Source organism: Felis catus, chromosome B2 (assembly GCF_018350175.1).
Source record: "Felis catus isolate Fca126 chromosome B2, F.catus_Fca126_mat1.0, whole genome shotgun sequence".
Taxonomy (NCBI): Eukaryota; Metazoa; Chordata; class Mammalia; order Carnivora; family Felidae; genus Felis; species Felis catus.
In genome coordinates this window covers 32,130,757-32,239,152 of record NC_058372.1, presented here as the reverse complement: position 1 = coordinate 32,239,152, position 108,396 = coordinate 32,130,757, and the positions used below count along the sequence as shown (strand labels likewise).

At 48.9% G+C, this 108,396-nt stretch overlaps 6 protein-coding genes and 1 pseudogene across 49 annotated transcripts; 3 read left to right on the top strand and 4 right to left on the bottom strand.

Moving 5' to 3' along the window:
* Positions 1-11,979: 11,979 nt before the first annotated feature.
* ZBTB9 (zinc finger and BTB domain containing 9) lies at positions 11,980-15,434 on the bottom strand. The gene is made up of 2 exons (XM_003986025.6): positions 14,663-15,434; positions 11,980-14,477 (listed from the first exon to the last, which is right to left on the bottom strand). Exon 2 carries the CDS (start codon positions 14,393-14,395, stop codon positions 12,962-12,964), a length of 1,434 nt encoding a protein of 477 aa, XP_003986074.3. The 5' UTR covers positions 14,396-14,477; positions 14,663-15,434; the 3' UTR covers positions 11,980-12,961.
* Positions 15,435-15,794: 360 nt separating this feature from the next.
* On the bottom strand, positions 15,795-49,806 carry SYNGAP1 (synaptic Ras GTPase activating protein 1). 30 transcript variants are annotated; one of them, XR_006597673.1, is made up of 23 exons: positions 49,411-49,806; positions 45,192-45,259; positions 44,187-44,308; positions 41,932-42,037; positions 35,594-35,685; positions 35,005-35,126; positions 33,058-33,211; positions 32,743-32,841; positions 30,572-31,198; positions 30,285-30,429; positions 29,913-30,057; positions 28,157-28,393; positions 27,815-28,016; positions 27,414-27,592; positions 26,670-26,711; positions 25,202-26,276; positions 24,706-24,879; positions 22,851-23,062; positions 21,640-21,730; positions 21,225-21,364; positions 20,755-20,894; positions 18,788-18,855; positions 17,643-17,731 (listed from the first exon to the last, which is right to left on the bottom strand). XR_006597673.1 is itself a non-coding variant. In XM_045057400.1 (21 exons), exons 4-21 carry the CDS (start codon positions 44,289-44,291, stop codon positions 17,585-17,587), a joined length of 3,957 nt encoding a protein of 1,318 aa, XP_044913335.1. In that variant the 5' UTR covers positions 44,292-44,308; positions 44,913-45,075; positions 45,192-45,259; positions 49,527-49,804; the 3' UTR covers positions 15,795-17,584. The 30 variants fall into 30 exon arrangements, 20 of the variants coding, with proteins under 20 accessions (XP_044913335.1, XP_044913334.1, XP_023109611.1 ...); XR_006597672.1 differs by having other exon boundaries at positions 20,755-20,834; XR_006597671.1 differs by lacking the exon at positions 18,788-18,855 and having other exon boundaries at positions 20,755-20,834.
* A 114-nt stretch (positions 49,807-49,920) lies between these two features.
* On the top strand, positions 49,921-51,590 carry CUTA (cutA divalent cation tolerance homolog). 3 transcript variants are annotated; one of them, XM_006931625.4, is made up of 6 exons: positions 49,921-50,068; positions 50,470-50,678; positions 50,860-50,919; positions 51,031-51,076; positions 51,184-51,233; positions 51,371-51,590. In XM_006931625.4, the coding sequence occupies exons 1-6, from the start codon at positions 50,003-50,005 to the stop codon at positions 51,495-51,497; spliced, it is 558 nt and encodes a 185-aa protein (XP_006931687.1). In that variant the 5' UTR covers positions 49,921-50,002; the 3' UTR covers positions 51,498-51,590. The 3 variants fall into 3 exon arrangements, with proteins under 3 accessions (XP_006931687.1, XP_003986072.2, XP_006931686.1); XM_003986023.5 differs by having other exon boundaries at positions 50,063-50,204; XM_006931624.3 differs by lacking the exon at positions 49,921-50,068 and adding an exon at positions 50,204-50,273.
* A 106-nt stretch (positions 51,591-51,696) lies between these two features.
* Positions 51,697-56,884, bottom strand: PHF1 (PHD finger protein 1). 5 transcript variants are annotated; one of them, XM_011282267.4, is made up of 15 exons: positions 56,652-56,881; positions 55,756-55,932; positions 55,580-55,661; positions 55,375-55,470; positions 54,855-54,955; positions 54,620-54,768; positions 54,335-54,430; positions 54,056-54,124; positions 53,796-53,919; positions 53,619-53,686; positions 53,349-53,453; positions 53,035-53,224; positions 52,852-52,946; positions 52,502-52,579; positions 51,697-52,340 (listed from the first exon to the last, which is right to left on the bottom strand). In XM_011282267.4, the coding sequence occupies exons 2-15, from the start codon at positions 55,912-55,914 to the stop codon at positions 52,052-52,054; spliced, it is 1,701 nt and encodes a 566-aa protein (XP_011280569.1). In that variant the 5' UTR covers positions 55,915-55,932; positions 56,652-56,881; the 3' UTR covers positions 51,697-52,051. The 5 variants fall into 5 exon arrangements, with proteins under 5 accessions (XP_011280569.1, XP_003986070.1, XP_006931684.1 ...); XM_003986021.6 differs by having other exon boundaries at positions 52,502-52,582; positions 56,652-56,880; XM_006931622.5 differs by lacking the exon at positions 52,502-52,579 and having other exon boundaries at positions 56,652-56,882.
* A 1,102-nt stretch (positions 56,885-57,986) lies between these two features.
* Positions 57,987-73,300, bottom strand: KIFC1 (kinesin family member C1). Of its 2 annotated transcripts, none has more exons than XM_019830460.3 (11): positions 73,161-73,300; positions 66,502-66,639; positions 66,280-66,379; positions 65,715-65,768; positions 65,554-65,604; positions 64,956-65,350; positions 62,464-63,243; positions 61,525-61,815; positions 61,351-61,424; positions 61,007-61,082; positions 57,987-58,124 (listed from the first exon to the last, which is right to left on the bottom strand). In XM_019830460.3, the coding sequence occupies exons 2-11, from the start codon at positions 66,526-66,528 to the stop codon at positions 58,080-58,082; spliced, it is 1,893 nt and encodes a 630-aa protein (XP_019686019.2). In that variant the 5' UTR covers positions 66,529-66,639; positions 73,161-73,300; the 3' UTR covers positions 57,987-58,079. The 2 variants fall into 2 exon arrangements, with proteins under 2 accessions (XP_019686019.2, XP_019686018.2); XM_019830459.3 differs by lacking the exon at positions 73,161-73,300 and adding an exon at positions 72,966-73,099.
* LOC111560454 (early nodulin-20-like) lies at positions 71,866-102,755 on the top strand. Of its 8 annotated transcripts, XR_006597681.1 has the most exons (5): positions 73,169-73,298; positions 85,668-85,836; positions 88,800-88,948; positions 101,999-102,092; positions 102,484-102,755. XR_006597681.1 is itself a non-coding variant. In XM_045057404.1 (3 exons), exons 1-3 carry the CDS (start codon positions 72,854-72,856, stop codon positions 97,981-97,983), a joined length of 648 nt encoding a protein of 215 aa, XP_044913339.1. In that variant the 5' UTR covers positions 71,866-72,853; the 3' UTR covers positions 97,984-98,357. The 8 variants fall into 8 exon arrangements, 2 of the variants coding, with proteins under 2 accessions (XP_044913339.1, XP_044913340.1); XR_006597682.1 differs by lacking the exon at positions 88,800-88,948; XR_006597684.1 differs by lacking the exons at positions 101,999-102,092; positions 102,484-102,755 and adding an exon at positions 101,119-101,210.
* On the top strand, positions 81,840-84,879 carry LOC111560453 (annotated as a pseudogene).
* Positions 102,756-108,396: the final 5,641 nt, after the last annotated feature.

Below are 108,396 nucleotides of genomic sequence, written 5' to 3'. Positions count from 1 at the left end.
ACGATCTCGCGGTCCGTGAGTTCGAGCCCCGCATCGGGCTCTGGGCTGATGGCTTGGAGCCTGTTTCCGATTCTGTGTCTCCCTCTCTCTCTGCCCCTCCCCCGTTCATGCTCTGTCTCTCTCTGTCCCAAAAATAAATAAACGTTGAAAAAAAAAATTAAAAAAAAAAAACTTGCCTTGCTTATTTCACTCTTGGCCGAGTGTTGTTTGCCTCCATTACGTGTCTTTAACATATCATTTCACTGTTCATTTACATTATAGTATGTATTTGTTGAAGTTAAAAGGAAAATGTTGGTATCCTATGTTACTGCACAAATAAACTCATTAATGAGTTAATTAAGTGTTAAACAAGTAGCTGGTGTTTACATTAAGCAGAAAAACCTGGTTGACTGTTATATATATATTTTTAGAGTGTTTCAAGCGCTGAGGGAAATTGGTTGAGGTTTTAAATGTGCTGGAAATACTTTCTTTTTTTTTTTTTTAATTTAAAATAATGACATACAGGCTCCCACTACCTAAAAATTCACTATCCAACATGTTTTTAAGAATGGATTCCTAAAAATTCTCTGAGGGATGCCTGAACTAGAATAAAAGTTACTAGGATGAATGAAGTCATATAGTTATCATACTGCTGTATAGTTAATGCTGCATTTCACTAGAAGACACCCATGATTGGGGCGCCTGGGTGGCTCAGTTGGTTAAGTGTCCAACTATTGGTTTCGGCTCAGGTCATGATCTCACAGTTTGTGGGACTGAGTCCTGCATCGGGCTCCACGCTGAGCTCGGAACCTGCTTAAGATGCTCTCCCTCTCCCTCTTCCCCTCCCCCACTTTTACTCTCTCTCTCAAAATAAATAAACATTAAAAAAAAAAAAGAAGACACCTATGATTAACCCTTAGTGATGCTGAGATTGAATGCCTAGATTAGGATTGCAACATATGATCACCCGATTTATAGTTAATGATTTCCCTCTTGAAACTAGGAAGTAATCTGCATGGTGTTACTTTGGCTCTATATGAATTTTTACAATAACTAATCATCTATTGGTTTTAATACCAATTGATAATCCTTGCCTGAGTCAATAGTTTTGTTGGAGTTTATGAAATTATGTTTTTCTAATTCTTTTATTTTGCTTACTTGTTTAACATTCCGTGAATGTTCTCTTCATTATCTAGAACTATTCGGTTATCCTAAAATAAGTTTTTACTGGAAGAGCAAAACAAATGCTTAATATTTTCCCTTTAATTACCAACTTTCAAAGTAAGTTGTTGTTCTTTTTTGTTTATTTTTCTCTCTCTCTTTTTTTTTTTTTTATTAAACGCTTATTTTTCGAGAGACGGAGAGAGAGAGCGAATGGGGAAAGGGCAGAGAAAGAGAGGGAGACATAGAATCCCGAAGCAAGCTTCAGGCTCTGAGCATAGAGCCGACGCGGGGCTAGAACTCACGGAGCAGACCGTGAGATCATGACCTGAGCCAAAGTCAGACGCTTAACCGACTGAGCCACGCAGGCGCCCCTGTTTGTTTATTTTTGAGAGAGAGACAGAGTGCAAGAGGGGGGTTCAGAGAGAGAAGGAAACACAGAATCCAAGGCAGGCTCCAGGCTCTGAGCTGTCAGCACAGAGCCCCACGCGGGGCTTGAACTCACAAACCGTGAGATCATGACCTGAGCCCAAGTTGGACGCTTAACTGACTGAGCCACCCAGGTGCCCCAAGTTGTTGTTCTAATAGCTGCCTTAGGGGCAGCTGGGTGGCTCAGTCGGTTAAGCGTCCAACCAACTTTGACTCAGGTTATGATCTCACGGTTTGTGCGTTCAAGCCCCGCATGGGGCTCTGTGCTGACAGCTCAGAGCCTGGAGCCTGCTTTGAATTCCGTATCTCCCTCTCTGCCACTTTCCTGCTCATGCTCTGGCTCTCTCTCTCAAAAACATTAAAAATAAAAAAAAAAAAAAATAGCTGCCTTAAATGATAATAAATGAGCCTCCTTGACTACTCTCATTTTGGGTATTGTTATAAAATAATGAATTTTCATTCAGTGTGTTCAATACAATTAGTATTTTTCTATGTTTATTTTTGAGAGAGAGAGAGAGCCAGTGAGGTAGGGGCAGAGAGAGAGGGGGACAGATGACCCAAAGCCGGCTCTGCACTAACAGCAGTGAACCAGAGGCAGGGCTCCAACTCACAAACCGTGAGATCATGACCCGAGCTGAAGTCAGACACCCAACCAACTGAGCCACCCAGGTGCCACAGCCGTTATTCTTTTAGTTCAGAATGTCATAACTTTGTTCAGTGGGGACACCTTCACATGGGCTCCTGTGTCCAGCTTTCTTGTTCTTAACACAAAAACATGTCCCAGGCACACCTTGAAAAATGCCTGTTTTAGACCTGGAATCAGCAGTTTCCTAAAGAAACCATACTTTCATTTTGTTTGTCTTATTTTTCACTGTTAGTCTTTAAAAAAAAATTTTAATTGAAGAATAGTTGACATATAATATTCTATTCAAGTGTACAACATAGTGATTCAATATGTATATACAGTACGAAACGGTCACCACAATACGTCTATTCCCATCTGTCCCCATACAAAGCTGCTACACTAGTATTTACTATATTCCCCATGCTGTCCAAGGCCATGCTTTGTTTGAATGGGGGATGGTATGAGAGATCATAACATGGGCACTAGGGCTGCTCATTGCTTCTAACCCATTTCCATGGACAGAAACAGAAAAATACATATTTCAAAACTCATGAATTCATACTGAGTTTTCATTTTTCACATTGGTATGTTTTCACTTCATTCCTTCGGTTACATATCTTTTCTCTTGTCCTAAGAATTCTGATTTCTTACATTAATATGATTTCTTGTGTCCTTTAACCTATTTATAAGAAAATACTGTATTTTCGAAGTTCTAATACTGGTAATACTACAAACAATAGAACTTCTGAGAAAAGTTTACATTTTAAGAGAGTTTAGGGGCACCTGGGTGGCTCAGTCGGTTGAGCAGCCGACTTTTGCTTTCGCATCAGGTCATGATCTCATGGTTGTGAGATCGAGCCCCGCATGGCGTTCTGCACTGACATCCATCTCCACCCTGGGCATGGAGCCTGCTTAAGATTCTCTCCGTCTCCCTTTGCCCCTCTCCCCTGCTCGTACTCTCTCACTCTCTCTCTCTCAAAAAAAATTTTTAAGAGAATTTAATATTTAAGCATTTAAAGTTTAAAAACAGGAGTGCCTGGCTGGTTCAGTCAATAGAGCATGCCTCTCTTAATCTCAGGGCTGTGAGTTCAAGCCCCACGTTGGGCGCGGAGCCTACTTAAAATAATTTTTAAAAGTACATTAAAATATTTTAAAATAAATAAAGTTTAAAATTATAGCTGGAGGTTTTTTTTGTCTTTAGAGTACATCCCCTTAAGGTTGTAGTCTTTAGAACTCATTCTCTCTGTGATTATGTTGCCAAATTAATATGGTTTAATTCATTTATTCTCAAAAGAATTTCTAAAATCTCTTTTATTTTTTGATTACGTAGTGGAATTACATGATTCAAAGTACACATAGAGGAGTCAAGTACATGTAGCCTTGTTTCTTTTTTTAAATTTTTTTTAATGTTTATTTATTTTTGACAGAGAGAGAGAGAGAGAGAGAGAGAGAGCATGAGCGGGGGAGGGGCAGAGAGAGGGAGACAGAATCTGAAGCAGGCTCCAGGCTCTGAGATGTCAGCACAGAGCCACGATGCGAGGCTCGAACTCACAGATCGCAAGATCATGACCTGAGCGGAAGTCAGACACTCAACCAACTGAGCCACCCCGGCGCCCCCACGTAGCCATGTTTCTATCTTTACCTCAACTTCTTTCCCATATTTACTGTTTTCTTATTTATTCTAGTAGTGCTTCGCTTTGCAAATATAAGCAAATACACTTTTCTTATTTCCTCCCCACCCTCACTGTCTCATACAAAACATAGGATATTACACTTTGCTTTCTTTCATCCAACAAAATATACTGGAGATCTTTCTACATCAATACATTGAGCAATTGATGGTTTTAAGAGTCAAGCACAAAGTTTTATTAACTTGGACCAGCACACAAACCAGAATTGTGTTTGTAATATACAATTTCTGATTAGACATCCTTAAAGTGTTTAGCAATTCCCCAATTTATTTCTCAATCTTTAAAAAAATAAAACTGGCTATAGGGGTGCCTGGGTGGTTGAGTTGGTTGAACGTCTGACTTTGGCTCAGGTCATGATTCATGGTTTTTGGGTTCAAGCCCCACGTAGGTCTCTGTGCTGACAGCTCAGAGCCTGGAGCCTGCTTTGGATTCTGTGTCTCCCTCTGTCTCTTCCCCTCCCTTGCTCGTACTCTGTGTGTCTCTCTCTCAAAAATAAATAAACATTAAAAAAAAAACATAAAAGTCTCTTAGAGAACAAACTGAGGGTTGATGGAGGGAGGTGAGTGGGGATGGGCTAGATGGGTGATAGTTAAAATAAGGAAGGCACTGTTGTGATGAACACTGGGTGTTGTATACAAGTGATGGACCACTGAATTCTACTCTTGAAACCAATATTGCACTGTATGTTAAGTAACTAGAATTTAAATAAAAAAAATTTTTTTAAAAGAAAAAGGAAACAAATACAAAAACTATGATCCAAATAAGATTCTCACATTATGATTGCTTAATATGTCTTTTAAAATCTTTTAGGGGGCACCTGGCTGGCTCATTTGGTGAAGTGTGTGACTCTTAATCTTGGGGTCATGAGTTTGAGCCCTTCGTTCGGTGTAGAGATTACTAAAAAAAAATGTAAAAAGAATAAAAATTTTGTTTAAACATGAATTTGTTGCATTAAAATTTTTTAAGTTTATTTATTTTGAGAGAGAGAGAAAGAGAAATCAGGAGAGGGACAAAGAGGGAAAGAGAGAGAGAGAGAGAGAGAGAGAGAGAGAGAGAGAATCCCAAGCAGGCTCCGTGCTGTCAGCACAGAGCCTGTTGCAGGGCTTGAATTCACAAATCATGAGATCTTGACCTGAGTCAAAATCAAGAGGCAGATGCTCAACTGACCACCTAGGTGCCCCTAAGACATAACATCTTTTAAACTACAGGTTTCCCTCCTTCCCCCTTGTCCCTTTGCAGTTTTTCTTGTGAAAAAAATGGGGTGTTTTTTTCTTAGAATTTCTTGCAGTCTCAGTTTTGCTGACTACATCATTGTGGTGTGGTTTAACATGTTCCCCTGCTCTCTGCATTTTCTGCGAATTTGTAGTTAATATTTTGAGGCTTGATCACATCCACGTTCAATATTTGGGGCCAGACTAATTCATAGGTGGTGGTGGTGGTTTTCCATAAGAGGCACATATGGTCTGGCTGTTTCTTTTTTGTGGTGTTTGCACTGATGCCCAATGCCTAGATCCATTAATTCATTCGTGGTTCATTCATTTTTTTTTTAATTGTGGTAAAATACATGTAACATAAAATGGACCATTTAAACCATTTTCTTTTTCTTTTTTTAAGTAGGCTTCATACCCAGCATGGAGCCAAATGTGGGGCTTGAACTCATGACCCTGAGACCAAGGTCTGAGCTGAGATCAAGAGTAAGACACTTAACGGACTGAACCACCCAGGTGCCCCCAAATCGTTTTCAAGTGTACAGTCAGGAGCAAGAAGTATGTTTACAGTGCTGTACAATCGCCACCTTCTATCTGCAGAACTTTTTTCCATCTCCCCAAACTGAAACTCAGTATCCATGAAACAGTAACATATACTGGAGCAAAGTCATCAAAGTTGTTGAATCTCGGGTAATGTCAAGCTGCTATATACACTTCCTGCACTATTAGAAGTTACAACAAACAGCAAGATCCCCATTCCCACACAGATTTGCAGCATATATTATTTCTGAGCTTGAACCACAGTTCCAGCAGTGTTTTTCAAACCTCAATGCAAGTGCAAAGAAAATTTCTATATTTCATTTAATTGTGCAATTGAGGAGTTTCCACCTCATCTTCATTTGGATGTGACTAATCCAAGATGTAATGACATGATAAAAGGCAAGTATCAGGAGAAGAATATAATAGAATTCTATAAATGCCTTTCAGGTGATGAATATGCTCAATTAAAATTACATGCTCTTGGATTAATATCAGTAGTTGGCGGTACTATCTGTGTGAAGACATTTTCAGAGATGAAATATGTAAAATCTCATTACAGATCAGCATTAGCAAATGAACATTTGCAACTGATTCTGATGACAGGGAACACTAACTTTGTACCCCAGTTAAAGCAGTAGACCTGTATTACCAAAAAAAAAAAAAAAAAAAAATTGTACTCAATCATTATACTTTGAGTTTTGTCAGGAAAAAAAACCTGTGGCAATTTGTTTTCTTTAATTTCCATGTACTTATATAATATCCTTGATTTTGCTTCTTGGCACGCAAAGCCTAATATTTACTACCTGATCCTTTATAGCGTAAGTTTGCCAACCCCCGGTCTAGAAGAACATTGGACAAGTCCAGCCAGCTGCTTCTAGCCATTCAGATAAAACCCTTGATCCACTCCCAAGTCCTTCTACTCCTGTCTTCCACTCATTAAATGGCCTCTCTAATTCAATTAATCAAGACAAAACTCTAGGGGTCTTCCTTGATTTTTTACTTTCCCACAATCTCTATATTAATCTGTTAGAATGTTCTTGCGTCGGTCCTACTTCCAAATGTAATAATAGCTTTTAATCCATCTACTTCTCTCCATACCTGCTGTTTTTATCCACCTCTTGTCTGTGCTGCTGAAATAGTCTAATTGGTCTCCCTGCTTCCACTCTTGCCCCTAATGATCCAATATGCCCTCTGTAGCTGGAGGAATCTCTTTAAAATGTTAAAAGGCCATTGCTCCTCTACTTTAAACTCTTTATTGCCTTCCCATTGCATTTCAAATACAATCCAAATTCCTTAACGTGATCTGAAAGGCTCCATATAACCCAGTCCCAGCCCACCTCTTCAACCACATCTGCAATGGACTGAACGTTTGTGTTCCCCAAAAGTTCATGCACTGAAATCCTAACCCCCACTGTGATCGCATTAGAAGGTATGGCTTTTGGGAGGCGATTAGGTCATGAAGGTAGTGCCCTTATAGAGAACTTCCTTTCTCTTTCCACCACATGAGGACATGGGAAGATGACCATCTATGAACCAGGAAGCAGGTCCTCAGACAGAGTCTGCTGGCACTTGATCTTGGACTTACCGACCTACAGAACAGTGAGAAATACATTCTGTTGCCTATGTCACTTAGTCTGTGGTATTATTATAGCAGACCCAACAGACTAAGACATCTCATTCCTCCCCAAGTCCACTGGTTTCCTTGTCACACATACCAACCTCGTTCTCTCTCTTGGCCTTTGCATCTGCTGAACACTGTACTAGAACCATTTCCCCTGCCCTGCTTTGCTTGTCTGGGTCTTTCCTCTCCTTTGGAATACGAGATCAATGTGTACAGTAGGCCTTCCTTTTGTGGCACACTCCCCTTTATTACCGGTTCATTTTCCTTTATGGCACTGGAATGTAATCTTATGAGGGCAAGCACTGTCCATCATGCCTAAAATAGTACCCACATATAATGGGTAATAGTGGATAGTTGGCATGTACTTACTGAAAAGGAAATGCCAGGAAAGTTTCATGACAAGGTGAAATAAGAGCTAGTAGAACACGTAGCAGCAGTCCCACCTGGGCCTCGTGGTCAGATTTCTAAAGAAAGTGATGTGTCAGCTGATATCTGAAGAGAGAGGGAATTAGCCCACTGAAGACTGTTTCCAGGTAGGTAACTATTCTAGGCAGAGAGATGAGCACGAGGAGCAGAAAAAGCAGAGGCCCGGGGGAGACATGAACGGCAAGAGTGCAGTAATTGGGAGATCATTTGGACTCCATCAAAGAGCAGGAGGTTTAAGCTGGAGAGCTGGCGAAACAGTACTTTATGCTTTAGCGAGAACACTGTGGCCATAGTGTGTGTGGAGTGAGACGTAGAGAGAAGCGAGACAAGACAGGAGGTTGCAGTAACAGTAAAAGAATGCATCGATTTGAAATATTCAGGGGATGGCATTGGTAGGACAGATATGGGAGGTGAGACAGGTGCCCAGGAACACTTCCAGGTCTCAGTCTTACGCATTTAAGTGGATGGGGGAGCTTTTACTAAACCCGGAAACAATGGAGCAGCTGACTTGAGCTGGGGTAGAGTATTCTAGGCATGCTGAGCTTGAGAGGTCTATGAAGTACCTACATAGCTGGTTTAAACATCTGCCTCTCAAGGTGATAATCCTGCCCTTCTCATCAGTGCCAGGTACACAGCAGGCCTTGTTGCCGAAGGAAGGAAAGAAGGAAATCTAAGTGGGTCTGGGGGTCAGGAAAATTGGAGATATAAAATTAAGCGTCATCAGTATTTAAGTGGTTTAACTCAGAAAAGTGGATAAAAATCACCCAGGAATATATAAAGGTGGAAGAGGGCGAAGAGAACCCTGAAGAACTCTCACCTTTATGAGAAAGGTAAAAAATAATGTTCACATCTAATCCTTATTGAGTACCATAATGTTTCATTTCCCCCTCAGTTGAAAATACTTCCCCTTTATATATGTGACCCTTCCCTGAGAGCACTGATCCTGGTAAAGGTGTGGGGAATTAATGTTCTCACTCATAATAACAGCTAACATCTATTGAGTTTACCGAGTGCAAGGCATTGTTGTAAGCACTTTACGTGTATTAATTAATTCTTACAAACCTGCAAGCACGATTAAATGCTAATGAGGAACTCCAGACAGAGAGTGAAGATAACTGGACAGAGGGGACAATTAAAAGAGCAAGGGCTCTGGGAAGGGGGCTAGCCTTGGACAGTAGCAGGGACACCTCTTCCACTACATGGAGGAATGGACAGAGGCAGAGAAGTAGGCTTTTAAGTTTTAAATCTTTAAACACTTAAATCTAAATGCTCAGATCTAAATTCCAAGGCTGCTTGGAGTTTATTTTCCACTTGGTGCAAGGCGCATGGTTACAGGGTGTAAGGAAGGCTTGCCTGTGGCTTGGATAGTAAAGACTGGGGTTCTGTCAACTTCCTTTTTGGTGTTTTGCTGTTTTGTTGTAAAAGAAACCAATCACTTCTGCTCGAGGCAGCCTGTCTAGTCTAAGGGGAGGGAAGGGGTTCTGATGAGCCTAGCACCTCCTGGTGGTGGCCACTCAGGATTGGGGCCTGGTGTTGGCTCTGCCAGGCTGGCCACCAGGCTGCTTCTTCATGGCTTCCAGAGTCAAGACACAGGTGATCGTGCCATTGGAGGCCTGGGGGAGATTCCAAGCGTGTTGGGGACTCCAACACTGTTAGCCATGAACTACTTTGGGAGAGGGGGCTTCCCAAAGAAGCGTGCCCACCAGGTCGGCCCTGGGGAGACAGGGGTGGTGAGGGATGGCTTCCCCAGTACACTGGGCAATTCCATAGAATCTGTTACTGGAAGTGGAACCCAGGTGGCGCTGGTAATAGTCGTGGGTGGCCACGAGTGAGCGAGCTGCTGGAGGGATGGTTGCCATGCTGTCACTTGTGGCCTGGTGGAAGCTTCTGTGCAACCCCTTGTAGTCTTGGGCCCGCGATCCCGGGTGCCAGGGACTGAGACGCTAGGCCAGGGAGTCCATTTACATAGGAGACCGAGGAAGGCTGCTCCACGTGCACGGTGAGGGGTCTACATCCAGATCTTTCGTTATGGAACTTGTTTTTTGTGTAATTCCTAATAACTTAAAAACGATAAAACTCTAAGATGGCATTTTAATTTGCTTGCAGTAGTAATAACAAAGTTCTATGGGGACTGAGGAGAGGGAGGAAGCAATTCTGCCTTAAGTTCTGAGGGCAGAGGTGGAAGTTGGGCAGATTCACCATTTCTTGAATACCTATTAACTGCCAGGGGTATCTGACACCTTAAGGATCCCAAGATGGGCAACAGGTGAAGATTACCTGGGGTGGGCCTCTGTTCCCCTGGGCTGACTAGCACCATTCCCCACTCTTATTCCAGTACCTCAATTTCCCCTTGAGGATTGCACATGCCCACTTTGTTGCCTTGATGGAACATATGTCCAGGGTGCTCTGGCCAGAGGGTGGACCTGAGGCTCTGAGTTCTCTTCCGGGAATTTTTATCTTGAGATAAGTAACACAAGAAATAAGGACTAGATTGGGGTGACTCAGTTAGTTGAGCATCTGACTTCAGGTCATGATCTCACGACTGGTGGGTTCGAGCCCCAGGTCGGGCTCTGTGCTGACATCTTAGAGCTTGGAGCCTGCTTTGGATTCTGTGTCTCCCTCTCTCTGCCCCTCCCCCGCTCTCTTTCTCTCCTTCGAAGATATTAAAAAATAAAAGATAAAAGAATTCTTGGATCATCCCAAAACATATGACCTACAAAAATCCCCCAGGAATTCCTGCTCCCTGAACGCCCAGGGCTTATCCTTATCCAGGTCTTATCCTTCCAAAGGCTGGTCCTTGAGCCCTTCCTTCCATCCCAGGAGCCACCCCACATACTTCCAGATTCCTGTTTTAATAAGGTTAGTCAGAGCCAGCTTCCCTTGCTTGCAACCAAAGGATCCTGCTCAATAGATACACAGGTGGGCCTCATTTTATTGTGCTCCACTTTATTGCACTTTGTGGATACTGCACAAACTAAAGGTTTTTTTACAAACTTGAGGTCTGTAGCAATTCTGTTGAAAGCCTGCAATTAAAGGTCTGGAGCAAGTCTATCGGCACCATTTTTCCAACAGTATTTGCTCGCTTTGGGTCTCTGCATCACATTTTGGTAAATCTTGCAATATTTAAACTTTTTCATTATTAATATATTTGTTACGGTGGTCTGTGATCAGCAATTACCACTTATTGAAAGCTCAGATGATCATTAGCATTTTTTAGCAATAAAGTATTTTTTTAAAGGTATGTACATTTTTTTAGACCTAATGCTACTGCACACTTAACAGGTTACCATAAAAACATAACTGTTATATGCACTGAGAAGCCAAAAATTTCATCTGACTTGCTCCGTTGCAGTGGTCTGGAACCGAACGTGTGATATCGCCGGGGTATGTCTGTAGTCACCTACAGAATGTGTGCCAGAAGAATGGCACGTGGGTGGGATTGTAATTGATCCAAGATTGGTAGCCCTCTCCCTGACCCCCTTCCCAATGTATTCACAGTCCTTACCATGGGGATGGTACCATGGCGTGGCTCTTTAGAGGGGCTGACAGATCACAGCTCGAATTCACCTTCTCAGCCATAAAGTCACATTTTTCAGCCTCTTCTGGGTGCCATACCCAGTAAGATTTTAAGGAACATGCCTTGGGGAAAGCTATCAATCCTGGCCCTACTGTTCTAACTTCAATTCACGTTCACCATTTCAACATCATTGCAGCCACCCACACCGTCACTATACTCTGGTACAGAGTGATCTTTGTGAAACCTCTGCTCATCTGCAAGAGGTCTTCTCTCAGCTTCCTTTATGCCACTACAGTAGCCTGCACTGCCCCCTTTGATGGATGTGTCATACTACATTGTCATTTTTGTCTAGCTTTGGTGGTAGCTGTGAACTTTTGGAGGTCAGAGTATCAGGGTCTAGCACAGTGCTATGCACTAAATGTAGAACAAACCAAACAACCAAATGTTATCGATGATACAAAAAGTCAGGGGAGAGTACAGGTAAAGATCATGTGAACCAACACCTTCAAAAGTAAGAAGACAGGGAACCAGTTAGGAGATATATACCACCTTACAAAAACCAAAAATGACCAGTTCATACTCTGAAAGATAAGGGAACTTACTAGAGATCATTCAGTGGCAGGTCAAGGCCTAGAACCTGGCCCACTGATCTCTGCACCAATGTGAAACCATCCCATTCTTCCCCCATCAACATAGCCCTGCTGCATAAGGAACACATTCAAGTTTTTGCAACTCTGTTTTCATGCTGTCTCTCCCAATAAATTACTCAATCCAGTCCATTGTCAGCTTAGATTTCAGGGCAAAGTTTATTTGAAGAAATTAAGTAACTGTGACAATCTCCCCATTCCAATATCTACTCTTCTCTCTTCTCTCTCTCAAGGGGCTATCGTGTGAGTGGGATGGAAAGGAAGAGTGTGTGGTCCTACTGTGCAGTTACTCTCCAGCCTTCTGTATGCGCTGTCTCAGCCTCTGACAACAGACACTTGTTCAAAACAGTGGTGCTACCCTGAGAGCATTTTAGGTTGGTGGCCACCTCCTGAGTTCACTGGTCACATTCCAATCACTGTGATCAATATATGGGTGATCAGTGGTGGACACAGGTAAACAAGAGGCACAGACTGTTGAGGGAATACCCTCTGTTAAAAAGAGGGTTCTAGGAATGACACCTGGAATGCTCAAGTTTGTTAAAGTGCTCAACTACCACATTAATAGAAGTGCTGGGAAGGTGAGAGAGCAAGTTATGATCTGAGGAGCTTCTGGAAAGATCTAACAAAAGAGAGCACATAAAAAGAACTCTACCTAAATCATTTCAGCAATGACAAGGGCAAAAACACAGAGCTTATTAGTTTCGGAATCACTAGACCTTAGAATCAAACATCCCTACGTGGAGACCAGCTCCTTTAACTCCTCGTGGAGACCAAATGCAACGTTTAATCGTCACGTCTTTTTGCTCTCTTTTCTCAGCAAACTCTTAATCTGAAATCTGGTTTACTGTATGAAAGGTCTATTATGGGCAAGTGATCAAATTATGTATGCCCTATACACCACCTTCTGATGGGGTGGTTAGCAAACCTCGAGATGAGAAAACTGAATTCCCAAATCTGACAGGTCGACGCCCACACTTAAGAACAAGATGTCCAGGACATATCTATTCTCTTGGCATGATTTCAAGATCCGAGAGTGGGGTGCAATGGTGGTGAGGGGAAAGTGTCCATCAGCAGCAGTGGCTCTCCTGCACTAGAAATTAGCGCATGGCCTCAGCAGTCAGTTGTAAGTCCAGTGAGCAGTGGCCCAGCCCTGGCCCTTGCACAGGTCCCGATGGCGAAGGAAACAGGCATGGACTCGGAACCGACGGCCGCAATGGGGGCAGGCATGCAGGGCTCCAGCGTGGGTCTTCATGTGCTCCGTCAGATGGTGCTTCAGCTTGAAGCGCTTATTGCAGACGCCACAGCCAAAGGGCCGAAGGCTGAAGGTCAGCATGATGTGACGGTCACGCTTTGGCTTCACTGCAAACCGCTTCCCACACAAGCAACCGAAGCGTTTTCCATCTGCGGGGGGTGTACCTCCTAACTTCACAGGCCCATGCACAGCCTGTCCTGCCCCCCCAGGTCCCCCACCCCCTGAGAGGATTTCATTCCCATGAAGATCCACTGGTTTCCAGGATGGACCTCCTCCTCCTCCTCCTCCTCCTCCTCCATATGTCGCCCCTGCTCCCGAGGGCAGCAAGAACCCTAGCTCTCCATTCCCTTCAGCGTCCCCTCCAGGAAACACTTTGGTCTCCTCCTTTGCTCCTCCAGATTGAGTTCCACCTGTTGATATCTCTTCTTTAGGCTCAGAGGGCTCCTGCTTAATGTAGAAGACTTTGGGGGGCAGTGCAGTATGAGGGGCAGGAGGCTCGAGGGGTGCACTCTCGCCCTCTGGAACCCTGCGGGGCGTAGTGGATACGGGCAGTGAGTGAGATCCATGAGGGCAGGGAAAGCTCCCTGATACTCTCGGGGGCTGAGGAGTCTGGGCGGGTGCTGTTGACGCCTGGTCCTCCTCCTCCTCCTCCTCTTCTTCCTCCTCCTCCTCCTCCTCTTCTTCAACTTGAATCTGTAACACATCGCCCAGTTCGCTCCCCTCCCCTAAAACCGGGCTCTCGGTAGAAGTGGAAGACTGCACTGGGGTCTGGAAAGGGGAAGAGCGAATGCACCAGCCTCCTGGAGAGGATGTGGTGGAAGGAAGTGTGTGGTAAGAGGTCGCCCCCCGGGCTGAAATTCCACCACCTGAGTTTTCTAGTTCTCTAAGAATCTCTGAGCACTGATCTACTACTTGCCACATCTGCAGGCCACTGGCCACGAGGAGGTGGGCAGGGAGAGCATCCAGTGGCAGACGGAGGCGCCCGGAATAAATGAGCTGGAGCAGCCCCTCGAAGGCATCGGCTTCAATGACGCTGGGCAGAGTGAGACGTGGCGCATCCCCCAGAAGAAGTTTGTCATGGAAGTAAGGAGAGGCAGCAGCCAACACTGCTTTGTGAGCCCTAAGTTCCCGGCCCTGCACCAAGAGGGACACATCACAGAACTTGCCCTCTAGCCTGTGGCGGTTCAGGGCTTCCAGCAGCAGGGAGCTATGCTGCGGGAACTCGATCTGGATCGTCCGCGGGGCTGGGTTGCAGATCGGGGAGGGGGGGACGGGAGGCAAAGGCGTCGAGGTATCCATATGGCCTCCTCAGAGAGAGAGATCCCAGAGGATCGAATACGGGAGATGAGGGGCTGGGGGCGGAGCCCACGCGGGACGAAGGCTGTGGAGGAAAGAGACGGGGGTCACAGAAGCTCTGGGTAAGGGGAACCACGTCTCCTCACACAGCACTCGCCTCCCCAACCCAACATGTGGAAACTTTGCAGTCAGTGGCGATTTCCGCAGATCAATCCCGCGCACTCCCCCACCAAGGAAATAAGAACTAAACAACCACAGCAAAAGACCAACCGGGGTTTAACTTCCAGGGCCTGTGAAGGAGGATGAGGAGGTCCTTCCAGCCACGCGCCTGACCTCGCCGGCCCCCGACGGCTCCTGCCCTCCGCTCCGCTCCTTCTCACGGTGCCCTGAGAGCCCGGCTCCCGGGAAGCCGCGGCCACCGGGAGACCTTGAGTGATGGCCGAGAGGCCCTTCCCGCCGCCACGCCCCCGCCGGTACACACGCGGCTCTGGACCAGAGTGCCTTTGCGGCCACCTCGCCGTCCCAGGCCGGAAGCCACCGCCTTCCCGCCGGACGCCAACGCCGGGTGGTGGGCGGTGCCAGAGCCGCAGCCAATCGGAGGGCAGTGGCCTAAAAGCCTCGTGTTGATTGGTTGCGCGGGCGAGAAGGCGGGGCTAGCAGCAGGTCGCTGGCCCCTACGCGGCTGCGGGTGGGGTGGCCTCTACTGGGGGAGGACCGCAAGCCAGACCTCCGGAGAGCACAGCTCGGAAGGAGGGGGGAGACTCAAAAGTCGTAGGGTGATTAAATGTAGCGCCCGTCCCCCGGTAGGTGCTGAGAAGGCGAGTTTAATTCGGTACCTACTGTGCGGGCCACGTACTGTCCACACATCTCCTTGTATCCTCCCCCAGCCCTGGAAGATAGATGTCGCGATCCTCAGTTTTCTTGGGGGAAACCGAGGCTGCCAAGTGACGGGTCTGGGATTGGAACTCAGATTTGCTGAGGCACCAAGTTCTTTCCTCCATTCCGTACGGTAGCATTTTAACCAGCAATTAAATAAACCTTATTTCTAGGTGATCACTAAACGTGTGTGTGTGTGTGTGTGTGTGTGTGTGTGTGTGTGTGTGTGTGTGTAACATAACTTGGAATTTATCAGATACTGTTCCTGTTCCTTGGCCTCTTTACTCCTTCGGGTTAAGTGGAGCAGTGCGGAGGAGAGACCTAGATTGGGTAAGCTTGGCCAGTGCAAACCCCCTGCTCAAAAACACAGTAGTCTCATCGCTGGGTGGGAGAGAGATTCTGGGGAATACCGTGGCATCACGCAGAGATATAGTTTCTTCCAGCAGGTCACCTTCCTATGAAAAAGCAGATCCCGTCACTTGCTGGTCTGTCTGGAAGTCGCAGCTTAGGAAAATCAGTACAGCGATAAAAGAACAATCTCCGTTTATTAAACATGATTTTTCTGTTTCACCACACACTCCAGAAAAAAAGGAAATGGGGCTGGGAGTGGAGAAAAAGGGATAGTGGTGAAGGACAGAGAAGGCTGGGAGTGGGGTGGGACAGGGTGGGGAGGGAGAACGAGAAAACAAAATAAAACAAGTAGGAAGAGCATCTCCCTACCCTTAGGGTGGTGGAGGGGGAGGGACGCGTGGGGGGGGAGGGGGCCAGGAAGCTCTGTACAGAGGGGTTGCCCCCAGCCCACACACACACACCCCCGATATGTACAGTACAAACCCCAGATAATTACAACAGCCAAAGAGAAGAGGAAAGAGGATCCAGGGGTAGGGTCTGAGGTTGGGAAAGCAAGGAGAGGGCACAGGGATAAAATTTCACATATTTACAACTTTTATATAAGTATAAATTTGGCCCCGGCTGGGTGTATGTGTGTAGGGGGATGGGACTGAAGGGGAACTGTCCATACAAAAGAAAGAAGGGTGAAGTCTGGAAAGAGTCTCAATACCAAACGCAAGAAGGGATGAGGGGGCAAGGCTGGGTAGGGGACAGCAGTCAGGGAAGAGGGGGTGCCAAGGAGGGGCTTCTCCCCTCCCATGACCTACCCACCCTAAACCCCATCCATCCTACCTCCCCTATCCCGCCAGAGAGCTATGTACAGAGAAACACCGAAAAATTGTGGAGCTGGCGGGAGGGAGGGAGGTGGAGGGAGATTGGGGAGGGGGGAGGATGAGAGGGAAGCCCAGCCCTGTCCTACCTCCCCCGGGGGGGGGACAGAGTCATGGAAGGGGGCCCCCAACACCCCTCCTCCAACACAGGTCCCCCCACCCTGGGGGAGAGAGACATGGCTTTTCCTAGAGTAAGTTCCCCCCTCCCCCTGGGAGTAGAGACCAAGAAGAGAGAGGGGGAGGGACAAGGGGGGCTGTGTGTGTCAGGGTAGGACAGATCAACTAGTCTGTCCTCCCTAACATACACATCCTCCTAGACCCTAACCCCTCACCCTAACCTCAATTCCACCCCACCCAACACACTGGGGGAGGGGGGGGCATAAGCCCCCTCACCCCGCTCTGGGACCAGCCAAGAGCAGATCAGGTGTGGGAGGAAGGGGAGATGACTCCCATTCCCCCCTTGCCGCCCCCTCCCTGCCCCGGTGGCCCCTCCACCCCATCTGGGTTCTGGGTGGGGAGGGAGTAAATTTAAGAGTAGTAGGAGGAGAAGGAGTTTGTGCGTGCTGAGCCCCCCCAGACGCTCCTGAGAAATCAAGGGGTAATAGGGCCCCCTCACCTGGGGTCCCCTCCCCATAACAAGGGGGACAGGGGAGGCCAAAATGGGGCGGTGGAGGGGAGTTAGATTGTCAGCTCTGGTTACTGCTAAAAAATCACCCTGAAGTTGAAAGTTTGGAGGTGCCACACCCCCAGGGTGGGGGCGAGGGTCTGTCCCCCAGTGCTCAGGGGAACGATGAGGCAGAGGATGGGGATAGCACCCCGGAGTGAAGGGGTCTGTATGGGGTAGGTGGTGTCCTGGGGCAAGGGTCCCTGGGGGTCACAGGGGGCAGCACCCCAACAGGAAGGAAAAGGGGACAGCTAAGGGTCCCCACTCTCCCCCCTGGAAATGGTGCGGTGGGGGTGGGGGATTGATGCCCCCCAAGGAGGCATTCAGGGAGGCAATCCCGCTGTCCCTCGGCGATATCCAGTCCTGGTGGTGGGTGCTGTTCCAGGGTGGGGTGCATGGGGAAGGAGAAGAAGGTCTGTGATGCTGGGTGGGCTAGTGGTCTGCGGTGTTTCGGAACTCGCCGTTCTCGGTGATCTGCAGCCGGGGTGGGGGGGGCGGTGCTGGGGGGGCCAGGCCGTTCCAAGGTGGGGCCAGCGTCACACGCGGGTTTGTTGGACCCAAGGGGGGAAGCTGCCTCTCCTGCAAGACACCAAAGAGGAGAGCGCGGACTTATTGAGACGCTTCGCGGGGGCCTGGGTGTCAGCCCCCTTAGCCGTAGCCTCCCCCATAGCCAGCCCATTCCATAAATCATGTCCTCCCACCTTCCCCCAAGACAACCCCCCACCCCCGTCCTCCTATTGTGTTTCTCACCTGCAGTAGAAGTTACATCTTCTGGGATCAGGGAGAAGTGAATCTCACCCCAGACTCCTAATGGGCCTTCCAACCCAGGGAGTCATACCGGGAAACCAGTCAAAAGAAACAAGTTCCTACCTTACCCCCAACCTAAACCCTTGCATCTTCCCCCTACCCAGCCTCCCTCCTCCTCTTGGAACCCCCTCCCAGCCCACCCCCAATCCGAGGTAGGAACTTTGTATTGAGGGAACAAGGGGAGGCAGTACAGCAAAACCTCATTAATCCAGACCCCCATGGATTTGGAATTTTTTCATAATTTGAACAAAAACTGGGCTTGAGTTTTCCTTTATCTATGAAGAAAGGGCGTGCTAAGCACATTAATAGTGGAAACGTGTCTGTAGGAGGGTACGAGCAAACAGACTTCTGAATCCTATCTATTCATTAACGCATGCTCCCTGAGGGCCTGGAGTGGAAAAGCCTTGTTCACCGAGTTCTACTTACTGTACGTATTTTGAAGACATGCATTTCATTAAATGTTAGACACTGTTATTCAGTTTTGTCACTTATTCAGAGTGGCCATCTTCCCAATATAACACTCCAAATTAGAGAGGTTTAACTGTACTGGGCTGGGGTGGGGGGGCGGGAGGGGGGGAGGGGGGATTCAGGGAAGTCATGTGGGATGGTAAAAACATCGTGGGAGGGCTGCCTCTCTCTCCTGCTAAGGGCAGAAATGACTGGGAGCTTCTGCAGAGGCACAGCATGCCACAATCTCCGCATCCCCAGGAAGCAGAACTGCTTCATTCCTTTCCGCCCCCAGGATCCTTTCAATCCCTCTGCCTGGGATCCCAGTTAGAGGGTGAGGGGTATCAGACCCTCCTCCCACCCCTGGTCCTATTCTATCACCTCCTCCTGCTCCTGGACCAGCTCCTGGCTTCTGGCTCCTGCTCTCAGCTCTGGCTGCTGTTCCTCCGCTAGGAGAGAAGAAAGCCACCTGTTCTATACTTCTGGTTGCTCATTTGGCTTTTTAAAATACAGGCACAGAATTAGTTTTTAAGTCAATGGCTAAATTGCAGAGGGACCAATACCTAAGAGTGATTTAGAAAGTGTCCAGGGGTGCCTGGGTGGCTCTCAGCTGATTAAGCATTTGCCTCTTGATCTCGGCTCAGATCATGATCTCACAGTCTGTGAGACTGAGACCCATGTCAGACTCTGCGCTGACAGTGCAGAGCCTGCTTGGGATTCTCTCTTTTCCTCTCTTTCTGCCCCTCCATCCTGCTCATTATGCATGTGCGCGCGCGCTCTCTCTCTCTCTCTCTCTCAAAATAAATAAATACACTTAAAAAAATGTTAAAAAAAAAAAAAAACGCATCCAAATTGTTTCCTGGGCCACAGGGCATTTAGGCCTAGCAGCCTGGTTCTGCGTAACCGTATCTCTATAGGATACAAAACATTCCCAGTAGAGGCTCCCAGATCAGCTCTCCCTTTCAAATCAAAGACCTCACCTCTCAGAAGGTCACCAAACCCTCAGCCTTAAGCAAAGCTCCCCTCTTAGCTTGCTGAGCATCTTGCACACTTTCCCCAAGTCAGCAAGAGAGGAAATTACGTATGGTAGGGGATCCTGAGTGTGGCAGGAGAGCAGGGAAGGGAACCTCAGATTCCCTTCCCTCTGCCTGTCTGCTGGCAACAGAACACAGGCATGCCCCCTACACCCCCATGGACCCAAATTTAGAAAGTAGATAAATTAGGGCGCCGTTATTCATTTTACAAAAGAATTCGCGGCAGGAGTCCTGCAAGTGGTGAGGTCCCCTGGTGACTCGTAGCATCTGTTTGCAGATCACTAACTACTTTGACGGAGAGGCTGGGCAGGCAGAGAGTTAAAATTACAGTGTGAGGAGCCACTGCCCACTGCAGGTCAATCCCGCAGAAAAGAAAGCACCCCAGAAATGGTATCAGTGGCTGACAGGTTCCCATTTACTGGGTTTTAGGTAGGACCGCGTGTCCGGCAAGGCCCCTGGGTGGCGGGAGATGGGGGGGTGAGCTCCGATAAGGACGGACAGGTTATTTAACATGCTGTTCCCGGCATCTCTGCCTAGAAATCCACATGGCTACTGAGCCCATGATCTTATCTAGGAAGACGGCTCACCCCACTTCCAACTCCCACGCCACATGGGCCCGTCTGCACCCTAACATCTGTCAGGGCTCTTTTTTTGTTTCTCCTTGTTCCACTCACCCTGCCTAGTATCCTGACATCCTGAACAGCATTCTTTTCAGCCCCCCCAAAAGTCTTCCTGAGTCAGTTGCCCATTCCTAACTCTCACCCATTGGGGCCCAACAGGAGCTACAGATCCCTTCCACTCAGATATAAGGGAGGAGGAAGAGAAACGGGTGAGGGGTAGAAGGAGGGATGGAGAACGGAGGTTAGGGAAGGAAGGGGAAACCCCCACCTACCTGCTGCAGTCAGCACAGCCCCTCTAGCCAGGGTCCCCCAACCCATCATCACCGCCACCCCTTAACAAAGCCCACCCCCAAAGTCCCAACTCCCAAGGACGCTCTGGTGAAATGGGGGGTGACAGACATACACCGGAGAGGCAGAGGGAGAGGACCGAGAGGAGGTTGGGCGGCGGGTTTTGTAGGAGAGATCTGGGGATGTGCCAGGCCTGTCCAGGGCAAAATGCTTGGTGTTGGCGGGGTGTCACTGAGCATTTCTGGGAGCAGCAGGGAGTGCTCTCTTTGGGCAGTGCCTTGGGAGCCGGGTCTGTGCAGGAGGTGTCAGGAGGGTAGGGTCTGTGGAGGTTCTCGGGTGTGGAGGGCAGCAGTGAGGGTGGGGAGAGGCTCCAGAGAGTTGGAGGGGAGCGGGCTTCACGACCAACCTGCAGTGGTCCGGAGTCACCTCCCCCTGTGTCCTCCGCCCGTGGTCAAAGCGGAACCAGGAGAATTACCTGATGAGGAGCTGCAGGGGGAGAGAGTGGGGTCACGGGGTCAGGAGCCTTGGCGGTGGTGGTGGGGAAGCCTGGCGGTCAGAGCAGAGGAAGGAGGAGCATGGGTGGGAAAGTGAGCAGAACTGGGGTGAGCAAGGGGTAAGGGTGCAGGAGGGAGGTCCTACAAGCTGGCTGAGGAGAGAGGGAGGGCGGCAGGGAGCTGGAGGGCTAGACAGGTGTGAGGACCAGAGGGAGGGATTTTCATACTGAGGGAAGGAGAGCTTTCAAGGTGAGAGGGGCCTTCAAGAGCTGAAGAGTCAGAAGAGGAAGCTATTAGGGAGTTGCCCAGGAGACAGGAAAATTGGGGAGCCAAGAGAACAGAGGTGATGGGGACCATTCAGAGCCTGGGAACTGGAACTCACCCTGCCCTGTGCTCTAGTCTAGTCAACTGCAGCCTCTAGCGCTTCTGGCCCAAGATGAGCTCAGAGGAAGTTGAACTCCCGAGGTGAACAGGTGCAGGCACAGACAGGGCAGGGGTGCCAGGAACTGGGTGGGGTGGGGTCTGGGGGCAGAGAGACTGAGGTTCTGGTGGAGATTCCGAGACCCAGGGAGGAGCGGGAGAGACGGGGTAGGAAGGCACAGGGGTGGGGCTGACACTGCCAGGAGTGACAAAGGCACAGACGATGGGATGAAGATGGGGTCACCGGGGAGCACAAACGGAGGACAGTGGGAGACAGATGGTGATGGGGCCGGGTGGCTGGTGCAGTGAGTGCACGAAGGACAGTGGGATGGATGGGGATGGGACACGGAGAAGATAAATGACATTGTAATTTCCACCTGAGCGTCGAGCAGCCTCTTCTTGGGTTCGGGCAGCGGCTCAGGCATGGCGGGGTGGTCCCGGCGCAGCTCCTCCTCCACCAGCATCAGCCTGAAGGGACGGGCTTCAGTGGGGTTAGTGGCGGGCACGGGCTTGGAGCCTGCCGGTGGAACTCCTGATCCTGGGGAACCCCTGCAGCTCTCTGGAAAAGCCTGGGAGTCCTTCTCCTCTGCCCTCGAATCCTTCCGTCATTATGACCCAAAAGACACCCTGCAGTAACCTTCCTCTCAAGGACTCTCCCGTGCTAAGGACAGCTTTCTGGGCCTCGAAGACCTCCACCACGCAGACACCCCCGGCACTCCGTCCTCCCACTCAGGATGGTGCCCTCCCACTGCCCCTCTGTAGCTGAGCTTCTGCATTTCCCATTCCATGTCCCTGAACCCAGGCCATCTCCAGTACAGCCCCTGGGACACCCCTAGCCCAAGAACAGTGTCGACAATCATCATTCCCCGCATCTCCCTGCCTTTGATGAAGGCTCTCAAGGTGATTTCTCGCCAAGGATATCAATTAGAGAAGGGTTTGAAAACAAGTTTCAAGTCAGGCCTTTCTCCTTCTAATCAATCTTACTCAAAAATACATTCAGAGTGAACCAAAGTGGGATTGGCCCTGATTTGAGCGGGGCGTGGGGTCCCAGGACAGCTAACCACCTTGCCAGGATACCTTCTTTGGAGGGCAGGGCTTGGCAGAGCAGTGCAAGTGTGCACGCACTCCACTCAAAGGAGGGTCATTCACTTTCTAACAGAGCACCTTTTCAAGGCTGAAGAGAAAGGGTTTACCGAGGATGGGGATAGCCAGGGGCTGCTCTGGCTGGGGCTCTCTGCCTCACTTTGGGGAGAACATCACAGGCTAGGTTGATAATAACCAGTGGGAGGCTGCAGCCTAGGCTGGGGCCAGACACATAGTAATGGACGGTAACAAGCACATTTTCCAAGGGCATCAAAGGTCAATCTCTCAGGAGAGAGATCAGGGTTTGGGAGAGGAACACTTGTGCACTAAGCAAGAGGTTTCTCCCCATCGGGTGACCGGTGAATGGGTGGCAATCTCTGGGAGTCGGGTGGTGGGCTTTCCTCATGGGACCCTGAGTTTGGGGCTTGAGGCTAAAAGGGGGAGCTCACTGGCTCTCTTCAGCCTCAGGTTCTCCCTTGCTACCCCTCCCCAGGCCGCCCCTCACCTGCCAATGATGCTCTTGATCTGCGAATCCTTCTCCACCTGCTGCTGCCTTAGCCTCTTCTCGCTCTGCTCCAGTCTGGCCTGATACTGCATCAAGATTTTGCTGGTCTGCTCTTCCTGGGACAGCAGCCTCCGCTCATACTCTTCTAGCTTCCGGTTGGACATGTGCAGCCGCTCCTTCAGTGAGTGGATCTCCTCCTCATACTCCTTCACCTGCCCGCCGGGCACACGACCCCGCACTGTGAGGGGTGCCTCACCCTGACCCCACCACCCAGTCTCCATCCTTGCCTACCAAGCAGCCACTGCATGGTGAGGGACATCCCAGCTGGCTTCTCCAGACCCTTCCCTGCCTGCTCATCATACCAGACATAGTAGCTTCTGAGAAGGCCCTTCCACGGAGCCAAGGCTCCTTTAAAATGGACCAAGGTCATATGCTCCTACACCGAGAAGCACAGACCCGCCATCACATGTAAATCTGGACACGTGAGGACCCACACAGACTCACGGACACACCTTGAAGGACTGTGCACAGAAATTAAACATTAAGGTGACTCTTCAACCCAACCAGGGCACATTAGGGAGACCCAGGAAGAAAAGACATCAGATAAGAAGAGGCGATGTGGGGTCAGGGGTCTGGGCTTCAAACAAGTCGAGGATGAGAATCTAGGAATGCCTCTCTGTTGATAATGATCCTGGAATTCTGGGGCTGGAAGAGCACAGCAGAGTCATTTTTATCTGCCCTGTTGGCTCTAGAGCCTAGAGCTGTGCTATCTGATACAGTAGCCACTCGCCACATGTGGCTATTTAAAATAAAAAAAAAATTAAAAATTCAGTTCCTTGGTTGCATCAGCCACGTGTGGCCAGTGGCTACCACGCTGGACGGTGCAAATCACAGGACACTTCCCATTACTGCAGAAAGTTCCACTGGACGGTACTAGTCTAGAGCCTTCATCAACAAAAATATCTCACCCAAGCCATAGAACAGAAAAAATGACTTGGGAGAGTATTTTCTCATTCTCCAGAGAGAATACATACATAACGAAGCCCATTCTAGATGCAAAGCAGAGATGTTATATATTACCTGAGCTGGCTACCTTGATGCATCAGAGCTTAACTCTCTTATGGAACTTGCTACACCGAGTCCACCTAGATCAGTCCCGACATTTTCTTATGCTCAAAGACCACATGCCCCAAGAAACCTCTCTCTGCACCACCCAGGTTGGAGTCAGACATTCTTCACAATAACCTAATCTTACAGCTACCCTCTTCTTCAGAGCCCTTGGAGCAACAGCTTCCCCAAGGAACTTTCTGCTAAATCATCTGTGTGTGCCCCTGAGCTCTTGCTGTCTTTTGCTCTGGGCATCACCAAGCTGAGAGTCCAGATGGTTTTTCCACACACAGGCCAAGTCATGCCACTTTCCAACACCGACCCTCTGTCACCCTATGCCCACAGGACAATGACTGGGTAAGCTGGACATCGTTTGTAGTGTAACTGTAACTGCTGTGCCCCCTGCCCAATTTATCAGCTCACACTGCTGGCAAATCCACTTCCCCTTTCCCGAGTGGTCACAAGAGCCAGGGCTTATGTTCCCCCTGGGGAAGAACACAGAAATAAACCTTAATATAGAATCTTTCTCCCCAGACAGTCTATGACATGCCACACAATAAAGCTGGAAGTTGGCCTTCCGATAGACTGACTGTCGACAGCCTCCCCTGATACACTGAAGGCTTCTCACGGAAGGGGATCAGGTCTTTGTCTCTTCTTTCTACCATAATTACTTGACCCTGGGTGCATCCCTGGGAGGCATCTAGAGGCTTCCCCTGGGGGTAATGGGAAGGTCAGGGGCCCGGCGTACCCTGTCCAGCCGGCTCTCATCCATCGACTTAGAGTACTCCTTGAGCTTGTACTCTTCTCGCTCGATGTGGGCACTCTCGATGTCAGCTGACAGGTGAGGCATGTTGGAGACCCAGGCCACCGTTCGCTCGGAGGCTGGCATTGTGGGGTTCAGCGTGGATGGCGCCTGAGAATGCTGGGATGGGGCAAGGTGGGGGTGAATAGAAAGGAAAGGTGGGAGAAGGCAGGGTGCATTTAGAAGGAGACAGCGCTGCCAAAGGAGATGACCGTCCCAACCTTGTTCCCCTGCTCTAGTGTTGATCTCCTTGAATCCACAGTGCCTAGAACAGGACGTAGCGCATAGCAGGGACTCTACATACACTTGTTTAATGAATGAAAAGGGGTGAGAAAATTGTGCCTTCAGACCACAGACTCTATTCTGCCCCCACTTCCCCACCCCATTTCCTTCTTCCCTCCCTGGCCCTCACCCACTTGGCCTTCCTCCCACCCTCACGTACCTGCTTGGTGATGGAGGGCTTGAGCCCCCCACCCCCTCCGCCACCGCTGCCCCCGCTGCCCCCAATGCTGCCCTCTTTGCTGAGGCTTTGTTGCCGCGGACGGGCAGGGCCGTAACTCGGCTCCGGTGACTGCAACAGATTCCCACTGGATGGCCGGGGTTTCTGGGCAGCGCTGACCGTCAACTGCTGAGACTTGCCCCTCTGCAATGGAGGCGGCTGGCCCCCGCCACCCCCACCACTGCCCCCACCACCGCTCCCACCTCCGGGCCCTGAGGGGGCGGGCCTCTGGGGACCAATAGTGATCTGGGGAGGGGACAGCATGTGCTGCAGGTTGTCCTGGAGTGAGAGCTGCCGACGGGTGAAGTCGGTGCCAGAGGGTCCAAACTCATCACTGTAGCTGTGGCTGTGAAGGATGGAAGCGGCGGGGGGCTTGGGGACCCCTGAGGAGAGGTCCTCGCTCTTGCTATAGCCATGGAACGGGGCAAAGGTGTCCCCGGGGGGCTCTCCACCTCGGTGGTGGTGATGGTGGTGATGGTGGTGATGGGAGGAGGGAGGGGCATGGCCACCACCCCCTCCGTGGCCCCCTGGGGGGCCTGGCCCATCAGCAGCCATGTGGAAGAGAGGGTTCTGAAAGGAGAGGGGGATACGCAGTTGCTGGGCAGGGACACCGTCCGTGGTGACACCCATCTGGCTGAGGCGCATGCCAGCCGCTGTAATGGACGAGCCACTCCCCTGGGAGAGGCGTCCAGCGGGCGCAGGCCGCAGCCCTAAGGCCGCTGTCAGGGAAGCCTGGCTCGAGTGCAGCAGGTCCCCAACGGCCGCCAGGTTGGACACACTGCTGCTGTTGAGACGGCCGCCGGGCCCGTCACCCTGCAAATCCAGCATGGAGACACTCTTGTTGACACTCAGCATCTTCTGCTCTGGCTCTGTGATGTCCGAGCTGCTCGTGCAGTATGCCGGCGAGGAACGGGCCAGCGGTGGACGGCTTACATAGAACAGGTCTTTCCCCCCACCAGGGGGCGGTGGGGGTGGCTTCTCCTTGGTTGGGGAAGGGAGGCGAGCCATGTCCATAGAGCTGCGGGAAGGGAAAGGGGCGTACAAGCAGGAGGTAAGGCCAACACCACCGGCAACTGAGCCTGCTGTGGTCTGGCACAGGCCTGGGGGTGAGAAGTGGGACCCACAGGGAAGGGAGGAGAGCTGGAGGTGGCAGCTCTGCAGAGGGCAGGTAGGGAGGGGATACATGGGAAAAAGGAAAGGAAAAGGCCTTTCCTTTCCAGGGAGGAAGTGAGGCCTAGAGGAGGGGAGATGGGGGCACCAAGATGGGGGATGAGGGGCAGGTCCCAGCAGATATGGAGGAGATGAGGGTGCATGGAGGAGAAGAGGGGAGGAGGAAGGTGAAGGCCACTGGAGTGGGAGCGGGGAGCAGACAGGAGAGGAGAGGAGGGTGGGGGAGGGGAGAGCCCCTCACCTGTTGAGGCCTCGAGCCATGAAGGACTGAAGGTCGATGGAGCTGGAGAGAGATGGGAAGAGGGGCGAGCACAGACAGAGAGAAGGAGAGAGGTGGGCAGAAGGCGTGGACGCATGGAAGGAGAGGCGGGAATGGTGGAATGGGTATGGCATCATGGAGGGAGACCGGGGCGGAGGAACAAGCAGGGCAGTCATCAGAATGAACAGCAGCCGAGGCCGCCACATCGGAGTGGATGCCAGGGCTCGGGAGGCCCTGCTAGGGTCCACATGTTACTTCTCTGGGGCTGGATCGTGGCTGAGGTCTGCAGGCTTCTGGCGGGGGGCTGGGGAAGTGCTTATTTACCAACCAGCACAGAGACAACTGAACGTTTTGACGCGACATGGCTGATCTAACTTATGTGGCTGAACCTCAGCTCTGGGACAGGCATGGGCAGGCAGAGGGACAAGGCAAATCAGAGCTTGTGGCAGGACCCAACCCCCCCCCCCCCCCCGCCAGGCTTCCAGCAAGCTGGAGCTGGAGGAGCCTCCACAGTCTTCCTGGGGCTCTGAGATTCCTGCTCCCTCTGGCCTTAAAGGGGCTCTCAGCCTAACCACAGACTATACCGGTCTCCTTACCATTTTCTGTGAGAGCCTGCCTCTTTTTCCTTTTAAGCCCTAGAGAGATGCACAGGGGCCCAGTGGAGTGTGTCCGGAACAGAAAAGTAGGGGCTCCTAGGGCACCGGTGTGGGGGTCCCAGGTGCTCACCTGTTGAGGTCCCGCATCATGTAGCCCTGCATCTCAGCCGATGGGCCTCGCAGCACCACAGGCTGAGGCCGGGGCCGCTCACTCTGACGGCTTGGCTGCCTTTGGATGTTGGGGTTCCTCAGAGCTGTGCTGATGTCATTGAGGAGCCGGGGCAGTGGGCCCAGCTTCAGAAGGGCTTCCTGGAAGGGTGAGGCTGTTACCTGGGGGCTAAGTGCCCAGCTCTAAGAGGACCTCAGAGGGTGCAGATGGAGGGTGTCTGAGCTGGGGGGGGGGGTGGGCGGGGGGTGCTAAAGACACATCTGGGGACAGTAAGGAGAGAAAAATCTGTGCAGGGGGTGGTCTCTCAGGCCACAGGAGCCTCTGGAGACATCTGGGGATGCGGCAGAGGGGCATCTGCTGACCTTACTGAGCTGGGGCAGCACCTCCCAGAGCAGGGCATGCAGTGTGGAGAGCTCTCGGCCCAAGTCGATGTAACCCTCAAAGCTACTGCTGTTGGTCAGCGTGTCCAGGTTGGAGATCTCATACAGGAACTGCTGCATGGAACCCCACTCCAGCTCCAGAAACTCATTCATGAATCCCAGAAAGTCCTCCTTTGAGGTAAACCTGGCCAAGGCATCCAGAAGGCAGGGGTCACACACACACAGAAGGCCTCACACCCACCCGTCTCAGGGTCTCTGGGGACTCGGGAGGCCCTTTGTGCCCACCCCCAGCCCCACCCTACCCCTGTCTGAGGCTTCTCTCACTTGGAAAAGTTGGCCAGGTTCTGGATGACCTTGGCAATGAGGGTTAGGGTTCGTGAGGTCTGCTCATCTGGGTACTCCTGCATGAGCCCAAAGAGACTGGGCGACATAATGGCTGGGCAGAGGAAGCGCAAGAAGAGCGAGGCGCTGATCAGCCTGTCAGCGATGTCCTCCCGGCCCCGCTCTGCGCAGCGCAGCCGCCAAGATGCAAACACCTCCTTCAGCTCCCTCGGGAACACGCTGAGGGGAAGGGGTGGGGAGACAGAGAGAAAGAGAAAGAAAGAGAGAGACCGGGACTGAGCCCCAGAGACCCTCAGCTTCCAGGGAACATGCTGAGGGGGGTGGTAGGAGGTGAGGGTGTGGAAACAGAGTGGGGGAGAGACAGGGAGGGAGGGGCTGCAGGAGGAAGACGGGAGGCTGCTGGAAGAAGAGGGCTATGGCAGAGGGAACAGACAGATCAGGGAAAGAGAAATGGAGGGGGAGAGAAGGTGAGGGGAGAGAGACATGCAGGAGAGAGACGGAGGGCGTATGAGAGAGACAAGGAGAGGAGTAGAAGAAAAACAGACACCAGGGAGAGACAGAGATGGGAGAGAGATGGAGGGTCACTTGAGGTACAGGGAGCTCGGACCCCCCAACTCTTCTGGATTCCAGGGAAATGGGGATGGAGGTGCCCCTGCGTGACCCCCATTGCCCGCAATGGCTCAGCTCACTCCCCACCTCCCCGTCCCACTTCAGTGTCCCACTGACACCTTAACCGCCCCCCCCCAACTTGTGTAGTATAAAGCAGAGCTCACCATCGCCCCCACACCTCCAACTGGCTCCTCCTCCTGACTTCCCCAGTTCTGTCAATGAGACCACAGGTCTCAAACACCAGCCCCGTGGCCTCTTGAGTCATCCTTGACTCCCCACAGACAAGCTCCCTTCTTTGCAATCAGCTGAAGGCTCCGGCTGATCCTTTCCTCAGTGAGTCCTTCACAGCGGCCCCTCTCTCCCTTTCCTGCCACCGTCCCGATCCACTGACAATCACCTCCAACTAGCCTGGACTCCGCTCTCCCTACCCCACTCACTCCCTGCACCCCACGCCACTTAAGGATTAATCTTCTCAATCATGATACTTCTTGGCACTAGCACCACTAATGGCATCCGTGACCTACCAATGAACTCAAACTCTTAGCCTGGCAGCTGAGGACTTCCAGATTCTAACTCCAACTCCCATGTCCAGACCTCTTCTCCTTCCACTCTCCATTAGGAGCCATGTGCTCCATTAAACCTGGCCTAACTGCTGGCCTCCGAAAGCTCCCGGGCCCTCACCTTCATGCATGTGCCCCTCCCATGGCATTCTCCCAGAATGTCTTCTTTGCCCATCAAATCTACACATCAGAACCTAACCCGGTCTTCAAAGCCCAGCCCCGGGCGGGGGGGGGGGGGTGGGGAGGGGGGCGGGGGGTACCTCCTTCACGAAGCCTTCCCAGCTTATCTCAATCAAACCTCCACTTTCTCTGGCCTTATGTTGCCTGGGGGGAGGGAACCTTCCTTGGCACTTAACACACAGTACAACTGTTCCGTAGCTTTCTGTGTATCTAACCTGTCCCTCTAAGGGCAGGGGCCAGGCCTCAATCTTCTGTCTGCCTGCCTTACAGCCCCAAGCACGCCGCTTCGCCCATAACCAGTATTCAGTCCTCTTTGCGGATGGACAGATGGATGAACAGATGAACACACGACCCCAGCCCCGGCCCCCACCCAGCGTTCCCAGTCTCACCAGTGGGAGTTGACCACCTTGCACAGGGCCAACTCACAGCACATCCGCAGGTTGGCCTGGTGCTCTGCCAGGCTGGACGCCGTGCACTTGATAGGGTCCACCTCGCAGTTCTCCTCCGACTCATACAGAGCACGGATGAATTCCCCTGGGGTGGGGGCACAACAGAGGGTGGTCATACTTGCCAAGGGCAGGGATGGGGGCTGCCTGGGTTGGGGAATCTCGGAATCCCATGGTTGGAGGCTGGAGTCCGGGGACTCGAGGCTTGGAAGCATTCAAGCTGAGGAAGGGTGACTTGGGGTCTGGGGTAGCCAGGTTTAGGGTTGCGAGGCACGTGTGGCAGGTTTGGGAAGAAGACCTGAGACTAGGTCGTACCGATGGCATCCTTGAGGTATTTCTGACCAATCAGTCTCATGTACTCTTCTATGGCTTTAGTGGCGAGCGTGTTCTCGCGGAATATGAGGTGCTCCCGTTCCATGAACCGGTCTACCTCGGACATGGCCATGTCTGAAAGGAAGTCCTGAGGCCCGGGAAAATCCAAGGGTCAGCCTCCATACAACCCGAGCTCATTCTGAAGACATTAGTGCCCTATCCTTACTATCCCCCTCTCCCAAGCGAGTGCCCACTCCCAGGTTACCTATTCCTGGGGGCACAGCACTCACCTTGGCCTTGCCCGTACTCTGCAGAATGTGAACCAGTGCACTGGCAACCTCCTCCTTGCCCTTGACATTCAGGGCGGGCTCCAATACGGCACACAGCATCCGGTAGTGGTTGGTGACGTACTCTGCAAACTCCTTATACAGCTCCATGGGCAGGATACTCATCGTCTGGTAGCGTGCTTTCAGCCGCACAGCTGGGCAGCCTCCTTTGCCCTTGCCCCCTGAGCCGCTCCCTGAGCCCCCGCCCCCTCCTGAACCCCCCATGCCCCCGGAGCCCCCACTGCCTGTCGGCAGGGTCACGGGGTACCACTGCTCTGTGAAGTGGCGCCCAGCTAGGGTGGCCACGGGCACAGTCACCAGGCCAACGTAGCCCGCCTTGTCCTTCTTGCGCTTTTTGTCTGAGTCACGGTACAGATGTAGCCGCAGGGCGCGGACAGCCGGTAGGTTGTTAAACTCAAAGTGCTCGCCCCAGAAGACGGTGTCCCCCGAGGCCGACCGGGGCTTGGAGGTGGTGCGGGCATACAGCATATCATCCAGGCAGAGCTCGCAGTAGTACCGCTTCTTGGGGGGTAGCTCCCGAGCCTCTATGATCCACAGCTTCAACACATTGTCCACCCGTCGGCTGTTGTCCTGGTGGGGTGGGGTGGGCATGGCGGATAAAGGGGAAGGGAGAGAGAGACAGAGACACCAAAAGGGGAGAGACAGTGAGAAAGTGACAGACAGTCTCTGAGATAGCAATCGGAAGGCTGAGAGTACGTGTACTGGGTTGACTAGTATCCTCCTTCCAAAATTCATGTCCACTTGAAACCTATGAACGTGACCTTAACTGGGAAAAGGGTCCACTTAATATGGGTCCACCTTAATATGGGTCCCTTAAAAGGGTCCACCTTAATACGAGGTACACTCATATTAAGATGTGTTCATGCTAGATTAGAGCGGGCTCTAAATCCAATGCCTCATATCTGTATGGAGAGAGATTTAGAGACCAGAAACACACGGAGGCAGAAATTGGACAGGTGCGGCTGTAAGTCAAGGAATGCCAAAGATTGTTGGCAACCCCAGGAGCTAAAAGGCAAGAAAGAAAAAAAGAAAACAAAAGCAAAAACAAAAGAGGCAGGGAAAGATTCTCCCTTAGAGCTTCAGAGGAAACAAAGTTCTGCCAACACCTTGATTTTAGACTTTTAGTCTCCCAAACTGTTAAGGAATGAACTTCTTTGGTTTTAAGTGACCTAATTGGTGGCAATTAGTTACGGCAGCCCTAGAAAACGAATGCAGATGGTAGCTCATACACCAGACAACAGAATCAGCATTGGGAAAATTTTCAAAAGCTAGAATAATAAACCAAAAATAAGGTGGAATTTGAAGGGAAGAACTGGGGAGTCCTCCAAAGACAATCAGAAGTTGATTGCAAAAACAAAAAAAGTGAGCTGCATAAATACAGGATGGAGGAGGCTACATGTAGCATGAAAGGGCCTTGAGGATACAATGGACCACAAGGTCATAGTGAAGCCCGGGAGATGTCACAGTCACAGTAAGAAGAAAGCATGGCATTCGGACTCTGCACGCGTTAGACTGTATCCAGCAAGTAGGGTCTAATTAAGGACAATGAAAAACAAGGGCCCCCTGGAGGAGGGTCACCAGGACTGTGGGCTCACTGGAAACTGGGATTCGAGAATAGCTGAGGGAACTGGGAGCATGTCTCCTGGGAAAGAGAAGCCTTGGGAAGAACACAGACTGTAGAATTTCTGAGCCAGAGGGGACTTTAGAGGTCATCGAATCCCCATCTAAACCCCATTCCCACCAGCTCTACGGAGAGGAAACTGAGGTCTAGAGACTTGGCTAGCTGACAACTGTAGCTGTGCAGGAACGCTGGAGGCAGGGGCTAGGCGACCACTGCCAGGGTGTTGGTGGGGCGTTGCTGCCCCCAGGGAAGACGAATCGGCTTTGTAAGTCTGTGACTTCTATGGCAAAGAAACATCACAAGGTAGGAGGAATGGTAAAAAGACATGGGGGGACTCAGAAACAAGTGGGGGTCACCTCCTGCTCACCCAGATCCCCTCCTCTCCAAGCCTCCCTTTCCTTTAGAGCTCATCTTGCCCCCTAGGCCCCCGGCTTCCCCCGTGGCTTGACCTTTGCCTTGCCCATGCTGTCTGGGTCTCCTTTACTCCCGATACCTTGTTGGGTTTTACTGCCCGTTGTAGGTTCTCGATCCATTTGTCCCTCTCGGCGGCAGAACGACAGGCAAAACATTTTGTCCCTGAAGACGTTGTTACCTAGAGAGGGATAGGGGTTGAGATGGGGCTCCAGAGGGGAGGTGACTCCTAAGACTGGAGACTCCATCACTGTTTCTTCCTCCCTGGCCTGCCCTCCTTTCTTTCAACCCCAGAGGTTTCTGTTTCCTTACCATCCCCACCTGTGCTACCTTCGTCAGGCCTCCGTGCCCTCACCCTCCATCACTCCTGCCCTCCTCAGTCCGCGAGACCCAGTACCTCAAAACAGAACTCCTGGCCCAGGATGGAGCTATGCACTGGCTTGATAATGGAATCTTCATCCAAGTTGAGCTCCAAGGCCTCGGCCGCACTGCTAGGGCTCAGCAAAGACTCGTGCGAGTGTGACTCCTTGAAGCTCTGCATCAGCCGGGCCCTGGCAGGGAAGGGTCCGATGACAGGGTCAGGGCCCCACTCTTCTTACACACCCAGGGGCTAGCTCTAGGGTAGGGACCTGGGGAAAGAGTCCCCTGAGCCCCCTTCCCACACAGACACAGACAGAAAGACATGAGGAAAATGAGAGAAGCCAGGACCCTTTAAGAAACTCCTACCCCGCAATTCACACCTAAGGGGTTGTGAGGACTGGGGACACCTGGAAATACCTCAACCCAGAAATGGACCATGGCAGAAAGGAAAACAAAAACAAAAACAAAGAGAACAGGTGGGTGTGGGGCACTTTTAGGTGACCACCCCCACCCCCCAAATCAGAGCCTCAATATCAGGGGGAAAAGTAGGAGTAAAGAACCAGAAATACAAAGAAAATGTTTATTTGGGCCTGGCACACAGCTAGTACCTAAAAAACATGTAATGATTCAAAGAATGAATGAATGAAAGCAGAGGACAAGTTTTAGCAGAATCAGAGGAAGGAGGGAGGGGAAATCACAAGCAATAGGAGAAAGCTGTGGGCAGAGGAGTGAGAAGGAAGAGATTGAAAATGGGGCCTGGGGAAGAGGAGGAGGTAGGGCAGGAGGGAGAAGGGGGAGGCCAAGCCACGTGCGTGCGGAAAGACCGAGGATGGAAGGAGATGAGGAGCAGCTGGGAAGACGGGCGTGGGAACAGAGGTGGGGGACAAGCAGGGACCACACCAGGGAGCAGAAGGTAAAGGGGACTGAGGGAATGGAGGATGAGGCACACAACACAGAGGGATGGGATAGTGAACGGCTGGGAGATGGCTAGGGGAGGAAGAGTGGAGAGCAGCGGGAAAGCGGGAGGGAGAGCTCGGGTGTGGGAGCCTCCATGAGGCTATTTATAGCAGCCCCGTCATCTTGGGCTCCTTTGCCGTCAGCGCGACGCTCCCCCGGCCCCCCGCCCCCGCGGCCAGGAATACCATGCCCTCACCCCCCCGCCAGGCCCAAATCCAGCTCTGGTGACATAGGAGGGGGGTAGGGGAAGGTGTGACTCACCTATCCCAACCTCCCTACCTGCCCAATCCTGGGGGCGGCCAGACATGGGGGGAAAGGGAGGACAGGGTTCTCCCTGGGGAGAGACTGGGTGAGGGGGAAACCCAAAGAGGGACCCCAAGAGGCAGACAACAGAAGCAAATATCAGATCTCCTGCAACCCCAGTCTCAGAGACAGTGCCCCCTGGACTTCTCAGAGGGATTTCTGCCTCATACTTCATTCCACGATTAACCCTACAGCTTCCCCTCCCAGTTCTGTCAACCTGCATACCTGTGTAAGCCTCCCCTTTCTGTCAGGCTTTCTGCTGCCCTTCCCTCATCCATCAGTATCTGCCAGCCCCAGCCCCACTCCAACTGCTGCCATTCCCTCACACCCTTCTCCTAGATCACACTGCTCCCTCTCCTACCAACCCACCACCCCTTCCCTGGATTCCTTCAGTGTTTCCCAGGCTCCCAGGCTCCATTACTCCTCCTCTGTCCTGTACAGCTCCTTCAATCCAGGGATGGAGCCCATTCTTCTGGTGACCAGGAGAGTCCCTCCTTGGCCTCACCTTCATTCTCTTCTTGCCTCTCAGCTTGTCCTCTCCCTGCACCGTGCCTCTCTCCTGCTTCCTCTTCTCCATTCTGTCCCTTGTCCCATAACATCTCTCAACCAATTCACCAATCCATGGCCTTCATTCTCTGCATCTAGATAGCCTCCTTCCCTCCAATCTCACCCAAGAGTCCCCTATGCTGCATCCAGCTCATCCCGCCCACTCCAGCCCCTGTACCGGTCATGGTCAGCACTTCGGAAGCGAGGCAGGATCTGGCGAAAGCTGCTGGTCCGGTCAAGTTTGGGTTGTGACTTCGTGCGTTTGATGGAGCTTTTTAGCCTCCGGCTCAGGAAGCCTTGCTGGGGTGGGGGGGAAATGGGGAGAGGGGTGGATTGGGGCAGGGTCAGTTCTACCTACTCACCCCTCAGCTGGTAGAGTCCCTGGATGAAAGTGGGATGGGGGGGGCGGTGAAAGGGAAGTCTCTAGAGATGAGGAAATGGAGATAGGAGCCCTGCTACCAATTTTTCTTCCCTTGCTCCCAACGGGTGCAAGCATACACACACACACACACACACACACACACACACACACACACACACACACACACCCCAGCTTGGAGAAGGTGGGAGGGCTGGTCTGAGAAGCAGGGGGACAGAGCCAAGGAGGGGGAAACCAAAAAGGTGGGGAGAGGCGCGCGCATGAGTGAGTGTGCGCGCGCTTTCTCTCTCTCTCCCTCCTGCCCCCTTTCTCAGAATCCTGGGGCTCCAGCTGGGGCTAGGGAGGAGGGGACCCAGCTGAGCCACATCTGGCTGGTGCCTTCACTCACCGAGGGCCGGAAGGGCGCAGCGGGGGCGGCCTCCATGCTGTACTGCTTCCCCCCTGGGACGCTCTTCCTCCTCGAGCGACCCAAGTGGTATTCTGGAGGGGGATAAAGAGCCAGAAGGGAAGTTGGGGAGGGGTTGCTGTTAGCCCGGGTTTCCAACTCTGGCCCCAGCCCATTCGCCCACCTCCCTCTGCCCCTCAGCTCCAGCCTCACCTACCCCCCGGAAAGCAGCAGGAAGAGCAGCGGCGGCTGAGAGGCTGACGGCGGGAAGGAGGGGGTAAAGAACCCGAGCCGGAGCCCCCCGAGGGGGATGGGGTGGGAGGCCTTAGGCCCATGACTGGGACTGGCAGTCAGCAGAAGGGCATGGCTGAGAGGGTCAGTAAAACCCCAGTGATAAAAGGACACCAAAGATCCACAGAAGCTAGGTCCTTGGTGCCCACCCCCCCAGGAAGGGGCTAGCTGGGGGGGGCAGTTGGGTTAAAGGTCATTGCCCATAGGCAGGCTTTCCTCTCCCCTCAGCTGGGCACATCTTCCACCTGCCCCCCTCTCCTGGAACCCCTGTCTGTCTGGACAGCCAGGGCTGCCTCCCATGACCCCCTCCCTGGTCTGGAGGGGGGAGTCTTAGAAGCGACCTGTGAGGAGTGGCAGGGGAAGAAGCTTGGGGACAGAAAATTCAAGGAAGGGGCAGATGGGAGGGGGAGGGGAGAAGGGCAGGTTCCACGTGCACTGCAGTGGCAGGGACTCAGGAGGGAAGGGGGGTGGGGAAGAGGAAAAGAGAAGAATGCAGGGGAGTGGGCAGGGAGTGGGGAGGATGAGCAGTGGAGGTTCAGGGGACTCCCAAGTGAGGGTAGGGAGAAGAGGAGGAGGGGAAGAGAATGCGGATGAAGCTCGGACTGCCACGAGTCTAGAGGGGTGGCAGCTCAGAGGAAGGAAGCTGGGGCTCTGCTGCCAGGGAATTTAGAGGGGCCAAGGGGCTAGAGGAGAATGAAAGTGGGGGGATGCCAAGCTCCGGCTCCAGCTCCAGAATGGCTGCCCAGGCCTGGGCTCCCCCCTCAGCCCCACAGTCACCACTGCAGCCAATGGGGGGGCAGGTGCTGCATCAGGGGCGGGGCTATCATCTCCACGGCAACAAGAAGCTACAGGCTGGAGGGGGGGGGACCGGAAGAGCTGCCTGTTAACCCTCTAGGTTCCAGAACAAGGGAGGGCCACAGCTACATTTCACTGTCTGCTTCCAGAATTGCAAATCACCAGCAATCTACCCTAGAATCAGTCTTCAGTTTCCCTTTGCCTCCAAAGCCCAGGTGTTAGAAAGTCTGCCCACAAAAATGCGGACACCATGACACGGAACCCTTGTCAGACCCTTGGGAACGTGTGTAGAGGACAGAAACATACACTGAGCTGTGTGGGTACGTGTATATAACCACAATACAAAAAATAGGGATCTAGGTGCTTATGAGACATACACACAACTGTGAGCACAGGGGTGCCACAGATCCACGTTCTGAGACCTTGGGACCCACATACCCCACGGGATACATGCTTAGACATATGTGAACACTGCAACAGGGGAGTACACATTTGGACCCAGACACCCACATGAGAGCTGCTGGTGTGGACCTGTGGCCCCAGTCCCTTGGGAATCATGTGGGCAGCACATTACAAAATTAGACATTTAACCCTCACACACACACACACACACATACACACACACACACACACACACACACACACACACGGAAGTCAGTTTAACCTCTAAGATACATGCTTGAGTATACCATGATCCCAACCACAGCAAGGTATCCTGGTACCCCAAAAGCAAAAAAACATCCTTCATTCACATGGGAAGTATGACCACATCCACTCTGTCTCAGGACAACCCCTTCTTCTCCCCCAGCCTTCCCTGACTCCAACACAGGCATCAGTGATTGCTCTCACAATAAACAAAAACAAGGAGCAAACGCATTATTTATCCTTCTGAGGGCACACTCAACAATGCATCCAAGGGTATCTTTTTCCTAGTCTCTGCATTTCTCAGGTATGGCTGCCTCACTTCCATTCCAAGGAACCAAACTCAGCCACTACTTTCATATGCAGGCTCCTTTAATAAGGCACAAAGACTAACTTGAAATCCACTAAAATTTTGCTTTGGAACTAAAGAATTGACAGGCAGAGAACAAATTTGCTAATTGGTTCTCTTGGTTCTTGGAAGTAATATCACCTCATGCATATTATCAGGAGCTGAGATCTATGAACTCACACATAAGTCACAGGTACGGGGAAAACCACGTACGCATACGCTTACAAAGACTTTCACTACCGCAAGAAAGAAAACCACAAAGAAAAATGAAACAAAGTGACAGAAACACAGGACATTCTGCTATTAATGCTGCATGCAATGACATGTACAGGAAACACAGCACATACGGGTGTACACACACAGAGCAAACCTGGTAAGTGTACACTGCGATCCTGGGTCTCCAGGTCCCATCCCTGCACGATGTATACACGCATGCACACACATAACAGCCACCTACACACACCCGTAACACAGGCATTGTGCACACACCCACACATGTACACACCCTGTGTACACACACAATTGCACTCTCACACATACACAGCGAGGGCTTGGACTCCCGCCTCTCCAATCTCTCTAATCTTGCCATCACCCACAGAATCTCTCCCTGCCCTCCAATGTCCCACATCCCTAACCTTCCCTTTGGCCTTTCTTCCTTGTCCTACCCAGCTGGCAACTCTTGAGGGGAGCCAAGGAGAAAGGTTGCCAGAGCAGGATGAGGAACAGAGCTGGACAGAGCAGCGAAATGGGGGGCAAAACTGTGCAGGGGACAGGAAGCTCTAATGACAGCACCTGCAGTGACAGGCCTCACTGTGAGCCAGCCTCTATGCCTGAGTGGCCATCTCTCATCCAACCAAGCCTGATCCTATACAACCTACACGAACCGGTGTCCTCTCTCTCATCTTGCCCCTTTCTTCTCTCAAGAGATAGCTTTACCAAAAGGCCTCTTTCCTCCTCCTGCCCCTCCTCCCCAGCTCCCAGACCCCTTCTCCCTCCATCCAGTTCCCCATCTTAAGCTTTCTTATCCTCTTTTCTCCTCAATCTGGCTCCAATATCTCCCACATTCCCTTTCTCCAGCCATTCTTTCCCTCTTAGCCAAGCCTCTCTCATTCTCTTCACCTCCCTTCTCCCCACTTTTCCACTTTCTCCCCACTCCTTTCTTTTTCAGCTTTTCAATCCCCACTCCTAGACACACCAGGGGCTCACACCTGCCTAGCTCAAAGGTGTTTCGTACATAGTAGGATGCCAAGAAGCCCACTCACACACACTCACTCCCTTCCCCCACTTGCACACCACCCACATCCAGACACACCCTGGACACCCGTGCTGGGATTGACACAGATACCCAGGCCAATGATGGAACACATGCAAAGACACACACCTGCCACCAGGGACAGGGAAAATCCTGCTCATGCAGCCACACATCCCTACACACAGGAGACTGACTGGAGGTGAGCCCCCGCCAGAGAGAGACATGCATGTTCAGGGTCGGAGGTGACATGTACCAGTATGACCAGTGGCCGGCCCAGCAGTCTCCTAGGCAGGAACCAGACAGAGGCACGATGAGACAGAACAAGCTTGCACACGGCTGGCTGCACATGTGTGCATGAGGAACTGGGCCCCGGGTACACATGGCATCGACACACAGGGGGCACGAGCATGGACACGAACACATACACGGACACGCGGGCTGCCGTGTCCACCAAGGGGCTCCGAGATCACCCCGCACCGGCCTCCCCCGCGTGCTCGCGACCCTGGCCCCCCCAGGCCGGTCCCCGACCCCCCACCTCCGCTGCCCCCCTCCAGTTACCATAACTCCCCCCACTCGGAAGATGCAGCGAGAACATGCGGAGGGAGCAGCTGCCGCCGCCGCCGCCGCCGCCGCGGCTTCCCCACCCCCTCCCGCGCCCACGCACACGCGCGCCCCCGCCCCCACGCGCGCTCCTCGTCCGCCCGGCCCCGCCCTTACCTCGCACCGCCCCCTGGGGGGGGTCGGGGGTGTCCCCGGTGGGGGAGGGGCCCCGCCCCTGCGCGGGGGAGGGGCGGGGTGCGGCGGGAGAGGGGGCGGCGCGGCCCGGCTCGCGCCGCCCGGCGCGTTGGGGGCGGCGGCGGGGCCCGGGACGGCCGGGACGGCCGCGCGGTGACGGCCGCGGGAACGGCTCCCTCCGCCGCCGCTCCCGCCGCTGCCGCCGTTGCCCGGGCCCCGCCGCCGTTGCTAGGCGACCGCTGCTGCCGTGGCCGCCTCTGTCACGAGCCCCGTCGCCCGGAGACAGCGCGAGAGAGACGAGGGAGGGGGGCGAGGGGACCCCCAAAATCAACCGGGCCTCCCACCATCCCCTTCCGAGCAGGACCCCCCACCAAAATCGCGGAGTGAACGAGGGGCGGCGGCTCCACCCAACAGAGGAGGAGCCCTGGATTCCAATGCCCCTCAAAGGTCCGGCGACCTCTCCTGGGCTCCAGCGTCCACAGCCTCAGCACACCCCTTCGCGGACCCAGGCCCCCAAGCCCCCCTAAAGATCCTTATGTCCCCTGCATATCCTCCATGTCCTTTACACATTCCATGTCCCCCTGAAAACCCCAAACGTTCATTCACCAGCTAGCAACTCTTTCACTAAACCCTCCCCCCCAACTATATATACTCCAGGACCCTCTTCCAACCCCTACTGAACCCCCAACACAACAACTTCCACATACCATCCCCAACTCCAAACACACACGGTGCCCCCACCCAAAACACACAGGAGACCCACACCAGAGACCCCAGACCCTGAGGACTCAGGATAAGGAGAAAGATGGGGATTATGTGGGCAGAGATTATCAAACACGCGACATAATGATAAACATGCTCCATGAGCATGTGACCATTCTGGCCTAGACACACAGGTATGCACATGTGCACACACAAATCTTTCCCAGACATGGACATGACTCACACACACACACACACACACACACACACACAGATGTGACAGACATCACACATATTCTCTGTACACACCACCACCACCACCACCACCACCTGGCTTTGCCTCACAAAAATGTGCTGTCCACACACCCCCATGGTCATAGGTTTCCATGACGCTGACACACATCCCTGCCCACCCACCCACCCACGGCCCCAAAGCTGGCCCCCAAGGGCAGTGAGACCTGGGCCTATCAGAAGAGGGCTAAAAGGATGCCAAAGGATGGAGACAGGCCACTCAATCTCTTTGAGCAAGAGAAACTGGGAGTCTGGATCCCTGAGGGGAGGAGTTGCTGGTGGAAGAAAGGGGTCACCAGGGGGTTTGGAGGGGATGGAGGAACTGGATCCCTAGGTCCTGGAAGGGGAATGCAGTGATAGGGGGCAGTGAAATGGGGGTTTCTGGGGGCTGAGGACGTCTCTCTGCACCTTGGCTGCAGATCTCTGTTCTCTGCCTTCATCTACCCTCACTGTTCCCATGGAAACCTTTTAAGCGAACTTCTCAGGAAGACAAAAATCTTTTTTTAAATGACTAAAGAGGGGGGTGGAGGGGGGGCAGAAAGAGGGAGGGAGGGGAAGAGACAGATGGAGAGAGGGAGAGAGTTGGAGAGACAGACTGAGCAGATAGCTCTACAGACAGACAGAAAGATGATGGGGGTCTGATGAAGTTCCACTGGGAGCAGAGGGGAGCGACAGAGGAATCAAGAGGGGTGCAGAAAATAATGAGAAATCACGGAGGAAAGAGAAAGGGGGCGACAGAATTGCAGAAAATAGCAGCAGTTGAAGAGAAGAGAAAAAGGGGTGGGGGGAGAAAAGAGGAAGGGCCCACAGGCCCGAAGGTCTGGGAGAGGAATCAGGACCGTGGGGGTGGGGCAGAGGTCTGGGGGAAGGGCAGGAACTAGGTCATTCTCTCCGCGATCTCAGACCAAGGGCTGGGAGGGGCAGGGGCCGGAACGCTCGGACAGGAAGCTAAAGATCTAAGGAGACTATTTTTACAAGCATCAGGAAAACAGGCAAACTTCGCTGCTGGAGAGGAAAAAGGGAGCGAAACAGAGCAAAGACCACTGGGGCCTCTCACCCACAGCCCCAGTCCCGCTCCAGATCCCAGAGGAGGGCGCCTTCTCCTTCCAGGCTCCCACTCGCAGGATGAGAGACTTTGTCTCCTCCTCCTCCTCCTCCTCCTCCTCCTCCCACCCCCTGACAGCTCCCTCATTTCCCGGACTCCCCCCTCCCCGGCAGCCCGGTCCACCTTCAGCCCTCTCCCCGCGACTGTCCGGGGCACGAGAGCCTGCTCGGCCGCCGTACCATGCTCGCCGTGGGGCCGCCCCTCCACCGGCACGGAGACCGTGCGTCTCAGCAGTTTGTTGCGACTGGACTCGCTCCTCCGGTCCCGGATCAGAAGGGGGTGTATCTAGGGGATGCGGGGGTGTGTCAGACCTCACTGGCCCAAGCCGTCCCTCTTCTTGCCCCCCGCCCCCACCACCGAGGAAGAATGAACCTCCCTGTCCATCCGGCCTGCCCACCTTCAGCCCCTGCTCCCGCACACTCTTGAAGTGTCTCGGGATGAGTCGATTGCTCTTTCCCCTCTCTCTCCAAGTGTCTCTCTCTCTCGTTCCCTCCCGTCCCATCCTCCTCTTCCCTCCCTCCATTTCTTTTGAAACACCCTCCGGGAAATTCTCCCAAACCCGACTCAGTTCTTCCCGCAACTCCGCAGGAGTCTGCTACTCTCCTAATCCCCTTTCCCCTTGACCTTCAATTCCTCCATTCTCCCCGCTTTCCTCCCAACCTCCCACCTCCCTCACCACCTTCCCTCCCTCCGTGCCTGTCACGGGGGTAGCAGAAGCTGCATTTATAATCAGGATCTACAGCTTGTCTCCCTCCCACGGCCGGGCTTTCGGCCAGACTGGGACCCAACCTCCCCACACCCCCCAAAGGGCCTGGTCACCTCCCCACACCCTTCATCTCCTTCCCTCGCCCCCCCCCCCACTCAACCTCTCTCACATCCCTCTTCTCTTGAGCCATTCCCACTCCCTGAGCCTCATCCCCAGCTCCAATCCTCCAATCTCCTCTACCCTACAAGAACCACCCCGCCTCGCTAGTCCCTAGCCCCAGGTCCACAACCCATCCACTTCAGCCCCTGTGGCCCTAAACGCTGCTTACCTACCCATCCCATCCCATCCCCCACCCTCCCTACTCCAGACTCTGGCCACTTGTAGTGCCCCTCAGCTTGCTGGCCACCGGTTCCCCCTACCACCTGGGCTCATCTCTACCATTCCACCATTACCCCATCCATTGCTCTCCCTCTTCATCCTCCCAACAGTCCCCACTCTCATTGGTTCCTGTTTCCCCAATTCATCCTGCAGACCACAACCTTTGGTCAAGACCCGTGACCACTAGTGAATCACTCAAATACCCCCCAATGCCTAAAACTTGGACTCCCTAACCACCTCGTCCTTTAAAGCCACCATGTCCCCTGTGGCCTGGAAGTTCTAGCTGGCCTTCTTTCCACACTCTCACTTGCCCCTCAGGTCCCTCAGAACCCTGATTAACCCCAACTCCAATTCTAGCCCTGCCTCACCACACCCTCCCCAACAGCACTGGGAGCACATCTCTCACCACTAATCTGGTTTGGGAGGCTACCTATCACTCTCTAAAGCTGCTCTCCCAGATCACCGCCACTCCCTGGATCACACCTCTGGGCATCCATACCTGCATCCCGTTTTCTCTGATGGGTCCCCCACTGCTGCTTCAGTGACTGGTGGGAACCCATACTCCCCTGCCTCTAATGGTCCTGCGTGGCCCCCACCTCCCACACTTTGACTAGTTCCTGCCCCTCACCTACTCCTACTCCTTTAGAAAATGTCCTCTACTTCTAGTTCCCCTCCTCCCCCTGGCTTCCCCTCCCTTATATTCTTTTCCTGATTGATGTCTCTGGTGAAAGCCCTCCCAGTCTTTCTAAACCCTGACTGCAGGCACCTTCCCAATCTTCACCGCCATCCACACCAACATCCAATGACTTCTGTCATCTCTCCCAGTACCTCCCAGCATCCCCACCCCCCACCGCCCCGTTTCCCTCAATTCCCTCTCCCAACATAAGGGCAGGACTGGGAGTGGTGAATGATGGGTCTTGCTGAGGGAGGGGTGGGGAGAAGAGGAGAGGGTTCTCAAGGATCACTTTGGAGGTGATCCCTCCAAAGCAATACCCATTTTGCTACCCCTTCTCCAAACCCTTCAGTTTCCCTTTCCCATCCTAACCTATCGCACAATATGGTCAGGGTGACAACAGGAGCCACCCCCAAATCTTCAGAACCACATCTCCTTCCCAACCCTGCATATGGCCCAGAAAGATCCCCTGGCCAAGGGGAGAGAAGGCCTGTACTTTTGCACATCCCAATCCAAATCTCAGTGGCCACCCTCCCCAGGCCGCTTGCAAATGTTTCTCTCTTTTTTGCTTTCTCTGTGCCTGTCATCCCTTCGCTAATGAGGATTCTCCTTCTTATTCTCTCCACATTCTCCCATGCTACCCAGAGGTCTTTTCCCAACCTTCCCACTCCGCTCACCTCGTCCTCATCCAGCATGAGAAGCTGGTTCCCCGAGATGATGCAGAACCGTGGGTTCCAACCAGGACGATCATATGGGGAATGAACGTATTGGGTTCGGTGCATAGGGGGTCCCCGTACATCTGGGGGACAGAGACACACAGAAACAGTAAGGGAGGCTCTATGCGTTTAGGAGACAGAGGCCCAAAATGGCAAGAGAGAGAGTCCACAAAGTGGGAGAATGACACCCCACCCGCCTTGAGATCACAGATAGAGGGTAGGCACATAGTAACTTTAAAGGAACAGAAGATAAGCCTGTATATCTGGGGGGAAAGAGGGGAGGGGAAATCACATCACAGGGGGCTCCGTAGACTTGAGTTAAGAAATTCGGGGGGGGGGGTTTCAGGGAGGGGAAGCATATCATGACAGAGAGGGTACAAGTTTAGAGGCAGAGAAAGTGACCGTGCTTTCCATCCACATCAAAAAATATATATAAAAAGATGGAAGGAACGGCAAAACTGGCAGAAGGAAGGCACACAGAGATGGTGGTGGTGGGTGACCGGGAAGAGGGAGGGCATCCAGAAGATGAGGACTTGGAGGGAAGGTGGCTCACCCATCTGTAAGACAGTGAGAGGAGGGCTGCACGGCTGTGGGAAAGAAGGATGGGGGTGGGGTGGGTAGGAACATTTGGGTCATGAAATTCTGATAGCTAAGCATCTGGAAAAGAGAGGAAGTGAGGGAGCTTACCTGTTCACAGAATCAGAGACAGGAGAGGGCCTCTCCTCCTGTCTCTCCTCTATTCTCAGCTCCCTCCTCCTCTAGCCCAACCCCGCTCAACCTCTGGGGAAAGTTCTGGTTCTTCTGGTGGTAGGGGGAGGATAGGTCTTGTCAACATCTGGCTATGGAGGGGCTGGAGAGTGAGGAGGTAGGAGACATGCCTTTGTTTGAATGAACAGAGACTGAATTGATCTCTTCTCCCACTCCATGCCCAGAGATTAAAGATTCAGTACTGCCCCTTCTCTTCACCTAGTCTCCACGGACAGGACGGAAGCCAACTCCACAGGTTAGGAACCTCTCCAAGGCACAGTGAGGAGCTTGAGGAAGAAAGAGGGGAAGGAAGGATGGAAGGTCTGGGCCTGTGACAGAGAGGGGGCCTCCAAAGTGCAAGCTGAGGATGGGGACAAACTTCTGAAAAAGAACACTAGACCAAGCATTGCCCATGCTCGGAGATGCCCCCAGGGGGCATCTTACCCAGTTTAGCTGTTCTTTCCATTCCCCCATCCCTGCAAACTGTCTCTCCTTTAAATCCCAATGCCACACACCATCACAGGGACACAGGGAACAGGCCCTATGGAAGTAAGAATCAAATTGGTGACATCAAAGTGATAGAAAATAGGTTTAAGGTATCACAGTGTGAAACAATTTAGAGGAAGAAAAATCAAATCAAATCCTGTCACCTTTACAGGATAACTAATCATGGATATATTGCAGGAAAAGAACTGTTCTTTAAGCTCCCTCCTAAATGAGTACCCCGGGGCGCCTGGCTGGCTCAGTCAGTAGAGAATGTGACTCTTGATCTCAGGGTCATGAGTTCCATCCCCATGTTGGGAGTGGAGCCTACTTTAAAATAAAATAAAATCTAACTGAATACCCCTGAGCAGGAAAGTTTTGAAAAATCTAGCCCCTTTCTGTCGATATGCATGTTCTTCAAATGGACGTAACCTTCACATCAGAGTCAGAGATGAACCCCTAGAATACATATATTTAGAAACCCCAGTACTTCCAGCTTCACTATCTCCATGCCACCTCAGAGATTCTCTCCAATTCCCTCTTAGATACAGATATCACCAGTCCCTAGGCTCTGAGACTGCACACACTGCAGGCAACATGCCCACCGCACTCAGACTCTGAGGGCTCCCGGAAGAGAAGTCTGTTGATACATATAACCATTCTGGGAGGGGCTGGTTCTGGCTGTAGCCACAGGAAGGCAGGCTAGAGTTTAGGGGACACTTTCCCCCCGGGAGCAGGGGAGGTTGCAGGGAACTTAGCTTAGGAGCGACTCTGGAAACACACACCCCACACACACATATTGTCTGGACTTAAGTAAGGATGATTCTGGGAGGCAGATGCAAGAGACAGACCAACACAGCTGAGAAAAGGGAAACAATTTTACTAGGATAAGAAATCCCACAGGGCTTAGATGGGGATGTCTCATAGGCCCTGTTCCAACCATCAAAACCTACATCTTTGCACCCCAAATCTCCAACGCCCCGGGAAGTAGAGGAGACAAGAAAAGAGGAACGGGTGGAAGAGCGAAGTAAGGTATTAGTGGAAAGTAGGTAGGCACAGACTTGCAGTGACAAGATGGGGAATGGGGTAGGGATAGAGGATGGACTGGGGGACAAATCACAGGGATGGAGCTAAGTGAAAAGGAGGCAGAAATGAGAGTCAATCCCTAGAGACAAGGGAATATACCAGAAGAGCCCAGTCGGACATGGGGCAGAGGAAATGAGGTGCACCTAACAGGGGTACTAAGACAATGGGGTCATGAAGGAGAGGTAGAGAGGTGGCAGAGATATAAGGGAGCTACCAGATAGAAGGGAGGGGAGAGGGAATGGGCCAGAGAAGGGACTGAGATAGGGGAAGAACAGAAGGGGGACTCATATAAGGAACGGACACCATATGGGGGGAAAGATATAGGTGATGGACACCAGAGGAGGGAGGGGGAATGGAAATAAGGATTGGAGGTGGGGGAGGGGGGTAAAAGTGGTGAAGTGAAGGGGGCGGATAGGACCCCAGAGGGTACATTTCTCTGGTCAAAGGCCTTAGTGATGGTCAGAGTCTGGGGCAGGGTCCTAACCTGCCCTCTACTCCCAGCGCTCAATCTTACTTCTATTGCCCCCTCCCCCCCCTCAATAAACACACACATAATTTGGCCCTCCCCCTGCCCTGGTCTCTCCTCCCCCAGCCCATTCCCTCTCTCCTCTCTTCCCTCCATCTGGACCCTCCATTCCCCCACCCCCCACTGCCTCCCTCTCTCTCCATCTGGCCCCTTCTTCTCTCCCTCCATCCTCCTCTCTTTTTCAACCCCCTACCATTCTCTGAGCCCCTCCACCATATACTACCCCCCCATCTTCTTGGCCTCTCTTTCCATCCCTGTGTTTTCATTTCCCCCTTCCGGACCCTCTCCTAAGACTCTGTCCTTCTATTTCCTTAATATCTTCCTCATCTCTCAGCTCCCACCTCCAAATTATCTCTGCAGGTCTCCCCCCAACCCTAGCCTTCTATATTCCCACCCTTTCTGGCAATCTCTTTTCCCCTTCATCATTTTCCCTTCAGCCCCATTCAAAGCCTGTTTCCTGGCCCCTCCGGCCCCTATCTACCCCTATCTTCTGGCCTCCCAATCCTCCTTCCCCATTGCTCCCATCCCTGCCTTCCCGGTCCTCCTCTCTCTCCCTCCATTTCAGCTGCTCCCCTCCCTGGCCCCGGCTCTGCACACCCCCCCCCCCGCCCCTGCCCCTCCCCCTCTTGCCCCCCCCCAACTGGCCCTCCCCCTCCCCTCACCACCGTACCTCTGAAGGGGGCATAGGACATCGCGGGGATGCTCCCCCGATGGATGGAGGCGCGAGACCTGCTCATCAGGCCTGGGGGGGAGGGGGCGGGGGGACGGGGGAGAAAGAGAAGAGAGAAAGAGGGGGAGAGAGAGGGGGAGAAGGAGGAGGAGGTGGAGGAGGAGGAGGAGGAGAGAGGAGGAGAGAGGAGCAGAGAGGAGCGGAGAGGAGGAGAGAGGAGGAGGAGGAGGAGAATAGGAGCCAACGGCAGCAGCGGCAGCCGGGAGGGAGAGAGAGAGAGAGAGAGAGAGAGGGGGGCGGGGGAGTGAGCGAGAGAGGAGAGAGCAGGAGGAGGAGGAGAGAGAGACTCTGCAGCCCCCACCCCTACCCAGTGAGAACCAGAGAGAGAGACCCCTGCCTCAAAAACATAGTAGACGGAGTGCAGTTCTAAAGATGCATACCTCAGATCCTGAGACTGACAGACCCCAGCCCCACAGAGAAATATACCTTGCCACCCCCCAGGGGGGGGCGGTTAATTTTAAACCCAAAATCTAGAGGGAAAGATACCCCAATCTCAGGGCACAAAACAGATCCTGGACTCCCCTCCCCATTGAGAGAAGGGTCAGAGATCAAAATATCAATGTCCAGCTTCAAAAAGGTTCTGCACAGCCACAGAAATCTTAAGACTCCAGAATCAGATGGTGATTTCAGGAACCAAGATCAGAGACCTAGAGTCAAAGAAAAAGATGAGATCCAGATTCAGAAAAAATCCAGACCTCGAATTAGGTCTTAGAGAACTCAGATCCAAAGATACCAGACCCCAGACTTAAATCTCAGAGAAAAGAAACTGCAGACTCAGAGACTGATAATTCAGGAGACCAAGAAACTCCAGACCTGAGGGTTGAGGATGGGCAGAAGGGAAAAGAGAGAAGAAGAGGAGAAAGAGACACTCAGGTAGCTCAGAGATGTAGAATGCAGAGACCCCAAACTCATAAAGAGTTTGAAAGACCTTGGAGAGAGAGTGATCTCGGTCCCAGAAACACAGAAATTCCCAAAACAAAAAGGAATCTCGGTCCCAAGAAAGATCCCACTGCAAATACTGAAAGGCCCTACAGAGATCCAGCTCAGAAACAAACTCCAAATCCAAAGACAGATCTCAGGGAGACGTCATCCCAGAGACGCAGGTAGGACAGAACTCTGATAAACGCCCGGTGACACCCACCCAGCAGACCCAGAGACCCCAGATCTTGAAAGGAGGAGAAATACTGGGTAGGGGGAGTGGCAAGAGCCTTTTCTCTGCTGCCTCCTCCCACCTCTCTCTCCTCTCATTGGCCCCTCTCTCCATTTTTGGGTCACTGGATGTGCTTGGGCCCCAGGGAAGTTATGTAGGACAGGTCCAGGCTCCTGGGGGATGGGTTAAGGGAAGGAGACCCAAGACTCAGAGGTGTTATAAGTCCTGAAGAGTTCAATAGAAGAGGGGTGAGGGACAAAAGGACCATCACCACGTCTTGGTGTCCTCCATATCCCCAACCTGCTGCCCTCGTCTCTTCCCCACCCCCACCCCATTCACCAGTCTGTCTCCAGCTGTAGGGTTTCAGTTAAGAAGGCTGAATTGCCCTCAGCCCCATTTTCATCACCCTCTATCCCATTCACAGGGTTTCACTCTGCCCTTTTAAAAAAGCATCTTGCCCCACCTAGCCATCGTCTTGCCATGCACATCCCTGCCTAATCACTTTCCCTTGCCCAGGGACAGCTGGCTTCTCAGATTATCCCTGTTCAGTACCCAACCTAGACATATGTCAGTCCTAACCAAAGAGGCAGGGGGCGCTCTCTTTACCCCCTGAGATTCGAGCTTCTCAGACCCTCCCACTCCTTAAGGCCTCGGGAACAGTCTAACGGCTGTAACTGGGCACATTCTGGCGTTTAAAGATGATTCCACACTCCACAACCTGACGCATCGAATTGGCGGGGTCTCCAGCCCCCCTTTCCTAGCACCAGCACTCTCGTCACGTGGCGTGCGGGGCTGGCCAGCGATTGGCCTCTTCGCGTCGCTCATTGAGATACAGCCGCCTGAGGGAGACAGGCCCCCTCACGTGACAGTGGAACGACGCTGCGGCTCCCCTCAGCCTGCAATTGGCTGTTTTCCGGTTTACACGGAAACGAGAGTGCCATTTCCGCGCACGTCTGCAGATCCGGCTGTCGATTGGCCCAATTCCCTTTCGCTCCTCCTCCCTCAGGAGGAGGGGCAAACTGGGCCACGTGAGGGCCAGGATTGGCTGGCTCTGGATGTTCGGTCCGGCTTCCGCTGTGGTCGCGTGGTGTGCTTTTTCTTATCACGTGACTGCTGCCCAGGTAAGAAGAGGCCGCTCTTCCTGGGTTTGGGGTCGTTTCTCGGAGTTACGTGTGATTTTTGACATTCAACCCTCCTCTACCAGCAATAGGCTGCATGAGTTGGGGGCGGGCTTCCGCAATTCTGTTCGGCGCAGGGGTGAGTGACCGGCCCCGCCCCTTCCGGTCCTCGCAGCCTCTACCACCACCCGCTCCCCAAATCCTAGAGGTTGTTGGCTTCTGAGGAGGGAGTGGAAACCGAGTCTGCCTTAATTGCTCAAGTTTCTCTCCCAGCTTCAGGGACCTTTTCCTTCGGGGTGCAGAAGAGGGGAAGGGCAGAGCTTGCCTATCCAAGCGAAGGGTTCACGAGATGCAGTTTCCTCGGGTAGTTGTGGAGTGACACCGAATTCATTTCGTGCTTTCAGGCCGCTCTGCTTCTGTCGCTTCTTTGGATGCCGGCGCTGCTGCCTGTGGCCTCTCGCCTTCTCTTGCTACCCCGAGCTCTGCTGACCATGGCTTCCGGAAGCCCCCCGTCCCAGCCCTCGCCGGCCTCGAGCTCAGGCTATGTTCCCGGCTCAGTCTCTGCAGCCTTTGTCACCTGCCCCAACGAGAGGGTCGCCAAGGAGATCGCCAGGTGGGAACCTTAGCGTGGAGCCAGGAAGGAGGATCGTGAGGGGAGAGAGTTGGAGGTGGCAGAGAAGTGCACTCCTGCAGCTTCCTGCCTGATCTCCCGCTTTGGAACCCTGTCCTTTGGCTGCCAGTGCAAAAATCCGGGTCATGGGGCATTCTGAATGGGGCTTTCTCTTCACCTTCAGGGCTGTGGTGGAGAAGCGCCTGGCAGCCTGCGTTAACCTCATCCCTCAGATTACATCCATGTGAGTCATAGGCTTTGGGGGGGGGGGGGTTAACCTGACTCTAGGGGCTGACTGGGCCTTTCCTTGAGGGCAGTCTTTGCTCCCTTAACACTCTCTCCCTGACCTTTTCAGCTATGAATGGAAAGGAGAGCTTGAGGAGGACAATGAAGTGCTGATGGTGAGAAACGTTTCTCCATCCAGCGAAACCCTTTTGACTCCTATCCGTCAAGAGATCCTGAAATCAACCCCACCCCTGATTCAATCATGCTTATCTTTGCTTCTTAGATGATTAAAACCCGAAGTTCCTTGGTTCCAGCTTTGACAGATTATGTTCGGTGAGAACTCTGACGTGGGTAGGGGGTGAGGGCGTGGGGTAGGACTTGTTGGGCAGTCCGAGGGAGTGGGCTCCTTTAGGTAAATCTTTGAGTGATTCCTCCCCCCCCCCCCCCCCCCGCCCCCACCATTTTTTCAGTTCTGTGCACCCTTACGAAGTGGCCGAGGTGATCGCATTGCCTGTGGAGCAGGGGAACTCCCCATATTTGCATTGGGTGCACCAGGTTACAGAGTCAGTTGCGGACTCCAGCACAGTCCTACCATGATGAGCCCGGTTCCTGCCATCTTCCCCTTGTATATTTCAATGCCCTTTGACTTGCAGTGATAACTGGGCCCCTAATAAATCCTGTCTGTGGTTCTCTCTGCCTTTTGCCTCTTTTCTTGTCACATATGTGAATTTGGGAAGATTAGAAGTGCTTCTGTTTCCTGTGTTCTCATCTTCCAGAATGACCCAGGGCTGCTAGATTTGTTTATTTACCTTTATTTCAATCATACAGAGTCTGGGATCCTTTATCATCCCCCACCCCCCTGCCCTCAGTCTCAGTCCCCAGGGGTTAAATAATTTTAAAAAATATTTAAAAAGCTGTAACAAAATAACATCAAAGGAAATGGGAAGAGGGATGGGGGAAGGGTCAGGAATCACGAAGGGAGCAGAGAAGAGACAGCCTCTCCCCCAATCCCCCCACCTGGATTCCAGCCTGGGCAGTAGAGAGAACTACCCCCTACCTCCCCAGGTACATCCCAGCTGTAGGTGAGGTCAGAGGTCAGGGTATGAAAGTGCCGGTGTGTGTGAATGGGGAGGTGGGCAGAGGCAGGCTGTTCAGAAGATGCCCCCACCTCCCCACTCAACCAGGTACTGCACAGAACCATCAGGCCGTACTCTCCGAGCAAGGACCCGGACAGGGTCCCCTCGGGACAGGTAGCCAACCCCACCTCGGACTCCTCCCCCAGTCCCAGGAGACAAACTACGGCACAGGGGAGAAGCGGGTGCTGAGCGTCTAGGAAGACCTGGGGAGGGGGCTGGGACTGAGGAAGATGAGGCAGTCATCGAGTGGGGGGCACTTTTAGGGATGTCTGTGGGGAAACCAATGTGAAGTTCCAGGGGTGACCTAGGGAGAGAAGGCAATTGTGAGTCCAGATGCAGATAAGGACTGACTGAAAATGGAGCTCACATGTGGATCAGAGGAACGAAGCAATCAAGTTAGAGACTGAGGAACTTAGGAACATAGAGGTGAAGAGGGGTGGCACAGGCAAAGGGGTAGAATCTCACCTGTCTGGGGGTTCACCATCCCCAGAGGTCCCTGCGGTGCTGGCAGAGGGGTGGAAGGAAGCGAACATCCGGATGGGACTGCTGGGGTTGGGGAGGGGGAAAGTCAGGACCTGAAGCAGGGGAATAGGACCCTCTCCCACTGAGAAGGGCAGAGCGCAAACATTAGCCCCAAGGAATCCCCATCCTCAGAATACTAGGGATCAGACAATGGTTCTAGAAGTCTCTCTAAGACAAGAAGGGGGGAGCCAAGGGGGAGAAATAATTCTGGGTAAGAAAGTTCAGAGGATGTAGATAATTGGAGAAGAGACTCCAAGGGTGCATATCTGGTTGGAGGGTGAAGGAGCACTGACCTGGGCAGGCAGCGGGCGTCTGTGGGCCGGAAGTTGTAGCCGCTGCTGCCCTGGTAACTCTGGTTAGGGCTGGGGGTTGGTGGAGACACTGAGGCCTAGAAGAAGGAGCAAAGGACTGAGAGATAATCCTTGATTCCTTCCCACACCACCGTTTGCTCCGTGGGGATCCCCCTGCCCCTGTACCTGCAGTGCCCTCTGCAGACGAGCCCGCTCCCTTTGCTCCTGGGGCTCGGGCTGATTGCGCACTGCTGAGGGTGGCCCCAGCTCCTCCATTTTCCCCTTCTGCCTCCTCCTCAGGGGCTCTGGCTCCGGCCTCCGGCGCTTCCCCAGGGGACGTGAGACCCCTCCCCCAGGGCCCTGCCCTGAAGGGAAGCTGTAAGAGGCCTCCTTATCCCCCCAGCCCCCTCCCGGACACCCCAAAGACCTCCCCATCTCCATACATATACCACCCCCTACTGATACCCTGAGAATTTCCCCATCCTCCCTGGACCAGTGACCTGGTGGGGGCTCCATCTCCAGTAAGGGGCTCTACAGGGGGAGGGATCCGAGCATGAAGACCAAACAAACATTTCCTCTTCTTAATCTCCCTCCCTGAAATGAAACTGGGGTGAGGAGACAAATGATACAGGATCAGTGCAGCAAAAAAGAGCCCTTCTTATGCTGTCACTTTTCAGAGATGATCTTCCAGGGGGGTGGCAGCCCCTTCCCTCCCAGGATTCCATATCCATATCTGCATCTCATTCTGAGCCTGTCTCCATCCAACTCACCGGTCCTTGTGGCTGTTGAGAGCAGAGAGGAGTTTGGAAGAACGTTCTCCCTTGGGGGTATCTGAGAGCTGGGGGAGGGGAGGGAAAATGGGGTCAGGGGAGCAGTGGTGCTTCCCTTCCCCCTTTCTTTATACTTCCTTGTTCCACCCTCACCGCCGAAGCCTCACTACCCCTTACCTCCCCGAGGAGCAAACTGTCCCAATTCTCAGAGGTGAATGGGAGGATCTCACGGTCAAAATCAAAGTATTTTTTCTTACAGCAAACGCTGAGGTGATAGAGGACAAGATGGGCCACATCCACCCTGAAGAAATATTGGGTTGTCAAGGTTGTGGAAGCATTAAAAGAGCCTAGAGAATCCCGAGCTGGGAGGTTGGGGTGTGCAGGATAAAATCCTGGGGGTGCGGAGAGAAGTTACACTGGTCCCCAAACCAGCTCACCAGCGAAGCTGTAGCCTCCTGACCTTCTCAGGGCCCCCCCGACACACACAGCATTCAAACTCATAGAACCTGGAAGTGGGCGAGAAGGAGAGAACACACCTTATGCAAGAAAACAATACCTACCACACTATAGAGGACTCACGAGCAAGGATGGGGCACGCAGGGAAGGGAAGCTTCAGAGCTTGGGAAGAGGACAGATCTGAGACAGCATGGCAGGGCGCCAAGAGGGTGGAGCAGAGTGAGAGGGCTCCCCGTGGCTCCCGGCTGCCCCAGTCTCACCTGTCCCCATAGAGGAGGGGCTTGCTCAGACACTGGGTGCAGGCTTCATGGAACCACTGCAGGCAGCTCCGGCACTGCAGCATTTTCAGGTTCCACCTGCGGGGGAGCACAGGCCTAGTGACCTCCAGACACTGCCCCCACCTCCACTGCCCCGGACCCTACTCACCACCTCCCCCTGCCCTCTTCGGCACTCGCGTCACTCTGTTCTTTCTCCTTCATTCCCCGAAATCCGCCTCCCCCCTACTCTATCACTCATTCCTTACCTCCCCCCCCCCCATTACTCACTCCCCAGGACCACCACAGTAACAGTAGCTCTGCTGCCGGTTGCTCAGATGTCCAGCGTCCCAGTCGAGCCCCTTCAGTCCATATGGCAGTGACAGCTTCATGCCCAGCATGGCCCGGGCGTAAGGGCCCTTCTTCAGTGCACCCCCCCTCTGCAGAGAGGGAGTGGACAGGCCGCCTCAGAGGGGTGGTGGGAAGAAGCTGTGGGTAGGGGGTTCCCACAGGAAAGCGCCTTTACCTTGGTGGCGATGGCGAAGACACACTGGCGGCAGACCCAGGATGGGCCCTCTCCCTCTCCAGGGGCTGGAGCTCTGGGAACATGGCAGTCCTGGTGATAAGCTGAATAATGATAATATTGAGGGTAGACCAACCACTTACGGCATTGCATACCTGGGTGGGCTAGATACTGGGATAGGAAGAGTCTCAGCCACCTCATTTCATTTTTCGCCACGATCCTGCTGCGGTGAGTGAATTACTCTTATTTTACAGATGAGGGAACCAGGCTCCTAGAGGTTTGGGGATTTGCCCCAAATCTTATGATCAGACAAGGGTGTATTTGAAGCACCCACTGTCTACAAAGCTCACGCCTCCCCCCTCCATGGTTGTTTCTCCCTGTGCTGGAAGGGAATGAGGTTACAGGGTTGAGGACACTGCCCAGAGCAGTGGCTTGGGGACTCAGCCAGGACAATGGCATAAGGACCATGGTGGAGGGAAGGTTCAGAGGCAAGCTAGACCATTCAGGTGTCCTGCCCTCTCACCGTGGCGACACTTCTCACAGCTGACCAGCCGGTTCCCAGGGACCACAGTCTCAGAGCGACAGACACAGCAGAGGAGTTCCTCCCCAGGGAGGGCAGCTGTGAGGAAACACAGTGTTGCAGGGCCTGTCCTCAAGCCCCTTTCCATCCCCCAAGCCAAGTTTCTATTTTCCATGGCATGCACACACTTGGGTCCCCAGGGTCTCACCGGGGCTAATGTCTTTCCATAGAACCAGAAACTGGGAATCGTCCTCAAACTGGACCAGACACACCTCCCGAGCACTGTCCACCTGGAATGGATGAGCACAGGGGATGAAACAGGAATCAGAACTACATAAGGGGAATGGGGGAAAGGCGCTAGGTCAGAAATCAAAAAGGTCTTACCTTCTTGATGGTCCCCAAGTATAGCAGCCCATCCGTCCATCTGGCCAACACATCTTGACCCTCCCAAAGTCGAGGCCTGGGGCCTGAAGTGGGAGCAGGGGAGGCTGGGTCCCAAAGTGGGGGGGCACCAGAGCGGCTCAGCCGGGGGGGCTGTGCCATTGCATCCTGGGGGGGGGTCTAGCCAGAAGTGGGATAGGAGAATGTTATGAATGTTGAGAAACTGTCCCCAGTTTTCTTTGCCTCAAGGACTCAAGCTGCTGTGCCCCCAGACTCCAAATCTGAAGCACCTGGATAGGAAATCACACAGCCCCCCTCCCAAGCTTCTTGACTCCAGCTCTTCCAACTCTGGTGCCTGGCTGTCCTCTCCCTAACTACCCCCACCTCCCAACCTAGTTCTCTAGCTTCCCAGCTTCCAGAGCTCCCCTGGGATACTATATCCTGGCCTTGAGATTGTAGGAGAAACGATGATCGAGGAAGCAAAGGTTACCATTCAGTTTCTACTATCGCCTTCTCCTGTTAGAGGTATCATAATTGGGGTGCTCTGCTACCCAGAGATGTGTTTTGGGACCTTTTCTGGAGATGTTTTCCAGAATAGGAACGGCTGCCTCCCTGGGCCCGCGTGTCTCATTCAGAACAATCAACCTGATGCCAGGTTATGTCAGGTCACCCTCAAATACGGGGCTCCCTGCCCCCGGGTTAGATAACTTCCCTGAGTGCCCCGGGAGGGGGGCGTGTCCCAGTCCCGGTCTCTACTCCCCATGACGGCGAGTCCGAGAGGGGACTTGAGTCGGCCCAGCCCGAACCGATGCCTAGGCGGCGAGGCTCTCCCGCCCGCGCCCTGCGCGCCGACCCCCGGCTCCCTGCCCCCCCACGGGCGCCTCCCGCCGCCTCCTTACCAGTGACAGCTGGGGCCGCCGGGAGCCGGGCAGAGGCAGACGTGGGAGACCGAGGCGAACCCCCCGCGCGGGGAGGGCACGTCTGGGCGTCGGAGGGCGGGCAGGCAAGGGCCGGGGGGTCCCCAGGCCCAGCCCCTCCGTCCCGGCAGCTCTGGGGCGTATGACGCAGCAGCCAAAGCAGCGGCAGCGGCAGGAGGAGGCGGCGGGGGAAAGGAGGGGAGGGGAGGGGAGGGACAAACCGGCTCGGGGGGAGGGTGGTGGGAGGGGAGGACTGGGGGGAAGGAGGAGCCGGTGGGGGGGGCGGGCACCACCTCACCCCACCTCCCTCACCTCCAACGGGCCTGGAGGCCGCCGAGCGAGCTGTGCCCTCTCCACAGCTGGGGCGGGTGGAAAGTCAAGACCAGGAGGGAGAGGGAATCCCCACAGCCCCTTCCTCGGAGGGAGACCCGCCTTCGGGGCAGGAGGGAATCCCCCCCTCCCGACAGCCGGCCTCCAGACTGGCCCCCGCCCCAGCCACATCCGTTAACTGCCCCCCCAACCTCCATGGTCACTCCAAGTCCCGCCTCCCGGCCCCAGTTCACGACCCCGCCCTCCATTCACCCTTCCCGTCGCCCCCGCCACGCCCTCCTCCCTCGAGTGCCCCGCCCTCCTCCCGCCTTTGCCCCCGGCCCCGCCCTCCCCGTGGCAAATTCCCCCCCAACGCCGCCGCGCTTCTGCGCACGCGTGACCCCTCCCGCGCGCGGCACCTGGGAGGATTGGACCCCTCCTCTATGGGGCGGCGGCCGTTACCGGTTGGCGCGAGCTAGTCAGCGGGCGTGCGTCCCGCCCAGCGCTTCTAGGGCGGGTGCTCAGACCAGGAGAGCTAGTAGCGAGGCAGTGACGCCGCCGAGAGCCAGCCAATGGGCAGCGGGCGGGCCGGCCCTGGCGGTTCGAACGCTAAGGCAGGGAAAGGGCGGGAGGGGAGAGCCAGCAGTTTGTGGGAGGGCGCGCCAGCCCCGCCTCTGGGCTCGGGTTCCCACCTTCCCTTATCCACCAGAGACTTCCCGCGTGGGGCTGGGGTGGCCGGCGGCAAACTAATGACGGTGGTTGGCTAGTGGGCACATCTCCTAGATGCGGACAACCCGGGAGGGTATGGGAGCCTCAGGCCACCTAGACTCCAGGGGATGGCCTAATGGGGAGAAAAGCTGAAGCCCTTGCCCTGCAGAGCACAAATACTTGGCAGAGTGGACAGTTCCCATTTCTACAGATTTGGGCAATCGCTAATAAAACCTTTATTAAAAGACAAAAAAACAAAACAAAACAAAAAAAACTGTTCTTTATTTGATAGACCCAGGTCATACGGCACCCCTTCCCCCCACCCCCCAATAAAGCATCCCTCAGCTGCCCCATCCCCATCCGTAAACACACACACAGGATCTGGATCAGTCTTCATTTCCTGTTAGCCTGGGCCGTACCAATAACACACTGGTTCACCTGCGGACAGGGGGTTTAGACAAGATAAAAACGTTTTCAGAGTAGCCAAAAGTACAGTTTTTCTCCAAGATCACCTCCCACTCCCAATATTAGGGCTGCCCTCAGAAAATACTGAAACCAAGGGCTCTGAAGGCAGGTACAGGCCTCAGTTATGGTTAGTTCTATGCCCATTGACCACACAAAGTCAAAGAGTAGGTGAAAAGGCTTGAGAAGGATGGAAGCCACACACAGGAGCAGAGAGAGATGGAGTGTCCATTTCCAGCAATTTCGTGGCCCAGAGACCCCAAGCCCTCCTAATAAGCTAGATAAAACATGAACAACACTCATTTAGGAATCAAGGCTCCTCAGAAAAATGATCCCAAGTCTAGGGCAGGATTTGTACAAAGTGAATCTAGAATAAAGACTACTTGGGTCCTGTCTAAAGGGCACAGGAGCCAACTTAAAGGAGCTCCCACTGGGCAAAGATAGAGCAATTTGAGCATCAGAAAGAATAATGACTACAAAGGATAGATATCAATACATAAGCATCTGTAAAATGATACTCCCCCACCCCCCATAAAAACTCACTTGGTTACCTTTGGAAGTTGCCAAGATATCAACTTCTAATACTAGAAATCGATAAAGAATCTAGCATGTATCCTGCATTTCCTATATGTGCAGAATTTCAGAGTAACCAAATAATACATGGTAAAGGAAAGTACTTTCTAGAAGAAATGTGACTACTACGTGTAGAATGGGAAAATTAAACTCCCTAATGAGATAGAAGATCTAGGTATGAACATTGATAAATCACTAGGTGAAATCACTAGGTCAACAGGGTATTTTCAAATGGATAGATCAAGTTGATAACACCCAAATCCAATGATTGGTTTTTATTTCATTAAAAGTAGAACAATTAGATATTTAGGTGCCTCCTGCCTCAACAAAAAGTGTACTGCACCATTTAAGTTTTCTTGTCAGGAAATGTGAGACTGATTCAAATTTAATCAAAGCCCCTAAATCTACTAGGTAACAAAAATTATGGAAGAAGGAAGCAACCAGCCAAAATCCAGATTTGGTATATTCTACCAGACAAATGACCCTATTTCTTCAACAAATAAGTATCATAAAAGGTCATGAGATTCTTACAGATTAAAATAAATTTAAGAGACAATCCAACAAAAAGAAATGAGTGGCCCTTGCTTTGATCCCAATTAGAATAAACCTAATATATAAAAGACATTTGAGACAATCAGGTGAAATTTAACAACATAAATTGGGTATTAGAGGATAGTAAAGAGTTTATGCTTTGGCTGTTAATGATGTTGACAGAACTTTAATCAAACTTGCAAGACAGCAAAGGAAATCCTGATCAAAGCAGAAGACCAGGGCAAGGTGCCAAAGGACCTGACTACTCCCATGGGAGCAACCAATGTCCACTGGGGTAAGCCCGAGTACAGCAGAAGGGCACGCCTGACCAGAGATCCTGAATAAAGCCAGAACCCTCAGGAAGGGAATAGCCAGAGAAAAAACTACCCTCCAGAGACCAACAGTATGGAAACCTTCTGACTTAACTCTAGTGCAGGGAGCATAAATCTCCTCGAGAATTCATGGCACAGCCCTCCTTCCACCTAATGTTTAAGTGTGTTTTGGGGCCTGAATTCACACTATTTGGAATGGTCTGAAAAAAATGTCTATTTTGGTCCAGAAAATCCCATTTCCAGGAATCTCTCCCTAGATAGTCAGATATAACTGGGGTGCCTAGGTGGCTCAGTCAGTTAGGTGTCTGACTCTTGATTTCAGCTCAGGTCATGATCTCACAGTTCATTGGTTCAAGCCTGGGGTCGGGCTCTGCGTAATAGTGAGAAGCTTGCTTGGGATTCTTTCTCTCCCTCTTTCTTTGCCTCTCCCCTGTTCATACTTTCTCTCTCAAAATAAATAAATAAACATTAAAAAAAAAAAAAAAAGATAGTCAGGAGCGCCTGGTGGCTCAGTCAGTTAAGCGTTTGACTTCAGCTCCAGTCATGATCTCACTGTTTGTGGGTTTGAACCCCGCATCAGGCTCTGTGCTGACAGCGCAGAGCCTGGAGCCTGCTTCAGATTCTATGTCTCCCTCTCTCTCTGCCCCTCCCCTGCTCATGTTCTGTCTCTCTCTCTCTCTCTCTCTCTCTCAAAAATAAACATTAAAAAAAAAAAAAAGATGGGCAGGTATAACTAAATAAATACAAGATAACATATGTACAAGGTTAGTCAACATGGCCTTGTTTGTAATAGAAATAAAGTGGAAACAATCCAAGTGTCCAGTAGAGGGAACTGGTGGATAAACTTTGGTGCAGCGACACAACGGAGTCCTAGGCAGACATAAAAATAATGGAATGATCTCTGTGTACTAGTGGGGACTAATCTTGGGGCTGTCTTGATAAGCAAAACAAAGTACAGAACTATATATATATATATATATATATATATATACACACACATATAGATACATATATATATACACACACATATGTATAAGAGAGATCTTTTATATAAAAAAGAATAAGCACATGCATATTGCCTATATTTGCAAAAAGAAACACTGAAAGGATAAGTAAAATGATAAATGAGAAAAATGATAGGGCAGGTAGGGAGAAAGGGGTAGACGGGTGGTGGTAAAACTTCATTTGTTGTATATAGCTTTTATATAGTTTTGACCTTTTAACTACCTATTTTTAAAAATTAAAAAACCCAAAAGCCAATAGTTAAAAATGAATCTAGAGAGGTAGTGCCCCGGATGCCTGACAAATGCAAATCCTTTCCAGATGAATGTGCCCTTGGCCTAAAGGACTGAAGGGTCAGAATGGAGAAGCCTACAGCCACCCAGGGGTCCTGACAGGGCCTGGGCTTGGTGGTAACTGCACCTTGGAGGCAAAGCGTAGGGAGTTGAGGGACTCGGACACGTTCTCTTCCAGAGGGGAAATGTTCACAAACATGAGCCTGTGGAGAGAAGAGAGGGGGCCAAACCCCAGCATCAGTGGCTGAGTAGAGCCTGGACCAGGTTTCCATTTTCCTGCCCCTGACCCCAGCATCACAGTCTCCACCCAATGCCCCCTCCTTTCTAAATCTTATTTATTTAGGTAATCTCTACACCCAACATGGGGCTCAAACTCACGACCCCAAGATCAAGAGTCAGATGCTCCTCTGACTGATCCAGCCAGGCACCCCTCCACCCAACCTCTTCTATCCGTCTGTCCCTTTCACTCACATCTTAGCGCTGCCACCCAGAGAGTTCTGCAGCAGGTAGGTGAGCTTGCTGTTCCGGTAAGGCACATGGGACTCCTTGAGAGTTGAGGGGGATAGGTGATTAGGATAGGACAGGGTTCAGCATGACCAGCCCCAAACCATCCCAGGTCCCACCTGCCAACATCCCCATGCCCACCTTGTTGCTCAAGGCCATGATGACCAGCCCGAGGGTAGACAGGCTGCTGTTAATGGCTTGGGTTTCCCGAAGGCGTTCCCGCTCCCCAGGGCCAAGGGTTAAGCCGGGGTCTAGCCGCTCACTCCCAGCCAGGTCCACAAGGCTGAGGGGGGCCCCACATTGCAGGCCTCGCCCAGCGTGCTCCCCAGAGATCTGCAGCTGGAACACACTGTGACTGCGTGATGATCGCTCATTCTGGGCCGTGCGGGCCACAGCCCGGTTCTGGTGGGCCAGATGGAGCAGGGCCTCCACCTGGGGATGGGGAACAGCAAGGGGCAAAAGCAGGCAGGGAGTCAACGCATAGCTATATCAGTAGCAATTAACAAGAGTCAGCACCTGCCCTCTTGAAGCTTCCTTTCCAGCCAGTGAAGAGACAAAATAAATAAAACGCACAGAATAGCTAAGATACTAAGGAGCAAAACAAAACAGAATAAGGAGTATGTGAAAGTAGGGTGAGAGTTGCAATTTTAGACACAACGGCCAGAAACAGCTTCAGTACCTTAAACTCCTAAGGCAGCGAGGGAGCAAGCCACTCTGGGAGAGGAACATTCAGGCAAAGGCCCTATTACAAGAACGTGACTAGCAGGCTAAAGAACAGCCAGGAGGCCAGCATGGCCAGAGTGAACTGGGCAAGAGGAGTAGTAGGAGCTGAGGCCTGAGATGCAGTGGGCCGGGGCCGGAGAACACCCTGGCACACGCGTCACTCCACTCCCTAGTTCTGTACGACGGACAGATCTACCTTCCAGCCCGCCAGCCAATGCTGATGTGGTGACCCATCCGCACAACGTACCCTCCCCTCAGCCTTCGACTTTCTCCTGCTCCCTTCTGCATCCACCTGCATCTGATGCCACCCGATCCATCCCTCCCCGTTTTCCAGTCCCAGGGCCCATCAGTCCTTACCTCTTTCTCACAGGAGACAGGAACATATCGGGCATTGGTGACAGTAAGCTCCTCGCTTCCTGGCCCTGCCCGGCGAATCTCACACTCGCCACCCTGGCCCTTCCGGGTCCCGGTGGCCAGCAGGTCTCGGACAGTCTCATTATAGATCTCCACATAGCTTGCCACAAAGCTGTAGGTCCAGCCCTGGCTGCCCAGCTCCTGGGCCACGGAGAAGAGATGCCGCAGGGCCCGAGGGATCAGCCCCTCCAGCTGGGGGTCTCCCCCAGGCCCACCCTCCATCGTGAAGGTCTTGCCACTGCCTGTCTGGCCGTAGGCAAAGATGCATACTGGGTAGCCATCCAGGGCTGACTGGACAAGCATGGCAATCTCCTCAAACACTTCGTCCTGTCCACTCCCTGGTGGGAAGACCCGGTCAAAGGAGAAGTCATGGCGGGTGGGGGGGGCCGGCGCCCCACTCAGGGTCCCACGACGCTCGTCAGATCGGGAGAGGCTGAGGCGGGTTGGAGGATCAGAGGGCCCACCAGGGCCAGAGGGAAACAGGAGGAAGCCAGGGGGTGGGGTGGGCTCCCCTGGAAGGACAGGGCGGACCCGGCAGAACACACGGATATTGCCTTTGAGTTCCTGTAGCTGGTTGTGTAATCGCCGGCGCTCCATCTCTAGCCCATGGAGACGTTCTCCTTGCTCCACTAGTAAGGCCGCCTGGGTTGTAGCCTCCTGGCGCAGAGACGCCACCTCTGCTTGGCTGCCTGACAGAGCTGCTTCTGACGCCTGTAGCCTCCTCTGTCCAGAACGGAACGGACACAGAGGGTGAGACACAACAAGGAAGAAGGACAAGTCATGATGCGGTGGGGGGTGGAGGTAGGGTGGTCCCTGTCCCCAAGGACTTCAGTCTGGTAAAGAAAGAGGGAAGAAAATAGGAATCATGGTACTAGAATAGGGAGTGCTGTGGGAAGAGCCAGAAGGGGCATAAGGACAATGACATCTAAGCTGACACCCAAAAGTACAGGAGTAAACCCAGGAAAAGATGGAGAACAGAAAGAACATTCTGCAGCGAGGGAAGTATATATGCAAAATGGCCTGAAGAGAAGATTGAGGCATCGGAGAAACTGCAAGGAATTCAATCTAGTTGGTGCTCACCAAGGAGTCAAATGGACATGAGAAGAGGAAGAGAGAATGCCATGGAGATTTGGTTTTATTTTTTTATTAAAAAAAATTTTTTTAATGTTTATGTTTGAGAGAGAGAGAGACAGGCAGAGTGTGAGAGAGGGAGGGGCAGAGAGAGGGAGAAACAACTTGAAGCAGGCTCCAGGCTCTGAGCTGTCAGCACAGAACCCAATGCGGGGCTTGAACTCACGAACCGTGAGATCATGACCTGAGCCAAAGTCGGACGCTTAACTGACTGAGCCACCCAGGTGCCCCGGAGATTTGGTTTTAAATGTTTATTTATTTTGGGGGCACCTGGGTGGCTCAGTCAGTTAAGCGTCCAACTTTGTCTCAGGTCGTGATCTCGCGGTCCGTGGGGTTGAGCCCCGCGTCAGGCTCTGTGCTGACATCTCAGAGCCTGGAGCCTGCTTTGGGTTCTGTGTCTCCCTCTCTCTCTGCCCCTCCCCAACTCACACTGTGTGTGTGTGTGTGTGTGTGTGTGTGTGTGTGTGTGTGTGTGTCTCAAAAATAAACATAAAAAGAAACTTTTTTAAATGTTTATTTTTGAGAGAGAGGAAGAGAGAGAGGCAGAGAGAGAGGGACAAAGGATCTGAAGCGGGCTCTGCGCTGACAGCAGAAAGCCTGATGCAGGGCTCGAACTCACGAACTGTGAGATCATGTCCTGAGCTGAAGTTGGGCACTCAACTGACTGGGGTACCCAAGCACCCTGACTTTTTAAAAAAAATTTTTTTAAGTTTATTTATTTTTGAGAAAGACAGGGACAGCAGAGTTGGGGGGAGGGGCAGAGAGAGAGGGAGAGAGGGAGAATCCCAAGCAGGCTTAGTGCTGTTGGGGCTTGAACTCCCGAAACTGTAAGATCATGACCTGAGCTGAAACCAAAAGTCGGACACTTAACCGACTCAGCCACCCAGGCACCCCACGATTATTATTATTATTTTAAGTAGGCTTCATGCCCAGTACAGCCCAACGCAGGGCTTGAACTCACGACCCAGAGATCAAGACCTGAGCCGAGATCAAGAGTCAGATGCCTAACCGACTGAGCCACCCAGGCACCCCTGCCATGGAGACTTTTGATCAGGAAAGAAAGAGAGAAAGACAGAGGGGGAGACAGAGGATGAAGGGAGACACAGATCCAGGTGGGAGCTATGAAAGCAAGAAGGACAGGGAGAAGCAGGGCAGAAATAAGACACAGTCAGGGGTGGGCTGGGGTGGAGGTTAGAGGACAGACGTGTACTGCCAAAGAAAGGCAGGCAGGGACCCTAAGCCCAAAGAGACTTCAGGGTAACCCAGAAAGAACGGTTAGCATTTGGTGAGAAGGTGGTCCTTACCTCCTGCTCCTCCAGCCGGGCGGCCAGTCCCCTTCGCTCCTCCTGCAACCCCAACTGTTCTTTCTGGAGCTCTTGCACCAAGCCCTGCTGTGTGCCCAGCTGCTCTTCTAGCTCCAGGACACGGGCCCTTAGGTTCCCCAATTCCTGTTGGCCCTGCTCGGCCTGGGCCTGCGCCCTGGCCAACTCCCCTTCCAGTGTCTTGCATTCTGCCCCCAGGGACTTGGCCTGTTGTTGGGCCTCCCGGAGCTGGTCCTGTAGCTGTTGGTTCTCCTGGTCCAATGTCTGAGTCCTCTCACGACAGCATTTCAGCTCTGCATTTAGGTCACATAACTGACCCTTTAAGTCCCAGGCCGGACGTTTGGTGGGTTTCCTCCCTCCCAGCACGGGAGCAGCCGCTAACATGGCACAGAAAGGGCAGGGTCAGGGAGGCCTTGGCTTTCTGCCTCTCTTCCCTCCTAGGCTTTAAGGCCTCCACACCTCCTGCTATATCTCTTTCCCCTCCAGACAGGGAGGAGACCAGATGGATGTTTTGGGGTACTCACCATCTCCTCTCTTCCCTGTCCCAGCCCCTCACCTAGTGGTTATGTTTGTCACCTACCTCCAGGCTTCTGGGCAGGAGCAGCAGGGCCTGGTTTCTGATTCTTCAGCGCTAGAGAATTGGGGAGTTAACGTACGGAATCAGCATGGGTGTCCTTTACACACCCTCCCTTTACACACACCCCAAATCTCTTCTCAGCCCCAGCTCTGAAGCACTACTACCTGTGGCAACAGCTGTGGAACATCGGGGTCCTGTCTTCTTGGGAACTTTTGGAGCTGTCAGGAGATGGGGGAGAGGAAAAAGAACAACCAATCTCAGGATGGTGTGAACTCTGGCTGGGCCAGGGGCAGAGGAGTTGCGTTTTCTGAGGATTAGAAATAAGACAGCTTCCCTCTTCCCTGAAGTGTGGCCCGCTTCGAAAGGTATCCTTCCCAGGACCAGGAATTACACAATACCCCCAAGAAAAAGTTGGACCAAGATAAGCAAAAAAAGAACACGGGGCAGAACCACATGTCAAGTATGCTACCATTTATGTAAAAAATATTGGAGACATGTCCATGATAGAACACCCCTGGAAGGACATACAGTTGCTCCTGGGGAAGGGACCTGGTGGCTGGGGGACAGAGGTAGGAGGGAGACTCTTCACTGTATAATAATGACTTCTGTGCCTTTGGAATTTTGAAACAAGTGAAACATATTACCTATTCAAAATATGCTAAAATTGAAAGAAATCTGAAGAGCACTGGACTTCCGTTCCCTTGGTTTCTGTCCACCCCTAGAGCCCACCTGTGGTCTGGCCTTGTGTCTGTGGCACTGTGGTGAGGGCTGGTGCTCTGGGGCGGGATGTGGCAATTTTGGTCACTGTGTCCAGGCCTCGTGTCCTTTTCTGGAGAAAGACAAGAATGGGGTCCATTTACTCTCCCTGATTGAGTTAGACGCACACACTCTCTGTCCCTCTCTCTCACACACACATACATGTACATGTAAAGCTTTCCAAACCCAGCTTACCTTCTCAGGCTCCAAGGCATCCTCCATCTGGTCAGGCCCCCTCTTAAACCTGGTTCCCGGAAGAGGCAGCCGAGAAGGAGCCTTGACCGGGGGTCTTTTTAGCTGTATGTTCCCCCTCACTTCCAACAAGGGGGACCTCTGTTGGGAAAAGAGAGAAGCTTTAGACAACTCCCTGGAGCCCAAATGTCCCAGGAACTCCCCTTCTTGGCCCCCCCCACCCAAACTCTTAACCACCAACAAGCACTGAGTACCTCTTGGGCACAAACTGGGGCCCACAGATTATGTGCCAGCCAAAAGGCAAAGAGAGAAGTGGGACATAATGCGAAAGTGGGAGAAATCTCTAAGGGAAAAGATGGACAGACGACGCTAAACTTCAGCTAACTTTAAGGGTAGTTACTTAAATAAGCAGAAAGACATGGACATTGTTTTCAGAAGGCAAAACCTCAAACACGCACATGATACGGCTGGGAGACCAACGGGCTCTTTGAGCTAGAATGGAGAATCATAAGGGAGAGAGTGGAAGAAAGATAAGGCTGAAGACTAGATGGGAGGAGCAGGTAACATTTTAGAAATTGTTTTAAATACTTCATCTGTATCAGCTTCTTAATCCTTACAGCAGCCCACTGAGAAGTGCTATTATTAGCCTCATTTTGCAGATGAGAGAAGGAAGGCACTGAGAGGGAAAATAGCTTGTCTAAGGTCATCAGCCAGGGAAGGGCAGAGCCAGGGTTAGAATCTACACAGTCTGGTTCTGGAGGCCATGTTTTTAACTGCTAGGGCTGTGATGCCAGGCCTAGGGAAGAGTTTAGTCTTTAGCCTTGCATATGTGGAGAACCAGATACAGCTTCTGATTGGGCATGTGAAAAATATACAAAAGAGTCTATTTATAAAAAATAATGAGGTTGACTTGCATGGAGAAGACTCAGAAGTAGCATGACCCAGTTTGGAGACCACCAAAGTCAGGTAAAAGGTGGGGACAGTGGGAAAGAAAGAGAGTGCCTCTCCAAAGCATCTCAATTCAGTGCCTGGGGATTATGTCCACTCCACGGCTACTCCTGTCTAGGGTGACCAACCATTGTGGTTTGCCCAGGACTAAAGGGTTTCGGAGGACACAGAACATTTCTGTGCTAAACGCAGGTCCTTCCTATGCAAACCCTACTCCTATCCCACGATCAGGAGAACGCCATGTATACAGAACAACTTCTGATCTTCATGAGAGTTAACTTTTATTTACCATTATTTTATTTTATTATTTCATTTCATTTCATCTCATCTCATTTCATTTCATTTTTGAGAGCAAGAGACTGAGCGTGAGTGGGGGAGGGAGCAGAGAGAGAGGGAGATACAGAATCTGAATCAGGCTCCAGGCTCTGAGCTGTCAGCACAGGGTCCACGCGGGGCTTGAACCCACAAACCGTGAGATCATGACCTGAGCCAAAGTCGGACACCTAACCGACAGAGCCACCCAGCCACCCCAGAAGAGTTAACTTTTACTTCCAAGGCGTCTTCTCTGTCTTTCAGCTTACTTCATTCACTCGATATTTACTTAGTGCCTGTTATGTGCCAGGAAATGATCTGGGTTTGGGAGTAACCAAACCACCAGATGTGGTCCCTGCCCTCAAAATGCTCATAGAAAATGGTGAAGAGAAGCATTTAAAGAGAGCAATAAAACTTTACTGAGTGCTATCATAAAAAGTGCCCAGGGGAGGGGATGGGCATATAGTTCAGATGGGGAGAGTGTCAGAGAACACATCTAAAAAGTCTTTCTAGTCAAAACCTTGAGGATGAGTTGGCCTGATGGCTTGGGCCAAGGACGAGCATCCTAGGCAGAAAGCAAGGAAGGGGGTGCACACAAGGCATGTCAGGTTATTGTGTTCAGCTGACACATGGAGTGTGCACAGAAAGTGGGGAGGTGAAGGCAAGGATTATGGCAGTTGGCATGCCATGATAAGGACGACAAGTGTCTACTGAAGGCAAGAGGGACCCTGACGATTTTTAATCAGGAAACTAATATGACTAGATTTGTACCAGAAAAGCAACTGAAGCAATGTGAAGAATGAATGGAAGCAGAAGATGAGGGCTATGACAGGCAGAGAGAATGCATCACTCCTTTCGTCCTTCATTCAACAAGGATTTGTGGCACTCAGATTTACTGCAAGACTGCTCTGTACCAGATGTTGTTTTAGAAGCTGGGGTAAGAGTAATGAACAAAATCCCTGCCCTCCCGGAGCTTACTTTCTAGGGCAGCCTTTCCAAACTGGAGTACAAGATAATTAAGCTCTAAAAAAACGATCCACTTTCTTAATTCTCCCAAGGAAATACACATCTCTCACTATTCCGGATGCAACAGGGAGAAGTTAATCATTAGATGTAAAGAATGCAGTGGGGCAAGAGCTTAATTTTCATATTAAGAGGGGCTGTTTTAGGAGATTAAGGGCTAAAAAGAAATGCATCTGAGAGAGGCCACCCTCTCTTGGGTTCCCCCTCTCTCATGGAAGGTTCTCCTCATTTCTCCAAACTTGAATGGTGGTCTTTCTGTTCTCAGTGGGAATGAAAAGGAGGGGCTGGATTACTGGAAACCAAGTATTGACCTAACTAGGAGCTGGCCTGGCAGTGAGGGAGATGGGGGAAACCGAGTGGACACCAAGATGCCTGTCATGGTTCCAACAACCAAGAGAACAAGAGGAAGGGCTGGTTTTCTTTTGTTTTTTAATTAAGCTTTCATTTAAAAATCATTGCAGACTCATGGGTGCATGGGTGGCTCAGTTGGTTGAACATCCAACTCTTGATTTCTACTCAGGTCATGATCTCGGGGTTCATGAGACTGAGCCCCACATAGGGCTCTGCGCTGACAGCACGAAGCCTGCTTGGGATTCTCTCTCTCCCTCTCTCTCTGCCCTCCCCACTTGCACTCTGTCCCTCTCTCGAAACAAATAAACATTTAAAAAAAATCACTGCAGATTCACATAAAGTTGTAAGAAACATTACGGAGAATGTGATATATTCAAGGATGTTCACAGAGCCAGCCAGGTGCACCTCAATACATTTTTAAAGGAATGAAATTTGATGTCTACCAACAGGGGAATACTTAAATAAACTGATATATCCAAACCACTGGCTTCTATACAAATAAAAAGCCCCCACCCCAAAAAAAGGAGGTGTCATTTTTTGTTCTGTTGCCTACAGAAATGTACGTACACAAAGAACGTTTTTTAATCAATTTAGATTAATCATGTATTTTTTTTATTTTATCTTTTTTTAAGTTTACTTTTTTCAGAGAGAGTGTGCACAAGAACAGGGGAGGGGCAGAGAGAGAGAGAGAGAGGGAGAGAGAGAATTCCAAGCAGGCTCTGCACAGTCAGCACAGAGCCTGATGCAGGGCTCAATCCCACCCATTGTGAGATCATGACCTGAGCCAAAATCAAGAGTCGGATGCCCAACCAACAGAGCCACCCAGATGCCCCCAAATGTAGTGTTAAAACCAAAGTTTTCTTTAAGTATTCCAAGGCTACACACTGAATTTTGTTATAACCAATGCCCTTTGTTCTCTCTACATTGCCACAATGGATCTACTAAAGACCTAACTCCCCGGAATTTGTGTGGGCTCTGAAAAATGTATTCAAAGGTTTATTTATTAAGGAAAACTCCAAAGAGTTTAGTGTTTATTTTTCTTCCGTCTATAATATAAAGCCAGGCACAATGACTCCCAACTTTCCACAATGAGAAGCATAAGAGAAATGTTTCCCCTCAATGTGCACATCAGATCCTACTCTCCTCATCTACTAAGAAAGAGCCCTACCAATCCTTCCTTTTCTCCTCTACACCATCGACTTTTCACTCCACTGGATCATTCCTACCTGCTACAACACATGCTATTGTTGTAAAGAGTTTCTTGACTCTACTTTCCCTGCTAGTTTTTTCTTTGTTGCCCTTTGCAGCAAAACTCAAAAGTGCTATCTACGTAGCATTCACTATGTCCAGATTCTCTCCTAAACCCATCCCAATCAGGCCTTCACTCTCCCCCATTTCACCAGAACCACTCTCCTCAAGGTCACGAGGTCACTCTCCTCATGTTGCTAAGTCAACTCTGCATCTTCCCTTTCCTTGACCCATCAGCAGCATTTGATACAACTACTCACTCCCTCTTCCTTAATACACTTCCTTCATTTAGCTTCCAGGAGACCATCCTCTCTTGGGTTCCCCATCTCTCATGGAAGGTTCTCCTCATCTCTACAAACTTTAACGGTGGTCTTTCTATTCTCCATCCACATTCCAGTTCACTCTCATGGCTTTAAATACCATCCATATACTGACCACTCCTAGATTTATATCTCCAGCCCAGACCTTCCAACTGTCTCCTCAATGTGTCCACTTGAAGTCTAATAAATATGCCAAACTTACATCCAAACTCACCTCCTAACATCCAAGCCCCCTTCAAACTCACTCCTCTTACAGCTTTGTCCATCTTAGTCAATAGAATTACATCTTCCAGTTGTTCAAGCCAAAAACCCCCAAGGCCTCCCATTTTATTACATTCCATATCGAATGCCAGCAAAGGATGACAGAATCTGACCATGTGTTACTCTTTCCACTGCTACTACCCTGATCCATGTCACCATTATCTCTCAGGTTATCACTTGCCACTGGTTATCAACTGAGGATGATTTTACTCCCGACAGGACATTTGGCAACGTCTGGAGACAATTTGTCATTGATTAGGTGGGAGCTGCTACCAACATCTAGTGGGTAGAGGCCAGGAACACTGAGAACATCAGACGATGTACAGGACAGCCCCCACAGTAAAAATGTCAGTAGTACAGTTCTCCTTGTTTCTATCCTTACCCCCTACCTCTACGCTCAATGTGGCAGCCAGTGACCCTCTTAAAATATAACACAGATCTTATCTCTGCTTAAAATCATCCAATGATTTCCCATCTCTCTCAGAGTAAAAGTCAAAGCCCTCACAATGGTTCCTACAAGAAGCAGTGGGGCCAACAATCCCACTCTCCATTCTCTGACTTCCCTTCCAACAACTTGCCCCCTCGCTCAGTCCATTTTAGCTTTGTTTTACAATTCTTTAGGACTTGGCTCTAGTAGATTTCCTCGGCCTGGATTGCTCTTCCTTCAATATCCACTAGCCTTTGTCCCTCACCTCCTTCAAAGCTTTATTCAAGGCTCACCTTCTTCATAATGGAGCTTACCAAGACCATTCTATTTAATACTCCATCCTGACAGTTGGCCTCCCCTCCTCCCTCTTAATCTGCTCAGATTTTTCCTTTTCTCCATTGAATTTAACACTTTTTTAGAAGTTTGTTTATCTTTGAGAGAGAGAGCGTGCACGTGCAAAAGTCGGGGAGAGGGGCAGAAAGAGAGAGAAAATCCCAAGCCCCACATGGGGCTTGATCCCACAAACCATGAGATCGTGACCCGAGCCAAAATCAAGAGTCTGGATGCTTAACTCACTGAGCCATCCAGGTGCCCCCAGCACTTATCACTTTCTAAGAGAGTTATATAACTTATGACATATTTCCTGTCTCCCCATAAAATAACAGCTTTCCATAGAACAGCATCTATAGAGATGACAGGGGTTTGTCTTGTTTATTGCTGCATCCCAAGTATCTACAACTGGGCATGGTACATAATAGGTGCTCAGTAAATATTCTACGCATACATATGAGAAGGCTTCTACTATTTTTCGCTGTCACATCATACTGCTCTGCTCTTTAGTTGTCAGGACACAAAGAATCTCTCTTCAGGTTGAAACTTGACTCTGGAAAACTCTGAATGTGAAATACTAACAAACAGAGCATCCAGGGAGGAGCCTTTTTCTGGCACCAAAAGTCAGTACACTCTGGCAGTCACACATCTTTCTCCTCTGGACAGGGGAGGCTGCAGATGGTTGTGGGGTGCAGTGGCACTGATAAGAGAAGAAACTAAGTCAACCAGCCTCACGGGGCAGAGATCGCTGTAAACTCTGGGGAAGGAAAGAGAATAAGGAGTCCTTCAGTTCAGATTACCCCATTCCCTCTATCCCCTTTCTACACTCCGAAGCGGCAGCAACCAGGAGAGGACAGGAAAGAACACCAGCAGGGATTTGGCCTCAGGCACCATTTCCCCAGAGGTAAACGGAATCGCAGGACTCTGCCTTCTCAATCAAGGACTGCAATCGTCGGTACGAATGGAGAAGTGGGTACCAGTCAGACAATCCTGAGAATTCGAAACGGTAAATCCTGGAGACACGAAAGCGAGGAAAGGTGTTTTGAGACTCCCTGAAATTGGAGGAGGGCAGGCAGACGTGCACTCAGACTTTCTGGGGCTGCTCCCTGCCTTCTCCCTCCCTCACCCCTTTCCAATGCGTGGGGACGCGCGGACCTTCGCCTTCCAAGCCGGCAGGACCAAGGCCGGCCGGGAGCCAGGGGCTCGTCAGCATCGGGGGCAGGAGATCCAAGGCGGCTCTTACTCACCTGCGGCTCCATGTCTAGCACCGTGCCGCACGCGCCAGGGGACCACAATAGAAGAGGACAGGGCGCCGGAACTCCTGGGACCCACGTTCTCTCGCCAGCTCGCGACACAAGGGACGCGCGCCCCGAACTCCAGCGATTACCAGCCTAGCGCCACACCCGCCACTTTTGAATTCCAACCGCCGCTACCCTTCTCACCTCCCTCCGCACTCAGGGGCCAATCGTCGCCGTCGCCACAGCCGAGGGCCAATCGCAGCGCCCTCCGCCTCCCGAGGCCACACCCCGCCAAGCCGGCACCTTGTCCTTCCTGCTTCGCCGGCCTGGGGAGGCCGCCTGGTTAGTCACGCTTCCGGCTCCACTTCCACCTCTCTTACCCACCCCTCCTCTAGCAGTAGTTCCTCTGGGCTTCCGGTCGGCCCCTAGCCGCAGGGCTTTAAGTCGGAAAAGGCCTGGAACGCGCCGCTCGAACGTAGCTGGTGTGGGGGCAAACCGCTGGAGGAAAGGAATCACGCGTGCGCAAACGAGGACCCGTTTAGGGCGAGGGACGAGACGAGCTCCCCCTAGCGACTGCAGCAGGGAGCGCACTAGTTAACCCCTACTGGATAGTTGTGATTGCGGTTGGTTGCGCGGCGTTTTTGAGTGGGAGCTGGATCCCTCCCGCGAATGTGAGGGTGGCCGCGTCTGCCCCTTCCCCAGTCATTTTTGTCATTTTTCACCAAACTTAGGGACCGTGGGTGCAACTTGGCGCTCCATGGGAGCCCGACGGTGGGGATTCGAGGTTCAGAGTAGTTTTCTCTGCAGTCCCCCTCTTCACCCTACCTCCTCGGTACCTGGGCGCTAATACTGGAGCTGGCTTAGGAGCCTCGAACCCACAGAGGGCATACTGCTTACATTATGGAGTATTTTATGCTTTTCAGGCTGTCTGCACGTGCATTGTCTCTTAATAATCGCTAAATTCATTGAGCTCTTACTATGTGTCAACCGTTTTTGCATCTCTTATCTGCAAGCTAGACGAAGGAGACGAGGTTTAGGAAGGTTAAGTAACAAGTTCAAGGTCATACTGCTGATTAGGAGTGGATCTAGATTCCTTTAGCTTCAAAGTCCAAGCTATCCGTTACCTCACACTACCTCTAACAACCTTTGTGTCGAGAACAACCAAATCTTACCTGTGAGTAATTTGCAGAGTGATTCTACAGCGTGTATTCATCTGAGTTCCCAACGAACCTGGAGATAGGCAGGACAGGAAATTTATTGATGAGACTGAAAGGCACAGGGAAATCTGTCTTGGTGCATTTTGGGGAATCAAGAGAACTGGAACATAAGCCACCTATCTTCTAAGGCACTGTTTTAACTTGAATTCAGCCTGCTTGTGGAGAGAGCAGACTGTGAGGAGACAAAATGTCTGAAAACCCTGTTGTCATCCCCCAATCTTTAACAGCCTAGGAAACCTACAAAAAGCAGGAGCTTGAAAAGAGAGAGGAGGAGTGATGGAGGAAACAAGGAGACCAAGACTTTTTATTTTTTTCATGTTTATTTTTGAAAGAGAGTGCACAAGTGGGGGAGGGCCAGAGAGAGAAGGGGACAGAGGATCATGACCTGAGCCAAAGTCAGCCACTCAACGGACTGAGCCACCCAGGGTCCCCAAGGACACCAACATGTAATGGATGGGTAAAGAGGGAGAATTGAGAAGAAACATACAGCAAAAGGCATTTCTCAAAAATTAATGTTAGACTAGGAGAAATATGGATGCGTACATTAAAGGGGAAGCAGTTTATTCGTGTCAATTGATGCATAAAAACTACTCAAAACATTCAGCATCTATTGATACAAAAGAACACCCCATAACCTGATGAAGGATATCTTCAAAAACCCTACAGCACACATCACAGTAATGATGCAATGTTGAAAGCATTTCTGCTAAGGTGAGAAACACCAGGGTGGCTCAGTTAGTTAAGCATCAACCTCCTTTTTCAGCTCAAGTCATGATCTCACTGTTCCTGAGATTGAGCCCCCACGTCAAATCTCCGCCTAGGATTCTCTCTCTCCCTCTCTCTCTGCACCCCCTTCAAAATAAATGAATAAACTTAAAAAAAATTACATTCAAAACAACATTTTACTCACAATGCCCATTTCTCTAGTGACTTTCAGAAATTACTTAGATATTGCACAGAAAAATATTTTTTCAATAAAAATATGCCATTTGGTTACATGAACATATACATATGTAAGTCAAGCTGTACACTTTATTTCTTCACTTTATGTTTGCTTTTAAAAAAAAAGCTTTTTTTAACGTTTATTTATTTTTGAGACAGAGAGAGACAGAGCATGAACAGGGGAGGGGCAGAGAGAGAGGGAGACACAGAATCCAAAGCAGGCTCCAGGCTCTGAGCTGTCAGCACAGAGCCCGCCACGGGGCTCGAACTCACGGACCGTGAGACCTGAGCCAAAGTTGGACGCTTAACCGACCAAGCCACCCAGGCGCCCCTATTCACTTTATGTTTGGTTGCAATAAAAATTTTATTTTTTGGGGGGCGCCTGGGTGGCGCAGTCGGTTAAGCGTCCAACTTCAGCCAGGTCACGATCTCGCGGTCCGTGAGTTCGAGCCCTGCGTCGGGCTCTGGGCTGATGGCTCAGAGCCTGGAGCCTGTTTCCGCTTCTGTGTCTCCCTCTCTCTCTGCCCCTCCCCTGTTCACGCTCTGTCTCTCTCTGTCCCAAAAATAAATGTTGAAAAAAAAAAATTTTTTTAATTTTATTTTTTTGTCTCAAAAGTTTTTATGGGTAATTGTTGTTGTTGTTGTTTTTTAATTTACATGCCAGTTAGTTAGCATATAGTGCAACAATGATTTCAGGAGTAGATTCCTTAATTTCCCTTCCCCCCTCCCACAACCCCTCCAGAAACCCTCTGTTTGTTTTCCATATTTAAGAGTCTCTTTTATTTTGTCCCCCTCCCTGTTTTTACATTATTTTTGCTTCCCTTCCCATGTGTTCATCTGTGTCTTAAAATCCTCATATGAGTGAAATCATATATTTGTCTTTCTCTGACTACTTTCACTTAGCATAATATCCTCTAGTTCCATCCATGTAGCTGCAAATGGCAAGATTTCATTCTTTTTGATTGCCAAGTAATACTCCATTGTATAGATATACCACATCTTCTTTATCCATTCATCCCTCGATGGACATTTGGGCTCTCTCCATACATGGGCTATTGTTGATAGTGTTGCTATAAACATAGGGAAGCGTGTGCCCCTTCGAAACAGCATACCTATATCCCTTGGATAAATGCCTAGTAGTGCAATTGCTGGGTCATAGGGTAGTTCTATTTTTAGTTTTTTGAGGAACCTCCATACTGTTTTCCAGAGTAGCTGCACCAGTTTGCATTCCCACCAACAATGCAAAAGAGATCCTCTTTCTCTGCATCCTTGCCAACATCTGTTGTTGCCTGAGTTGTTAATGTTTGCCATTCTGACAGGTGTGAGGTGGTATCTCATTGTAGTTTTGATTTGTATTTCCTTGATGATGAGTGATGTTGAACATTTTTTCATGTGTCAGTTGGCCATCTGGATGTCTTCTTTGGAGACGTGTCTATTCATGTCTTTTGCCCATTTCTTCACAGAATTATTTGTTTTTTGGGTGTTGATAAGTTCTTTATAGATTTGGGATACTAATCCTTTATCTGATATTTCTTTGCAAATATCTTCTCCCATTCCGTCGGTTGCCTTTTAGTTTTGCTGATTGTTTCCTTCACTGTGCAGAAGCTTTTTATGTTGATGAGGTCCCAATAGTTCATTTTTGCTATTGTTTCCCTTGCCTCTGGAGACATGTTGAGTAAGAAGTTGCTGTGGCCCAAGTCAAAGAGGTTTTTGCCTGCTTTCTCCTCAAGGATTTTGATGCCTTCCTATCTTACATTTAGGTCTTTCACCCATTTTGAGTTTATTTTTGTGTATGGTGTAAGAAAGTGGTCCAGGTTCGGGGCTCCTGGGTGGCTCAGTCTGTTGAGTGTCTGACTTCAGCTCAGGTCATGATCTCGCTGTCTGTGAGTTCAAGCCCCCGTCAAGCTCTGTGCGGACAGCTCAGAGCCTGGAACCTACTTCAGATTCTGTGTCTCCCTCTCTCTCTGCCCCTCCTCGACTCATGCTCTGTTTGTCTCTCTCTGTCAAAAATAAATAAACATTGGGGCACCTGGGTGGCTCAGTCAGTTGAGTGTCCGACTTCAGCTCAGGTCATGATCTCGCTGTCTATGAGTTCAAGCCCCACATCGGGTTCTGTTCTGACAGCTCAGAGCCTGGAGCCTGCTTCCAATTCTGCGTCTCCCTCTCTCTCTGTCCCTCTCCCCCTCACGTTCTGTCTCTTTCTCTCAAAAATAAATAAACATTTAAAAAAATTAAAAAAAGAAAGTGGTCCAGGTTCATTTTTCTGCATGTCGCTGTCTAGTTTTCCCAGCACCACTTGCTGAAGAGACTGTCTTTATTCCATTGGATATTCTTTCCTGCTTTGTCAAAGATTAGTTGGCCATATGTTTGCGGGTCCATTTTCTGGGTTCTCTATTCTGTTCCATTGATCTGAGTGTCTGTTCTTGTGCCAGTACCATACTGCCTTGATGATTACAGGTTTGTAATACAGCTTGAAGTCCGGGATTGTGATGCCTCCTGCTTTGGTCTTCTTTTTCAAGATTGCTTTGGCTATTCAGGGTCTTTCCTGATTCCATACAAATTTTAGTATTGTTTGTTCTAGCTCTGTGAAGAATGCTGGTGTTATTTTAATAGGGATTGCATTGAATATGTAGATTGCTTTGGGGAGTATTGACATTTTAACAATATTTGTTCTATCCAGGATCATGGAATCTTTTTCCATTTTTTTTGTGTCTTCAATTTTTTTCATAAACTTTCTACAGTTTATAGATTCAGTGTATAGGTTGCAATAAAAATTTTAATAAAAATATACGATTTGCAATAGCAACAAAAATATAAGGTACTTGAGAATAAATTTAACAATAGGTGTACAGGCCCTTTGCAGATAAAATGATAAGGCTTTACTGAAAGATATTAAAGAAAATCGAAATTAATGGAGAGAGATACTGTGCACTTAGAAGAACGACCTGATATTGTAAAGATGTCCGTTCTCTCCATGACCTCAGTGTGGGGCCAAGGGGGATGATAAGAGTCTTCTATGCCCAGTCCTGGTACAGTCTCACCCATCTGCCCATCTCAGGAGCAGACTGAGTGGGACAGCCCTTGGTGGGCCTTTACTCCTCCCCAGAGATTTCCTCCTGCAAGCTGAGGAGTTTTTCTTACCTTGCAAATCACATTCTTGAATCCCTCATCCCTTTCTCCCCCTGCTTCCCTTTCTGGCTTGTCTCGCCCTTTGCAGATCTCTCCGCAGATGGCAAGGTGGGCTGTAAAGTTAACCTTGTTATGTCTGAAAGATGTCAACCCTTCACACACCCCCCATCCTACCCCAGCAAATTCTTGTGTTTGCCTTCCTGGAAGGTGTGTTACTTAGCCCCTCACCCTTGCAGGTATTCTGCCTCTGTTACCCTCTCCCACAAAATTTGTTGTCACTGCTTTGATCCTCAGCCCCCTTGGTCTCAGAGTAGGGTGACAATCCAGCAGTTCTGTGACTATACAAAAACCACTGGTTTGTACGTTTTAATTTTGTTAATGTTTATTCATTTTTTTAGAGAGAGACAGACAGACAAACATAGTGCAAGTGGAGGAGGGGCAGAGAGAGAGGGAGACACAGAATCTGAAGCAGGTTCCAGGCTCCGAGCTGTCAGCACAGAGCCCGACGCGGGGCTGGAACTCACGAACTGTGAGATCATGAACTGAGCCTAAGTCGGACGCTTAATTGGCTGAGCCACCTAGGCACCCCTGATTTGTACATTTTAAAAGGTGAATTTTATTTCTCAGAACTATTATGAAAAGCTTTCATAGGCCATTCGGCTTTCGAGTACAATTCATTCAACATTTTTGAAGTGCCCACTCATACCATGTATACTCTGCTAGGCTTTGACGAAGGAGACACACACAGTCTCTTTCCTATCAGAGCTACAAGTTGGGGAGTAAAGAGGAGACAGACAACAAAATATTAGCGTATGGTAGAAGGAAGACAAGTGCTGTTGGATCACCTTTCTCAGAAGTGAGGAGTTGGAGAAAGATTTCCAGGGGAAGCTCTCATCTCAGCTGTGTGAGCAGCGAGATAAAGTAAGCACGCAGAAAAAGTAGCTTCCATCTCGAAGGAGTGGAGAGGTGGTTACAGGCCAGGAGCTGAGGTCCCAAAGGATGGGTCGAGCTTTGTGGGTCTGAGAGGACCCAGCCAGAGGTGATTGATTTCCCCTAAAGTTATTCTCCCTTTATCCCAGGGTTTTATTTGGTAACACAACCAAGGCATAGATAGATACCGGTCCTGTGAGGTGGAGACCCGCTCATCTCCACAGAGTAAGTCATGGCAAGGAGTAGGCCTGTGGTTTATTCTGGAGAAGGAGGCCTCCAGTTTTTCCCAGAGTGTCCCGCCACTGCGGTGACTCCCAGATCCTTGTCTACAGTCTCTAGGGGAAAGGGTGCAGAGAAGCTCTCCAGGGGCCCCCACAAGCTCACCTTCTGGGAACACAGCAGAAGAGGAGCCCTATTCCAGGCCACTTGCCCCAAATCCACAAGTGACAATCATGGGTCAGGCACCAAGATTTGAGTAGCCCACGGGAGAAGAACATAACTACCATTAGGTCTGAGGTGCACTATCAGCCTTTTGTCCCCCAGGGAAGGAAGTATTTGGAGTGGGAGAAAAACCACTAATATTGTCGAGGCTGTGTAGGAAGTGAAGCCCAAGATGGCATGAAGACCGGCCAATTCAAGGTGTGCCAGGGCACGGGGAGTACTTTCACATTTTGTACCGCACAAATGCATTACACAATAAGATGAAAAGAAAATGAGAAAAACGAAATATGCCTCCCTGTCAGATTGGTACTCCCATACATTATTGGTACTTCTTTTCTAGAAGTTTAGGAAACTTGAAAGTGCCAACACCTCTTTTTGTTTTTCTTAATGTTTATTTATTTTTGAGGGGTGGGGGAGACACAGAATCCGAAGCAGGCTCCAGGCTCCGAGCTGTAAGCACAGAGTCCGACGCGGGGCTCGAACCCACAAACCGTGAGATCATGACCTGAGCCGAAGTTGGACGCTTAACCGACCGAGCCACCAGGTGCCCCAGTACTGACACCTCTGAAAGTAATATTCCAATTTAAGAATTTGGTTTAAGGAAATAATAAAAAATGCGCACAAAAATGTACAAAAGTAAAGTGTTGTAAACAACCAAAGTTTCCACTAGTGGATAATTATTAAACAGAAGATGACAAAACTATGATGCAAATTTAATTTACAAATATTGATAATAACACATATATACATATATATGTGTATGTATGTACACACACACACACACACACACACACACACACACATATAGTATACTTATCAGGGACAGTGTGCCTTCTATGTGTGCTGCTGCTGGTGATTCAATCCTGAGCCCTAACTCACCTAGCCCTGCCCTCAGGGAACTTAGAGTCAATTGAAGAGACTCACCTTAAACACAGCCATACCATTCAGTGTACAAGTGTAAAATGAGATGAACTCTAAGGAAGAAAAGCATTTGAGAACATGTGGAACATCATGCAGCCACTGTGAGTAGTGATTCTGGAGACTCTACAGTAACAAGTGTGGCATAATGATACATTTGTGGGAATGCAAGCTGGTGCAGCCACTCCGGAAAGCAGTATGGAGGTTCCTCAAAAAAACTAAAAATAGAACTACCCTACGACCCTGCAATTTTACTACTAGGCATTTATCCACAGGATACAGGTGGGCTGTTTTGAAGGGACACATGCACCCCCATGTTTATAGCAGCGCTTTCAACAATAGGCAAAGTATGGAAAGAGCCCAAATGTCCATCGATGGATGAATGGATAAATAAAATGTGGTATACACACACACACACACACACACACACACACACACACACACACACAATGGAGTATGACTCAGCAATCAAAAAGAATGAAATCTTGCCATTTGCAACTGCGTGGATGGAACTGGAGGGTATTATGCTAAGTGAAATTAGTCAGAGAAAGACAAAAATCATATGACTTCACTCATATGAGGACTTTAAGAGACAAAACAGATGAACATAAGGGAAGGGAAACAAAATCATATAAAAACAGGGAGGGGGACAAAACAGAAGAGACTCATAAATATGGAGAACAAACTGAGGGTTACGGGAGGGGTTGTGGGAGGGGGGATGGGCTAAATGGGTCAGGGGCACTAAGGAATCTACTCCTGAAATCACTGTTGCACTAGATGCTAACTAATTTGGATGTAAATTTAAAAAAATAAAATTAAAAAAACAAAAATAAAAAAATAAATGATACATTTTAAAAGACCATAATTCAACCTTGGTTCAAATCACTTGTCACTGTTACAAGTGACAGTGATATCTTACGGGAAGTGTTGCAAGAAAAGAATTTCATTGACATGAAGTCTTTCAGTGCAGCTTAGGTACAGGTTATAGGTACAGGTACAGGTACAAGTATGGGTACAGGAACAGATATAGGTACAGACAGTATGTATCAAGTACAATGGGCCAACATTTGGCCAAGGGGAAGAAGCTTTTCCAAAATTATTTTTGGCATGCTCTGTTTCTAGTTAAAGTGTAACTACCATTTTATTTTATGTTTTTAATTTATTTTCTAAAGTTTATGTATTTTTGAGAGAGGGGAGGGGCAGAGAGAGAGAGAGAGAGAGAGAGAGAGAGAGAGAATCCCAAGCAGGCTCTGCACTGTCAGCCAGAGCCCGATGTGGGGCTTGATTCACGAACCGTGAGATCATGACCTGAGCCGAAATCAAGAGTCTGACACTCAACCAACTAAGCCACCCAGGCACCCCTCATTTTATTATTTATTTATTTACTTTTCCGTTTCATTTTAAAAAGTGGGATAAAATCAGGCAGCCTCTGGGATAGGCTATTTCTAACTCCAGAAATTATAACCTACAATTGAAGGCTTTGATGATAGGCTTTTTATGAAAGGAAATTGCATTTGTTGAGACTATTTGTTATAGCAAATTGTGTTTGTTTACTTCATGTTGAAACTATATTTGTTATGTGAAATTACATTTGTACATTCACCTTATATTGATAGCCTCCTGTTTGAGACCTTGCTGATTTTGTTACAATTAATCAAATCTGCATATTATCTTGCCAAGTTAGATTCCAAATCTAGAGTATCCCTCCTTGTTAGTTATTCAAGTAAAAAAAAAAAAAAAAAAGGTATTATAGCACATTTGCTTTCAGAAACACATCACTGCATCTGGATCCTCCACAAAGGAGAGCATTTATGATTTAAGGTGAGTGAAGAAGTCTGCCCCCCTGGGGGGACTTGTATATACACTACATTCAAAATTGCGTTTGGGAAAAAAGAGGATGCATAAGAAAAAGAGTGGGGAAAAATAATCAAAATGCAAAACTTTTCACTACATTTTCAAATGTCATGTAACATGGCTATAATACCTAGGTATGAAAAATTCTTTTAAAAAGATTTCCCTGAGACTGAGAATTAAATCTGCCCCCCAGGCCCCCCAAGGATCCACTGAAATGTTGAGATGTTTCTGTGGACACAAAGATTGGATGGGGAACATTGGAAAATTCCTGTTAGCATTTTTCTACCCAAAAACTAATAGAGATTTTTTAGTCCACGTGGTAATTATTTCTCCAGTGACTTTCCAGTTCTCAAAAAGATAAGAGAGCTCCTGACATTAACTACAAACAGATGGCTGGATTCTCTCTGGCCATCTCATCTTTCTCCCTACTCTCCCAGACTATCCAAACACAGCTAACAGCACAGATTTGGAAGAGGAGGGGAAATGAGATTGGGGATGAGAATGCCCACGGGACATTGGGCATGAGGGAATCTTCAGAGGCCAGGCATCATTCAGGTTTCACCTCACGCTACTACGGGAATGTTCTTTTTAACCATGTGTCCGGATCACAGAATTCCACTACTACAAACCGTATTCAATGAACGTCCTAGAGAGTTTCTTTTTTTTTTTTTAATTTTTTTTCAACGTTTATTTATTTTTGGGACAGAAAGAGACAGAGCATGAACGGGGAAGGGGCAGAGAGAGAGGGAGACACAGAATCGGAAGCAGGCTCCAGGCTCTGAGCCATCAGCCCAGAGCCCGACGCGGGGCTGGAACTCACAGACCGCGAGATCGTGACCTGGCTGAAGTCGGACGCTTAACCGACTGCGCCACCCAGGCGCCCCTAGAGAGTTTCTCATAAAGGAAATTTTCATATCCAGACTGGGAAGTAACTGGTCACTTAAGTAGGCCAGAGGTTGGGTTAGATGAAAGAAATGTGGCTTTCTATATTTTACTGTCATTTCTTTGATGGGAAATGCAAGTTGGTCAATAAAAAGGGAGTGAATGCATACGATCCCTCCCTGGAGATACGAAGACCTCCCTCTCTAGTCTCCAGTCCCCATTGCCAAGGAGGCATCACTCACTACCACCACACCCTCCATCTGCAGGGGTAAGCCTCCCAAGAGACAGCCACTCCCTGAGTAAGGTCCATTATCACACTGAAAAGCAATGTCAAAGATCCAGGGAAGATACACCCTTTAGATCTAAGGAATCATCTTCCTTTCTTTGGTCAGTGCTCCTCAGAAAAAATTAATCATAAAAGAAAAAAAAAAAGGTGCTATTACCCTTAATAACATTTTGCTTCATTTTTTATCCAGAATACAAATTCAGTGTAAGAAGCGCTCCCATCAGTAACTGCTTCTTTGGAAAGGCAACAGTTAGTGGTCTCCCTCCCCCTGGATTTTGAAATGTGTTACCTGATTAGCTTGGGCCTGGGAGATGCCAAGAATCATCAACACCCAAGGGCCTGGAAGTTGTAAGACGCTGCAGCTGAGTGTATCTGGAAGCCTATGCCTGAGTCCTGACAGTAGGGAAGAAAGGCCCTGGAAGAGTTTTATGGAAGAAAATTGATTCTTGCTTATAGAGAAGAAGTGGAACAAGAAGCAGATAATATTTTGAAGGATGCTGATATCAGCGATTCCCTGTGGTTGAGGATCCATTTGGGGCTACAACACACAGTGATCTCATTCTGAGAGCAACAAAACTGGGAATCTCTCATCGAGTTATTCAAAATGCTCTCATAATAGATGCTTAGGCTGCTGTTTTGTAGTTAGGTTTACAGTTGTATAAATTGGGAGAGCCAGGTTCTATCGTTTCCCGGACAGGCACTTGGACACTGCAAAGCTTTTTTGACAAAGTGAAGGACAGACAAAATGGCACACGTGCGTTGTGCTTACTAGATATTGAAATAAAGGAGTAGTCTTTGGAACATCTAATCGAAGGAAGATTTACAAACCTCCTTGGTGTATGAATGAAAATCAAGCAGCCCAGCAACTTCTGGAGATTGTTCAGAATCAAAGAATATGAGAAGAATCAGCAGCCACCAGGGAGACACTGTGTTAGCTTAGCCAGGGTTGGAGCTAAGGACCAGAAAATTGCAGCCAGCACTTGCAGCAAACATGCACCATGAACTTGGAAGGACCATTTCACTCCTTAATTATCACAGGAGACAACATGCGTCTGTTGGAGATGGAGATGCTAAGCCTGTTTTCCATACGGGAAAACGGCCCAGAATCCCCAAGCATTGATGGGCTCCGAACATTGACATTTTCCATTGTTAGATGGTTGATTTCAGTCATACATGCCTGTACACGTGTTTGTATAACACACTGAACAGATCTTTTGGTTTATTTAATAAGTTTAAAACAAATGACCAAGCAGAAAGATGTTGACTCAACAATTAAAACAAAACAAAACAAAAAGAATACTTTTTAAAAAAAATTTTTTAACGTTTATTTTTTTGAGACACAGAGAGAGCATGAACGGGGGAGGGTCAGAGAGAGAGACACAGAATCTGAAACAGGCTCCAGGCTCTGAGCTGTTAGCACAGAGCCCGATGCCGGGCTCGAACTCACGGACTGTGAGATCATGACCTGAGCCGAAGTTGGCCGCTTAACCGACTGAGCCACCCAGGCGCCCCAAGAGAATACTTTTTTACAGCATGGAGCCAGGGGCCCTGCGTGGGACGCTGGGCACACAGCAGTGAACAGGACAGACATGGTCCCTGCCTTTTTTGAAGTACTCACCCCAGTGAGGAGTGCAGATAGACGAGCAGATAGAGAGGCAATGACAAAAATTAAGAGATCACAGATGTGGTATACTCAACACAGCATGTACAATGGTACGCATTTTCTTCCCTTTGGATGCCGGAATCTTGAGAGGAGTAAGCGCAATGTAAAATGCATTCACCTTGAGAATTGTATTTAGCTTTTTGATGTTTTCCAAATCTAGTGAGCCCTTGGCTAATTAAAAAGAGGCTTCCCTTCTGCAAAGAAAAATTCATATCTGATCTTATATTTGCTTTATGAAGAAGCCCTTCCCTATGTTTTTCTGCCACCATGGCTTAAATGGTCCAGTGTGCTGCCCATGTCCACGTGGCCAGACTTCTCCAGGGCAAATCCGGCTACAAAGCGTTTTTTAATTTCTCAGAAGTGCAATGTGCTCCCTCACATCCAGGCCTTCCCATTTAAAGCTTAAAAAGATTTTTTCTCCCTTCTCTTCCTTTCTCTTTCAAAATGAGGACCTCTCCATCTGACCGCCACCGCGCCGCCACCACGGAGGCCAGCCCCGCTCAGCCTATCGAGCTGGCCAGGCTCGGCAACGTGCTGGGTGGGACCAGCTCGCGGGGACAGTGCACGCAGGTGCGCGTGGAGGTCACGGATCGCAGGAGCAGTTCCACCCTCCACAAGGTGAGAGGCCTTGGGCGCGAGGGCCAAGTGCTCACCCTGTCAGAGCGAGAGGCTGCGCTGAACTTGTGGCTGGGTCCTGGATGTCTGGGAGGGCCACTTGGCCCACAGGGGTGGTTTGCGATTAATAAAGCGTTTATAGTGTTTAAAAAGGCGGGGGGGAGGGGACGCCTGGGTGGCTTAGTCGGTTGAGCGTCTGACTTTAGCTCAGGTCATGATCTCACAGTTTGTGAGTTCGAGCCCTGCGTCAGGCTTTGTGCTGACAGCTCAGAACCTGGAACCTGCTTCGGATTCCGTGTCTCCCTCTCTCTCTGCCCCTCCCCTGCTCACACTCTGTCTCTCTGTCTCTCTGTCTCTCTCTCAAAAAATAAATGAACATTGAAAAAAATTAAAAAAAAAAAAAACAAGAAATAAGTAGAAAACCACATAGCACAGCCATAGTGAGCCTCACGGGATCACCACCCCCTTATTCAACACTAACAATTTGTCCTGTTTTTGTTTTTTTTTAAATAAGTAAAATACTACAGACTCAGTTGATGCCCCTGTGTACTCCTTCCAGATAGCCCTCCTCTCTCCTCAGAGGTAACCTCTAGCCTGAATGTGATGATTGCCAGGCCCGCAAATTATTTTGTACCATTACTGTATTTTTATGGGTCTGTGAGAACATACAGCATTTTACTTATTTACTTATTTGCTAACACATTACAGTTTAGTTTCATCTTCACATCACATTTTCTTTATAAGTGATTTCAAAACTTTTTTGATCACAGGTTTTCATTTTCACGTGAAACACAACAGAGGATTGAGCAAGGTCTTGCTGGAGACATTTCAGTGCAAATATTTTTTTTTGCATTCTGTGGCAATTGTAAAATATCACAGAAAGGAAACACGAGTTTCTTTTTTAAGATAATCTGGTGGATGGGTTTCACCAAGTAACGCATAAATATGGTTTTGCCAAAGTCCAAACAGGCTGTACGTGCCTTGAGCATTTTTCTTGAACTGGTTGGGGCCAGAATTTATTTTGCTATATTTGAATAGATGATATAATTGCATGATTCAAAATTTAAGAGACGCAAAGGATGTATGTTAAAAATACCAACCACTTCATCCCTCACCGCACACTTCCCATCTCTGAAGGCAATGAATGTTTTTAATTTCCAAACTATTTAAGTGGGAGTTTGTATTAAATGGGAGGGCATTTAAATGGGACACTCTAGGTGTCCCTGTGCAGCTTGCCTGCTTTTTCCTATCAACCTTATATTTTTTTTTTATATTTTTTTTAATTTGTTTTTGGGACAGAGAGAGACAGAGCATGAACAGGGGAGGGGCAGAGAGAGAGGGAGACACAGAATCGGAAACAGGCTCCAGGCTCTGAGCCATCAGCCCAGAGCCTGACGCGGGGCTCGAACTCACGGACCGCGAGATCGTGACCTGGCTGAAGTCGGACGCTTAACTGACTGCGCCACCCAGGCGCCTCTCAACCTTATATTTTTGAGATTTATATATTTTGAAACATGTCGACCCAGATGACTCATTTTATCTGTTCCGTAACAGTGCTGTCCAGTAGAACTTTCTGCGATGATGGAAATGTTCTATATCTGCACTGTCCAATATGGTACCACTACTGAGCACTTGAAGCATCTGAATGCAGCTAATGTGATTGAGGAACTGAATTCAAACTTTGAAATTTAAAACATAGAATTCATTTGAATCAATTTAAATTTATAATTTTTAAATTTAAATGTAAAGAGTCCCATGTGGCTTGTGGCTACCATATTGAACAGCACAGCAGTATAATATTCAATTTGATAAATATATCACAGATCATGTATCATTGTTTCGCTTATGGATATTAAAGTTATTTCCACCTTATTGGGGCGCCTGAGTGGCTCAGTCAGTTGAGCGTCCGACTTTGGCTCAGGTCAGGATCTCACGATCCGTGAGTTCGAGCCCTGCATTGGGCTATGTGTTGACAGCTCAGAGCCTGGAGCCTGCTCCGGATTCTGTGTCTCCCTCTCTCTGCCCCTCCCCCACTCATGCTCTGTCTCTCTCTCTCTCTCTCTCTCTCTCTCTCTCTCTCTGTCAAAAATAAATAAACTTTAAAAAAATGGCATAAACCACGTAGACCTATCAGACATTTATTAAAAAAAATAATTTCCACCTTATTGCTATATAAAATAATGCTGCAATAAACATACTTCTGTATACCTTCTTGTGCAAATGTGGGAGAATTTGGGTATAAGTCTATAAGTGGAGGGGCACCTGGATGGCCCAGTCCACTAAGTGTCCAACTGAAGCTCAGTTCATGATCTCATGGTTTGTGAGTTCGAGCTCTGTGCTGATGGCTCAGAGCCTGGAGCCTGCTTCGGATTCTGTGTCTCTCTCTCTGCCCCTCCTCTGCTCGAGCTCTGTCTCTCTCAAAAGTAAATAAACATTTTTTTAAAAGTGTATAAATGGAATTGTGTTATCACCTCCACTAGAGATTGCCAAATGGTCTCCGCAGTGGTTTTTCCAGTTTACTCTCTGACCCAATGTAAGAGGGTCCTTATTGCCCCATAGTCTCACATTTGATATTACCAGACTTATCTTTGCCAATCTGATGGATGTGAAGTGTTATCTCGTTATTTTCATTGGCAGTTTTTGTTTCTTCTTCTTTGAGGAATTGTCTTTTGTCCTGTCTTCACTTTTTCTGTGGGGTTTATTGTCTTTTTCATATTGATTTGTGGAAGCTCTCTATAAATTCTAGATAGTAATTCTTCTTGGTTATATGCCTATATATGACGTCTACATTAATGCACCTTTTATTATTAATTTTTGGAATAGCAATATATTCACATGTATTACAAAAGGCACACAAAGATAACCAGGGTTCTTCAAAAAGTTAAATATAGAATTACCATATGACTAAAAAAGATTCTCTCCTTGACCAAACTCTAGCCAGGTGTCTCTAAACCCTTTCAATCTAGACCTATAAAGACTTAAACAAATGCTAACATCGTTGCTAACAGCTCAAGGCCACATCCTTGCAACGACCCTTGACCCCCTTAAAGCACCTGCCTGAGAAAACTTGAGGCTGCCAGAAGAATTTACTGTTTGTTCCAGCCGATGCCTGAAGGTAGGACCCCTGCCTCTCAGCCTCTTTGGGAGGGTAGAAGCCTAACCTGGATAAGCACCAGTTAATAAACCCAAATGGATTTCACACGGACCAACGCCCCCCCCCCCCCCCCCCCCCCCGCTTCCTGCTTTTTGTAATTTTCCACTTCCCTGACTCTACAAAGTTGCCACTCACCCCGCTCCCTATTCCCTCATTCTCCCTTTAAAATGCCCAGTTACCTCTGTACGAATCAAAGTTGAGTTTCATGCATGTGGGACTCTTTTCTCCACTGCAGTAGTATCTTACTGACTAAAATCTGTCCTTCCCACTTTAAGTAGCGCCCAGCTTTGTTTATTCTTGGTATGAGCCAGCAATTTTACCCAAGAAATAAAAGCACATGTACACACAGAAAGTTGTACAAGAATGTTTATAGCAGCGATTTTTCTAATAGCCAAAAAGGTGGAAACAGCCCAAGTGTCCATCAACTGATGAATGGATAAGCACGTTATGATACATACATAGAATGGAATAGTAAGTATTCAGCCATAAAAAAGGAATGTAGTACAGATACATGCTACTTTGATGAACGCTGAATTATGCTAAGTCTAAGAAACCAGATACAAAAGGTCAAATTGTGATTCCTTTTTATACGATATATATATAGGCAAATCCATAGAGACAGAATGCAAAATAAACTTACAAAAGGCGGCGGGGAGGGGGGGGGGCTCTGGCTGTCTCAGTCAGTCAAATGTCTGGCTCTTGATTTTGGCTCAGGTCACAATCTCAGGGTTTGCAAGATCCAAAAGCGCTGTGTAGGGCTATGTGCTGACAGCTCTCTCTGCCTCTCCCTTACTCGTGTGTGCATGTGTGTGCTCTCTCTCTCTTTCTCTCTCTCTCTCAAAATAAATAAATAAACTTAAAACAAAAAACAGAGTAGAGGTTACAGGGTGATGAAGTCAAGGGGAATGTGATTACTTAATGGACAGGAAGCGTGTTTATGGGGTGATGAAAAAAATTTGAAGTTAGAGAAAGGTAGTGGTTACATTAACATTGTGAATATACTAAATACCACTAAACTGTACATGTGAACATGATTAACTGTATACTATTTGAATTTCACCCTTTAAAAAAAAGTAACCAGGGCGCCTGGGTGGCGCAGTCGGTTAAGCGTCCGACTTCAGCCAGGTCACGATCTCTCGGTCCGTGAGTTCGAGCCCCGCGTCGGGCTCTGGGCTGATGGCTCAGAGCCTGGAGCCTGCTTCCGATTCTGTCTCTCCCTCTCTCTCTGCCCCTCCCCCGTTCATGCTCTGTCTCTCTCTGTCCCAAAAATAAAATAAAAAACGTTGAAGAAAAAAAATTTTAAAAATAAATAAATAAATTAATAAATAAATTAATTAATTAAAGTAACCAGGGGCGCCTGGGTGGCTCAGTCGGTTGAGCGGCCTACTTCGGCTCGGGTCATGATCTCGCGGTCCGTGGGTTCGAGCCCCGCGTCGGGCTCTGTGCTGACAGCTCCGAGCCTGGAGCCTGTTTCAGATTCTGTGTCTCCCTCTCTGACCCTTCCCCGTTCATGCTCTGTCTCTCTCTGTCTCAAAAATAAATAAACGTTAAAAAAAATTTAAAAAAAAAGTAACCAATAAAAAGTCTCCCTCATTATCCTATTGCTTGGCTACTCTGTAAACCCTTCTCAGAGGTAACCAATGTTTTGTTGTTAATTTGTTTTTCAAAACTCCACGTATAATGACTTTTATTTCTTTTTTTTTAAAGATTTATTTTGAAGTGATCTCTACACCCAATGTGGGGCTTGAACTAACAACCCCAAGATCAGGAGTCACATGCTCTTTCAACTGAGCCAGCCAGGCGCCCCAGAAGTTTTAAATTTTAACATAGACAAATTTATCAATTTTTTTCCCTTTGGACTTGTGCTTTTCAAGTATCTTATGCAGAAATTCTATCTTATCCCAATATTCTACTGCCCTACATTTTTCTCTGAAAGTTTAAAATTTTTGCTTTATGCATTTAGGACTTTAATCCAGTTGGGCCTCCTTTCTCTGTATGAAATGAGATAGAAATCTAGTTTTATTTTATTTTATTTTATTTTATTTTATTTTATTTTGAGAAAGAGTGCGTAAGTGAGTGAGGGGCAGAGAGAGAGAGAGAGAGAGAGAGAGAGAGAGAGAGAAGCAGGGCTCACTCAAAGTGGGGTTCATGCTCACCCGATGCCGGACTCGAACTCATGAACCGTGAGATCATGACCTGAGCCGAAGTCAGATGCTTAACTGACTGAACCACCTAGGTGCCCCTTTATTTTATTTTTTCATATGGAAAACCAATTGTCTCAGTGCATTTTATCGAATACTCAATCCCATCCACAGAACAAGGACAACTTACCTGTGTCAGTATTAGATGTCCATACATATGCATAATTATTGTTAAGCTTTCTTTTCTGCTCCATTGCCCTATGAGTTTATCCCTGTATCAGTACCCAACTATTTTAATTACTAAATAATTGCCATAATTCTTTTTTAGTGTTTATTTATTATTTATTTATTTTTAAGGTTTATTTATTTAGTTTGAGAGAGAGAGAGAGAACTGAAGAGGTACAGAGAAAGGGAGAGAGAGAGAGAATCCCAAGCAGGCTCTGTGCCATCAGCACAGAGCCTGATGCGGGACTGGATCTCACAACCAGAGATCGTGACCTGAGCTGAAATCAAGAATCCCATACTTAACTAACTACGCCATCCAGGCACCCCGCCATAATTCTTGATATATGGTAAGGCACATATCTTGTGATATCTTAGTTGTTCTTGGCTCTTTGTTCATCCATATAAATTTTGGAATCAGCTTGTGACGTCCAGAAAAACTATCACTAGGGATTTTTTATTAGAATTGCATTAGATTTACAGATTACTTTGGGGAAAGTTGACACTATTGTAATATTAAGTCTTCTCATCCAAAAACATGGTATGACTTTCCATTTATTTAGGTCTGCTTTAGCACATTTCAATAAAATGATATAATTTTTCTCAGAAATTTCTTGAACATTTTTGTTCGATTTATCCCCTAGTTACTTTCAAATCTTTATTGTATTGTAAAGGGCTTTTATAAAATTATATTTTCTTACTAATCTGCCACTTGTATAAAGAAAACCAGTTTTTTTTTTTGCTTATTAATCTCATATCCAGTAACATTTCTAAGGTTTCCTAACAATTCTAATAGTGTGTTGGGTTTTCTATGTAGACAATAAAATCCCTATAAATAATACAATAATTATTTATGGGGTTCCCCCCTTTTTAATTGTCAGGTTAGCAGTACACACACAGCTGGGTTAGATTTACACACACACACACACACACGCACACGCACACACACACACAGCTGGGTTAGATTTACAAAAATCTTGTTTAGGATTTTCCCAACTATGTTTGTTAGTGAGATTAGCCTATAGTTTTCCTATCTTATACTGTCTTTGTCTAATGTTAACAAAGTTATATTGAGCATTATAAAATAATTTGAAAATGTACTCTCTTTTTTCTCTTCCCTGGGAAAGTGTATGCTGTTTTTGTTTTAATGTCGGTTATAACCCTGTATCCAAGTAATAATCTCATGGAGTGTTTTTTCTACCTTCAAATAATTTGTACAAAACAGTGAGCCCCTTGGCCCCACACTCTTTAATTATTTTTTCTTTTTTAATAATCTCTATGCCCAAGGTGGGGCTTGAACTCAGTCAGAGATCAAGAGTCACATGCTCTACCCGCTGAGCTAGCTAGGCGCCCTAATTTAAAAAAAATATTTTTAAGGCCCAGGGCGCCTGGTTGGCTCAGTTAATTAACCGTCAGACTCTTGATTTCACTTCAGGCCATGAGCTCACAGTCGTGGGATCAAGCCCCGAGTCAGGCTCCACGCTGAGTGTGGAGCCTGCTTGAGATTCATTCTCTCTCTCTCTCTCTCTCTGTCTCTCTCTCTCTCTCTCTCTCAATCCTTCTTTCTCTCTGCCCCTCCCCCACTCTCACACACACACTCTGTCTCAAAATAAATAAACATTAAAAAAAATTTAAGTCTCCTCACTCTTTTACTGGGCTAATTTCTATTTATCCTTCAGTTCTCACTGTGAACTTCATATCCTCAGGAAGCTCTTTACTGTGTCACACGAGATTAGCTGTCCCTGTTCCATATCCCTCTTAGCACATTTTATTTGTTCTATCATAACTCACTTCACATTTCATTGTAATATTTCACTAAATGTTAATATTTTCAGCTGGGCCACAAGCTGCTTGAAGGCAGGGACCCTGTGCTTCGCACACTGATGGCACAAAGTTGACCATCAATATTTGTTGACTGATTAAGTGAATGAGTAAAAGAAATAGCCTCAAAATGGGACATGAATCAAGTTATTCTTGGATATGGGCAAATTTGAGCTCCCTGCGAAGGCCTTCTGCTTCAGAACAAGTAAAAGAACTAAGAAAGACCACAGCACCAGCTATGGAAGCAGAGGCCTATGGAAGGAGGTGGATGCCCCACCCTGGTCCCTCTGTGCAGAAGCCCAGTATAAAAAAAGTGATGGGGACAGAGATGTGTCGGCACCAGGGACCGCATCATCACTGGAGTTCTGTTAGAATCCTGGGCATTCATTGTGCCACCTGAGAGCCAAGTGCTATGTAGGGTTATGGGGAAGACCCTGGAGGTACTCTCACAGACAAGAAGCTGGAGCTTGGACAGGGCTAGACTTCTCTTAATAGGAGGAGGAGTCCCTCAAAATATCAGTTTAAATATCAGTTTAAATTATATATATAATATATATAAATATATATATATATATAATTTAAACTGATATATATAGATATAGATAGATCAGATATCTGATATATATATATACATATATATTCACACACACACATATATATATATATATATATATATATATATATATATATATATATCTGATAACTGATCTATCTATCTTGTACTGTGTGACAAAATTGTATCCAGGCCTGAGAAGTTAAATTATACTTTCAGAATTACCAAATCCTGTCAAGACAGGCATGTTTCAATGGCTTCTGTGGGGCCCTAGGGAAACTTGACTAACATGTCCTCACCCCTCTGACTCATGCTCAGTGACTGTCATGTTTATTCTGCATCTGTACCTCAGTAGTAAGAAGTTCCTTGGACAGAGGTATGAGAAATCTACTCACTGGAAAGACATGATATCCTGGGTATTCTAGCTGATCTGTCTCACATGACTTTGACTAATATCAGGTAGACCTTTGAGCTTCAATAACTCTAAATACACTGGCCAACAGATCTTTAGGCTTGCAGGGAGTTTCATCAGGCCCTGATCCTATATTGTGGTTTGTTCATTCATTCAGTAAACCTTCATGAGCACCTACTGTGTGGGATACAATTGTTGGGTCAGTTCCTGGTATCTACCTAGAGAGGTATTTCCATGTGGCCCAGAAATTTTGATCTATAGAATAGATTTGAAGACTGATGGCTTAGACTTGCTATTTGCCAAATTTCCTTTTCATTGTTTCAAAGCAGAAGAGGGGGATGAAGGGAACAGATGCTTGAGGGGGCTTATTTTAAGTGTGTAGGTTGATTAAATTGTTGAGTGAGGTCACCATCACCTAACATCTCTTCCTGCATAAAACTCAGAGAAACCTCAGGACTAGCCCTACATCTGAGTATCCTCTGGTGCCTGGCCCTGACTCTTCTCTGAGTTGTATGGCTACAGGGCCAGATAAAAGCCATGTTGGTATTTTTTACTGCTATGCCCAGACTTTCTGCTTTTTCACTGTGGAGGCATTTAACTCCATTACCCGTTGAATCAGCTGACATGTATCTAAGAGACTTCAGCCTCACACAAGACTTGGTGGGCAAGGTATCATAGTAAAGTAAAAGCATGTGCTCTGTAGACAAAGCTTGGGTTCAAATTCAACCTCCAGCACTTACTTCTCTAGGCCTCAAGGAAAAATAGAGTTAATAAGAGTCTAACCAGTTTTGGTTAGGATACACTCAGCTGCAACTGACAGAAAACTCAACTAACAGTATAGATATTAACTCATTTCATATTACAAAAAGGTCTGGAGGTAGGTGGCTGGTAAACACCTTAAACTATGTCATCCAAGACCTAGGCTTTCCTCATCCTGCTCCATCATGCTTGGTATGCTGGCTCCTTGGGCCCTCTGTGATTCTCCACTGATACTCTTTGCACACGGGAAACTTTGCTCCTAGAATTCACACATCATTTTGGAAATATTACTGCTTGGGAGTGAGGGGTGGGCAGGGAACAGTGGTCCTCTGGCAGTTTCGATTGTTATTCCCAATTCTCTGCCTCCCCTTTATTTAAGTATACATCCATGCCTTTTGCTATGTGACTTTCCTTGGGCCAATAGAATGCCATAGAACATGATACAAACATATACTTTAAATGTGCTTTTGTGATTTGACTTTGCTTCTTACACTCCTGTGATGTGGTAAGAGAAGAGCAAATTCCAGACATGCACTGCCCCTCCAGCTTGGGTCCCAGATTAAATAACTGAACATAACCAGAAGTCTGAAGCCCTACTACTCCCTGTCAAGCCCAACTTGGATAAGTCAAACCATAGCCAACTTCTACCACCAAAAGCATGAAAATAGGTGGTTTTTGTTATAAACCATTGAGATCTTGGAGTTGTTTGTTACACAACAAAAACTGACTATTGCAGTCCATTTTGAGGGTCCCACCAATGTCTAAGCTCCTTAATAGGATCAATTATCTTATACTACAACTCAGAATGTGAGAAGAAATAGTTTATCTATAAGCAATGTGGTCTTTCTTACAAACTTCATCCACTGGGTGGCATTAAAAGCTATAGTTGTTCCAGTGCAATACCACAGAATAAACAGGCTGTTCAGATATTTTTTAATCTATCTAGGTAAAAATGCTCAGAGTCTCCGATTTCTCAGAGGTCTTGCCTCTTCCCAGGCTTTTTTTCCAAGTAGCTGTGAGAGTGCATGGAGAGAGAGAAGAGGCTTAAGTGATCTCCTCAGGAATGGGTGTATGAGGAGAATTGGGGTCCTTGTGCTCTCAATGTGTCCTTTGGCTCCTCTGGTTTATGGGCCAATATGCACTCGGTCATTCTCCCCCTGCTGGCCTTTGGCTAAAGTCAGCACTTACAGTATCTCACATGTCTTTCTTTCTTTCTTTTTTTTTTTTAAGTTTATTTATTTTTGAAAGAGAGAGAGCATGAGTGGAGGAGGAGCAAAGAGAGAGGAGACAGAGAATCCCAAGCAGGCTCTGTGCTGTCAGCACAGAGCCCAATGTGGGGCTCAAACTCATGAACTGCCAGATCATGACCTGAGCCGAAATCAGGGGTCAGACACTTAATGGGCTGAGCCACCCAGGTGTCCCCTCACATGTCTTTCTTGACTAGGTCTGACTTCAACCTCCCCATAGCTCTGCAAAGCCCAGTGGACCCCTTGAATTTTGACATGGCCCCCACCCAGGCTCTGACCCAAACTACATGCCTCTGTTTCCTGTTTGGATCTTCCTGCCATACCATTCGCCATGGCATGCCCATGGCTCTCAACTGAATACTCATCACTGGAGGACTAGAAGTACAAACTAGACCCTATCTCTCTGACAGTTTACCCTGATTTGTCCATTTATCTACATTGGGCACAAGTTTGTGCCAACTTCAATGATTTCTTCTCTTTTCTGGATATTTCTGAAGCCATTCCCACAAAAGCAAGTTAAGCCTCTTTGATTCTTAACTCACTCTCACCTTCTAGCTATCTTCTTCAATGTCCAAGAAAGGAAAGGGCAGGCTTCTCTTTTATTCCTTCGATATCATATCCTTGGCTTCCTGGCCCACTTCCTAAGTCCCACTTCAGAAGACAGAAGTTCATTCTGGAAACAATCCTTTGATATAGGTGTTATCATCATCGTCATGAGTAGATGAAGAAATCAGAGACGATAGACTAAATTACCCCTACTTTGGTGGAGATTTGAATCTAGTTTTGGATCTTGATCTTGTTAAATGGGAGCTAAGTGAATATAGAAAATTATTTCTCTCACAGAGTCCAGTTTTCAAGCCTATTGTTTTGCTGGAAAAAAACTATTTTGAATTTCAATAATGAATATTAGCTCTTTTCTTCTTAGTATTCCTCCTGAAACAATCTTAATCTCCTCACAAACAGATTGATGCCATAACCAAATAAGAAGGAGGTCATTTCCTTGCTAAGTGCAAAGGGAAAAACACATTAATAGTTTCTAAGGATCTAAGTCAATGGCAAAACTAGAGCTAGAATGCTCCCTACTCTGAAGTCCAGGGAATTTTTGGCTAGTCCTTTGTGGTCATGCACACATGTCAGTGTGTGTATGCATGTGTGTGAGTATGTGTGCATATGCGTGACAATGTTGAGAAAAGTCAGGTCTTCAATTATTCTTTTAAAGAGGTTTTCTTATGTCATGAGTCGTTGGCTTTTAAAGCCCCAAAGAAAAAATTTGACTCATTTATAATCGGTGTTGTATTATCATTCTTTCTTGAGATAAAACCAGAACCCTTGTTTTCTGTGATGAGCATAGGGATGGGGATTACAGAAAATATAGAGTAATAGGTTACTATTTTAAAAGTCTAGTATCTCTAGGATCTAGGTCAATGGCAATGGAGAGAAGAGAGGGCAGTGATGGTCCTGACCAACTACCACTGAGCTGTCTAGCCCTTTCGCTTTTCTTCGACCTCCTTGAGTCATAACTCTGGCTCCAATAACTTACGAATGCAGCAAAATGAAGCCAAGATATTTTTGAGCCTTAACCATATGCCCAGCAGTATGTTATGTACTTTTATATACATTACCTCTTTTATTCTCAAGGGAATCCTTCAAGATAGGTATTAACATTCTCGCTTTTCAATGATGAGGGAGCACAGACAGAAAGAGGTTGAATAACTTCTCCAAAGCCCCACAGCTAAACCATGAAAGAGGTGGGATTCAAGCCCTGTCTGCTATGGTTACTAACCTCCCCTCCTTTCCTTATATTAAGGTACTTCTTGAGAGAATGTACCAGCACCACATGAGGAGGATTCTGTAAAGATGAGTATTTTCCTTCTTGCAGGAGTTTATTTTTAAAATGTTTTTCTTTCTTGCAGGAGTTTATTTTTAAAATGTAACCTGGCTTTATGGTGGTAGAACAGTCTCAGAACTGTTTGTATCAATTTGCCATTTAAGTTTAAAGTAAAAGACTGGTTAATGATAACAGTGAATCATAAAACCTTCAGAAGGAAAGGAGGTTTTGTGGACCATTTGTGTGTGTGTGTGTGTGTGTGTGTGTGTGTGTGTGTGTGGCAGTTTTAAGTTACTCGTTTTTAAAGTCAGTACTTTTTAATGGAAACAACTTGACCAAAAATCTGTCACAGAATTTTGAGACCCATTAAAACAAAAGTTTAATGAGGAAAAAAAAAAAAAAACAACTTATGTTGGCTTCATTTGTTTATTAAAATTTTTTTTTGATGTTTATTTATTTTTGAGACAGAGCCCAAGCAGGCGAGGGACAGAGAGAGAGGGAGACACAGAATCCGAAGCAGGCTCCAGGTTCTGAGTTGTCAGCACAGAACCCAACGTGGGGCTCAAACCCACGAACTGGGAGATCATGACCTGAGCTGAAGTCAGACGCTTAACTGACTGAGCCACCCAGGCACCCAACCTGGCTTTAAAGGCATCAGGAGTGCCTGGGTGGCTCACTTGGTTGAGCGTCCGACTTCAGCTCAGGTCATGGTCTCACTACTCATGAGTTCGAGCCCCAGTCAGGTTCTGTGCTGACAGCTCAGAGCCTGGAGACTGCTTTGGATTCTGTGTCTCCCTCTCTCTGCCCCTCCCCCACTCATGCTCTGTCTCTCTCTCTCTCTCTCTCTCTCTCGCTTTCTCAAAAATAAATAAACATTAAGGAAAAAATAAACTAAAGGCATCAGATCGGGGCGCCTGGGTGGCTTAGTCAGTTGAGCACCTGACTCTTGATTTTGGCTCAGGTCATGATCCTGGGGTCATGGGATCGAGGCCCAAGTTGGCTCCATGCTGAATGTAGAGACTGCTTAAGATTCTCTCTCTCTTCCTCTGCCCTTCTTCCCTGCTTGAGTTCTCTCTCTCTAAAATAAAAATAAATAAGGGCACCTGGGTGGCTCAGTCAATTAAGCATCTGCCTTTGTCTCAAGTCATGATCTCATGGTTTGTGAGTTCTAGCCCTGCATCTGGCTCTGCGCTGACCCCCCCCCCCCCGTGAGCCTGCTTGGGATTCTCTCTCTGCCCTCCTCTCTCTGCCCTTCCCCCAATCACATATGCAAGCTCTCTCTCTCTCTCTCTCTCAGAAGAAATAAACTTAAAAAATAAAATATAAGTAAGTAAGTAAATAAATAAACTACAGGCATCAGATTTAAGCCACTGCCAAAAAATATCACAAGTGGAGGAGGCCCCAGCTCCCTTGCCATGGGTTAAAGGGAGCTCATACTGGGATCCGTAAAAAGCCACCCAATCTGAAGGTAGTGTTTGGGGGCATTTCCCACTCTTGTCTTTAAGTTTAGGTTTTTGAAACCAACAGTGAGTAAAGGAGAAAATGCCTAAGCTCAAATCTTTTTTAGAGATTTTATAAAAATTCCAAGGACACCTGGGTGGCTCAGTCAATTAAGCATCCGACTCTTGATTTCGGCTCAAGTCATGATCTCAAGCCTCACGTCGGGCAATGTGCTGACAGTGCAGAACCTGCTTGGGATTCTCTCTCGCCTTCTCTCTCTGCTCCTCCCTCCCACCCCCCCCCACTCTAAAAATAAACTTAAAAAAATTCTAAAATGCATATTTTTCTTCCAGGCCAGCATATGCTTTTTCTTTAGCTCTTTTTGAGCACAGTCTCCATGTCATGACATCTTGATGGATAGAGGCAGTCCCTCAAACATCAAGAACCCGAAGTTCTTCTGGTTCAGTCTGGTGACCTATCGACGCATAACAAACTGCACCAAAACTCCATGTCTTGAAACAGTTGCCGCTTTGTTGTTTCTCACAACACATGGGTCAGGAATCCTGGCAGGTCGTAGCTGGCTTCTGAGTCGTGTGATGCCCGCTGGCGCTGGAATGCCCCCGAGGGCTTCTTCACTCACAGGTCTTGAGCCTCAGCTGGCAAGGCTCAAGTGGCCAGGGGATGACTGCAACTGCTCAACTGGTGTCATACATCTGAAGCCTCAGTTCCCATTGTTGCTGGCTTCCTCAGTTCTTTGTTGTGAAATCTCAGGGCCCCTCCCTCTCTGTGTGGCCTTTCCACACAGTCACTCCAGCAGGGTAGACAGACTTCTTACCTGGAGACTCAAAGTTCCCAGGAGAGCAAAAATGAAAACTACCAGGGTTTCTTTAGGCTTAGGCTCAGAACTGGCTCATAGTCCCATCCACTGTAGCCTATTGGCTACACAAGGTTGTGAATATTGCGAGGCATCCATTAGGGGTCACCGATACAGCAGACCACCATAGGTCTCAACCTATATCAGCCAGTCCTGCAGAAAGTTCTCTTCCCTACTTGTTTTGTTTTAATTTTTTTAAGTTTATTTATTTTTATTATTAATTTTTGAGAAAGAGAGAGAGAGAGAGTGCAAGCCAGGAGGGGCAGAGATAGAGGGAGAGAGAATCCCAAGCAGGCTCCGAGCTCTCAGGGCGGAGCCCAAGGAGGGGCTTGAAATCACAAACTGTGAGATCATGACCTGAGCCAAAACCAAGAGTTAGATGCTTAACTGACTGAGCCACCCAGGTGCCCCTCTTCCCTGTTTTTTTGTTTTTGTTTTTTTGTTTGTTTGTTTTAGATGAGCCCACAAGAGGCCTTACATGTGTTTGTAAATATCAGCTGTAGCCTCCATGAAGTATCTGCCGTGTTCCTCCTCTCCTATTCTGATTCAACACTCATAGTTCTCAAAGCTGCTTAAGGAAGCTTTGCTGTTACCGGAACTGATATCCTACAGAAGAAGCCATCAGCCAGTCCTCAGATTACCACATTAACGTGTGACAAACTGGGACAATAGGCCCCACAGCAGCAGGACTTGTGTCTGGAGTCCCCGACATCTCTCAGGAAACAGCTCCTTCTGCTGATGAGCCTGGATCTATTAACCACTGGCACTCACACTTGTACTAGGGCCCGGGTGGTGGTGAGCAGACATCACATCCTCCTTTTCTGTTTCTCGTAGATACAAAGCAAAAAGCCAATCAATGCTCTCAAGCTTCTAAAGCAATAAAGGCAGAAAGTTGAAGGGGAAGACTGTCTTCACCAGCCAGGCGAGATGCCCTGTCACTCAAATAACTTTGTGACAATCTCTTTCTGAGAAGTTACCAATGTGGAGTTTTCCCAGTTGATTAGAAATAAAATGTCACATTGTCTGTGATAAAATAGCAGGTTATAAAAGGACACAGAAGGAATTCTGGTAAGGCATTCTTTTTAATGACCGAAATCACACAGTGAGGAGAATAGAAAAGGAGACAGTAGCAACAAAATGTTGGAAATTGGAAAGCTGCAAGGCAAACGGTAACTAATTTAGTAGATTAGAGAAAGCTGGGGAAAACCGAGCAGCAACCACATTTACATCAAAGAAGCTGCAAAAGGAATTAGTGACACAAATCACCTCTGGAGGTGAGTATGGGGCTGAAAACAGAACGTTTAGCTGGAAGTCTACTTAAGAAGCAGCTGAACCCCAAATACCCCTCCTCTGACAGCAGGTATATGACTTCTCCTCCCAAACTAGCAGAAGTCTGAGCATTTATATCCCAGAAGGTACCAATTAAAGAGTTTCTAGACTGGAGGACACCAGATGGCGAGGGTGTCATTCTAAAATGGGAGGATTGGGGTGCCTGGGTGGCTCAGTCGGTTAAGCGTCCAACTTTGGCTCGACTCAGGTCATGATCTCACGGTTTGTGAGTTCGAGCCCCATGTTGGGCTCTGTGCTGACAGCTCAGAGCCTGGAGCCTGTTTCTGATTCTGTCTCCCTCTCTCTCTGCCCCTCCCCCACTTGTGCTCTGTCTCTGTGTCTCAAAAAATAAATAAGTAAATGTTTAAAATTTTTTTAAAAAAAGGGAATTTCATTCAGAAGAAGGATAGACTACTTAACGTATTTGAAGAAATTGAGAAGAAATATGCACTGGGGGATATTTGAACATTGAATTCATGGTAAGAAGGTAGAAATAATTCACAAAAAGGCAATTATTAGGTCAAGGGGAAATGAGAGGTTACGCAGCAAGTAATGTTTGTGCAGTGGTAATAGGTTAACAGTGAATATCCATTTAACCAAAATGAACTATGTTGGACTGACCGGGGGATGAGAAATGGGCAGATAAGGCCCAGTAGGGGGTGGGTGTCGTTTTCGATAACAAGCCCTGTTGAAGTATTTAAACTGTGTGCATGAATGACTTTGATAAAATATAATAATATTATGAAATTAATACCAAAATAAACATAAATAAAGACAGGAACTCTAAACAGGAAAGGAGATGAAAGCAGGGATCAGTGGCCTGTTTTTTGTAAAAAGTCTCATAAGATTATTCGACTTTTTGTTTTTCAGTGTCTTCATTGAAAACTTTTTATGGAAGCATGTAACTTGCGTACCCAAAGGGTACATATCATAAACATACAACTTGATATTTTTCACAAAAATGAACACAGCCTTGTAACTACCTTCAAGAGAAAGAAATGGAAGATACCAGAATATTCCCTCATGGGATGGCTTCATCTACCCCCTTCCAATCGCTACCCACAAGGGTAATCCTTTTCCATTTCTAACATGTAGATTCATGTTGACCATTTTGTATTTTATATAAATGGAGTCATACAGTATGTCACCTTTTGTGTTTGATTTCTCTCATTCAACATTACGTCAATGAGATTCATCTGCGTTGTTGCGTGGCCCTGTAGTTCGCCCCCCTGTCCCTTTGTGACAATGTAACACAATTTATCCATTCTACTGTTAAGGGCATCTGTCTAGCTTCGAATATGGAGCTACTACGAGGAGTGCTACTATGAACATTTTAGTAAATGTTTTTGGTAGACATTGTATACACACTCTTGTGGGCCGTATTTTTGGACACTGCCTGACAATTTTCCAAAGTAGTTGTACCGATTTTACGTTTACATCAATAGTGTGTGAGTGTTCCAGTTGCTCCACATCCTTGCCAACACTTGCTGTCATTAATCTTTTTCATTTGAGTCCTTCTGGGGATATGTCGTGGCATCATGTTGTGGTTTTAATTAGAATTTCTCTGACCGCTAATGAAGCGGAGTACTTTTTTCATAAGTTTATTGGCCATTGAATATCAGCTTTCGTGAAATGTCTCTCCAAGTTGTTTGCTCAGTTTTGTATTGTGTATTTCTGTCTTTTTCCAACTGATTTGTAGAAATTTTTCATCCATTTTCATATTGGTCTTCTGTTGCCTGTATGTATTATGAATATTTTCTCTCACTCTATTGGTTACCTATTTTCCTTTTCAACTATGTTGCACAAATAAAAGCAAGATCCAAATTATATGCCCTCTACCAGAAACACATCAAATATAAATCCATATCTGAGTTAAAAATAAAAGTATGCAAAAAGATATACATACAAACACTAAAAGAAGAGGGGCTATATTAATACCAGACAAATTAGACTTCACAGTAAGGAATATTACCAGGGATAAAGAGGGACCTAACAATAAAGGAATCAATTCATAACAGTCCTAAAATTTCATGCATTGAACACAGCCTCAAAACACATATAGCAAAACTTCTAGAAGTGAAAAACAAAATAGATAAATCCACAGTTACAGTTGGAGACTTCAACATTCCTGTCTCCGTAATTGATAAGACAACCAGACAGAAAATTAGCAAAGATGTAAAGACCTGAACCCACCATCAACAAATTTGACCTAATTGACGTTTATGGAACATTCCACCCAACGACAGAAAAACAACGTTCTTTTCAAGGATGCATGGGGCCTTTACCAAGATGGATCACATTCTGGGCCATAAAACAAGCCTCACCAAATTTAACACAATTGAAATGATAAAAAGTATGTTCTCTCACCGCAACTGAACTAAATTAGAAACCAATAACAGAACGATATTTGGAAAATCTCCCAAATATTTGTAAATTAAAGCGTACTTCTAAATAACCCATGGGTCAAAGAGGAAGTCACAAGGGAAACCAGAAAATATTTTGAATTGAATAGAAATAAAAACACAATATTATCAAAATTTGCGGATACCACCAAAGCAGTGCTTACATGGAAATTTAAACATCAAACTAGAAAACAAGGAAAATTTCAAATCAGTACTCTAATCCTCCACCTTAAAAATCCAGGAAAAAAAAAAAAGAGCAAATTAAATCCAAAGCGAACAAGGAAGGAAATGAGAAACAGCAGAAATCAATAAAAATTGAGAACAAAAAGTAATGAAACCCAAAGCAGGTTTTTAGAAAAGATCGTTAAAATCAATAAACATCTAGACACACGTCAAGAAAAACAATTTAACAAAATCTGTATTGGCAGAAATCAGATCAGTGCTTGCCATTAGCTCCACGTTGGGGGGAGGGGTTGATCACAAAGCATCAGTAGGGAATTTTGAGGGAGATGGAAACGTTCTATAACTTGACTGTGGTGATGTAAGCGATTGTATACATTTATCAAAACACATAAAATCTAAACAGAGTGAATTTCACTGTATGTAAATGACATCTCAATGAACCTGATTAAATATCAGAATCCATTTGAGCACTTTAGGGAAAAGGAGAGTTTCACGATACTTTTGTTTTAGATGTGACTGTGCTCTGGATTGCAGATAAAATGTGTTTGTTTGTTTTGCCCATATAGTGTGGTTTTAAAAAAAAAAAAAAAAAAAAAAAAAAAAAGAAGGAAAGAAACTATCGCCCTAGAACATGCCAAAGTCTTTCCTGCCTTGGAATTTTTTTTTTAATTTTTTTTTTAACGTTTTATTTATTTTTGAGATAGAGACAAAGCATGAATGGGGGAGGGGCAGAGAGAGAGGGAGACATAGAATCGGAAGCAGGCTCCAGGCTCCGAGCCATCAGCCCAGAGCCCGACGCGGGGCTCAAACTCACGGACGGCGAGATCGTGACCCGGGCTGAAGTCGGACGCCCCGGGCTGAAGTCGGACGCCCAACCGACTGAGCCACTCAGGCGCCCCTCCTGCCTTGGAATTTTATACACTAGCCACTTCCTCTGCCTGGAAGGCTAAGACTCCTTCATTCTCCTGTTTGAAGTCAGCTTATGAAGCCCTTTCCTGCTCACTCTGTCAAGTAACTAAGTATCTTCCCACTCTCTATATCTCTAACCCTCCCTCTCGCTATTTCCCTCATATGACTTACTACAATCTGTAACTTTTTACTTTGGAACAATACACTGAGTCTGTGGACTTGCAGATTGTAATCAGGTAATAGCTTTACCCTCTTCTCCTACTGCCCTTTGGAATCTGCCTTACTGGGCTAGTTCTTCCACCCCCCTGCCCCCTGGAACAATACTCAGGAAGGCCACAGACCATATCTGCTCAGCCTCTGGTATAAAAAGACCTCCAAACTTCATTTTAAACTTTCTCCTCTGGGCCAGCTAAGACTGGCTTGACGTGGAAACCTGTGGTGGGAAACAGACACGGTGTGGCTGGCTTCCTCATACATTCCTTTCTAGGCTCCCTCAGTGTCCACCCTTCCCACCAAAGCCAGATGCAGGGAGGTAAGGGGAGAAAATGCTTTCCTTAACCAGCACAGACCAGAAGTGGTTTTGGTTTCCTCCGGCCGAGGCAGATGTTCATATCGACTCCTGCTCTTGGGGGATGTTTGTGGCTCTGTATATCCCCCAGTCGCTGGCTGTCTCTCACCTGCAGTCTCTATCCCAAACCTTGAATTTTATTTTCACACCCCTTGACTCTGGATCAGCCTTATGACTTGCTTTGGTCAATAGAACAAGGTGGAAGCAATCTTGTGTCAGCTGTGAGTGTAGGCCTCAGGAAGCCTTGTATACTTTTCTCCAATCTTGGAACCCTGGCAACAAACAAGCTCAAGCTAGGCTTCCAGATGACAAGACATGGGACCCAGGCACCTCTTGTCACTCTAGAAACACACAGCCAACCTCCAGAAGTAATGCTCTCTGACCAACATCTGAATGAGCCTTGCTGATATTAAAAGAATTGCATGCAGGAGACCAACCCATACTGCCGACCCACAGAACTGTGAGCTAATTAAGTGGGTGGGCTTTTTTTTTTTTTTAATCTTTATTTATTTTTGAGAGAGGGAGAGACAGAGTATGAGCGGGGAGGAACAGAGAGAGAGGGAGACACAGAATCCGAAGCAGGCTCCAGGCTCTGAGCTGTCAGCACAGCACGTGGGGCTCGAACTCACCAACTGCAAGGTCACCACTGGAGCCAAAGTTGGACGCTTGACGGACTGAGCCACCCAGCTGCCCCAAGCGGGTGTTGTTTTAAAACACAAACCTTGGGGGTACTTTGATACACGGCAATTAACTAACTGATACAGTCTGTTAAGAAGTTGTAGGGGTGCCCGGGTGGCTCAGTCAGTTAAGTGTCCAGCTTCGGCTCAGGTTATGATCTCGCAGCTCACAAGTTTGAGCCCCTCATCAGGCTCTGTGCGGACAGCTCAGAGCCTGGAGCCTGTTTCTGATTCTGTGTCTCCCTAGATCTCTGCCCCTCCCCCACCCATGCTCTGTCTCTCTCTCTCTCTCAAAAAAATAAATAAAACGTTAAAATTTTTTTTTTTTTTAAAAAGAAGTTGTCTGTGCTGGGTTGAGAGGCAGACAGCAAGAGTAGCAGCACGGGGCAGAGGTTCCAGTTTAAGGAGACTGGTCCAGACCCTTATTTGCTTCTCCACCCTCCTCAGCCTCCCCCACTCCTACCTTGTTGTGCACCGTGAGCCTCTGTTTCTACACTCCACCCTCCACCTTTTATTTTCCCCACTATTGCAGCTGCCTCCAGGCCTGTTGCTATAGAGCCTACCAGTGTGTCAATAAACAACAGCTGAAGCAACAACAACAACAACAAACAAGAAGTTTTATCTGTGCCAGCTGGATTCTGGTTCATAATTTGCATGACTTTTCTTTATTTTTTAAAGACTTTATTTTTAAGTAATCTCTGCCCCCAACGGGGGCTTGAACTCACAAACCCCAAATCAAGAGTCACATGTTCTACCAACTGAGCCAGCCAGGCACCCCATGTGACTTTTCTTTAGCCTTGTTTGGGTCCTTAGGATTGTTATTAAAAAGCCAAATAATAGGACAAGTATTATTATTTGTTTTGGTCTTCTAAACTATCTTTCCTTGGCATAGGCTCTTTTACTCCACCTTATGAGGAAGAGATTATTATTATCCTAGTTTTATAGATAGCTAATTGAGTCAAAGAGCTTTAAAAGATTTGTGCAAAGTCATTCAGCTAGCAAGAGGCAGAACTGGGATGTGAACCCAGGTAGCCTGGCTCCGGAATTGATGCTATTAAACACGATCTATCTGTTTCCTGCCACGGTGACAAGTATTTCCTGGGATGTATGTAAACCAGTTTGAGGAACATCGGTTTAAAATAAGGCATCTCTATATTGTCACCTCCAGCTTTTCTATTATTTCTAAAGAATAGGCACCATTTCCCAATATATAAAGAGCTCTTTCAAATCAATAAGAAAAATACTGACAACTGTCGAAAATGGGCAGAGCGTATAAACTATTTTTGGAAAGGAAATTCAACTGGTTTTTGAACCATTTGATTGAAATCGAAGCGTGCTCAATTTCAGTCATACCGATGAAATGTAAATTAAGATAACAAATGGCATACTATATTTTGCCCACCAGATAGACAAAGATAAAAAAAGTTTGATAGCAAAAGAGAGAGAGATTTGATAGCATTCTCAGGTGGCAGGAGTGGGAGAAGGGAATTGGCGTTGTCACAGTGTTGATGGGAGGGTACGCTGGTGCAACTTTCCAGACAGCAATTTTACAATATCTATCTGAATTAAATATTTATACATTTTTTGAGTTAGTAATTCTGCTTCAACACCATACAACTCCACTGGACATTTTTGAGAATCATAGGGAGCACTCTTACAAAACAAGGACTCACCTGGACATCTGCATGGAGAGGCACCCTGGCCATGAACTATGTGCAAGGATATTCACTGCAGCATTGTGCGTATTGGTAAAATATTGGAAATAACTCAATTATTCATCGGTAAATTAATAGTTAAATAAAAGTACCACTTAACCCTACAATAGAATGCAACACAATAGTTAAAAAGGAGGCAGCTCTGTAAATATTGATATCAAGATATTAAGTATAAAAAGCAAGGCAGAGAATGGGTGTGGTATACCACCATTTATGTGTGGTTTTTTGTTTGTTTGTTTGTTTATTTTTTTAAGTTGGTGGAGCCCAACACCAGGCTTGAACTCATGACCCTGAGCTGAGGTACATACAGAGTTGGACGCTTAGCCAAC

Coding starts and splice junctions, on each gene's coding strand:
- SYNGAP1 (XM_045057393.1), bottom strand. Junction 24,880..25,201: donor AGCCCTCCATCACCAAGCAG/GTACGTGAGGGT, acceptor GCCCCATCCCAG/CATTCTCAGGCGCCATCCAC. Junction 17,732..21,636: donor GGCTGCTCGACGCTCAGGTG/GAAATTACAATG, acceptor GGTGTCTTGCAG/GAGAGGCAGCTTCCCCCCTT.
- ZBTB9 (XM_003986025.6), bottom strand. CDS start 14,395: ATGGATACCTCGACGCCTTTGCCTCCCGTCCCCCCCTCCCCGATCTGC.
- LOC111560454 (XM_045057405.1), top strand. CDS start 72,854: ATGCGTGGGGACGCGCGGACCTTCGCCTTCCAAGCCGGCAGGACCAAG. Junction 73,299..85,667: donor CGGCCTGGGGAGGCCGCCTG/GTTAGTCACGCT, acceptor TTTCAAAATGAG/GACCTCTCCATCTGACCGCC. Junction 85,837..102,483: donor GCAGTTCCACCCTCCACAAG/GTGAGAGGCCTT, acceptor TTTGTTTTTCAG/TGTCTTCATTGAAAACTTTT.
- PHF1 (XM_003986021.6), bottom strand. CDS start 55,914: ATGGCACAGCCCCCCCGGCTGAGCCGCTCTGGTGCCCCCCCACTTTGG. Junction 55,662..55,755: donor ACTTGGGGACCATCAAGAAG/GTAAGACCTTTT, acceptor CATCCATTCCAG/GTGGACAGTGCTCGGGAGGT. Junction 54,431..54,619: donor TACTGTGGTGGTCCTGGGGA/GTGAGTAATGGG, acceptor GCTCCCCCGCAG/GTGGAACCTGAAAATGCTGC.
- CUTA (XM_006931625.4), top strand. CDS start 50,003: ATGTTCGGTCCGGCTTCCGCTGTGGTCGCGTGGTGTGCTTTTTCTTAT. Junction 50,069..50,469: donor ATCACGTGACTGCTGCCCAG/GTAAGAAGAGGC, acceptor TCGTGCTTTCAG/GCCGCTCTGCTTCTGTCGCT. Junction 50,679..50,859: donor GTCGCCAAGGAGATCGCCAG/GTGGGAACCTTA, acceptor CTTCACCTTCAG/GGCTGTGGTGGAGAAGCGCC.
- KIFC1 (XM_019830459.3), bottom strand. Junction 61,816..62,463: donor CTGTCTCCTGTGAGAAAGAG/GTAAGGACTGAT, acceptor CCCCATCCCCAG/GTGGAGGCCCTGCTCCATCT. Junction 61,425..61,524: donor TCATGGCCTTGAGCAACAAG/GTGGGCATGGGG, acceptor TCAACTCTCAAG/GAGTCCCATGTGCCTTACCG.